General features: G+C 37.2%; 7 protein-coding genes, 2 long non-coding RNA genes, 2 other non-coding genes and 1 pseudogene across 12 annotated transcripts; 5 read left to right on the top strand and 7 right to left on the bottom strand.

Moving 5' to 3' along the window:
• Positions 1-10691: 10691 nt before the first annotated feature.
• On the bottom strand, positions 10692-12480 carry LOC147934806 (uncharacterized). The gene is made up of 2 exons (XM_087472805.1): positions 11341-12480; positions 10692-10733 (listed from the first exon to the last, which is right to left on the bottom strand). Exons 1-2 carry the CDS (start codon positions 12478-12480, stop codon positions 10692-10694), a joined length of 1182 nt encoding a protein of 393 aa, XP_087328931.1.
• A 9399-nt stretch (positions 12481-21879) lies between these two features.
• Positions 21880-23010, bottom strand: LOC147934805 (uncharacterized). The gene is made up of 2 exons (XM_087472804.1): positions 22392-23010; positions 21880-22232 (listed from the first exon to the last, which is right to left on the bottom strand). The coding sequence occupies exons 1-2, from the start codon at positions 23008-23010 to the stop codon at positions 21880-21882; spliced, it is 972 nt and encodes a 323-aa protein (XP_087328930.1).
• Positions 23011-24279: 1269 nt separating this feature from the next.
• On the bottom strand, positions 24280-25437 carry LOC147934804 (uncharacterized). The gene is made up of 3 exons (XM_087472803.1): positions 24886-25437; positions 24652-24792; positions 24280-24567 (listed from the first exon to the last, which is right to left on the bottom strand). The coding sequence occupies exons 1-3, from the start codon at positions 25435-25437 to the stop codon at positions 24280-24282; spliced, it is 981 nt and encodes a 326-aa protein (XP_087328929.1).
• Positions 25438-28827: 3390 nt separating this feature from the next.
• On the top strand, positions 28828-30404 carry LOC147934803 (uncharacterized). Its single transcript, XR_015573212.1, has 3 exons — positions 28828-29331; positions 29763-29945; positions 30033-30404. It is a non-coding gene; the product is annotated as an uncharacterized LOC147934803 (long non-coding RNA).
• Positions 30405-41565: 11161 nt separating this feature from the next.
• On the top strand, positions 41566-43514 carry LOC109127583 (uncharacterized). 2 transcript variants are annotated; one of them, XR_002034142.2, is made up of 3 exons: positions 41566-41928; positions 42356-42771; positions 43210-43514. It is a non-coding gene; the product is annotated as an uncharacterized LOC109127583 (long non-coding RNA). The 2 variants fall into 2 exon arrangements; XR_015570439.1 differs by having other exon boundaries at positions 41604-41928; positions 43199-43514.
• Positions 43515-44207: 693 nt separating this feature from the next.
• Positions 44208-45166, bottom strand: LOC147934802 (uncharacterized). Its single transcript, XM_087472802.1, has 3 exons — positions 45055-45166; positions 44651-44865; positions 44208-44565 (listed from the first exon to the last, which is right to left on the bottom strand). Exons 1-3 carry the CDS (start codon positions 45164-45166, stop codon positions 44233-44235), a joined length of 660 nt encoding a protein of 219 aa, XP_087328928.1. The 3' UTR covers positions 44208-44232.
• Positions 45167-53720: 8554 nt separating this feature from the next.
• On the bottom strand, positions 53721-54446 carry LOC147934801 (uncharacterized). The gene is made up of 2 exons (XM_087472801.1): positions 54158-54446; positions 53721-54112 (listed from the first exon to the last, which is right to left on the bottom strand). The coding sequence occupies exons 1-2, from the start codon at positions 54444-54446 to the stop codon at positions 53721-53723; spliced, it is 681 nt and encodes a 226-aa protein (XP_087328927.1).
• A 10009-nt stretch (positions 54447-64455) lies between these two features.
• LOC147934800 (small nucleolar RNA R71) lies at positions 64456-64562 on the top strand. The gene has a single exon (XR_015573331.1). It is a non-coding gene; the product is annotated as a small nucleolar RNA R71 (small nucleolar RNA).
• A 3991-nt stretch (positions 64563-68553) lies between these two features.
• On the top strand, positions 68554-68660 carry LOC147934799 (small nucleolar RNA R71). Its single transcript, XR_015573451.1, has one exon. It is a non-coding gene; the product is annotated as a small nucleolar RNA R71 (small nucleolar RNA).
• A 9275-nt stretch (positions 68661-77935) lies between these two features.
• On the top strand, positions 77936-78401 carry LOC104728576 (uncharacterized protein At4g04775-like). The gene is made up of 2 exons (XM_010447535.1): positions 77936-78106; positions 78174-78401. Exons 1-2 carry the CDS (start codon positions 77936-77938, stop codon positions 78399-78401), a joined length of 399 nt encoding a protein of 132 aa, XP_010445837.1.
• A 1175-nt stretch (positions 78402-79576) lies between these two features.
• LOC147934798 (uncharacterized protein At3g43530-like) lies at positions 79577-84114 on the bottom strand (annotated as a pseudogene).
• Positions 84115-91676: 7562 nt separating this feature from the next.
• LOC104706719 (cytochrome b6) lies at positions 91677-92728 on the bottom strand. The gene is given in 3 exon segments (XM_087470943.1): positions 91677-91951; positions 91954-92542; positions 92544-92728. Coding segments are annotated over 3 exon segments (672 nt in total). The 5' UTR covers positions 92580-92728; the 3' UTR covers positions 91677-91904.
• Between the last annotated feature and the right edge of the window lie 15488 nt (positions 92729-108216).

Below are 108216 nucleotides of genomic sequence, written 5' to 3'. Positions count from 1 at the left end.
TACAACCAACAACATTCTTACCTGGTGGTAAGGACTCAACCTCCCAAGTCTTAGCCAGTTCGAGAGCAGAAAGCTTTGTATTAGCCGCAATAGTCTACTTGACTGATTTCATGGCTTGAAGGAAGGTTTTGGGTTCGGTTTCAGTATTGTAGGCACAAATATATGAACAAAAAAGAGGATTTAGTTTATCATAGGATTTGACAGAAGATATAGGATATGGAGTTGTATGTATCTTAGATGGAATGAGATTGATAGGCTCGGTAATGGTAGAGATAGTTTCGGTGATATCTGGGGTTGTAGGTGTAATAAGAGGATACAATGAAGGAAGGTTTGGAGGATTAAGGGGATTGGTAGGTGTGGTGATGATAGGATCAGTAGCAATAGGATGTTGGGTGATAGATGTAGGTGGTAAGGTGGAAATAGAAGGAACCAAGGCACAGTGATACTCAGCTAGATAACGAGGAGCTTTAGTAGCCCGCTTAGGTCTAGCATTAGGTACAACATTAAGATCTGAGTCTCGTGTCTCTGAAACAGGTTCCATAACGGTGGCACTAGAGTCCCTATGTATATGTGGAGATGATGATGTAGATGCATGATGTGTAGGTGGAAGATATCATCAATAGGCAAAGTTTCAACAAAATGTAGAGGAGCAGGCAGAGGCAAAATCGTGTTAGGAAACATATCCACAGAGTGAGATAACATGTCACTAGTCTTAAAAGGAAAAGTACTTTCATGAAACACAACATTCCTAGAAATTGAAACTGAGTGTGATTCTAAATCTAGTACTTTATATCCTTTATAACCAACTGGGTAACCTAAAAACACACAAGGTTTAGCTCGTGGAGAGAATTTATGCCTATCCTGAACATATGTTGAAACATAACAAAGGCAACCAAAGTTCTTTAACAAAATATAATCTGGAATAAGTAAAAGTTCTATAGGCGACTTATTATCTAATAATGGTGAGGGAAGTCTATTTATCAAGAAGACTGCAGTAAGAACACAATCACTCCAATATTGTAAAGGATATTAGATTGAAAAAGCAAGGAACGAGCAACATTGAGTAAACGTTGGTGTTTACGCTCAACAACAGAATTTTGTTGAGGAGTATAAGCACACGAAAAATAGTGTAACATGCCATGTTCTTTTGTTAAATCAGTAAAAGCCAGTTCAAATGCATTATTCGATCTAATAGCTTTGATAGTAGTTTGAAATTGAGTTGAAATAAGGTTCAGAAAAGTAGGAAAAATAGTTGCAACATCCTTTTTATTTCTCATCATATAAACCCAAGTGACTCTAGTACAATCATTTACTAATGTGAGAAAATATTTGAAACCTTCTACAGACTCAACACTAAAAGGACCCCAAACATCAAGATGTACAAGATCAAAAGGATTACAAGACATATTATTATGAGAAACATAAGCGAGACGTTTTTGTTTTGCTAGAGGACAAATAGAACACCTAGAAACATCAGGAGAAACTGTTTTTAAAGAAGGAATGATACTAACTAGACTTCGTAAAACAGCTGAAGATGGATGCCCTAAACGTTGATGCTATAGACTACCATCAGCTAAAACCGAATCAGATATGGAACATATCACAGGCTGGGATGGTGAGAGGGTAGCATTCTCTATCTCTAGAATGTACAAATTGTTGCAAACTTTACCCCTCCCAATCATCAAGCCCTGAGTAAGTTGCTGAATATAACAACAAGTAGGAAAGAAATGAGCAGAACAGAACAAAGTGGAGACAAGGCAACTAACACTAATGAGATTAAATTTGAAATCTGGAACATGCAACACATTATGCAAGATCAATGTTTGTGTAATGCAGATTGTGCCAGTATGCGTAATCGGGACTCTAGTACCATTAGGGAGAGTAACAGTAACATGAGATACAAGTCTTAATTCCCTAAATAATGCTAGATCCAAGCAAACATGACTAGAAGCTACACTGTCAATTATCCAAGCATCACGAGGCAACATATTCTGTAATGAGGAAAGGCTATGATTTTTGAACATAAGGGTTTGATTATGATAATGAAGACTAGTAGAAGGAAAAGGGTAAATACCAGAATTAGGAGTTTCAGCCATCAAGCCATGTTCAGAAATCGTTGTAGTCATGGGTGTGCTAACAATAGCCGCGACAGAAGCTTCCGGCTCTTGAACTTGATACTGAGAATTAAATTGTTGAATCAACTGTTGTAATTGTTGTGGAGGTATCTCCTGAATACTCTGAATAGGAGCTGTATTCTGTGCAGGCATATACTGGGAGGACATTTGCTGTGGAGGCATGAATTGATAAGAACCATAATCAGAAGCATTTGGGGTCATCTCAGAATGTACATTGGCAATAGCATTTGCTCTTTGCATTGCATCATTAGGTGTAAAAGATCCTCTCGGCTGAAAGTGGAACATCCTAGGTTGCGGTTGAGACATAGACATCCTCGGCTGAAACTGATTATTAGCCTGAGGTCTAGGATTATAACCCGTTGTAGTCGTCTTATAGCCTGGAGGAAAACCGTGCAATTTGTAACATTTCTGGACTGTATGACCAAGCTTCCCACAATGAGTACAAACCGGCTTCTGATTGGAACGAAAAGTATTATAACTAGACATGCCACTTATATGGGCCACATAGGTGGGAAACAATTTTTGTGGGAATTTGCTTGTTGGGCCAACCATAGGCTCTGATACCATAACAAACCCGATACAGCGGAAAGATAAATTGAGCTTAACAACACGAAGATGAAGAAGAAGAAGATCCGAAGATCCAAAGAATGAGATACTTCATTCAATCATAAAAGTTTGTTACACAATTGTTAATTCGCTAGTCTACAGTCCAATCAGATTATATATCTCTGATCTTACAAGTAAACCAACTTAACCGAGAATTAAAAGTCTAACCAACATCAGACCGGTTTATATCATAATAGCGTGTGAAATCCCAGTCTCTGAAGATCTTCTATTATACTTTTAGACTTTTAGTTTCAGAAAGATAGCCTCAGTTGGAATTTGATTAAGAACAACCAACTCTGTTTACGGACTATAGAAGAGAGATTAAGAACAATGAAGTTTACGAGACACTGTAATTCTGGCAGGATTTCGCCGGAGATCTAGCTTCTACGGACTATAGAAGAGAGATTAAGAACAATGAAGTTTACGAGACACTGTAATTCTGGCAGGATCTCGCTGGAGATCTAGTTTCTAGTTTGATGACAGATTTAGGGTTGGAGATTTGTGTAGTTAGAAAGGTTCACAGAGATTGAGCCACAAAGAGAGTTTTTAAACTCTATCATTGTTGCAAGTGACTCCATGAAGGGAAGAGGTGAAACCGGAGCAAAGATCTGAGAAGAAGGATTCGCCGGATCTTCTAATCTCTGAAGGAGATTTAACGATGAAGATTTTGATTTATTTTTATTTTTATTTTATTTTCTTTTCTTTTTCTTTTCTTTGTGGTTTACTCTTTTATTACTTGTTCGATTGGGTAAAAAGTTAAATTTATGTCAAATGCTAACAAAAATTGGTATTTACAGATTATTAAAATGAAATTATCGGTTTACTGCTGGTTTTTGTTGGAAATAGAACTAGAAGCAGCCACTTTTAACATTTTACTTCTTAATTGCTTAATTGTGCTTTTACAACAACACAACATATATATACTACATCTTATCTTTTTAACCTAGCTACTTACTTCAATTGTTTCATTTCAACATCACAAAAACAAACTCATTAAACATTTGTGGGCCTTCATTATGCTTATGGCCCAAATGTCTTTTCTTCTTCTTTCTTCTTCCTCCTACGACACAAAACACTTCTTCTTCGATTCTCTTTTCTCCATCTTCTGATTTATTCTCTTCTGCTTGATTAAGTAGAGGATCAAACTCCAACAGTTTTCATCTGGGTCGACTGGAGATGTAGGATTTTAGATTAAAAAATAAAGTACGTGTTGTTTTATAAAGATTAAGCTTTGTTAAGATGTTTTTTGAAGAGGCAAAAAGTTCATGTATGAATGTTGAGAAAGCAATTAGTACATGGTGGAATAATGCGGCAACCCTGATCATATACTTATATAACAAAGTTTGTAACAAGAAAAAAAAAGGAAACCATTTGCGTAGAACCGTATATTAGTGGTACTGTTTTTTTTAAACATGTACAATGGTACTGCTTTAAATATCTCAAAATCGGTATAAACTATTTTTAGGGGTTATTGGTTTGAGAGTTAAATAGAATTTTAATGACTTTAGAAGTTATGTAAAATATGTTGTTATTCAATCAAGACTTTTTAAATCTTTTTTACAATTTGGTGTTATTAGTTGTGGATTTGTAAAAAGTTGTCTAAAATCTTCATAAATCTAGTGTTATTGGATTAAGAGTTTTATAAAGTCATTAAAAGTTTTGTGTTATTCAAATAAAACAAAAGAATCTTGGATTGATAATGAATTCAAATATTGTGTTATTGGTTTAGGATTTTATATTATTTTCTTCATAAAAAAAGTCATGTTAAATACTTTATAGAGAGATTGTCACAATCATAGTCCATGACTTTTTGGGAGGCGGAGAAGAACAGACACCCTTTGACAGCGTCGCAAATTCCCAATCATTTTCCATCATATCTCCACCAATTTCAACCAAATTCATATACTCAGCAAAAAAAAAAAATAGAGAGAGTCATGGAGTACTTTTGAAACAAAAAACAAAACAAAAACTTTTGAAAGAGAGAGGAGCATGTGCATCCTCGTGAAACAGAGAGGTCAATGTAGTATATTATATATTAATTTCTCTCTCTTTCTTTCAACTTTCATTGCTTTGTGTGTGTGTGCATGTTTGTTTATGTCACGAGGATCATGACATCCTTTTTTGTATATAATAATGAGACACACAACGAATACAAATTTTGAATATACCCTTTAGTCATGAATATCCAAAATTTTGAAATGGTGAACCAAATTTTTTTTGGAAAAGGAATACAAAATGCATAATATGTATCGATCCTTATCGTCATTATTTTCCTCTAAATTCCGCTCTCTACCCGATTTTCTATTTCTCTGAGTTAAGAAAAATGGTAATTCATATTTCTACAAAAAGAATGTTTGATGTATTTTCAAATTGTAAGAAAATAGCGGAATATTTATAACATCTTTAAAACGTGAAAAACTGAAAATGTTAACAATAATTCTATTCAAGCCATTTATTGTTTTCACTTAATAAACTGTGACCGCATCTTACACAAAAATAATAAGACTAAAGCAAACAGAGTGGGTCTGTGTGACATCGGATCGTTTCTTTGTTCAATTGGTATCTCCCTCGTCTCTACTTTCTTCCTATTTGTGTAGCCTAGTTGCTTTGATCAGATTGTACACGTATGTGAGATCTGGTAACATCAAGTGCTTAGGTTTAGTAGTTTCTATTGTTTGGGTTGTACGGTACAACTTGTACCTTCCCTTGTTTGGGCTAACTTTCTTTTCCTTCACTACGTTTCTTTGTTAGTTTGAAGTTGAGCTTTAGTTATGTCTGGAATATTTCATCTAGTATTAAGCTTTTTTTAGCTTAACACTATAAGAAAACACCTCGTGAAAGACCAAAAAAATAATATTCTGCCACATCAGCAAGCGGCGATTTTTTTGGCGATTAGTTTTTTTTTCTTTTTCTACCGTTCGTATCGTATCTCTAGGCGGTCAGCCGCCGGGTTTTCTCAATGGTGGTGGATTCGGGGGTGGTTCCAGATCAAGTTACTAGTCCGTTGAAGGAGCTGTCGAGTTCTAAATCTTATGCGAACATTGTTGGCTCTCGGCCATGTTTATCTAAGTTTGCTCTTCAAGTTTCGGTGGTTGATGGTAAATCAACTGTAGCAGTTCCAGATTCTCTTCTGGATAATTTGGTCCCTCTATGGGAAGATTTTTTTGATTGGACGTTTTCCCTCAGATGCTCCCCATGTTGCCAAGATTCATGTCACTGTGAACAAGATTTGGAATTTGGGTGATAAGAATATTAAGATCGATGTCTTTGCTGTCAATGCCACGGCTGTCAAATTTCGGATTTGTAATGCATCCGCTCGTTTGCGTGCATTGCGTAGGGGAATGTGGAATATTTGTGCTTTGCCAATGGTTGTATCCAAATGGTCTCCAATTCTGGAAGAAGCTCAGCCAGCGATTCGAACCATGCCACTGTGGGTGATCATTAAGAATGTCCCTCATTCTATGTTTTCCTGGAGTGGTCTCAGTTTCCTTGCTAGTCCCGTCGGAGAGCCTCAACGGTTACACCCAGAAACAGAGCTTGTTACCAACTTTGAAGAAGCAAAAGTCTTTGTTGAGGTCGATCTCTCTAAGGAATTGCCCAAACAATATTTTTTTTACAGTCAGGGGACAAGAAGTTTGTGTGGAATATGATTACCCTTGGCTACCTCAGAGATGTGGCCATTGTTCTAAATGGGGGCATGCTAGTGATGGCTGTCTGGTACGATTGGCGAGAGTTCCTTCTCTTAGTCCAGGCTTGCTTTCCGCTGTCACGGTGGAAGCAGGTGTGTCTTCTGGTCTAGTGGTTACTGCTCCTGCCTTGATAGCTCCAACTGTTACTTCGGAGAAGTCTGGTGCCTCAGGATCCGCACTTCAGTTGGCTCATGAGCTTATGGTTGCTGGGGAAGGACGAGGTGCTGCTATGGCTATGCCTACCAAGGTTACGGGTCCTTCAGATGTTGTGGAGAAAGAGGGTTTGAATGCAGAGGATTGGACTGAAGTCACACATGCTGGAGGTAAAGGAACTAAGTCTCCTACCAGACCCTTGGTGCATGATCAGCACCGTATAGTTTCTCCCACTCGTTATGATGTTCTTCGGGACAATGAGGAGGAAGGGGAGTTTGTGCCGAAGACAGATCGTGTTGAGGTTGAAAAGGTTGATGCCCCGTTGGTTTCCGATTTGGAAAAAGAGGTAGTGGTCGAGACTACAAAGATGCCAAATCCTCCCAGGGACTCTGTTACCCTTTGAGTACAGCAGCCCAGGAATTCGAAAAGTTCATACAAGTTTATCTCTGACTCTTCTCAAAAAGCTAAGGGCTCAGCCAATAGCAATATTGGTAAGAAGCCTTCCAAGCAAAAGCCATAATGTCAGGTTTTTTCTGGAACATCCGAGGTTTGAATAAGTCAAAGAAGCAAGCGATCATACGGGAATGGGTACGTAAAAACAATTTCCAGTTTGGTTGTATACTAGAAACAAAAATAAAGCATAGAGTGGGTGTGGTGATGGCTAACACATTTGGGGATTGGAGTATGGAATCTAACTATGAATTTAGTAGATTGGGAAGAATTTGGGTTATTTGGAATAAACACACAACGGTGCTTGTGGTGTTTAAAAGTGGGCAGTTAATTACCTGCTCGGTGAAGCTTGTTGGGGCTGATGATGAGTTTTGGTGTTCTTTTGTTTATGCTCAAAATACTCCTAAGGAGAGGAAAAAGCTTTGGCAGGATCTTATGCAGCAACATGATCTTGCATCATTCAGAGGTAAACCGTGGCTGTTGTTTGGTGATTTCAATGAGACTATTGATTTAGCGGAGCACTCGCATGCTGATGTTGCACCAATGTTAACTCCGGGTATGAAAGATTTTCAAGGTGTGGTTAGGTATTGTTCTTTGGCGGACATGAGAGTTCATGGCCCGATTTTTACATGGTCTAATAAACAAGAGGGTGGTCTTATTTGCAAGAAGTTGGATCGAGTTCTCCAGAATGCAGACTTGCAAACTGCCTTCCCGCAGTCCTATTATGTGATGGAAGCGGGTCTCAGACAATCTTAGGGGTAAAATTTGTCTTGCTTCGAAGATTCAGAAACCAAAAGGACCGTTTAAGTTTCAAATCTGATTGCTGCTCAGCCTGAGTTTCTGCCGCTGGTGGAAGACTACTGGCGAGCAACACCAGTTCTGTTTCAGTCCACCTCGTCATTGTTCTGACTTAGTAAAAAGTTGAAGCAGCTCAAACCGCTATTGCGTGAGTTAAGTCATAGTAAGCTATCAGATATATCTTGACGATCCTCTGAGGACTATGCGGATCTCTGTGCAAAACAACTAAGCTCATTATATAATCCCTCCCCACAAGACGTTGCTGCTGAAGCTTTAGCTTTCAAACGGTGGGAGCGACTTGCAGGCTTGGAGGAAATTTTTTTGAAGCAGCGTTCAAAATTACATTTGGTGAAAGTGGGAGACAAGAATAACAAAGTTTTTCACAATGCTTTTAAGGAGAGGCGTACGCAGAACTCGATTCATGAAATACTTGATCCCAACAGGACTAGTCTTACAAATATGGCGGATATTCAGGCTGAGGGTGTTCGGTTTTTCTCGAATTTGCTATCTCATAAACCTCCGGACTTTACAGGAATCTCTGTAGCAGAGCTTCAAGAGCTTCTCCCCTTTCGATGCATTGTGCAGGAGCAGGACCAGCTGCTTATGGATGTCTTGGAAGCAGAGGTGAAAAAGGTACATTTTTTAATGCCATTGAAAAAGTCACCAGGTCCGGATGGATACACAGTAGAGTTCTTTAAAGGCGCGTGGGCAATAGTTGGTGCTGATCTTCTTAAGGCCATTCAATCTTTTTTCACATTCGGTTTCTTGCCTAAGGGGGTTAATGCTACGATCTTAGCTCTTATTCCAAAAACGACGGATGCTCGAGCAATGAAGGACTATAGACCAATTTCCTGCTGCAATGTTATGTTGGCTAACCGTCTAAAATCTATTCTGCCAGGTTTTATTGCCCCGAATCAGTCTGCTTTTATTAAAGGTAGGCTTCTGATGGAGAATCTGCTTCTAGCCACAGAACTTGTTAAGGATTATCATAGGCACGGGGTGTCAGCTAGATGTGCGATAAAGATAGATATCTCCAAGGCTTTTGACTCGGTCCAATGGCCATTTTTGTTCTCTGTTTTGGCGGCCCTGAATCTTCCGGATAGGTTCATTCGCTAGATAAACCTTTGTGTTACCTCAGCTTCTTTCTCGGTGCAAGTGAACGGTGAATTGGCTGGTTTCTTTAAGAGTAAGAGGGATATGCGCCAAGGATGCTCCCTTTCTCCCTAATTGTTTGTGATATGTATGAATGTCCTTTCCTCGCTCTTGGATAAAGCAGCAGCAACTCAGAAGTTTGGTTATCATCCAAGATGCCATGCTATGAAGTTGACTCACCTCTGTTTTGCGGATGACATCATGGTTTTCTCTGATGGGGAGTCTTCTTCTCTTGATGGGATCCTAAAGGTCTTCAAAGACTTTACAACATATTCGGGCTTAAGTATCAGTGTTGAGAAGTCTACCCTTTTTCTAGCGGGTACCTCTGCTCTTTCTCGGGATGCGGGATGCTATTTTAGCTCAATTCCCTTTTGCCACAGGTTCTTTGCCAGTTCAATATTTAGGATTACCCCTCCTCACGAAGCGAATGACCTTGAATGATTGTCTTCCCCTTCTTGAAAATATTTGTGGTAATCTTAGCTCCTGAAAACATCGTCATTTATCCTTTGCTGGAAGACTGCAGCTTCTTAGTTCGGTAATTGCTAGTCTTACAAATTTCTGGATTTCGGCTTTTCGTCTACCGAGAGCTTGTGTTTGCGAAATAGAACGCATCTGTGCAGCCTTTCTCTCGTCGGGGCCAAATCTTAATCCAAAGAAGAACAAATTGGCCTGGTATGATGTCTGTAAGCCAAAGCAGGAGGGTGGTTTGGGACTCAAATCGCTTGTGAAGGTGAACAAAGTAAGCTGTTTCAAGCTAATTTGGCGATTACTATCCGGTGTGAATTCTTTGTGGGTGAATTGGGTTAAAACAGAGTTACTCCAGTCAACATCCTTCTGTTCTGTCAAAGATATTACTTCGTTAGGGTCTTGGATATGGAAGAAGTTGCTCAAGTACCGCACGCATGCTAAGGCTTTCCATATGATGGAGATCCGAAGTGGACTGCAAACTTTTTTTTGGTATGATACCTGGTGTCCTCTGGGCTGCTTGCATGATCTACTCGGTGACAGGGGTTTCATTGCTCTTGACATTCCCTCTACCACCAGTGTTGCCTCTGTTTTGGAGTCACATAGACCTTGCTGTCATCAAAGTGCTCTTTTAAATAAGGTGGAGTTAAAAATTGGAAGAATTAGGGACCGAGGGCACTGTTCTCAAACCGATGTTGCAGTGTGGAGGTGACCAAACCATAGCTATAAACCCACTTTTAATACTTCAGAGACATGGTTGCAGCTCCGACAGACTGGTACGAAGGTTGGTTGGTACAAATGTGTCTGGTTCTCGCACTCTATCCCGAAGTACTCGTTTGTTATTTGGCTTGCTGCTTGGAATCGGCTTGCAACAGGGGACAGTATGTTGGCCTGGAACTCAGGTGTGGATCCATCTTGTGTGTTTTGTCTGGCTTGGAGCCGTTGGACCACTTATTTTTTATGTGTCCTTACTCCTCGCGGATTTGGCCTTATTTAACTGGTCGGCTCCTCCGTAGTAATCACTCTCCTCGACTGTCTCACCTACTATCTTTGCTCTCCAGCTCCACGATAAAAGGCACTACCTATTTCCTTCTGCGACTGGTCCTGCAAGCAACATTACATACCATTTGGCTCGAGCGCAATCACCAAAGACATGGTGACTTGCCAAGCTCAGCTGCCCAGCTCGTCAGCATTCTTGATCGATTGGTTCGAAATACTCTCCTCTCAATGATGCCTGATGAGACTAAGTTTGCTGATGGGCTTCAACTTTGGCTAGCGTCGAGACCTAATTTCAACAGCCATATACATTAGCCCAATTTTTTCATTATTTATTTATGATTCATTGGAATAAGGACGCATTCATTGTAAGAAGGCACTTTTTTGTTAGCTTAATATATTTTTACATTCATTCAAAAAAAAAAATAAAAGAAAACACCTCGTTATCCTACAACAAATATTATATAAACAAATTGTAGGAAACATGTATCTCTTTTAGTTTTTCCTACCAAAAAAATTGTAGGATATATCTAGTAGAAAATCGTATATGGTAGAATTTTGGTAGGAAAAATACCAAAATGAATCATAGGAACCTAATAAGATTTCGTCGTTTTTCTTGTAGTATAATTAGTAGGTTGTTGTGGTGTTGAAAGGTGTAAGTGGATCTCGATTATTTTACGGTTCCATCTGGGAAACCCTTGACAAAGCATTTATAGAGAAAAATACATTTTAGACCGAGATGGTCAAGTTTCATTATTTTGTTATGGATATTTATGTTAAAATCTTTTATTATTCTTTGATATGCGGGAAGTCTTTTCTTTTTATTTTGTCAACCAAACATTAAATTAGAAAATAACTCCAAGATTGGTTGCCCAAACCGGAGGATAAGAGTTTACAAATAATGATTCTGAAACTAAAGATCTCGAAGAATGAGCAAGACAGTCTGCCCTCACATTTGACGTAAGCTGAATCCTGGTAAGAGTGAAGGTGGGGAGAGATGATCTGAAGTGGCTGAAATCGTCTAGCAAATTGGAAAATGCGGGCCATTCTTCTAGAGACTGCACCATCCCCACTAACTCTGCACAATCCATCTCATAAGCTCGACAATTAACACCAGCATTGAGGAGAGACTCCATAGCCCAAATCAACGCTTGTAACTCCGAATGAAGGGGGGAAGGGCTTCGTCTAACACACCGTGCTCCCAAAAGTAACGTCATGTCCTCACCATTGCAATACCACCAACCCAACCCCATAAAACGATCCGAACCCTTCCAAGATCCATCGACCAGACAGCGAAAAGAGGGTTTTGGGAGTTCCGATATATCCGGAGGAACCTGGACTCCCGCGGAAAAGGACTTGGCCTCCTCCCACAACAATTTATCATTAGTAACCTGATTAATAACATCGATTGGCTCTGCCTGTGATCCCTCAAAAAAAATTTTATTCCTATCTTTCCAAATTGACCATAAAATCCAAGGTAGACGGAAACCAATATCTGAAACTCCCAATTGAGAGGATGCCCACCAGAAAATAAAATCCAAATTCGAATACACTGACTCATAAGGGAATCCATCAGGAATTAGTAAAACCTGAGACATCTTCCAGATCCTACGCGAATGAGGACATTCAAAAAGAGCTTGATTTATAGTTTCAACCACAAAATAACATCTCTTACAAAGGGTATCACACCGCACACCCCGATGAGCAAGTCGTTCCAGCACTGGAAGAGAACCGGAAGCTATCTGCCAGAAGAAATGTTGAATCTTCAGGGGAACTTCCAGTTTCCAGACTTGTGCCCTAAGGGCGGTACACATCGGTCCACACTCGACTTCCCTAATCAAATCTCGTGCAAGCCGATAGCCCAATTTAATCGAATATTTCCCTGTTTTTGTGAAATGCCAAATTAATCTATCCGGTCTAAAGGATTTACTGACCGTCATACTAAGAATAATCGAAATTTTCTCCGGATCTATGAACTCCTCGAGAATAGGCAAATGATATTCCTTGGTAACTGGGTTAATTAAATGGTTAATCATTAAATTAGGGTATAACACTTTTTCACGACCAGTAGCTGACCTCGGTGGATTATCCTTATAACTTTTCAAGAGTTAAAACAGTCTTGTCTCAAGATGTTTTTGGTTTAAGTAATGTATTCATAAAATTCTTTTCTTTTTCTTTAGTTGTAGATTATGATAAAATCATTGTGTTTCTGATATTTTATTGGCCTTTTCCCAAGCAACAAAAATATAAAGTTATAATAAATCCAAAATTAATTTTTATCATTTAGTGTATATATCAAGTCAAGTCTTTAGATTTTGTCCACTTTCAAACATAATTTTTTCTATCTTATCGTCCAACTCGAATATTCGGCTGGCTTGCAAATATCTAAGGTACATATATATTAAATACAAATTTGTGTATTTTCAGTCTACTGCTCCACAAAATTTGATTAGCCAATTTCATAAGTGTAAAAGTTAAATTAAACGCGACAGAAGTAGTCTTTAATTTAAATTGGCATTTAAGAATTGAGTGTTTTTCTTTTATTTCTGCTTTGGGTTTAACATTTTCCTCTATTGTTATTGTTTTTGTCTGTTATTTTTGTAGATTTTTACAGATTTATAGTTTTCTGCTATTTGTATTATTTGTAAATTCTATCAGTAATTTGAAAATGGTATAAAATGATAACAAAAAATAAAAAAACTATATGCCATCACAGTAAATAAGTTTGGTTAGATAACTGTAATAATGCTATTAAGTACTTTATATAGATTTTCCGAAGTGATAAACATTTTCACTAGGAAAGTGGGCGTTGGATTTCAATTTCCAAAACAATCAATATGCATTTACAAAAATATGATTTCTGAATAATTCTTACACATTTCTTACCGTCAATCATCTAATAATGCATGTATTAGTAGTATATACTCTATCTGTTCCGTTCCAATATATAAGACCTTTTAAACTTTTGTATTTGTTATATTTTATAAGATTTTCTCAAATTTCTATACTTTTAATTTTAATTTTAATAATGTTTGACTATTTAAATTTTGCAGTATTTTTCCTATTGGTTAAATTTTATTAAAAAATAAATATTTCTTATTTTTTAATTTGTATATTTTAGCCAAAAACTCTTATATTTTGAATATAAGATGCTATCTATTCCATTATGCGGCAATACCGCCGCGAAGAGTAGAGTGAGTCCGTGCGTTCTAATTTTCTGACTGAAAAGTCTTAAGTCAAGTCTTTCGATTTTGTCCACTTTCAAAAATAATTTTTTTTCTATCTTATCATCTTACTGGAATATTCGGCCGACATGCAAATATCAAATACAAATTTGTTTACTTTCAATTTACTGCCCCACAAAATTTGATTAAACATTTCACAAAAGTGAAAGTTAAATTAAACGCGACAGAAAGAGTCTTTAAACTATATGCCATCAGTAATATAAGTTTGGTTTGATAATTGCAAAAATGCTATTAAGTACTCTTATTTTATTGATTTGCCAAAGTGAGAAACATTTTCACTAGGAAACACGAGTGGGTGTCGGAGCAGCTACTTCACTATGGAATGATTTCTGAATACCATAAACCACACAATCCCCTATATAATAAAACGGAAGTACACAATATTTTTTTGTAGTCTATATAATAGATATATTTATGATTTTTTGGTTATAAACTTGTGACATAGCCTAGGTGTATCATAATATGAATAGCATTTTGGTAAGTAAGGATAGTATGAATTTAGTTAATTATAGTAACATATAAATCAATTATAGGTAACTTTTAAAAGATAAGGAAATCTTTCAACCTAATTAAAACAAAAATATGTGATTCTTCTTTCACATTTATTTTATTTTATATTTAAATTATTTTAATTTTTTATCTAATATATTTAGTTAATAAAATTTATGATTTTATTTTTTTATCTAATATATTTAGTTAATAAAACAGACGTATATTGCTCAACTGATGAATTAAAAAAAAAATACAAAATGTCCTGCATCAACTAAAAAACTAGGCAAAGATTCAAAGTCATATTAATAAAAAAGAGACCAAAATGATTTTGAATACGAATGAGCAGAAACCTTGATTTATCACAAGTTTAAATTAAAAATTTTATGTATTTTATTATGATTCTTTATTTTAATGAATTTCAACTTTTAATAACTTTAAAAATTCAAATGTATAACTTTTTAAAAATTTTAAAGATTATTAATATTTCAATTATTTAAACATTTATCTTTTTTATAAAATGTTTAAGATACGAATAATATTTAAACTTTATAAGAAGTTCAAAGATTATAAGTATTTCAATTTCTAAAATAATAAAATTTATTCAAACATTTTAAATTTTAATAATATATACGAATTAAAATATCACATGACGGGTTATATGGCAGGACATGTTTGAGTTGATATTAATAGAAAATTAAAATATCGTTAATTCGGTGCTACGCGGGTAAAATATCATCTCATTATTTTATGAACTTTTTAAAAACTTTAAAGATTATTAATATTTCAATTATTAAAACATTTATTTTTATAACTGTTTAAGATATTAATAATATTTAAACTTTATAAAAAGTTCAAATATTATAAGTAGTTCAATCATATACATAAAAGTAAGGTTTTGGTCTCTCCTTATTGGTTGATTTTTATTTAATGCTTTCTAATTTTTTTATTAACTTTCTAATTGTTTAATTGTTTTAAACAATATTTAAGACCAATTAATACAATACATTTAACTCACACATTAAAATAAAATTATAACTGAAAATAAAATCTCCTCCTCTCCCACCAATATCAAATGTTGTTATATCTCATATATGTTGTAAGAGTTTGATTATATATTTTAATTTAGAAAGTATTATCTATATTTAACATGGTTTACAATTTTTATTTTATTTATATAAAAAAATAAAATATTTCTTTTATATTTCTTGCCTTTCTAATCTATTCATATTTTTATATATGATTAGTTCTTACAAATTCATGTATATTTATTTTATTCTTAAAATTTGAAATGTTCTCATGAAGGAAATTTTTGTAATATAATTATCAAGTCATTTTTTTTACCTCTTACCTCCAACAAAATTGTAATAAATATATTTTAGAATACTCATCATTATATTTAGTCTGTGATTCAACATATAATTATATAAAAGTCATTATTTTTAAATTTAATTCAAATATGCACTTTAAGGATTTTGCTATATAAAAAAGCAATTTGATATTTATGTTCTTTCTAGCTTTTACTACAAGGATGAAAAATTAAAACTAAGCCTAGCAATATAACTTAAATGTCCTTATTAGTCCATTTGACATTTAATTTTAAAAATTTAATACTTATTTTTAATTAAACAACACATTTTATTATATACATTAATGCATACTTTAAATTCATTTTTTACTACTAAATTATAACTGAAATTACATAAATTGTGAATTGACTTTTTCTCCTCCATTCATTTTCATTTAAACACACTATTAATTATAATTGTAACTTTTCTAATTTAATTATTTTAGAAATATAACTTCCACCACTTTTTATCCTATAAAGAACACCATTCTCACATCCTCCTCCACCATATCCCAAATCCTAAATATTTTCTTTATTTGTTATAATGTTCTTGCAAACCCAAATAAGAGTTTGATTATATTTTTTGTTTACTATATATTTTACATTGTTTTGAATTTTAATGTTTCTTTGTTTTATGTACTTCTCCTTTTCTTCTTTGTTTTCTTATATTTTTTTGATTTAGAATACATATGTATTCTAACATGTATAATAAATTTTTGATGACCATAATAATATTTTGGTTATAACCATCTCATAATAAGAGAATCAAGCTAAAGAAAACATCTTAAGTCTTTACTTTAGATGTTTGATTAGTTCTTACAAATTCATGTATATTTATTTTATTCTTAAAATTTGAAATGTTCTCATGAAGGAACTTTTTGTAATATAATTATCAAATCAATTTTTTTTTTACCTCTCTCTTACCTCCAACAAAATTGTAATAAATATATTTTAGAACACTCATCATTATATTTCGTCTCTGATTCAACATATAATTATATAAAAGTCATAATTTTTTAATTTAATTCAAATATGCACTTTAAGGATTTTGCTATATAAAAAAACAATTTGATATTTATTTTCTTTCTACCTTTTACTACAAGGATGAAAAATTGAAACTAAGCCTAGCAATATAACTTAAATTAAGGGGAATATAAAACAAATTGTAATATAATTATCAAATCAATTTTTCTTAACTTTCACTTACATCCAACAAAATTGTAATACATTTATTTTAGAATAATAATCATTATATTCAGTTTGTGATTCAACATATAATGATATAAAAATCACTATTTTTTATTTAATTAAAATATGTACTTTAAAGATTTTTCTATATAAAAAAAATTGATTTATTATTTTCTATCTAGCTTTTAATTATAAGAATTAAAAATTATAACTAAACCTAGCAATATATCTTAATTTAAGATTCTTAAATTAAGGAGAATATATAAAAGATTTTTTTATCGTATTTTAAATCTTTGAATGCACTACATATGATTTTATAGGAAATATGTATTTTTTACTTTCAAAATAGTTTAGCTTTTAATTATTAAATACTTTAGGTTATGTGTTAGCTTATATGAAAAAAATAAATTATATATTTAAATCACATAGTAAAATTTCGTTTTTATTATTAATAATATTTTATTACCTCAAATGCTTAAAAATACTAATGAAAATTATTATCAAAGTTGAACAATAAAAAATAAGTTATATATTTTGATATTGTATGATTTGAATAAATAAAAGTGTCAAAAATGTTAATGACATTTAAATTAATTTATTAAGTTTTTTTATATGATTATCAAATAAATTTAAATTAATTAATATATTATATTATACAACAATCCGCGCATTTGCGCGGGATATTATCTAGTTTCTAAAAAAAGAAACTTTATTAAAATATTGTAAATTTTAAAAATATATTTAGATTTTTATGAATTTTTTTCTGCGGTGTACAACGAATTAAAATATCACACGACGGTTATATGGCTAGCATGTTTGACTAGATATTAATAGAAACTTAAAATGTCATTAATTCAGTGCTACATGGATAAAATATCATCTCATTATTTTGTTAACAATATGAATATTAGATTAATAGACGTATCTAATTAAATCGATTAATTAATACTGTAACAAAATAATTAATATGCGGTATAGTGTAGGTTAAGTCATATAATTAACAATCAAAATACAATATATAATTTTAAAAACTAAACAAATCAAATAAATTAACAAACAGAATTAATATTTTTATCAAATAACTTAAACTGCAGTGTACCGCGGGTCAAAATCTAGATCTACTAGAATAGATCTTACAAAATAGATGTTATTTTCATAAGTTATATTCAACATATGATTTCATGTGATAGTGTTTGAGCAAAAAAAAAAAATTAAACTAATAAATCAATCAAATATATAACACTTTAAATAAAAATTATAAAATCAATAAAATAAATATTAATCCGTGCTCTAGCACGGATCCAATTCTAGTTAGTCTTTAAAACTATTGTGAAAAATAAATTAAACACGGCAAAATTAGTCTTTAAAACTATATGCTATGACCGTTGTTTAAGAAAACGAGGTAGGCGGTTGTCTCGGTGTTGCCAAGGTCTAGGTCCTACACTGCTTCAATTTTATTTAAATCGGTTTTATTAATTGGTGGGATAGATTTGGTAAATTAATACCATCTCTAATATATATTTTTATCTTTTCTTCTAAAATAGAGTAATTTGGAAATAAAACATTGAGTTAATATAAAATATAGAAGTAAAAAAAATATATAGTGCAATCTGGAGTAAATGTTGTTCTATAATAGACTTTTGATTCTAAAATAGAGAGAGGAGTTTGAGATGTCTTGAGCATCTCCAATCTATTTATATTTTTTTCTTTATAAATAGAAAAAAATATAGCAATCTATTTTAAAGGCAAATTTATTCCAATCCATCTCTATTTTCACCTCTAAAATAGAGATAACTATATTTATAGAGGAAAACAATAGAGTTTTTATATATATATAGAGAAAAAATAGCACTCTCTATTTTAGAGATGAGAATAGAAGTGAAACGACCGCACGCGGATTCCCAATCCTCACACAGAATCCACGATAAACGTTCTCGTCGGAACCCCATAATTTTGACGAGACAACCAGCGTAGAAATCGCTCCTTACAAAAACTCTCACAAATACACCAAACCCCACCCCATCTATTTACTGAGTCGCACAACCAACCATCCCTAGCGACCGAGTAACAAGAGAGGTGGGCTGGAATATTTGATTCCGTCCAGCCACGGACAACACTTCCCCACGAATACTCCAATTCACTATCAACTCCTCTAGGGTTGAACAACACCTCCACCTGGTGTCGAACGTCACCCATCGCACCATTTATGAACCAACACACATGGTGTCGATCGACACTCTCCTAGTGTCGGTCGACACCGACGCCCATGGCATCACCACCTTGGTGTCACTCGACATCCCAACCATACCACAAAACCGTCTATGTCATACCACAATACAAACACTTGATTAAATCACAAACCAACTGTTAATTTCAAAAAATCACCGTTGGATATGAAGCCTATACCACCACGAAGCTCCCCACCAAATTTCAGCCAAATCGGACTCCGTTTCATCCTCCAAACGTTGCTCCAAAGTAGCCATCTCGAACCAGTCCGCGCAGCCCATCTGCAAGTGTTGGTGTCGACCGACACCACAATGGTGTCGAACGACACCAACCCAGAAATCACGCTCAAAGCCTGAATAACAGCCATAAGAAAACCTCCTTGACTCTCCTAATCCACAACCAAGTAATCACATCCTTCTCCTTACACATGAAGAGGATGGATCTCCTTTCTCCTCCCTTCCAAGTGTGAGCACCACAACTCTCTCTCCTGCTCTCCTCTAGAACCACCAAAACAGATCCCTCTACTCCTCTTAACCCTCCTCAAGACTCCCTTTGCTCTTAGGATCAAACTTGTAATCTCCGTCTCTCTTTCTCCTTCTCTCCTAGAAGCGACCAAAGACCACCTCCCTCAGAAAATAGGCTGTTCGTGCCTTTTAAAACGAGACTTATGGTTTCCAAACTAAACCAAGCTAAACCGATCGATTTTGAAACAAACCAAACAACCACCAATTTAGTGGTGTCGATCGACACCCACCAAAATTCGGTTCGGGATGTTATAAGAGGTGGGTTGGAGTAAAACTCACCTCTATTATAGAATTTCTTTATTTTTTTTTCTTTTTTTTTTCTTGTCAACCAAAGATCAGCTCAAACGAGCCAATTGGGTGGGAAATTGTTTACAAACAAAACATGGTGCGGAGAAGTACGCGCTTGACATGCCAAAGAATCCACACTTACATTAGTAGTTCTATAAATTAAAGTTTAAGAGAAAGATGGAAATTCTTCCTTATCAAGCTTGATGTCGTCAAGGTACGCCGAGAAAGCTGGACAGTCTGAAGGAGAATACACCATCTTCACCAAGTCTGAACAGTCTGTATAGAAAGCCACATCTCTGAAATCATGGCCGATCATGCAGCGCATCGCCCAAATGAAAACTTTAACTTCAGCATGTAAGGGAGATAGACTTTGTCGGAAATTCATGGCTCCCACAATCGACGACGCAATCTGGAACGAGGTACAAACCATTCGGCGCTTGCAAATGGGTCACCTACTTTCCAAGATCCATCTATAAAGCAGCGATAATCCGAAAAAACCATAGAGAGGGTAGCAGCAGTGAAACGATCCGACCCGTTTTTTTTTGTAATAATAATAATAATAATAATAATAATAATAATCTAAACCGGTTGTCCTATACCCACTAGGTACCTAACAACAAACACACCACCGTAGATAACATAAAACAATACCATTAAACCAATGAATATATAATAATCAAATAACTAGTATTAACTCATAACAATTAAAAAAATAAACCAATCCAACATAACTCAATGAAACAACAATCCTAGACAATATTTCAAGGACTCAACTCTAGAAACCTAACAGAAGCCATACATTGCCTTGATTCCACGATCACACTTTGCCTTTACCTGCACCACAAACATAAATTGAGATTCATGAGTATTTTATAAACACTCAGTGAGGCAATGCTCCCATCTACTGGGCTATACACACAAGCAACTGAGGTTCCAATGTCAAACAATCAACCAACAAACACACAAACCAGGGAAACAAGTATCATTCGTTCACTGGAAGGGAGGTGTCGACCGACACCAGCCCAGTGTCGACCGACACAGGCTATTGGTTTCGACCGACACTACCTCACAGTTTCGATTGATAATGCTCTTTGGTGTCAATCGACACTGACTCCGCAGACGCGATCTGCTCGAAGCCGAGAGTCGAATCTCGCTTCTCCACTACATGAAAACATAATTTTTCTGATTACAATTGGCGAGTCTCTATTTTTAGCGAGTATTTGGCGACAATTTTACGACCACAAAAATTTAGTCGTATAATAGTCGCTACTTTGCGACTACTTACAGTAGTCGGTAATTTAGTCGTAATTTAACGACTACTTTATGAATATATTGCATAACGGAACATGTAGTTGTTAAATAGTCGCTAATTTAGCGACTAAAATGTGACTCATGGTAAAGGTTGCCAATAAGTCGTATATCCATCGCTATATAAGAAAATCAAAATTTTCAAAAGTTAACTCCAAACCCTTAACCAAACTCTAAAACCTAAATCATAAACTTAAAGTTTAAATCTTGAACATTCAGTTCTTAAGCTCCTACCGATAACCATTAGAAGAACAAAAAGAAAAGGAATAAAAAGAACAATGCGGAATGGAATAAACATTTTTTGAGGAATGAAAAGAAAATCTGCAGAGAATGAACTAAATAGTAAATGGTACCAAATAATAAAAATATATTTTTAAATATATTAAATATTAAATAAATCAAATTCAATAATAATACAAATACTACTTCTAATGTATATACAATGAATTTTACATTTTTATTTTAAAAACAAATTTATAAATTAAATTTTAATTATTATTTTTTTTTTGTCAACCAAACATTAAATTAAAAGATAACCCCCGAGTTGGTTGCCCAAACCGGAGGGAAAGAGTTTACAAAAGAAAACACATAAAGTAAAGATCTTGAAGATCGGGCAAGGCAATCTGCCCGTACATTATCTGTGCGCGGAATCCTCGATAGCTTGAAGGAAGGAAAGGATGAACGTAGCAAGCTGAAGTCGTCCAATACATTGGAGAAAGCGGGCCATTCTTCAGGAGATTGCACCATCGCCACTAATTCTGCGCAATCCGTCTCGAAGTTCTGACAATCTATCCTTGACGCCACTATGGACTCCATCGCCTAAATCAACGCCTGAAGCTCCGAGTATACGGGTGAAGGACTACGTCGCTGACTTCGTGCGCCTAAAAGTATCGTTGTATCCTCACCATTACTTAGCCACCAACCTAAACCTTCCACTGGATCCGAAGCTTTCCAAGAACCATCGACCTGGCATCGGGGACCGGGATCCCGCTCCTCCAAAGATGAGGGATGTAGAGAAATCGAATTAAAGGATTTCACCTCCTCCCATAACAGCTTATCAGATATCGCCTGATTAATAACTTCAACCGACTCAGCCTCAATACCCTGATAAACTTTCTTATTCCTATCTTTCCAGATTGACCAGACAAGCCACGGTAAACTAAAACTTAAGCCTGAGGCAAGCGACAGGGACGACACCCTCTAGAAAATGAAATCTAAATTCGTGAAAACAGAATTATAGGGAAAACCTTCCCGACATAAATCCTGTGAAAATAATTCCCAAATCCGACGTGATCGGGGACACTAAAAAAGGACATGATTAATAGACTCACCCGCTAGACCACATCTTAGACAGAGGGGATCGCACCGAACTCCCCTATAAGCCAGGCGTTCCAACACCGGAAGGGACCCGGAGGCTATTTGCCAAAAAAAATGCTGAATTTTCAAGGGAACCTCGAGATTCCAAGCCTGTGCCCTAAGATCCGTGCACGTCGGTCCATATTCGACTTCTTTAATTAAAGCACGTGCTTGACGGTAGCCAGATTTGACCGTATACCTCCCTGATCTAGAATAATGCCAAATCAATTGATCTGGTTTAAACGATTTACTGATCTTTATCGATAAAATGAGTGGGATATCCGCCGGATCCATGTACTCCTCGAGGATTGGCATATGCCATTCCTTCGTATTTGGGTTAATCAAATGATTAACCATTAGGTTGGGATGTAACCATCTACCACGACCGTTTGCTGATCTAGGCTGAATATCCGGAATCCACGGGTCTCGCCATACTGAAACCTCACAACCGGAGCCTATTGCCCATCTTGATCCATGTTCCACCAAACCTTTAGTTGAGAAAATACTCCTCCAAGCAAATGAAGGGGAGTAAGGCTTCTTAGCCTGTAGAGGGTGTTTCTTCCAAAAATATCTACCTTTCATAACCCTAGCCATCAAAGATGTTGGATAATGAATCAATCGCCAATATTGTTTAGCCAACATTGCGTCATTAAATTTTTCCAGAGCACGAAAACATAAACCGCCATCACATTTATCCTTACACAATTTATCCCACGCGACCTATTGTAAGCCTCTTGCCTTATCGTTGGACTTCCACCAAAATTTTGAGATAGCACTTGTTAAATTAGACGTTAATTCCGCTGGCAATTTGTAACAAGACATAACATGGTTTGGGAGAGCCAAAGCCACCGATTTAATCATAACTTCCTTGCCACCTTTTGAGAGATACTTCGCAGACCAACCATTCACCCGATCATCTAAACGCTTATTAACGTAACTAAAAACCTTGGTTCTTGAACCCTGTAGATTTTCAGGAATACCCGAATACGAACCCATACCGCCTTCTTTGGTGATACCCATTACAGAAAGTAACTGAGATCTTACTTCAGGGGAAACGTTTTTCCCAAACATAATGGAAGACTTTTCCAAGTTAACCTCCTGACCCGACGCTTTCCCGTAATCACCAATAATGTCCATAACCATAGTGCATTCAGCTGCGACCGCCTTACAGAAAAACAGACTATCATCTGCAAACAGTAGATGTGAGATAGTGGGGCAGTCCTGAGCTAACTTGATACCCGTAATCCTCTGCTCTCTTTCTGCTTTCTTAATATTAGCAATTAAGACCTCCATGCATAAAATAAACAAATAAGGAGATAAAGGATCTCCCTGACGAAGCCCTCTCTGTGGCTTAATAAACCCCTTGGGTTGACCATTTATAAGAACCTGATACGAGACAGAGGAAACACACCACATAATCCAGGATATCCATTTCCTATCAAATCCCATCGCTAACATGACCGCCTCCAAGAAATCCCACTCGACCCGGTCATATGCCTTACTCATATCCGTTTTAAAGGCTAAAAACTCCGATTTACATCGTGGATTTGTATTTAAGCCATGAAACATTTCCTGGGCCACCAGAATATTATCTGTAATAAGACGACCAGAAACAAAAGCCGATTGGGTTTCTAAAACAAGAGATGGGAGGAACCGCTTAAGCCGGAAACACAATACTTTAGAGATGATCTTATAGCACACATTACAGAGGCTAATCGGCCTAAATTCTGTCATCCGTTCAGGCCTATCCGTCTTAGGGATGAGACAAATATTTGTCGCATTTAACCGAGGATCGAAACGATCAGTCCGGAAAAATTCCTTTACCAGAATCACCAAATCTCCTTTGAGAGATGACCAAAACCTCTAAAAAAACAGAGCCGTCATCCCATCAGGTCCTGGTGTCTTCTCAGGATGCATAGCAAATAGAGCTTTGCGAATCTCTGATTCTGTAATCTCCTTGGTGAGAGACCTATTCATGCTATCTGTAATGGAATGAGGAACTTCCTGAAGCATCTGTGATACACCCCTAATATCAGACCGTTTAAAAAGGTCCACGAAATAATTTGAAGCAATTTCCTCTATACCCAAGTCCGACTCCGTCCAGATATCATCAGGCCCGTAGAGACCAGTAATCCTATTTCTCACCCTCCTCTGTTTCGTAGAGGCATGAAAGAACTTTGTATTTTTGTCGCCCACCCGTAACCAAAACTTCCTACTTTTCTATTGCCAATAAACTTCCTCATCCCAATAAGCCTCCTTCAGTTTCCGTTCAATACTGCAGATTTCCTCCTGCGAAATCGAATCATCCATTTTAGCCTCCTGTAAAGCCGCCTTCAGAGAGGAGATAACCGAAGGCCCAGTAACAACACTATTCTTCTGCCATCAAGAGATCGAATTTTGACAGTTTCTCAATTTATCCACGAAAACTAGAATTCAAAAATTCTTAGTGCGATTCCACCCTGTCTCAACCGCTCCAGCCAGACCATCTTTTCCAAGCCAACGATTATCAAAACAGAACTGTCGATGTCTCCTCAAATCCGTTTTAAAACAGGAAGCCAATATAGGACTATGATCAGAGCCAATCATCTCTAAATAATCAACCTTTGAATGTGGAAATAATCCGTGCCAGTCCTCATTACCTAGTGCCCGATCCAACCTACATCGAACAATCTGATTATTCCGTCTATTACCTCTCCATGAAAGTTGCTCGCCATAGCATGGAAATTCTAACATTCCACAATTGCGGATCATCGAGGAAAAAGGAACAAAGGAAGAGGCTGGTCTCAAAGCCCCGCCTAATTTCTCATGATTCCCAACAAGTTCATTAAAATCACCGATCATACACCATGGATCAATTCGGTATTCACCAATATCAATTAACTTATCCCACACTTTTTGTCTTTGTTGAGGAACCGGATCCCCATAAACAAAAGATAAAAAAACCAACTGCTGTCCAAAAGAAGCTTGAGCATCAATTAAACGATTACTCTCATACAAAATAGAAAGTTGTATCTCATTCATATAAAAAACAGCCAAACCACCACGGGAACCGCAGGGATCAACCGAATATAATTTTTCATAACCAAATTTATTCTGAAACTTTTGTAAATAAGAAAAACATTTTTTTGTTTCTGATAAAAATAAAATATCTGGACGATGTGTCCTCCATAAATCCCCCAAATAGTTCTCTGTCAGATCCACCCCTATGCCCTGACAGTTCCAACTCATGATTTTCACGTTTGGGCCGGTGGTTTCGGAAGAGCCACCATCCCCTTCTTAACTGCTCTTCCTCCAGTTCCCGCTAATTTGCCATCCACGCCCAAGTTCCTTTGATTCCCCGTCCCTTTCTGTTTACTACCTTCACCTGCAGGTTTAGAGAAAGCTTTAGCAAGCAAACGTTTGCCAGGAGAAGCTAAAATCACACCAGGTTTTCGAACTAGTTTCTTAGCCTGAGCATTAGTCCTCCTTGAAGCCACAGACTCCTTACGATCTAAAGAAACCTCTTTTAAGGCAGAACGAATAACATTCACATCCAAAGCAGTCGATAATAATGGTGGAGGCATACCTTTCAGCGCATCCTCAGTGGAAACAACACTGTCCGACCCCATACCTACCACCAACGCCTTCTTTTGTCCAGACTCAGCCTCACCCTCCTCCTGACTATTACCATGCGTGGCTTCACCCTCCTCTAATAGATCATCATTGGCTTCGTCAAAGTCCGAACCAACCAAATCCTTACCAGCCCCGTGAGCAGGAGAACTCTCCATCTCTATATCCGGATCAGCGATTACAGAACCTTCACCATATCCCTCTCGCACCTGCTTCTCATAGGGACCACTTTTAACCTTATATAACGGCTTCGGCCACACTCCCCCTGACGCCTTGCGCTTAATAGGAATAGAACTGGCATGCTCCAAAAAACCCCCCGGGGCTCTCTGAGCCTCACGCTTATCACCTGAAACCCGCGCTACCGCACAATAAGAACGTTTCTGATCCCGAACTGAGCCAAGATGACGTTCCTGATGAACAACTCTGGAACTACCCACACCAGTAGCCGAATCATGATTTTGGAAGTCCAAGGCTCTCTTGGCAAACTTCCTGGGCTTCTCCCAACCACCATCGTTGTAAGGGGCCCCTTGTTTCACAAATCCTTGCTGTTGCTGCTGAACACCACGTTTATCCACTTGACTCTCAAAGGCCTGAATTCCAACTAACTTGTTAAGTTCTGGACAGTCTCGCTCATCATGGGTAAGGCGAGAGCAATTTTCACATTAACCTATGAGTTTCTCATAATCGAGAGACACCACCACTTCATCTCCAGTAGCAAACGGCACAAGCAACTTGAAAAGGAGAGGGTTGTAACCATTAACAGTAACACAAACACTGCCCGTTTCTTCATCAATATCTCGAATAATACCAATCTTCTTACCAATAGCCTCAAAAGTAGCAATCTCCCAAAGATGCATTGGAATTCCAGTAACTCTCACCCAGAAGTTGATGGCGGAAGGAGAGGTGGACGAAACGATTGGCTCCCACTTAACCAAAGAGAGCATCCAACCATCAAAGTGATAAGGCCCGTTTTGTAAAACCCCTTGTAAATCAGACTCTTCAACAAAGTTAAACTGAAAGGTACCTTGACCCAAATCAGCTCCAACCACTTTATCTTCAAGCTTCCAAATCTTAGGTAAGGTGGTCACCAAAAGACTCTATCCGCTGAACCGATGGATTCATCAATCTCCCTATGAGGGTGAGAGAGAACTGCTGAATCCTCTGAGCCATCACCGAGTTAGATATTTGCACCACTTCTGTACGCACCAAAGAAGCCTTCCCCTTAATAAGCGCTGATTGAGCCATTAAGCAAGACACAAGCCTCAGAAACCAGAGTCTTCGTAACACAGCACACCGTAAGTCACCAAAGACAGAACAGAGAAAGATGCAGAAAAATGGAATACGGATGAAACAGATGAGTCGCAGACACCAAATAAATACCCAGAACTCAATACTGTTACCTCGACCCAAATGATGAGATATTCCAATCAATAGGATTCCAAAACTACACCCGAGGATCTTTGGTAAATCAAATCCACATCCCGAAAGCATTAGAGAATAGAAATCAAACTTTCCATAGCACTGTAACCAAATAATCCTTACCAGAAAACATCCGATCGATATCTTCAACATAAATACCAAAGATTCCCAATCAGTATCCAAACCCGAAGTCTCAATCACAATCCCACCCTTACCCCAACAGCGAATCGATATCTCCAAAATAAAAGCCAAAAAATCCCAAGCAGGATCCAAAATCAAAACCACAATCTCAATCCATTCAGTAGTCCAAAAGCAGATCGACAAAACCAGCCAGACCAAATCTGAAGGATCCGATTGCATCGAGTCACCTCTCGAAAAACAAGGAACCAAAACCAGCATAAACTCCCCTTTAACAATCAGAATCAGATTTCCAATCTGACCCGAATAACCCTCACTCACCGGAGAACGAAAGAGACCCTCTCTCCATCTCCCAAACTCATCGGAACCCATCGGTTAAAAACCAGATCTAATCGCGATCGCCATCGCCATCGCCATTGAATTTTTTCAAAATTCTTTTTAAATTTTAAATTTTGTAAATTAATTTTTACAATACAATTTTAAAGGTAATTTAAAATATTTTTATACCATCTCCAATGTGTTACTCTATTTTTTCCTCTAAAATAGAGCAACTCTAAAATAGAGCATTGTTTTCCTCCAATGTATTACTCTATTTTAGAGTTGAAAATAGAGTTAGTATAAAAAATAGAGGTGAAAATAGAGTTGCTCTATATATAGAGCAATCCTATCATTTTCTGTATTTTAAAGTAAAATATAGAGTAGAGTTGGAGCAATTGTTGCTCTATATTAGAGTTTTGACTCTAAAATAGAGTTTACAATATATACATGATTCTCTTAAATTTATTTTACTATTCATATATGCTTTTCAAATAGCCTTAAGATTAGTTTAACATGAAATTCATATCAAAATTATTTTTTCTGTCAATACAATATGAAAATATGAAAATTGAAAATTATTAATAAACTTATTTTTTTTATTTCTTTTAAAATATAAAAACGAATTTTAATATTTGTTCTTTTTTTCTGTTCCATTTGTTCCTCATCAATTTTGGGGAGGAACATTTTTGTTTTATTGTTCCTTATTTTTTTTAGAATATAAAGGAATGTAAAGGAAAAATTATTACTATCAAATGGTAAAAAAATTGTGAAGTAAAGAGGAATATCACATTTCTCCTCGTTCTTTTCCTAAAATGTGGTCACCAATTGAAACCTTAATCTTAGAAATTATTTCATAAACCATAAAACTAAAACATAACTATTCTTATATATACATAAAACCAAGCTTTAATACTTAAAAAAATCTTATTTTCCAAAACTTTCCCAAATCTTAAATCTTAACCCTAAACCTTATACCCAAACCCTTAACCAACAAGGTTTCTTCCTGCTCTTCTTTCTCTTTCGTCTCCTTCACCGAGGGATTAACTTTCTCCCCTTCTCTTCTTTCTCCTTTGTCTCTTTGGCCGATTAACTTTCTCTTCTTTCTCCTTTCTCTCCTCTGCCCATTGTGCTTCATTCTATTTGATCTTCATCTTGTTGTTGTTTTCATCCTCTCAATTTTTTAGAATTGGTACCAAAGATTTTTTGCGGATCTCAGATCTCGTCATTACTCACGCTCTGGAGTGGCCTTCATTCATTGTCGAATGATCCCCTGAACGTGAGAACCTACCCGTAAAGACTACTTCCAAGAACAAACCCAATTACCTGATGCTAGCCCAAGTTCAGCCTCCCCTTAATGACACCGAGAGCAAAGCTCGTAAATACGATGTTGACCGCTCTGAATTTTGCGGCTTCGGTTGCGCCACCGGAAAGGTGCTCTCTGTTATTTTTTCCTTACCTTCCATATTTTCAGATATATTTTAGGGTTCAAATGAGTTAAAGTTGATTACTTGCTTTCGCATGTGCAAATTCTTCTTCTTATTCCTCTCCATTTTTCTATTCATCAGATATATAATTAGGTTTATAGCTCTGTTGATTGATTTGTGTTCTGTGATGATTATGTTAAGGTGAGTAGAATCATAGATTTGAGCTATATTAATTTGGGTCCTGCAAAAATCTGAATCTTGTTGTAGAACCTGCGAGGTCATGTTCTTTTGTCTGTTCGTTGCAAGGATGCTCATGGTCACCATGCTCAAGGGCTCTCATGTTTAAACCAATGGAGCACCCTTCGTTGTATTCAACCTGTCAAGGAGCTACATAAATCAGTTTTCGCTTCTAACAGTTAGGATTCCCTTGTGTTACAGATTGACATGGACACTATTGAAGTCAGTAACCTGAATAGGCAATTTATATTCCGTCCTTCTCATGTTGGGCACTCCAAGGCTAAGGTATATTTGCTTGAGCTTAGTCCAAGGGAATCCAGTTCATAAGAGAATTCATGTGACCATATATGTGAGCAACCAGAGCTCATTCTCCCTCGCTTCAAGGTATGTAAGCAGCCTGAGCTCATTCTCCCTCGTTTGTGCTTGTTAAATCCAGTTAGGTATATGTAAGAAAACTTCTTTCTTCTCTAGTTCAGCTGATTTCTCTCTGATGGTGTCATTAAGCAACCTGAGCTCATTCTCCCTCGCCTTAAGTTCCTTAAGAGATGCTTCCATCTGCTCAGCTTCCTTTCTCCTTGTCTCGGTCTCTACAGTTTGCTTCAGGTCAAAATCTTTAACATTCATCTCAAAAGCAAAAGACTTCTCATATGGAAAAGCAAAGCAACCTCCTTTTCCCTCGCTTCAAACATTAACCCTTGATGTTTCCGCATTTCCCCCAAGATACCTCCAATATTTACTTTCTTTTTTTAGTAGTGTGATGTATTCTTATTTTTAATTATGTTTTAGTTTTATTTTGTAATACAGTTTTTTTAATATCATGGTTTCATAATAATAAATATAGTATTTATTATTTTTATTATCAATTCATTCCAAAAACAAACCGTTATTCAATAACTGATATATATGTATATAAATAGTTAAGAAAAATATATATTATTATTATTAAAATAGTATATATATAATGCTGTATAAATAAAATATTTTTAAAATACATAATCGTAAATTAGTCGTTAATTATTCACTAAATTACATTACGACTAAATTTACGAATATGCAAAATAGTCTTAATGTAGTCGCTATTTGGCGACTAATTTTACGACTATTTATTTTAGCGGCTCTCGATTTACGACTACTGGTTTAGTCGCTATTTAGTCGTAACACACTGTTTAGCGACTAAATAGTGACTAATAGTGCAGTCGTTATTTGCCTGTTTTCTTGTAGTGCTCTTCACCTACAATCAGTCCAAAACTCGACCAAAAGCCATATAAACCGTAGGAACCCTGTAGCAACCATAATAAGCAACAAAACACCACAAACAACACATAACAAGCAAGACAAAGGAAATCTCAGGCTTAGATCAGCCATGGTCATGCACTCACCTCTTCTGTAGGAAGTTCTAACCCCAAAAACGACCACTCCGCAGGAACAGATCTCTCAAAACAAGCCCAGAAATCTCACAATCTCTCTAAACCTCTCAAGAACACTTGTCTCCTTTTTTTTCTCTCTCAAACGGCGAAAAAACAACTCTCTTCCACGACTTAGGTCGACTTTTGATTTAAATAACCCGGTTATAGGGTGTCCTAAAAACTAACCGACCAAAAATTGACAATCTGAATCGATCTGGTCGACCGATAAATTGTTGGTGTCGACCGACACTACCATAGTGTCGATTGACACCCATCCCCAAAAACCTCAAATTGGTTCGCGGATGTTACAAGCAGCCACCCTAACCGGTGGTCCTGAAACCGCCGGAGGAGGGGGGGATAGATCTCCAAATCGACCTCTGCCTAAGCCTGCTGCCACGTTGATGCCTCACCCTATGATACCATAACAATATCCTCTTGCCACTCCACAATGTTTTCAAAAATGCGTGCATTCCTTGCTTTCCAAATATACCACATAAGCCAAGGAAAAGCCGCAACATGAGCCCCAGTATTCTGCTGCCCTAAAAAATGATCAACATTTGCATACACCGAATCCATCAAAAGGAAATTGCCCCCATCGACACGTGTGCTAAAGCCCAAACCTGTCGGACTGGAGGACAAACAAAAATTGCATGATTTATTGTTTCCTCATCAGCACCACACCGTACACATCCTAAGACGCAAGCAATACCACGTCGTACCAAATTTACCAAAACCGAAATACACCCAGATAAAATCTGCCACATAAAATGTTGTATTTTGGGAGGACAACGAAGCCGCCAAACACTAGCCAGGAGAGAGGTAATCTTCGAGCCACAACCAGATGTCGAAAAAGTCCGTGTTACGTCTAGACATGTCGTGTGGTAGCCTGACTTAACTGTCTACATCCCAGTTTTTGTAAAATGCCGATTGAATAGATCAGCCTTTTGGTAACCTCCTAATGGTATAGTCCTTATCAATGCAACATCTAGCAGATCAAAATGCTCATTGAACATATCTAAAGGCCAAGTGTTTGTCTGTCAATCAATTAACTGATTCATTTAAAAAGAAGGATCCTTGAACATATCTTTATTTAAAACTGGTCTCGGGAATTGAGCTGTTACCTAAGGATCTGACCATATAAAGCTGACCCTTACTTAATAGAATTTCTTTATTATAAAGAAAAAAGTAGAATAAACCATTACTGATGATCTAAGCAACCATTAAACGGACTCGATGGCTATTACGTAGGCTAGGTGGCCATTAAGCGGGGTAGACGGATTGAAATGTGTCCTAATATTTCTAAGGTTTAAATAGAGTTAAAAATTGTGAGAAAACACCAATACTTATTATTATTTTTTCATTTTATTTTACTTTAAGATGTTAAATTTAAATAGATTTTAAATTTTGACAAATTTAAACTTTAAAAAATTATTTTTAAACATCTCATATAGTATTATATAAATGTATATTTGTTTTATTCTTGTAGCGTTCGCGAACCGGAATCCCGGTTTGGGATGTGCATCGATCGATGCTGGAGGAGCGTCGGTCGATGCTAACTCTTTTTCCTGCGTTTTGACTGAAGTTAAACGCTGCGTTTTGGGCAGAAGGGAAAGGAAAACCCTTAAGTCGTTCTTTTTGTCTCATTAGACGGCTTTGGCCGTTTTTGAGAGAAAAGAAGGGAGAAAAAGTGTTCTTGAGTGTTCTTGGTGATTCCGGGTGTTTGGAGGTGTTTCCTGTAGAGATCTGTAGCTGGGATCGTTGTAGGAGCTTCCTAGGAGCGTGTTCTTAATTGTTTAAGGTTCAGAAACTTCTTGGCAAAGGTAAGTGCAGGACCATGGCTTATCTAAGCTGGAGAGTTCTCTAAATTTCTTGTTGTGTGTTGTTAGACTTGTTCGATTGATAATTGGGACGTTAGGAAGCTTTCTTGTGGCTTGGGATCGAGTTTTGTGGTTGTAGGAACGAAGATCCGGCGAGAAGCTTTGGGGAAAACACGATGCTCGGCATTGCATCGGTCGATGCATATCTTGCGTCGGTCGATGCAAGAGCGAGGACGACGCGTAAAACTCTAGGGTTTTCGTGTTATGTCGAGCATGCGTCGGTCGATGCAGTTTGGGTGTCGGTCGATGCTTGTGTAACTTGCATCGGTCGATGCAGCCCTTGTGTCGGTCGATGCATCCCGATGGGGTGTCGGTCGATGCATGTTGGTGTCGGTCGATGCAGAGTCCTGGTTTGTTATTTGTTGTTTGTTGATTGTTGTTTGATGGTTAGAGATGACTCTATTGCTTGTGTGTATAGCTCAGTAGATGGGAGGATTGCCTTACTGAGTGTTTATTAAATACTCATGCATTGCAATATGTGTTTGTGGTGCAGATAAACGCCAAGTGTGATCGTGGAATCAAGGCAATGAAGAGGAGGATGTTCTAGGGACTCGGTTGGATGTTGTCTGGCATTGTTAGGCTGCTAGAGTTGGGTCTTTAGAACTTGCGAGGTTGCTGGTTCCTTGTTTTCTGTTGTTTGATATTGGAGTATTGTCATATTTGATTATTATTTAATTATTGGATATTATTGGTTATTGGTTTTTGTTATTCCGCTGTTGGTTGTGTTTGTGGTTAGGTGGCTAGTGGGTATGGGACCACTAGTTGTAGTTTATTTATTATTATTATTATTTATTATTTATTTTTTAAAAAATGGGTCAGGTCGTTTCAGTTTGGTATCAGAGCCCTTACGGTTCTAGGTTTGGGTTCACTAGGTTTCTGTTGTTGATGTTGGGATTGCATGTCCTGATTGATTATGTGAGTTAGTCAATTGTGTGTGGCATGAAGTCCTAGAACATCCTCTTCGAGCCTTCAATGAGATTCCACGGTGAGTTATTATTATGTTTCTTTGTGTGGTTGTTTTTTGTTCTATGCTTGTTAGCCTCTGTTCTTGGAAGATCAGTGGTTAAAGGTGGTTGAGTTGCTGGTCGTGGACATAGGCGTGGTCGTGGTCATGGTCGGGTGGTTCCCGAGGCCAACGAGTGTGTGGTCCAGAGTTCCACAAGGAGGTACATCATAGGGTCGCAAGCGTATCAGGAGGGACCAGAGGGGGTTAGCCGGTGAGCGTGCCGGGGATTCTGGGAATCCAGGTGTGGGGTTACAACAGGTGGAGCCCAGGGTCGAGATGATCGCTTGGCGGATCTGTTGGCGTACTGTTGGAGCGGTTACCGAGAGGGGTACCAATGCAGGCTCCAGTTGTGCCACATGTGGCGGAGTGTAGCTGAGGGCTGCGGATGTTGAAGACTTTCCATCTTATGTTAGGAGGATGGAGCAGTGGTAGATGACCAGTGCGAGATTCTTTGCGAGAGGTACCGAGCCTAGAGAGGCGGATAGATGGACATATGCAGTTGGAGTAGATATTTCTCTGTGGGTAATCCAGTTGGAAATTAGAAGTTGAGTGGGTAGGTGTAACATTGTAATGTTATACTCGTACCACGGGAAGTACCTTCGGTCGAAAGTTGTTTATAGTCTTTAAGGATTGTTGCTCCTGGGGGGATGGTGGTTTTTCCCAGAATACCGATAGCTCGAGGAGCTGTGGGCTCCGAGAGTGGCAGAGGGGATGATGTTCCCCTGAGGGGATGATTAGTTCCCCTGATACCGAGATCTTGAGGATTATGGTCCAAGAGTGAGACGGTATAACTCGAAGACGGTGGTCTGAGAGTGAGATCGGTATGGCTCGAAGGTTGCGACCTAAGGGTGGAAGAGTTGGGAGCAAGCAATGCCTAGGACGTGAGTATAAACATAATGACTGAATGTAGACCTCGAGAGAGTGCTGGTGGTTTAATCTCGGGTTTGGAGGTGTTGCCCAGTGGGTCAGGGTTTTATGACCGGAGCGGTCATGAATATGTGGTTGTTGCGTCAGGATTGTGCGGTCGGTGGTGCTGGAGTCCCGGGAAAGGGAGTTGCAGCAGGTATGAGCCAGGAAAGGCATGTTTTGCCAGATACATAAGTTCACGAGAAGCCTTCATGGCAGGATAAACTAATCGTTGCGACGATGCCGGATGAAGTTCATTGGAGATGGACAAGGTTGCTAGATTCAGGGTTTTGGTAAGCTTGCTAGGGAAAATAAGTCAAGTGGGTTGAGTTGGCGGCCTGCAAAGCATTTGATACGGCGAATCAGAATATGTGAACGTATGGTACTTGTTTGTTTTATTACGCTCGTATTGATGATTTGCTGTGGAGAATTGCTAAGCGGAAAGCTAATTTTGTAATAAGCTATCTTGTGGAAGTTTTCCTAAGAGACAAGTTACTAGAGGTTCTTGGATGGACAAGAGGTGTTGATATCCGGATGGTGGTGAGTTGATGTCAGCATACTTGATTATTAGTCTAGTAGAGCTGAGGAAGAAAATAGGGGATTCTTACGTCTTATCACTTCACTGTGGGAAGCGTCGGTGTTGTTCGTCAAGTAGAAGGACGAGGTATGGGTTTATGAGTTCGCGGCGATGCCGTTTGGGTTGACAAATGCGCTAGCAGCGTTTATGAGGTTGATGAACAGTGTGTTACAGGAGTTTCTGGACGTGTCTGTCATCATCTTCATCGACGACATCCTGGTTTATTCTAAGAGTCCCAAAGAGCATGCAGTGCATTTGAGGGCAGTTCTGAAGAAGCTGTGGGAGAAGAAGTCGTTTGCTAAGTTGAGCAAGTGCAGTTTTTGGCAGCGTGAGATGGGTTTTATGGGTCATATTATGGGGTTTCTGTAGATCGGAGAAGATTCAGGCTATCAGGGATTAGCCTAGACCGCAAAGTGCCATAGAGATCAGGAGTTTCCTCGATCTGGCAGGTTACTACAGGAGGTTTGTGCAGGGATTTGCGAGCAGAGCACGTCCGTTGACTAAGTTGACAGGGAAGAATGTTCCTTTTGTTTGGTCAGAGGAGTGTGAGGAAGGCTTTGCAAGCCTGAAGGAGATGTTGACTACTGCGCCAGTTTTGGCTTTGCCTGAGCAGGGAGAACTCTATGTGGTTTATACGGATGCATCTAGAGTTGGTTTGGGGTATGTTCTGATGCAGCATGGGAAGGTGATTGCCTACGCTTCGCGGCAGTTGCGGAAGCATGAAGGCAACTATCCTACTCATGATTTGGAGATGGGTGCTGTAGTTTTTGCCCTGAAGATCAGGAGATCTTATCTTTATGGTGCAAAGGTGCAGGTGTTTACAGATCATAAGAGCTTGAAGTATATATTCACTCAGCCTGAGCTGAATTTGAGGCAGAGGCGGTGGGTGGAGCTTGTGACAGATTATGATTTGGAGATAGCCTATCATCCTGGTAAGGCTAACTTGGTTGCAGATGCTCTGAGTCGGAAGAGGGTAGCTTCAGCTCAGGAGCAGGAGATGGAGTCTTTGGTAGGAGAGATCGGTGCGTTGAGTTTGTGTGTTGTGTCTCAGGAAACGTTGGGTTTGGAGGCGGTTGATAGAACAGATCTTCTAAGCAAAGTACGGTTGGCTCAAGAGGGAGATTTGGGGCTGGTGAATTGCTCAAAGGATGTTGATTCAGAGTATCAGGTCTCAGATAATGGTACTATCTTGGTGCACGGTCGGGTTTGTGTGCCCAAGGATGAGGAGTTGAGGCAGGAGATCCTGAGAGAGGCTCATGGGAGGAAGTTTTTTACTCATCCAGGAGCGACTAAGATGTACCGTGATCTCAAGAGGTACTATCATTGGGTCGGGATGAAGAAGGATGTAGCTAGTTGGGTCGCGAGGTGCGATGTGTGCCAGCTAGTGAAGGCGGAGCATCAGGTTCCAGGAGGATTACTGAAGAGCCTTCCCATTCCGGAGTGGAAGTGGGATATAATTACTATGGACTTCGTGGTAGGTTTGCCAGTGTCCAGGACGTTTGATGCTATTTGGGTCATAGTGGACCGGTTGACTAAGTCAGCACATTTTCTGGCCATTAAGAAGACTGATGGAGCAGCGGTCGTGGCTAAGAAGTATGTGAAGGAGATAGTCTTGCATGGGGTGCCAGCGAGCATTGTGTTTGATAGGGATTCTAAGTTCACTTCGGTGTTCTGGAGAGCGTTTCAGGCAGAGATGGACACTAAGGTGCATATGAGTACAGCGGATCATCCCCAGACAGATGGACAATCAGAGAGGACGATTCAGACGCTAGAGGATTTGCTGTGGATGTGTGTGTTGGATTGGGGAGGCCATTGGGCAGATCATTTGAGCTTAGTAGAGTTTGCTTACAACAACAGTTATCAGGCAAGTATTAAGATTGCTCCTTATGAGGCTTTGTATGGGAGGTCGTGTCTTACACTGTTATGCTGGACTCAGGTGGGGGAGAGGAGCATTTACGGGGCAGATTTTGTTCAGGAGACCTCAGAGAAGATTCGGGTTCTCAAGCTGAACATGAAGGAGGCTCAGGATCGGCAGAGGAGCTATGCCGATAGGAGGAGGAGAGATCTTGAGTTTCAGGTAGGAGACAGAGTGTACCTCAAGATGGCCATGTTGCAGGGTCCGAACAGGTCATTGTCTGAGACTAAGTTGAGTCCGAGGTATATGGGTCCGTTCAGAGTGATTGAGCGTGTTGGACCAGTGGCTTATAGACTGGAGTTATCTGAGGTTATGCGTGCATTCCATAAGGTTTTCCATATATCTATGTTGAGGAAGTGTCTCCGTGAGGATGATCAGTTGTTAGCTAAGATTCCTGAGGATCTTCAGCCTAACATGACTTTGGAGGCGAGACTAGTGAGGCTTCTCGAGAGGAGAATTAAGGAACTTCGGAAGAATAAGATTCCTTTGATGAGAGTCCTTTGGGACTGTGATGGTGTTGAGGAGCAGACTTGGGAGCCTGAGGCGAGGATGAAGGCAAGGTTTAAGAAGTGGTATGAGAAGCAAGCCGCGACTTGAGCTTGTCTAGCCTGGTCCCATCTATAATTCGTGGCTGGAGCGGGAATGGAGTATTCCAGCCCATCTTTCTTGTTTACTTGGTCGCTTGGGGTGGTTGGTTGTGCGACTAAGTAACAAGATGAGGTGGTGCTCGGGGTACAAAGTTTCCGGGAGGCGGGGTTTTTGGAGGAAAGTTTCCTGAAATAGAAGTTTTCTAAAGTGGAAAGTTTCCAAAAGTGGAAAGTGGTAAAAGTGGAAGGTTTTATGGGAGTTAAAATTTGTCAATTTTAGTGGAAGAAGCCGTCGAGGGGCTTGTGTGGCCTTAGTGGCAGACTTTTTAGTCATTGTGTGGCCTTAGTGGCGGTCTTTCGAGACATTGTGTGGCCTTTGTGGCAGGCTGTTTAGCCAGATGTGTGGCCTTTGAGGCGGGCTGTTTAGCCAGATGTGTGGCCTTTGTGGCGGGCTGTTTAGCCAAATGTGTGGCCTTTGTGGCGGGCTGTTTAGTCAGATGTGTGGCCTTTGTGGCGGGCTGTTTAGCCAGAGTGCCTGTTTAGGCGGTCCTTCGGGACAGATGGTCTTTGTGACGGTCCTGTTTAGGATATTTGTTTAGCCTTGGTGGCGGTCCTGTTTAGGACATTTGTTTGGCCTTGGTGGCGGTCCTATTTAGGACAATTGTTTGGCCTTGGTGGCGGTCTTGTTTAGGACATTTGTTTGGCCCTTGTGGCAGTGAGATGATCCATGTGTGGTCATGAGGTATTCCAGTGAGGGGATATGTGGTTGGTAGGGCATTGAGATGTCTTGCGCGAGCCACAGGAAGGAAACCTGGATAGGGATAGGTCTGAGACGTGTTCAGAATTGTTTGCTCGCGACTCTTGGGGGACTTAGGTTCTCCTAGTACTGCCATATTCTGAGACTTTGTGGCTTGGGAGTATGGTTGGTATATCGACTTCGGATGACGATCTGGGGGCGCGCTGTATGGTGGCAACCCGAGAGACGAGTTTGGATTTTTCCTTATATATTATGGCATGCGGGCTTAGGTCCGATGAGGAGCCAACATTATGGCATGCAGACTTAGGTCTGATGAGGAGCCAATAAAAACTCAAGGTTTAGGTCTATGAGTAAAGGAAAGTCCAAAAGTCGAGAGCAAATGACGCCTGGAGCGTGAGTCTATCGCCTAGAGGTGACCTTCTGTAGTTCGGTCGGAGGAGTGCAGGCCGTGCAGACGGTTGCACGGGAGTCCTTGGCTGATGGTTGTTCGAGATTTGAGGACGAATCTAGTTTGGTGGGGGAGAATTGTAGCGTCCGCGAACCGGAATCCCGGTTTGGGATGTGCATCGATCGATGCTGGAGGAGCGTCGGTCGATGCTGACTCTTTTTCCTGCGTTTTGACTTAAGTTAAACGCTGCGTTTTGGGTAGAAGGGAAAGGAAAACCCTTAAGTCGTTCCTTTTGTCTCATTAGACGACTTTGGCCGTTTTTGAGAGAAAAGAAGGGAGAAAAAGTGTTCTTGAGTGTTCTTGGTGATTCCTGGTGTTTGGAGGCGTTTCCTGTAGAGATCTGTAGCTGGGATCGTTGTAGGAGCTTCCTAGGAACGTGTGCTTGATTGTTTAAGGTTCATAAACTTTTTGGCAAAGGTAAGTGCAGGACCATGGCTTATCTAAGCTGGAGAATTTTCTAATTTGCTTGTTGTGTGTTGTTAGACTTGTTAGATTGATAATTGGGACGTTAGGAAGCTTTCTTGTGGCTTGGCATCGAGTTTTGTGGTTGTAGGAACGAAGATCCGGCGAGAAGCTTTGGGGAAAACACGATGCATATCTTGCGTCGGTCGATGCAAGAGCGAGGACGGCGTGTAAAACTCTAGGGTTTTCGTGTTATGTCGAGCATGCGTTGGTCGATGCAATTTGGGTGTCGGTCGATGCTTGTGTAACTTGCATCGGTCGATGCAGCCCTTGTGTCTGTCGATGCATCCCCATGGGGTGTCGGTCGATGCATGTTGGTGTCAGTCGATGCAGAGTCCTGGTTTGTTATTTGTTGTTTGTTGATTGTTGTTTGATGGTTAGAGATGACTCTATTGCTTGTGTGTATAGCCCAATAGATGGGAGGATTGTCTTACTGAGTGTTTATTAAATACTCATGCATTGCAATATGTGTTTGTGGTGCAGGTAAAGGCAAAGTGTGATCGTGGAATCATGGCAATAAAGAGGAGGATGTTCTAGGGACTCGGTTGGATGTTGTCTGGCATTGTTAGGTTGCTAGAGTTGGGTCTTTAGAACTTGTTAGGTTGCTGGTTCCTTGTTTTCTGTTGTTTGATATTGGAGTATTGTTATATTTGATTATTATTTAATTATTGGATATTATTGGTTATTGGTTTTTGTTATTCCGCTGTTGGTTGTGTTTGTGGTTAGGTGGCTAGTGGATATGAGACCACTAGTTGTAGTTTATTTATTATTATTATTATTTATTATTTATTTTAAAAAAAATGGGTCAGGTCGTTTCAATTCTAAAACCGCTAATGTTGGTGCGGGAATTGACACCCCCGACATACCGATCTAAACCCGATTAAAGAAACCGGTTATTTAACCGGGAGCTCGACCCTGAGGAGGATTTCATCTTCAAAGGCCTGATAGCGCCGAGAAGCCCAGTTCCGAGGTGACGAACCGACATCCCAGCTCGCCCAACGGCTGACCTAATAAGAAACAAGAAACTTTCCTAATCAGCTCGGCCGTGATATGGAAAGTGGATATATTCAATAGATCTAAGAAAACCTATAAATAGAGGGCAACCCCTTTGTTGTAAGATCGTCCAGCAATTAATACAAAAACCCCAATTCTTCTTTGTTTTTAAACAAAACCTAACTTATTCTCCAAGAGATTTCAATTCCTCTTTGCTTGTCTACTTTGATCCAATTTCTTAGAGAGATAGTGTTATTGAATTTATTTCCCCCTTCAAACAAATTCATTGTGTGAAACTCAGTTTCTACAGCTAAAATGACATAAGCGTTTTACTCGTTAAGTGAAATTTATCGGCCGCGTAACGCGTTTAGCTTTCTTGAACACAGGTAATTTGTAATAATGCGTCATTATTTTGATGATATATGACGCAATCACATATGATGTAATCACGTATGACGTAATAACATAAATACAATTAATTGACTTTTCCACCACCAAGAGTTGTCATATTGTGTATTTATATCTATCCTACTTTTTATGAAATTTAATTCTATAATATATTTATCAAATATATGTGTTTTGTTGGAAAATTTAATTGATTGCCAACTATTTATAGGTATATATTCTAACATATAGTTACTGATCAATAGTAAATCAATGTATTACTATATTATTAAAATTTTAAAATTACTTGGTGATATACACAAACAAACATAACTTATATGAGGACATTTTCAAAATACTTTTTTTTTATATGTTATTTTTCAAATATACCTCTTTATGTAATTTATTTTAAAAATATCCCTTTAATATACAAAATTACTGAATTCTAAACCTTAAATCCCCAGTACTAAATCAAACCCCCTTAATCTATACCCTAAATGTGAAATAAAGAACCGAAACCTAAACAAATAAGAAAATAATTTAACGTATTATAATTATATAAAAAAAAAGAAAAAATGAAAATGCTCATAAAGAAAAAGTATTTTTGAAAAGAGGTAACTCAAAATGGACGTTTCTAACAAATTCTCATTATAACTAACACAAAAATTCAGTTCTTTTTATATATTATGGATTATTTTAGATATATGTCTTGAGTTAGCCATCATTTTTTTTTTTTTTTTTTTTTGTAATCTAATAAAGATTTTTGGGCAAAATGCAAATTTCCGGGTGTTGGAGGGTAGGCCCAGCCTCATCGTACACAATTTAGTATAAAGATATTCATTTTCTTAGTTGGCAAAAAAAAAAAAGATATTAATTTTCTTATGTATATAAATAGTCAATAGGTCTTGTAATGAAAATTTTAGAGTGTATGAAACTAAGCTTAATGGCTACAAAGACATCAAATTTCGTTTCTCTTCCTCTGTCTTTGTTTATTGTGCTCTTATTTCTCTCATCTCAAGTGGAAGTCGCAGAGGCCAAAAGTCTCCGACGTAAGTGTTTACACGCATTATAAGTATACATAAGTTAGGCTGTGTTAGGCCAAAAGTCTCCGAGGTCTAGGTTACATAAATTTACATAAGTTAGGGCGTTGCCAAGGTCTAGGTGTTATCCACATCGTGCGCCCTCATTATGAAATAACTATGAAATTACAAAACAAAATGAATACTAATTATTGCAATTTTCATATTTATTCATATAGGTAAATCCAATTTTGTGATTATTTTAGTTTCTATATGTCGTTTAATATAAATTAATATATCATTGTTGTCTATAGAATACTGTTTATTTAACAAGTGAAAATTATATTTGTGTACACTTTTCACATAATAATAAGTGAATAAGATTTTATTATCGAATTTATTTTTTATCACGAATTTCAAATATTTGATATTCCTAATGTTTAATTTTTATAAATAGATAAGCTGTTGGCAGCACGACCATCAAAAAGTTTTCGAGGTCTTACAAGGCTTCCACCGAGGCGGCAAATGCGGCTACCACCCCGGCTACCACCTCGGCTACCACCTCGGCCACCACCCGGCAAGTTGGCTGAACCACGTCCTCCTCGGATCTCGACTTCACCACAACAGCACTTGATGCCAAATGGACCACCACCGCCCCAAATGCCAAGTGCACCACGACCGTCCCAGATGCCACATATGCTATTACCACGTCCGCCCCGGATATCAAATGCACCACCACCACCGTCCTTGATGCCAAATGTCCCACCACTGCCCCGGATGCCGAGTGTAGCACCGCCGGACCAAATGCCACATATGCTATTACCACTATTGCCGCATGTGCCTCCTCCATTGCCGCATACCTAACCGCTGCCGGTATGAAAACAATAGTAATTTTATTTTATTTTTTTCAAATTGGACAATCGGTTTTAAGTTTTTAACTATGTATATACAGTGATAACTAGTTATAAAATAATAGGATGTAAAATATATTTTTATAACGAACACTTATTTTTTTTAATAAATTATACATTCAAAATTATAAACTTAAAGGATATTTTAGAAACCTGATTTTTTAATGATATTTTCATTGTATATTTTTCATAGAAAAAAAAACAGAAATGTGGTACTTTTGGAATTCTATTTTTATTAATAAATTTTACTAAGTTAGATATTTTTGAAATTTTAATTTCTGACAAGAATAATAATATAATTATTTTTATAAATTAAATTTTATAAAAATATCCTTTATTAAAAAAACTTATATATGGATTTTTTAAATAAATATATGATGCTTGTATAGCTATAATGCAGTCTACATAACGATGAAGGAAGATGACGCTGGTGGTAGTCATATAACGAAGAAGGGAAGCTGATGGGTATGAGATGAGATGGCTTCAGTTTTTCAAGTATGAAATAAATAATAGTACAGTACTTTTTTATAAGAAAATGTGTGTTTGCGTGTGCTGATGATATGAATCTTGCATTATTCATCACCATATATCTTAGTCGATGTAATATGTAATAATTGCTAAGCTACATCATAATCCCAATAACTTTTAAATGGTTGTTCCATGGATGTTGTGATTATGTAATATATGAGATATTGTGTTGCTCGATAGTTAATTATTAACTAAAGTCCGAACTCAAAAAGACTTCCTAACAAAATTTCCAACCTCTGAAAAGTTTGAGCAATGAGTCAAGGAAAGATCCAAAAAGGCATATTTCCCAGGACAATATTTGGGGTGAACTTCTTTATTTATTTTTTTGTAAAATAAAAAAAAAATTATTTACATTATTGTAAATTTGAAACTCAAACTGCTCTATTCACTACAAGAAAACATGGATTTACCGACTGCAAAAACAGTCACTATACAGTCGCTAACTACTTAGTCACGACTGATTGGCGACTGACATACGTAGTCGCTAAACAGTGTGTCGCTAAAAAAATCAGTCGCTAAAAAGTCGCTATGGAGCTACTAATTGGCGATTGATAATTGGGGTCGCTCTTCCCTTGCCAAACAGTCGCTAAAGTTGCGATTGAATTGCAACGCTTTAGCGACTGATATGGTTACTCATTTGCGACTGTTTGGGTACTGTTTTGTTTACGTTTTGGTGACTGTTTTGCGACTGTTTAATTATCATGTTTTTAATAAAATTATGGTAAAAATGCATTATTTGATTTTGTAATACAAAAACTGATTAAGAACAAATGTACTAAAACATAACAAACATGAAATTAAACAAAGACATAAGTACCATGTTTTTACAAAAGTTGCAAAAGTTCCAAAAAACATCCAAATATTCAAGAGTGTTGCAAATATTACATGAGGGAACCTAACTTTGAAAATCAGCAGGGTTTGGGTCATTGGTTTGAGACTCAAGGAAGGCGACATAGTTTGGGTTAGTCTTGAGGAAGCTCACCAAGCGTGAGATCTCTGCTTGTTGCTCAGATGCAACCCGCAAAGCCTCAGCTGCAACCCGTGAAGCCTCTGCGTCACACTCTGCTTGTAGAGCTGCTTGTTCCTCTATCTTGCGGTTAGCATCTTCAAGCTGTTGTTGCAGGATTGTGAAAGTAGAAGAGCTTCCAGGGTACTTCCGCTTCCCGTTGATGTAACTTCCTAGGCTTCCAACTCCAAAGTATGTTCCTCTATCATTTATGTAAGTAGACTCCATACACAAAACAGAGAGAAAAAGTTATTATAATTACTTAACAATGAAAAACTTAATAGCTTATTAGAAAGAAGCAAATTACATGAAGAAAGAGCTCATCATCCTCCTCGTGAGATAGCTCTGATCGACGTGAAGTACCATCTGAAGACTCATCATTATCCTGAGAAGCCAACTTAGCTTCCCTTCTTTTCTTATATGCCTCATGAACTGCTTGCGCTTTCTTATCCACAAAAGTACCATCTTTTTTGGTATGAGTACTGAGAAAAACTTCAGGAATAGTTGGCGGTCTTCCCAATTCTACTTCCAAGAATGTTAGACAATGAAAAGGTTAGGAACCATTTGATGTCAAGTAATTAAACAATGAAAAGGTTATGATGTAACTCACCATCTCTTGTTCGATTTGTAAGTAAGACTTCGGCCCTGATACATGCTTGTGAGGGCCAAGACCATTACGGTCAGACATTCGAGCTGCTGAAGTGGTTGCACTCTTTGCCATGGCTTCTTCTGTGTTCCAATAGTCACACGTTTCTTTCCAAAGAGTTCTCTCAATCCACCTCGGTTTCACTTCCTCTCGCTGAGCTGCTGCCTTGGAAACCATGTCTTTCATACGGTTTTGACAAATGCTATAGAAATTTGCTTGAACCACACCGATTAGAGAGGGATCCCAGGTGTGTCTTTTCTACAAAAGAAGACTAGTGTTAGTGGTAAAAAAAAACCAAGAAAAAAAGCTATAAATACAGAAATCAAATTGAAAGGAGTAGAAGTTTACCGTGAATTCCAAGAAGTAACCTTCTCTTCTTGCATTCGGAATACAACCCCAACTGTAATATGGACCATCAAACTTGTTTGTAAACACTTTTGTAATCTTTCGGGTAAGTGATGACTTGTCTTTACCAAACCTTCAAACATAAACAAATCAATAGTCAAATTCCAATCAAACACAAACAAATCGATCAATCCAAGTAAAATTCTAATCACAAACAAACACAAACAATCCAAAATTCTAAAAATTCTAATCACAAACAAACACAATCAATCCAAAATTCTAAAAATTCTAATCACAAACAAACACAATCAATCCAAAATTCTAATAATTCTAATCACAAACAATCACAAACAATCCAAAATACAAAATTATAATCTAAATTCTAATCACAAACAAACAAACACAATCAAATTCTAATCCAAACAAACAAACACAATCAAATTCTAATCCAAAATACAAAATTCTAATCCAAATTCTTACCAAGTGGTTCCACGCTCTAATGAGGGAGAGAGGACAATGGTATACTTCTCACGGCCTGGTTGGACAAGCATGTCATGTAAAGAAGCGAGTAAATCAGCTGGGAGATTTGATTCCCTTGCACCGTCATCCTCCGAATCAGCTTCTTCCCCATGTGAGTTTTGCGCTTGAGAACTGTGAAGCGATGCAGAAGCTGCTCGAGGTTGACCAGGTTGAGAAGAGGGTGGTCGATGAGACTGTCGAGGTAGAGGAGACTCTCGTGGTAGATTCGAGACTTGAGGAGACTGTCGATGATGATTCGTGACTGACGGTTGAGGAGACTCTCGAAGTTGACTCGAGAATTCTGGTGGATTCGTCGCGTAGGCGAGAGGTTGAGGAAAAGGACGCCTGGTTGGATCTTCGCCGGAAGGGGATGTTCTGGGAAAGCTCCTCGAGTGCTGGAACAGATTTGTCGGAGGTGGATAGTCTCGGTAAGAAGGTGTAGGTCTCGCTGGAGGCTGGAGGTTTGGGACAGGAGTTCCCTGAGAATCAGTCTCTGGAACTCGATGGTTCGCCGGGGTGAAGGTATACTGGGGAGGAAGATTGGTGGGTCTGTGATTCGCCGTTTGTGAGGTTCCAGAGGTTCGATTAGAGGGATTTCTTCTTCCTCCGCCTCTTTTCTTTACTCCAGCCATCAAGGGTTTACGGTTTCGTCGAGTGAGAGGAATTTAGATCTAGGGTTTTGAGGTTTCGCCGTTTCGTCTCGAAGAAGAAGAAGAAGAAGAAATGAGAAAAGAAATGTTAGATTAGGGTTTGTTCGGGGAAGAAAACGAAAAATAATGGGTTTTCGTGTTTTGTTACGGCCCAAATTTTGTTAAGGCCCAAATTTATTAAAGCAGTCGCTAAATAGTAGCTCTTTATTCGCAATCAGCGACTGTCAAACAGGTCTCCAAATTAGTCGCAAATTGGCTACTACACTACGACAATATGCATCAGTCTCCAATTAGCGTCTACTAGGCGACTGATTTATTTTAGTAGCCATTCAATAGCTAAACAATCGCAATTCAGTCGCTAAATTTAGCGACTGTGTTTTTAGTCGCAAATTGCAGTAACCAATTCCATGTTTTCTTGTAGTGATTATAAACCAAACTGACAAATAATTTTGAAATCACCCGACCCATTTTTTTGTTTTTAAAATAATATTAAACTAGTAATCTCATATTCACTAACCACCTAACCACATTCAAACCAAAACAGCGAAAATAACCAAACATTAAACCAATAAATTAAATAACCAATAAGGAATAAATCAATAACATCTATCCAACAATACCAATAACATAAACCAAGTCTCTAGCAACCTAGCAGCAATATAGAGCAAAATCAACCAAGCCTCTACAACATCCTCTTCTTTATTGTATGGATTCCACAATAGTAGGTGACACCCCGATTTCAGAGGCTTTCAGAGACTAGCAGCAACATTGCTAAGTTACATCATAATCCCAATAACTTTTAAATGGTTGTTCCATGAATGTTGTGATTATGTAATATATGAGATATTGTGTTGCTCGATAGTTAATTATTAACTAAAGTCCGAACTCAAAAAGACTTCCAAACAAAAATTCCAACCTCTGAAAAGTTTGAGCAATGAGTTAAGGAAAGATCCAAAAAGGCATATTTCCCAGGACAATATTTGGGGTGAACTTCTTTATTTATTTTCTTGTAAAATAAAAAAAAAATTATATACATTATTGTAAATTTAAAACTCAAACTGCTCTATTATAAACCAAACTGACAGATAATTTTGAAATCACCCGACCCATTTTTTGTTTTTAAAATAATATTAAACTAGTAATCCCATATTCACTAACTACCTAACCACATTCAAACCAAAACAGCAAAAATAACCAAACATTAAACCAATAAATTAAATAACCAATAAAGAATAAATCAATAACATCTATCCAACAATACCAATAACATAAACCAAGCCTCTAGCAACCTAGCAGCAACATAGAGCAAAACAACCAAGTCTCTATAACATCCTCCTCTTTATTGTATGGATTCCACAATAGTAGGTGACACCCCGGTTTCAGAGACTTGCGGAGAAGTTTAAAAGAATTGATTTGGCCACATATGTCACCAAAGTGCACTTATCTTTTCGGTCAAGGTCCTGAGAGAAATCTAGAGTTAAGCTTGAGCTGGAGTAGTCTTAGGATGGGTGACCTTCTGGGAAGTGATTGTCGGAACTATGAGGACAAAACACAAGGAAAGATCATGTGGTGATTTGTATGGACGGTAACAAGACTTTGAAATCTCCTAGACATAGCAAACCGGTCGTCGGATATGGATGGGCTCACGGACCTAGTGAGAGGACGTGAGGCCCATTAAGGAAGGTGGGCCCATGGACTGGGATTGAACATGTGACCCACTAAGAGGTGGCGGTCGAGGTGTTACAAGTGGTCTCAGAGCCGAACCCAGACAAGTGTAGAGTTGAGTGGGCTCACACTGTCGGGGGTGACGGTCTTGATGCGCAACGAGGACGTTGTGATCTGTTAGTGGGGGTGAATTGTGACACCCCGGTTTCAGAGACTTGCAGAGAGGTTTAAAAGAATTGATTTGGCCATATATATCACCAAAGTGCATTAATCTTTTCGGTCAAGGGTCCTGAGAGAACTCCAGAGTTAAGCATGCTTGAGCTGGAGTAGTCTTAGGATGGGTGACCTTCCGGGAAGTGATTGTCGAAACTGTGCGAGTGATGACAAAACACAAACAAAGTTCATGTGCTGATTTGTAGGGACGGTAATCTCATGGACGTAGCAAACCGGCCGTCAGATATAGATGGGCTCACGGGCCTAGTGAAAGGACGTGAGGCCCATTAAGAAAGGTGGGCCCAGGGACTGGGATTGAACATGTGCCCCTGTACCATCTGTGCACCCCGATTTGAATTTTGTGATGTATTGATTAAACCAAAAAAGGGAATTTTAATTAATTTTCGGTCTAATTAAATTCTTGTTTATTTTAGTTAAACCAGAAGCGCTAGATTTTTTAAAGTGTCGCCTCCTTTCTTTTGGTGGGGTGTTGACGTTGGTTTCTCAAAGAGTAAGAGAGAGAGATCTTGGTCGTTTTGGTGAGAAAGAGATCAACAAAGCTTTGTGTTAGAGAGAAGAAAAAGGAGCAGAATCGTTAAGGTTTGGGAGGAAACAGTTTCGACATATCACATCGTTGTCAAAGGTAACAAAATTTGGTGGACTTATTCTCACGCCTTTCATGTCATTCTAAATTTTACAGAACTGGATTTGGATTTAATCTTTGTGAGTATGAGCAGTTTTGTCAGACACGTTCTCTCAGTCGCGAATTGAGACCAGCGGGTGTTTCGGGCTCGGTTGCACGTTCATCTGAGATCTGATCGTTCCGAAATTTTGAGGAAAGCTTCTGGACGTCTAGACCATGCTTTTAGAAGGAGGGATTAGAAAGTTAATGGTTCGTTTTGATTTCGTGGTTTCACCTTTGAGTTTGTTCTTTTCTGTTTTTCCTGGCAGTTTGGTTTCAATGCTTGTTTGTTGTTGTGATTGGTTGTAGGGCCGTTTTTGGTTGTGCAGTTGGAGGGCCTCTCTTTTGGTTGTAGTTATTTTTGTGAATCACTTGTTAAGGTGAGTGCATGACCATGAGCTTATCTAAGCAATTAGGTTATATGATTTGTTTTGTGTGATAATGTGTAGGTGTGGTGAAAGGGTTATTGGTTGTTCTGTTTACTCTTGATTCCCTTGTGTGTATAGCTCGTAGATGGGAGGATCGCCTCACTGAGTATTTTTGGTAATACTCACACATCTCATTGTGTTTTAGTGCAGGTAGAGGCAAAGTGTGACCGTGGGATCATGGCAATGAAGAGGAAGATGTTCTAGGGACTTAGTTGTTATGATTTGGTTTCTGCTTGGTTGCTAGATTTGGAATGTTGGTGTTAGAACCATGGTTTAAGTTGCTAGCTTTTGGTCTATGATTCTGATTAATTATTGGTTTATTATTATTGGTATTTTCTGAGTTTCTACATATTTAAATAAATATTTTTGGATTATTTATTATTATTTATTATTTATTATTATTATTGTTATTTTTTATTTAAAAAAACGGGTCGAGTCGTTTCAGGCCCACTAAGAAGTGGCGGTCAGGGTGTTACAGTAGGAGAGAGAAAACCACTTCTTTAGTTTTTTTTGTCAAAAAGTATTATTAAGATTAATCAATGTTGGAATTAGCCAAGAAGGCATATTCACAGAGCTAGAATAAAACTCATGTTGAGTACAACCAAATCTTGCTAAAACATGGGCTGATTGATTACAGAAGTGTCGTACGCAACCAAAGCTTGTGTCCTTGAACTTTGTTGCCCAAAATGCTATATCCATGCAAATGTTCCGAATAGCTACATTAGTCGATCGACCATTAATGTTGTTAACTAGAATTGCACAATCTCCCTCGAAAATGACCAATTAGTAAAACCTCTTATTCAGACTTGTTGTATCGCTCCAACTAATGCCTTTGTTTCCGCCTCAAGTGGTGATCTTGTTGATCCCAATTTGCTTGCTCCCCATGCTAAACTTTTACTTGTAAGATCTCGGATGATCCATCCCCCTGTTACCAATTGATCGTCCTCATTATAGCTAGAATCAAAATTACACTTCACAAATGGAAATTGTGGAGGACTCCATCGAGTTGTGTCTAATGTAGAACCATGTAGAAAAGGATTTTCTCCTTGTCTATTCGTCGCCTTTACCCATTCATGGACCTCAGCTCTTGTTTGCAAACATATTGTCATCGTACTTACATTGAAATTTTCAAAAATATAGTTGTTTCATGATTTCCATATTTTCCACATTAACCAGAATGGAGTCAAGACTTGATCTGTTGTTAGAGTACAATTAAGTTGGAGATCCAGAATGTCAGTGAGGATGTTATCTATATTAGATTGAGAGGGTTGTGGAAGTGACACATTTGGTAAATTAGCCATCTATCATACTTATTGTGCATATGAGCATTCAAAAAGGATATGGTTAATTGTTTCATCATGTAGTTTACATCGTGAACATACTGGATCTAGGTTCATTCCCCGTGTATTCAACCTAGTCTTTGTCTCAATTGTTTGGGAGAGGAATCTCCATACAAAATGTTTTATCTTTGGAAGTATAGGAAGTTTCCTTATTCTGTTTTTGATGATGACTGAACCACGTGGAATGAGAGGTAAATCTTTTATATACTCCAATTCATGTGTAGCAAACCAATATCTTGATTTTACTGTGTATTCACCTGACGAGTTATAGTTCCAAAACAACTTGTCTTCTCCCACCTGTGATGACATATACATTTTTTTGAGCCTGGTACTTTCTTCAATTGAAACATGAGCTTCAAGGAGTTCATTGTTCCAAAACCGGTGGTTACCAGAAACAGAGATATAATTCTGGATTGGGCATTCTGCTACTTCTTCTATAATTTGGATCGGTTTTCGAGGATCAGTCGCTATAAAGTTATCCCTCCTCATTCAAATCGTAGCTCCATCTCCTAACTTCCAATAAGAACCTTTGTTGATTAAATCGATCCCCACAAGTATAGATGACCAGCCATAAGATTGATATTGTTGAGATTTTGCCTCCAAAATGGAGGTGCCTTTAAAGTATCTTGCCTTTAACAACCTGGCCATTAATGAATTAGGATTTCTTATTATCCTCCATGCTTGTTTTGCTAAAAGAGCATCATTGAATTTTGCTAAATCTCGAAATCCTAGACCTCCCTCTTTTTTCGAGTACTGCAATCTTTTCCAAGCAATCCACGAAATGCTTTTATGTTGAGAAGTATTATCCCACCAAAACCGCATTAGCAGTGTTTCACTTTCATCGACAACTCCTTGAGGAAGTTTAAAACAAAACATGGAAAAGACTGGCATTGAAACTGCTACTGTTTTTAATAGTATTTCTTTTCCTGTAGGAGAAGTAGCTTAGCTGTCCATCCAGAAGTTCTTTTTTTTTTTGACCCTATCAATGATATACTCGAACATCTCTTTTTTCTTTCTGCCAAATTGTTCTGGCAAACCCAAATATTTTCCATTACCACCATGGTTTGGTAAGTAGACCTTTTAGTCTGTTTTGGGTGGATCCATAAACCATTGAACCAAAGGTAATCACTCATTTAGCTGTGTTTATTTTCTGGCCTCAGTAATACTCATATAAATCAAAAGCTTCTTTTAATGCTTTGAAATTTCTTACATTTGCCTGACAAAAAAAAACGAATCATCTGCAAATTGTAGGTGTCTGATTGAAGGAACACCATTCCCTACACGAATGCCACGAATGTCACTAGATGAAGCTCTTGTTTTGATTAGATGACTCAATATGTCAGGACACAATATGAAGAGATATGGAGATAGAGGATCGCCTTGCCGTATTCCCCTCTCTGGTAGGATTGACCCAAAAGGAGAACCATTACATAGGACTGAGTAATGTACAGACCGAACTGTAGCCATTATCCAACTTATCCACTTTTCACAGAAACCAAATAGCTTAAGAGCTGTCTCCAGGAAATTCCATTCCACCATGTCATAAGCTTTACTGACATCAGTTTTTACAGCCATACAAGATTTGGAAATCCTCATTCTGACTTTTAGAGCATGCATTAGTTCATGAGTCACCATTATATTGTCTATTATCAATCATCCAGGGATAAAAGCTGCTTGGGAGTTAGATACGGACAATGTTATTAACAAATCACTGATTGTATAATTCACAGCTAATCTGTATCTGCCAAAAGTATTTGTTTTCTTAAGATCTGCAACATTTCTTCACACCAAAAGATATCACTTATCTGCGAAGAACTCAAGAGAGAAAAACATAAACCACATAACCACAAGAGAGAAAAACAGAGAAGATTGAAAAGAGATTCTTACTCGCTTAGAACCAAACCATGACTAAAGAAGACTATGACCACCAAAACGAATTTGGAACCAAGAGTCACTGAATTGGTAATATGTGATTAGCAGACCTAACAATCTACAATGAGATCCTAGAAAAAAACTAACTTCACCTAAATATCTTAACTTAAAAAAAAAAAAAAACACTTTTTTACCTTGGATCAAAACCAGCAATTGAGGATTTATAACTCTTCAACAAATGGGAACACTTGGTATATAGTCCGAAACCAAGATCTTGATACGCAGAGGGTGACTACTTGGCTTCCTATAAATCGCCGTCGCTAGCCGCTGATTCTAAGTGTTCGCTGGATAAAAATCCAAAGTAAACTAAAAGAGAAAGAAGATTTTAGATACCATTCATTAGAGAAATCTTTGGTCTCAAACCAACCACCACCAAGCTCGCTCCGAGTCGTAATCAATCTCAGATCCGGAATCTGAATCGGAGGAAAGCAGAATCGATGTTGGTGGTTTGCCTGGAACATTGATTGTGATACCCGAAGAGGAAGGAGCTTCGACGGGAAGTTTGGGTTCTCTTGCTCAGCAGATCTCAACTTCATCGAAAGATGCCAAATTCATATTCTTCAAAAGAGATAGAGGGAGACAAACAGAGAGAGATATAAGATTTTGGGAAGTAAGGAGAAGCCTTAGGATTTGTGTGAGAAGAGTTTGTCGGCTTTAACATTTATTTTTGGGAATTTTAAGATATAGGGTTAATGAAAAGAGGGACAACGGATGAGAGGAAGAACTTTTTTTCTTTTTAAGACTTAGACGAAAAGGGATTGTTTTTTTTCTCTCATCGAGAAACAAAAAATTTGGCTAAGTGTATTGCCTCCAAAACGAATTTTCAACTATAGTAACAATTTTTTTTCCCGGGTTAACGAAATTTTTTCCTAGCACGAATTTAATGCTATCATAGAATTCAACATTCAATTTTGACACTTTTAGTAGCAGTTATTGAATTCGTGCTACCGTGATCTGCTACCAATACCTAAATTTCTTGTAGTGCACTAGACATTTTGAGATGATCTTATATAAAACATTGCATAAGGCTATTGGTCTGAAGTCCGAAAGTGTAGCCGGATTATCAATCTTTGGAATCATACATATGTTTGTATGATTAATGCTTGGTCTCATCGATGTTGTTTCGAAGAAAGGTTTAACTTCACTCACTACATTTGTTCTTACTACATCCCAACATTCTTTGTTAAATCTTGCAGTTAAGCCATCTGGAGTTGGAGCTGTGTCATCACCTATTAGACATATGGCATTGTAAATCTCATTGTCTTTGAAATCTCGGGTTAGATCATCATTGATGGTGGAAGAAACAGTCGGTCTGAAGTTGGTAAAATCAATTGGCAACACAGGAATCCCTAAAGTTGTGTAGACATTTCAGAAATATTGTTCTGCAGCCTTACCAATGTTTGTGTCTCTACGATATATTGTGCCTAGTTTATCTTTGATGCTTGTGATATAGTTCTTTGCATATCTTGTCTTTGAATATGCTTGGAAGTAGCTCGTATTTTGATTTCCATGTACCATCCATTGTGATCTACTCTTTTGTTGCCAATAAACTTCTTCATCACGGTATGTTGGTTCCAGTACATTATGCAATTGTGGGATCCTTTGTCGTTCTGTTCTGTTGAAACTAGACATACTTTTATTGATTTGATATTGCAAATCCTCAATACGCTGTGCAGAATTCATGTTATTGCTGTGTTTAAATCGAGATAATGCCTATCGACAAGTGCGAATCTGGTCTGTTATCAGGTAGTTGTTACCATTCTGCCGTGATGCTGAACACCCTTGTAGAATAGAGTCTTTGAATCCCGGATGAAGAATGAGTCTCTTATCAAACCGAAACAGTTTTTTAACAATGTATTCAGTAATACTAATGTTGATCAATACTGGTTAGTGATCAGAACTAGTATAATCTAAGAACTGTGTATTTGAATTTGGAAACATAGCAAACCATCCCTCCTTGATAAATACTTGATCCAGACAACATCTCATAGTGTATCTATGGCGTTCTCCACACCAAGAGAAACGATGTCCTCTTGATCGCATGTCCTTAATGTCGTAGACAGAAACCATATGACAAAAGTTTCGAAAACTCCACTCATCTCTCACCGATCCTCCAATCTTCTCTGAGTTTGATAATATTTCGTTAAAGTCTCCGATAAGCATCCATGGACCGGTTCTATTTGTTGCTATATGTTCAAGTCTTTCCCAAAGAAACGTCTTAGACTTTGATTTGGGTGACCATAAACACAAGACAAATAGAAACACACATCATAATACTTATGTTTTACATCAATCATTTGATCATCCTTACAAATCTCGGATATCGAAACAACATTCGTCCATAATAAACCTAAACCTCCACTTCTACCTTGAGGAGGTTGAGTGGTAATGTTAGGAAATCCTAGGAAAGAGGCGAAATCCTTAACAACAGCACACATATTTAAGAGTTTCAGTTAAAAAAAAAGCACATCACACTTAGTTATTTTACATAAACGAGCTATTCCCGAACGAGTCAGCGATGTTCCCACATCCTGACAATTCAAGAAGGCGTCTCTCATGATGGCATTGGGGGTACCGGGCTCCCACGCCTCTGTAGTTTGGTGTGTAAGATCCTTGATATTCAGTGCCTTTAACTTTCTTTCGGATATGGATCAGGACCGCCTTATCCTCTACAGCCTCAACTTGGCGATAGTATGTTTCAAATCTGACCCTCTTCGTCTGTATCCATTGAGTATTAGCATTATCTGTTGCTTCCTCCAAAAAATCCTTCTTAGCATATGCATTGTTGGTGATCAGTTTAGCATGCAAATAGCGAAGTCTTTCAGCAGTAAGTTCCGTGTCTTCGAAGACACTTGGCATTGATTTCAGCGATGGTTCTCCATTCGCCTAATTGTGAAAAGCAGAAACCATTTGTAGTCCTGGGATAGGAACATATGGATCAACTGTCTAAAGTGTGTTCTCTAAACCAACACTCTTCTCAACATCATTGTTGATGTCCGGTTGGTCATCATCATCACTTTCATCATCACTATCCATTGCCGGATCAGCATTGTGTGCATTCAAAACACACTCTTTCACATTTAGTACAAAAGTTCTTCAATCTTTCAAAGCGGAACTGGATGATTGTATTGACATTCTCAACAAACTGAAAGTTCCGCTTGAAATATAGGGGAGAATCTATATTTCAATCCATTCTAACCCTAACAAACTCAACCATTCTAGCATTCTCATCAAAGTCAACCTCCCAAACAAAACCAATTTGATTACCCATGTACCTGGCCATCGCGTTTGAGAGATAAAGCAACGATATTCCCCTAACTTGCACTAGAAAGGAATAATCTTCATTTCCTCCATAGTGATGTTTGGGTACTAGCGTCGAACAGTAACCATCAAGTCATTGAATGACTGTGGTCCCCGTGTTAGTACAAGATTCATCTCCGCTTCAGATTGGAAAATGAACTGTGCTTTGTCGTTACCCAATATACGCCCATAGCATGATCTTGGTAGTCCCCATACGCGCGACATGTTGTTAATCAAAGCCCGAAGGTTTTGCTTCCTTGGATAGACTGTGGAAACAACTAGAGAAAAACGATTGATTTCAGCGGCTCTTGCACATAATTCTGGTGGTAGTGCCATTGGGACATCTTCAATTCCCAAATCCAAGTCTTGCATAGAAGTCCTCTGATTATCACTCATAATTGTGATCGAAGTTTCGTTATAGTATAACAGAAACGAGAGGGAGAAAAAAACAGAAATTTGAAGGGATTTTGAAGGGATTTTGGTGGTAGATATCTTCCGTAAAAACAGGAAAACAGAAACTGCCATAAGATTTACTAGACAGAAAGAAACCGTCGATTTTATGCAAAATTGACCAAAATCGATTGGAAAAACGCTCCAAAGAGAAGAAACACTAGCGACGACAATGGTAACCGCCATCGCCAAAAAAATTGCCCTTTTTCAGAGAGAAAAGACAGCATTAAATTTGAGACGTCTATCTTTATTAACATTTTTTATACCACTTCTTTAGTTATTTTTAATTTATTGCGTTATATATAGAAATGTCTCCTTGGATTTTTTTTTGTTGTATGAGAAATTAGACTGAAATATTATATATACTACACACATAATTTACTTAGACACCAACTGAACCAACGTTACTTATCTAGACAGTGAATCCAATATTTCATACCAATTATACAAAACGGGATAAAACTCTCAAATTGCTAAAGGGTGTTATTAACTTATTATGCCATCAACGGATGGTGACTAAGACTACACGTCAGCAGTAAAACGACTGCGTATCTGATTTGAAGTGCTGACTAATATGCCAAGTAACAGCTTTGCAGTTGTATTACTTGGGGGTCAAATCTACAGATACTCAAGATCACACAATAAATTATAGAATTTTATGATTACACAAAACAAATTAATTTATAATTATTAAATTGTAGTGTAAAAATAAATAAGAGTTTTGTAAATTTAGAAGGATTAAACGCTAGGTTTAGAGAAATTCTCAGGAAATCATAGAATATTAATTCAATCAATTGAAAACAATTTAGTCAATTAAAATCGTTCTTGAACTCTAAACTCAATTGTAAAATAAATCAGTTATTACTACAAATATTATCTAAGTTTAAAACCAGAAAATCCAAGTTAAAAACCAGCTTTGAAAACAAGTTTAGTTTGATCACAAAATTACAAAATCATATCTCGTTGTAAAAAATAATTTTGCTCATGATACTAGGATTTTTGTGTGTTTACTCTAGCAGGTTCAATTAACCTTATGTAGTTGTAGTACTTAAGGTGTCAATCCAAATGGGATGATGCTATCACTCAAGATGCAATCAAGCAATCACAAGTCAAGCCAATTCAAAAAGAGTGTTTGTCTAACAATCCTAGAATGATCAAAAAGCAAAACGGAAATGAATTACAGAACTAGAAACGAACATGCATGACAAGAAACGAAAATGAATAAGTAAAAGTAAAAACGATTCTAAGCATGAACTAGATAGCAAGATCAGAAACGGTCTAAGGAATGCAATAACAATAAAAAAAAAGATAGAAGTCATAAGGATGGGAGTAATTGATGTCGGTGGAGTCTCCTAGTCTACAGAGTGTTTAACATACCACAAGCAAACTATCCCTAAACAATGAACATCATAACTTAGCTAATTCAATCTCTTGGTAGCAGCTACTCAAACTCGAAAACTTCCACACCTAGCTCTCGCTAGAGAAACATGGTCAAGCAGGCATGACGAACCAGTTCATTCATGTCAACAAACACCCTAGACAACTAATCTCTTAGGATAGAAATGTAGGTCTCTGGCACTAGTTGGTCAGACATTTCATCAAACACCTTTTGGGTGTGGAAGTGTCTAAGACCTGTAAGTTCAAAGATATCTTGATTACAAAATCAAAGAACGTTTTAGGTGGCTAGGTAAACCTTAAGGAATAACGAGATGTATGAGTAAAGACTTAACAAAATTTATTTATAGTAAAACATGGAAAGCCCTAAAACATTAAACGATAGGATAGAGCGTCGGTTTGGGAATCGGGTTGGCTGAGTCGGAGCGTCTTTCTTCCTGATGTGTGCGGTCGAGTCGGTGCGCGTGGAACGGGTCGAGTGGAGTGGTGTTGGCTCGAGCTGGGTCGAGTGGAGTGGTGTTGGCTCGAGCTGGGTCGAGTGGAGTGGTGTCGGCTCGAGCTGGGTGTATACGCATCCACTAAAACGATGATAACTATTGAACCACACCTCCGATTGGCTTGAAATAAACGGCATTAGAAAGATGACTCAATTCCATACAACTTTGATGAAGATGTCGAAAGCTGAATCCAAAAGTAAAATCTTCAATCGACTCGATCAAAGAGGTGGAAGAAGTCGGATGTCTGGCTTGGTCGGTCGAGTGGGATGCTGGTGCTTCTTCCTGGGAGCGCGTCCAAGTCGCATGTCGGTCAAGTCGCATTGCTTCTCTCACGTGAGCATCGGTTGAGTCGCGTGTCGTCAGTCTTGGGAGTGCGTCGGTCGAGTCGCATGTCGTCAGTCTTGGGAGTGCGTCAGTCGAGTCGCGTGTCGTCAGTCCTGGGAGTGCGTCGGTCGAGTTGCATGTCGTTAGTCCTGGGAGTGCGTCGGTCGAGTCGCGTGTCTCAGCCTCCATTTGGTTCCAACAGTCTGAACATCTCCTAAACACCTGAAATACTCCAAAATGCACAATGTATGCAAAGATGATGCAAGAACTACCTAAACATGCAAAGTTTATAGAAGAGACTAGAAAATGATGCAAAACAATGAGTTATCCTAGCTAAATGCATGACGAATACATGGTTAAGAGAGACAAAATATAGACATATCAACTCCCCCAAACTTATTCTTTGCTTGCCCTCAAGCAAACAATCAAGAATAAAGTATGGAAGAGAGGTGTGAAGATGGGGTCTCAGAACCTAAAACATGCTGAATAGAGTAGTTAGAATCAAGGTCCTTGTTTTTAGTTCTATGATGCATGGTGAAGGGAATTTATTTAAAAAACTTTATTGAAACGATTCTGATCTTTAATCTACACATGCAATCCTATCAATCATTCCTTTTAACATTCATTAACAGAGAACCGTGAATCTAGCTATGCAATGTCATTGAACTCATTTGGCTAGGGTGAAAGGTTAAAGACGAAGATGGTCTCCTTCTCAAGTGGTTTTATCATTACAGAACAAGGTTCTCTCATAAAAAGGAGTTGAGCTTAAAAGAAGGCTAAAGACTGAAACCAACTGATACATACAAGAGCATTACCTTGTCTACCCAAAGTTTCCTTAGCTCTAACTTTCAAACCTCGGAGTGGGTCCTATCTCTACCCTTTCTTCAATATCTCTTCTCAAAACCCATTCTCTTATTCTTTGCACTTAGTCTTAGGAGGAGGTCACTTATTATCATTCTAGCGGATTGAGAAATTTTTTTTATCACTATGATTCTCTTTCTTTTCTTTTCTGAACTCTAGACATCTTAAGCGTTTTACTTTCTCTTCTTTGTCTAATCTTTTCATTTCATGCACAGAACCAATAACTCTTTTTTTTTTTTTACTTTGCTCAACCCAAATCCTATACTAGACTTGTAAACCTTGAAAACACATTCCCCTCCTAAAGACTCTTTACTCTTTACCCTTTTGCATTCTCTTTTACTCTTCACTTTCCTGCACAAATCCAATCCCAATACCCAAAATCGAGTTCTCACCTAGTCCTACTAGTCCGGATAACGCGAACTTGAACTACACAGGATCCTACTCTTGTCGGTTAAAACCTAACACTTTCTAACATGCTCAACTCGGAAAAGGCCTGACACTCAAGAATACAATTGGCTTGAAAGAACGGTTGGTTAAGGGTGCGGGAAACTATTCCAAAGATGGGAATCAACTACTTGGATTGACAAGGGTGGTAAATAGGTGAAAGAAAATCCAAGTATGTATATGGTATCCATGAGTTCGACTTCAATGCATAACAAGATAATTGCAAGTCAGGATTATGTTCAGGTATATAGGGAATAACGTCAATTCAAAACATGTTTCAATCTTACATTTCAAGTTCAATAAACATGCATCAAAGAACTAATAACAAGGGCCTTGTTCTTATCCTATTGAATTCAGCATGCTAACAAGGTTACAATCATCATCAACCCCTATGCGAAATGCAACTACCCTATATAAATAACACTAGACTCAATCCTAATATGCACGTGCAAACTACATGAACACTCTGTTTTTGTAAAATTTTTCGAGATTTTGTTCAAATTGTTTTGGTATTTCTATGCAAATAGATGAATGCAGAATCAAACAAGATATGATGCAAAAAAATGAAAAAAGAATCACAAAAAAACAACATCAGATACATCATCTCAAACCCTCCCCCAAACTTAAATTACACAATCTCTTGTGTAAGAAAAATTTGCAGAAAGATTTGAGAATCACAACACAAACAATGCATGAATGAAATGGTATATACAAAGGAAAGGTAGGAGTACCTTAGTAGTAGAAGGAGTCGGTGCTCGCCCAAGGAGGAGTGTGAAACTGACTTTGTCCCTCACCTTGTTATAGATTCGCAGGAGTGACCTCAGCTGCTTCGATGACTTGCTACTTAACCGCTTGTGTGTTCTGATAAACGTTCTGTTGCTCGTCGCACTGCATGTCATCGACTTAGGTTAGATTGTCCGGTCGAGTCACAGCACCGTGATGATATGCGAGTGGATCTACGTGCAGGTCGAGTGGAGAGCAGGTCGATGTGGGTCAAGTGGATGCATGTCGACTCGAGCAAGGTGAGAGATCCGGTGGTCGAGTCATTCAGCTCGTGTGGTGTAACAACGAGGGTCGAGTCGAAGGGTGACAGATGCGTGTTTGTTCTCTGGGACTGCGACTAAAGCTTCAGAAGGATCAAGTCAGAACTTGTAGTAGGTGACGAACAACAGCGACGACGAGACGTGTGTTGAGCTTGTCGGTTGAGTGGGAGATGGTCGACTCGAGTGAGACTGGTCGAGTGAGTAGAGTTGACTCCAGCGGGATACTTCGGAACAAAGGATCAAGTAGCATCGGTCAAGTCGTGTTGCGAGCTGGGATCGCCGGATGGGTCGAGTCGCACGGTGCCGACTCGAGTGATGGTGAACGGTGGCGACGACAGGATGAGAACGACAGGACAAGGTGAGTGAGACTTGTTTTGAGCTCGTCGGTCGAGTAGGAGATGGTAGACTCGAGTGACAAGTGAAGATTATGCTCGAGTGCGCAGGTCACAGGTGAGATGAGTTGACGGTCGAGTTGAGTTCCGCGGGTGTTGAGCTTCCTAGTCGAGTGGGCTGGATGTAATCTTTTGACTGCTACTTTCACTTTTCCTTTTTTATTGCTCATACTCCCTTCTGTAAATTCTGAACACCAGAAAACTAAAAACAAATATCAAAAACACAAGGATCCTAAATAAAAAAATATTTACAGTGATACCTTTGGGACTTCCTCCCAAGTGAGTTTGTTTAAAGTCTCTAAGCTTGACTTTGCATACTCCTTATGCTTTGGGAGGGTCATAGAGAGGCTTTGCAGACCCGTCTAGAATGTCTTGTCTAACCATATACTCTTAAACATTCTGCCCAGGTTCAATAAGAAAAGATCTTCTCTTCTTCATTATCCCCAACCTCTGCCTTGCTTTTCTTGGAGAAGAAATTTTAACTTTTCCCTGGAGCTGCATGATGTTCCCTCTCATCTCCTTCAACATGGCTGTTAACTCTGTCACTGCATCCCTTAGAATTTTGGTTGTTTGGAGTTCAGAGAACCTGTCAAGCGCGGGAAGACTTGTCTCCTGTGGTTGCTGAAGTTTAGAAAGCAGGTCTTGACGCTTAGGGAGGACAACAATTACACTCGACCGTGTTCCAACTCGAGTGCTCCTTCGAGCTTTCTCTTTGGTTACCAAAACCTCTGTTTCTGCCTCATCCACACCCTCAAAGATGCCAGACCTAGCTTTCCGATCTTTCTCTTCAATCACAAAGGTCTGCCCATCAATAGTTGGCTTCTTCTTAGCATCCTTGATATCAAACTTCATCTTGATGTTTTTACCCATATTGAGATCAATTATCGCCTTCTTGACATCAATGATTGCTCCAGCTGTAGCTAAGAAAGGTCTTCCCAGGATTAGTGAATCTTTCGGATCTTCGTCCATTTCTAGCACTATAAAGTCTGTTGGAACCTCAACATTCCCAATTTGGATAGGAAGATCTTCTAAAAGGCCTTGCGGTTGTCTATGCGTTTTGTCAGCTAAGATCAAGGAAAGGCTAGTTCACTTATACTCATTGTAGCCTAGCTTCTGTGCTATTGAGAGTGGCATTTGGTTAACTGAGGCACCAAGGTCACATAGGCAGTTACAGAAAGCCAATGGACCTATAGTACAAGGTAGGGTGAAAGACCCAGGCTCTTCAAGCTTTTTAGGGACAATCATCTCCAGTTCATTGCATTGGTGACTCAACATGATTGTCTCCTCATCTTCTCTAACCTTTTCATGAGCTGCCTTAGGTGCTTCCTCCTTTTCCTTGATTCTTTGGATAATGGATTCCCTGAGGGGCTTAGGGGATGAAGGTATATGATCTGAGACTGCAGGTAGTGACATATGGAGTTCAAGTTCTTCCAATTGTTGATCAAACTCAGCTTTGTACTTCTCTACTAACTCCCTTATGTATGTTCTAGGAATTGGCAAAGAGGATAAAAAGGATGGTGCACTGGATAGAGTTGTTCTTCTCCCAGTTACAACTCGGTCTTCAGCAGGTCCAGATGTTATACGAGTGTCTACACTAGAAGTTACACGATCAAGGTGATTGTGTGTCTCATCTGGTGACACATCAAGCTGTTTGCTATCTTGTACAGAGTCTTCTTTTTAGGTTAAATCCTTCCTTCGAATGATGGCATTGCACTCATGGCTTAGTACCACCATGCCTTGAACTTCCTTTGATCTCTCCATCACCAAGTCTTTGAGGAATTTCTGGTAATGAAGAACTAGTGCAAAGGCATCCAGCAATGGCATCCTCAACTCAATCTCCTTGACTTGTTTTTTGAACAGAGCTTTATACTTCTCAATAAGCTGCTTCTTAAATCTCACTGGAAATGGTAGAGGTGGCTTGTATGGTGGAGGAATGAATCTCATAGGTTTATCCTTGGGAGCAGCAGGTTCTTTAGTAGCTTGAGGATCAGATTGCTTGGCTGACTCAATTGGATCCTTGAGCACCTCGACGGGATCCTTTATCTGAACTTCATCTTGAAGAAAATCCTCCCCATATAAACTCTCATTGTCCTCAGTGAGCCGTACATCTACAGCTTGGGTGGTGATGGTATGGATAGTAGCATAGTCCTTGGGGTTTTGAACTGCTTTTCCAGGTAGTTGGCCATGTGTTGGGGTAGAAGTAGAAGCAGTATTGCCTTCCATATTCTTCATCTTGGAGTTAAAATATTTAAACTTGACATTCATATCATTGTATGAACACTCCATTCGCTGACTGAGTTCAGCAAGCTTCTTGGCAGTTTCCAGAGAACCACTAGGTTGACCTTGAAGAATTAGTTGCATCATGTACTTCATTTCTTGATCAGGAGCGTGAGTAGGCTGAACTTGTTGAGGTGAAAATCCTAGCGGTGGTCCTGAAGGAGCTTGGTAACCTTGCTGGAACTGTTGTTTAGGCACGAATCCTTAATGGTAAGCCACAAAAGGTTTTTGTTGACCTTGCTGCTGCTGCTAAGGAGGGTACACTTGATCCTGGGGATTTGCAGCGTTGGCGCTCCTTTAAGACAAATTGGGGTTCATCTTATAGGGATTGTAACCTTTGTTGTATCCACCTTGATTCTGGACGTAGCTGATCTCTTCAGATTGATCACCCTCCCCATCTTGAACTTGGAAATTGTCTTCCTCAGATACGAAGTGGATGGTCGTCTACTGACATAGCAAGTGGCGATCAAGCTTTTCGTTGACAGTCTTGAGATCCTTATTGTACTTCTCCTCCGAACCAGACTCTCCCCTGACTGTGCGGTCATAAACCTCGCTATAGTTGCCATCAGACTGGGCGAGATTTTCAACTAGTTGCCATCCTTCATCTACGTCTTTGTTCAGGAAGTAACCGTTGGAAGCAGTGTCAAGCAGCACGCGGATATTTGGAAGTACACCACGGTATAGAGTGCTCATCAGTGACTCGTTGCTGAATCTATGGTGTGGGCATTGGCTCTGGTAACCCTTGAAATGCTCCCAGGCTTCACAGAATGATTCTAAGCTCTTCTGAGTAAAACTAGAGATGTCATTCCTCAGACGTGCTGTTCTGGCGTTGGAGAAGAACTTTGCCAAGAATGCTTTCTTGCAGTCGTCCCAATTGGTGATGGATCCTTTGGGAATGTTTTTCTCCTATTGATGAGCTTTATCTCTCAGGGAGAATGGGAAGAGACGCAACTTGTAACCATCCTCATTCACTCCATTGATCTTGGTGAGACTGCACAGACGGTCGAACTCATCCAAGTGGTTGAGTGGATCCTCCATAGGCAACCCATGAAACTTGTTTCCTTGGATCATGGAGATGACTCCACTTTTGATTTTGAAGTTATTGTTCTGCACGGTAGGAGGAACGATTCCATCACGCTGAGTATGAGTGTTCGGTGCATCTCCAGCACCAATGTGTCGCGGTCTCGGATTTGGTCCGTTAGGAGCTTCCATAGTGACGAGTGTGTGATGATCGACGAGAAGACGAGCTGGTCGTGGTCTATGCAGCCGATTGATGTCGTCAATAGCAAGAAGAAGATTCTGATGTCCTCTTGATCTGGTGTGCATGCAAGGTTGCAATCAAAAGGTTCCTGAGATGCAAAACAAACAAGCATACAACCAAAACAAGTCAGTATTCAGAATGATAAGTGTAACATAACTTAATCTTGCAAAACAAACGAATCCCAAATGGCAACAATGCCAAATTGATACTAGGATTTTTGTGTGTTTACCCTAGCAGGTTCAATTAACCTTATGTAGTTGTAGTACTTAAGGTGTCAATCCAAATGGGATGATGCTATCACTCAAGATGCAATCAAGCAATCACAAGTCAAGCCAATTCAAAAAGAGTGTTTGTCTAACAATCCTAGAATGATCAAAAAGCAAAACGGAAATGAATTACAGAACTAGAAACAAACATGCATGACAAGAAACAAACATGAATAAGTAAAATTAAAAACGATTCTAAGCATGAACTAGATAGCAAGATCAAAAACGTTCTCCGGAATGCAATATCAATCAAAAAGATAGAAGTCCTAAGGATGGGAGTAATTGATGACGGCGGAGTCTCCTAGTCTACAGAGTGTTTAACATGCCACAAGCAAACTATCCCTAAACAATGAACATCATAACTTAGCTAATCCAATCTCTTGGGAGAAGCTACTCAAACTCGAACACTTTCAAACCTAGCTCTCACTAGAGAAACATGGTCAAGCATGCATGACGAACCAGTTCATTCATGTCAACAAACACCCTAGACAACTAATCTCTTAGGCTAGGAATGTAGGTCTCGGGAACTAGTTGGACAGACATTTCATCAAAAACTTTTTGGGTGTGGAAGTGTCTAAGTCCTAGTTCCAATTGATCAGAGAGAAACTAGTATTTCTAACTCTAGTCCAGAAGGGAATCATACGAATGTAAATTTAAACACCCTACATAATAAGATCCTCCACCAAATCTATCCCATCCTCAAGAACTCTAACACTACTCAGATCCAGAAATCATCATCAAGGTTACAAACTCGGAAAACATTGAATCAAGCATCATGAGATAGATAAAAATGAGGTGAACAACTTTGTAAAAGAAATCAAATGCAAAAACTCTATAAGTTCAAAGATATCTGGATTACAATATCAAAGAACGTTTTAGGTGGCTTGGTAAACCTTAAGGAATAACGAGATGTCTAAGTAAAGACTTAACAAAATGTATTTATAGTAAAACATGGAAAGCCCTAAAACATTAAACGACATGATAGAGCGTCGGTTCGGGAATCGGGTTGGCTGAGTCGGAGCGTCTTTCTTCCTGACGTGTGCGGTCGAGTCGGTGCGCGTGGAACGGGTCGAGTGGAGTGGCGTCGACTTGGGCTGGGTCGAGTGGAGTGGTGTTGGCTCGATCTGGGTCGAGTGGAGTGGTGTTGGCTCGAGCTGGGTCGAGTGGAGTGGTGTCAGCTCTAGCTGGGTGTATATGCATCGACTAAAAAGATGATAACTATTGAACCACATCTCCGATTGGCTTGAAATAAACGTCATTAGAAAGATGACTCAATTCCCTACAACTTTGATGAAAACGTCGAAAGCTAAATCCCAAAATAAAATCTTCCCTCGACTCGATCAAAGAGGTGGAAGAAGTCGGATGTCTGGCGTGGTCGGTCGAGTGGGATGCTGGTGCTTCTTCCTGGGAGCACGTCCAAGTCGCATGTCAGTCGAGTTGCATTGCTTCTCTCCCGGAGCGTCGATCGAGTCGCGTGTCGTCAGTATTGGGAGTGCGTAGTTCGAGTCGCGTGTCGTCAGTCTTGGGAGTGCGTCGGTCGAGTCGCGTGTCGTCAGTCATGGGAGTGTGCGGTCGAGTTGCGTGTCGTTAGTCCTGGGAGTGCGTCGGTCGAGTCGCGTGTCTCAGCCTCCATTTGGTTCCAACAGTCTGGACATATCCTAAACACCTGAAATACTCCAAAATTCACAATGTATGCAAAGATGATGCAAGAACTACCTAAATATGCAAAGTTTATAGAAGAGATTGAAAATGATGCAAAACAATGAGTTATCCTAGCTAAATGCATGACGAATACATGCTAAGGGGAGAAAAAATATAGACATATCAGCTCACAGGATTTTTCTTAGATGATTACCACAAAATTTGGGTTATGGAAGTCATTTTTATGGAGTGTCTTTAATGTCCTGAAGAGAGAATGCTTGGGAGTATCAAATCGTCCGTTGCACAGGTTAGCCCTCCAACAAATTTCTTACTCAAATCCCATAATCCTTTGGAATCTCTGGTCTCACCATTGTTATCTCATTACATAAGTTCTTACCATGGGAATATCGATCAGTGGCATATGGACTTTCTTCTTGCCAAGACATTCTTCATACATCTCCTTTGATTTTCCTTTTCTCACTTCCAAGGGGTTGATTCTCATTTCTCCATAATTTTCTAGGGTACATTTTTTTTTTCTTATCAACCCCTTGCTCTTTCTTTCTTTTTTTCTTTCTTTCCTATGCAGGTTTCCATGAGATTTGAAGTATGCAAGGGTAACGTTAGTTCAACCAGACAAATTTAGTGAAATGTATTCCAACTCCAAGGTAAGAGATTAAGTCCAATTAAAATCCTGATAAAAGTAGAGATAATGTTAGTTCAACCAGATATCCATCAAGTAAGAACCTTTCAGGATTATTGATACAGCTCATATTCTTTCCAAACTTCAGTGCCGAGGTCAAACTCAATCAAGATTCATTAAAGTGTTAGCGAAACAACATAAACCATTAGTTAAAGATCTATAATTCCCAAAAGTAAAATTTGACTCAATAAAAACAAAAATACGGTTCTGACTGACACAACTGACTTTCCAAAACCAAAAACATAGTAAGTAACTGTCTCCCCCAGACTTAGATTGCCTCCAGTGTTATCAAGCCTAAGATTATCGACGAAAAAATAAACAACAATGAATAAGTACTGAAATTGTGAACCAAAATCGGATTTTACTCATTTGTGATGGTGGTGTCGATCGACACCAAAGTAATGTCGATCGACACCCTTTGCGTCTGCAGAGATTTCGTCCAGAAACCCATAGTTAGCTGTTGTTAGTTTGTGTTTCTGATAATCTAGCATAGGAGTGTAGCCCGAAGTGTTCCCTTGGTAGTTGTTGTGTTGGCTGTTCCCAAGATAAGGCATGTTGCCTTACGGATTCCAAAATTTCTGTCCTTGATGACCAACTCCATACACAAAATTAACATCCACTTCTTAATCATCTAGCTTTGGCTCAAATGTCTCAACTTCAGCAGCAAATTGGACTGACTTCTTCCCCACAAGAAGATTGTGCACTGTATCCAACTTAGCAGTCACTTTAGCAAGCTGATTAGCATCATAGTACCCATGTAACCTCTTCCTCTCAGAATCTGCATGCTTAGTGCTATTGCTGAAAGCAATATTTTCAATCAAATTCCCAGCCTCAGCGGGAAATCTTGTCTTAAAGTTCTCATGGTTAGCAGCATCCAAAGCTAGTTGATACTCCCAGTCAAGTCCTCTGAAGAAAATACTCAGCAATTGCACCCGTGAGAAGACATGATGCGAACAATCTCTCTGATAAGCCTTGAATCTGACCCAAGCTGCCTTGAAAGCTTCATCTAGTCTTTGTTTAAATGCAGAGAGTTTGACTCTGAACTCAGCAGACATCGCATCATCATAGAAACAATTGAGCAATGCCACCTTGATTTCTTGCCAGGTTGTCAAAGATCCCGGCTTTAACTGCTTCAGCCATTGAGATGCTTCTCCTGCAAGAGAGTATGGGAAAAGCTTGTAGTAGATGTAGTGTTCAGTAACTCCATTGGCTTTGATGCTAGTGACAAGATCCTCAGAGTGTTCAATGTGGTCCAGAGGCTTCTCATATGGCAGGTTCGAGAATGGTCTCTGCCCAACTAAAGTGAAGTACGCAGGTTTCAGCTCATAACCATTCCTCCGTTCCTCGGGAGTGGAGGAGGAACAATTGCAGACCGGCTTTCATAAACCATGTAAGCTCTTTTGAAGTCTGCGATAGTCCTGATCAACTCCCGGTTGTGGTCCTATCGTCGAGCTGGTTGCGGGTTGTTAACATGGTTTCCAGCTCCATTTTCACCCACAGAAAGTGGGTGTCGACCGACACTCTGTTGGTGTTGACCGACACCGTCCGCGTTATCAACCACAGCGAAGTTTCCTCAGCGATCACGTTGCCTTCTGCATCAATCTTTTGGCCGTCCTCATTGTGCAAGTGGGCCTGTTGATCCCTCAAAACTCCAGCCTCATCAACTCTCAGAATGATCGTATTGACCATCTTCGAAGACTTTTCTGCTTTTCGGCTATCACGCTTTAAATTTCCTAACTCTTGGTTCGTAAGATTCAGTTTCTGATCATTCTTTTTGCTCCTTGTGTTATGCTGAGAAGGAATGCACCTGATACACAGAAGAGAAAAAAAGCGCGTTAGTGACAAATAAAAAGAAAAATATAGACGAAATTTAAAACTCAAATCTAATGATAGATCAAAAGAGTCCCTGACAATGGCGCCAAAATTTGATAAGCTCAAATTGTAATACCCTAGAGGTACTAACAACTTTGTAGTTGTAGTACTTGGAGGTTGAATCACGGAAACTCAAGATCACATAATAAATTGTAGGATTTTGTGATTACGCTAAACATATTAATTTCTAATTAAATTGCAATGCGAAAATAAATAAGAGTTTTGTAAATTCAGAAAGATTAAACGCTAGGCATAGAAAAATTCTCAGGAAATCATAGAATATTAATTCAGTCAATTAAAACCGTTCTTGAACTCTAAAATCAGTTGTAAAATAAACCAGTTCTCACTGAAAATATTATCTAAGTTTAAAACCAGAAAATTCAAATTTCTTTGTAAAATACCAGCTTTGAAAACAAGTTTGGTTTGTTCACAAATTTTTAAAATCAAATCTCTTTGTAAAAAATAATTTTGCGCACCAAAGGTTTTTGACAGGAAAATCAATTTTATTTATGATAATATGGTTTTTTACACCAGGGCAACAATTCTCTTATGCAGTTGCAGTACAAAGTGTTATCAATACAAATGGTTGTTATGCTAGCATATAAGATGCAATCAGAACCAAGCAAGTCAAGCGAAGCAATAATGGGGGGTTTTAACTAACAACATAAGATGAACAGAAATAAAGAACTACACGACCAAGGTACATGATGCAAGCAATCGTGTACCATATCGAGTTAGTAATCGGGTGATAAGCAAATAAGAACAAAATCAAGAACAACTCGAAGTACCACACGATGCAAGCAATCGAGTACATGATCGGGTTTGTGGTCGGGTTGATAAGAAAGTGTAAACAATCAAGATACGAAAACTCTAAGGATGGGGTAATTGGTTCATAAGTATCCTTAATCAACACTAAAAGAAAACATGGTTTTTACGACTACAAATGGCGACTACAAATGTAGTCGCCATTTTTGGTGACTATGTAACGACTATTAGCCTACAATTTTACGACTACAAATATTTGGTCGTATATTAGTCGTTTTTTTGCGACTACATATAGTGGTCAGTACTTTAGTCGTAATTTAGTGACTATTTAATGACTATATCGCATATCAGAACAAATAATCGCTAAATAGTCGCCAATTTAGCGACTAATATTTGATTCATGGTAAAAGTCACCAGTTTAGCGACTAATATGCAACTCATGGTAAAAATTGCTAAAAAGTCGCATATCAGTCACTATTTAAGAAAATCAAAATTTTCAAAGTTTAACCTCAAACTCTTAACTAACCTCTAAAACTTATATCTTAAACTCTAAATCCTGAACTTTCAATTCTTAATTTTAGAAATTAATTCATAAACCATAAAACCAAAACTTAACCATTATGATATATATATACATAAAACCAAGCTTTAATACTTATAAGAAAGTCTAATTAATATAATACAATAAAAAAATAAGATCTAATTAACACTGATAAAAAATTATAGTTTTCCGAATCTTATATTTTTATCAAAACTTAACCCAAATTTTAAACTTATACCCCAAACCCTATACTCTAAACCCTAAACCATTATATATGTATAAAAGCAATGTGTAAAACTATTTCTTCTTTACATATAATTCAATCTAATTCCAAAAACTATTTTCTTATAATTTATTTAATATAGTCATTTCAAAACATAAAACTAATCATTTTTTAAACTTAAATCAAATATAATATTCTTCTAAATCTAAAACCCCAATTCCCAAATCCTAAAATTTAAATCTTGTTTCCTGAAGTATGAATTTAAAAACTGCAAAATATTGGAAATTATAAAGTTTGGATGCAATTAATTATTCTTTAAATAATGAAGCGTTTTCATTGGATGATATGTAAACACAAGGATTAACCCTATCAACCCTTGATTGATTTAATCCAACAGACAAAATATCTTCTTTCTTTTTCTCCCCTTCTCTCTCTTGTTTTCCCTCTCCTTGGCCGATGAGACTTTCTCTTCTTCTCGTCTCCTTTCTTTTTTTTCTTTCTGTGTGGCGATTCTCTTTTGTCTCATCCGTCTGTTACTTCAATCAATTCCATTTTCATTTGTGTTGTTTTTTTTCATCCTCTCAAGTTGTTAGATTTGGTACCATAGCACTCTCTCGCGGATCTCAGATCTTAGATCTCAGCCCCAGCGTTTCATCGATACAAGGTAGATTTGCTTCCATCTTCTTCTTATTCTTCTCAATTTCGGATCTATAAGTAATTCTCATGATTTTTCTCTACGGCAGTGGTGGTTCACTCTCCTATAAAGCTAGTTGTCTCTCCATGAATATGGTGCTGCTTACCCTTCGCGGTAAGTTGAATCGTTCTTTCTTAGAGATTTTAGATTCAATTGAACCCAGTTTCTATGTGTATCTACAATCAAATTGGATTAGGCTTAGCCATTGATGATTATGTTGTCTCCTTGTATTTTTTTCCAGTGATGTTATCAAGGGAACAAAACTATCTAGAACGAGTTGGGTGTGGTCTAGGATTATATGAAAGAGGTTTAATGTTAGGATGAAGAGTTCAATCTTGATCGACCTACTGATGGATTTGTGTGTATTTCTCAAGCTATTGAGGATATTCGACAGGGCAAGGCTTGTGATATTTGTGTGTATTTGCTGTCTTTGAAGGAGAGTATCTTATTTTTTTGGGTTTGCAGATGGTAATTGTTGTAGATGATGATGACAGAAAAACGATTGAGATTTGATAATGGTGGCATCGTTGGTAACACGTGAAGCTATGGGCTTTTGTGGTTAAGCATGAAAATGGACTCGTGTGTGTGAGCATGAAAAGTGAAGCTGAGATTTCAAAAGCACAAATCAAGCTGAGATTCAAGACTGCTGCAGAGAAGGATGTGGTATGTTAATGTCATTTCAATCGGCACAAAAAGGTGGAATACAAGGCAATCGAGACTTGAGTGTGTGCTTCCAACCGTTAATTATGTAGATGTTTATCTATTTTTTTAGTATGATTAATTCTTAGTTTAATTATGTTTATAATTTTATTTTGTAATACAGTTTTTTTAAAATCACGGTTTCATAATAATAAATATTTTATTTTATTTTAGTATCAATTTACTCCAACCAAATATTATTCATAATTTAAATATATTTAAAATAATTAATAAAATATAAACATTGTTATTGTAATAAAATATATAATTTGTATAAATGATGTATAAATACATAAATACTATATAAATACAGTTATAGTTGTTAAATAGTCGTCAATTAGTCACTAAATTTGGTGACTACGTTACAACTAATGTTCATAGTCGTAAAATTAGTCACCAATTAATCGTAATTATTTACGACTATGTTACGACTACTTTTACGACTGTTCAGATTAGTCGTAACGTAGTCGCTATTTAGCGACTATGTTTACAACTATTAATTTTAGCGACGAACGATTTATGACTACAGTCTTTAGTCGTTATTTGGTCGTTATATCCCATTCAGCGACTATTAGGCGACTAATAGTGCAGTCGCTGTTTGGCTGTTTTCTTGTAGTGCAACTTAGAATGTTTTACAAGCCTCAAGAAAGTTATTCCCTAGGCAATGAATATCAAATCCTTGCTAATCCACTCTCGTGAAATAGACAATCAGACTTAATCACTCTCTTACCCAACTCTCGTTGAAGAAACATAAGAAACCAGACATTAAAATAAGAAACCAGACATTAAAATCCAATTCATTATTGTCAATGAACTCCTTACACATCTAATCTCTTAGGCTAAGCGAGTAAATCTCTTGCATTAGTTAATTCATGCATTTCATCGAGCACCTCTCAATGTGGAAATTTCTAAAATCTAAGCCCAACCTCTCGGTTGGAACCTAGCATTAAGATCATTAATCCAGAAGGGAAATTTCATAAAACAATCAATCTAAAACATCCTAATCGATTATGAAACACCTACTAGCCTATCCTATCCTTAGAAACCTTAGTTCACTACTCAAATCTCCTGGCAATCGACATAAAGTAAGAAATGAATAAGAATTGCATAACAAAAATATTGGAAACGAAAGTAATCGATATATATATTGAAAAGAAGCGAATGTAATACATAATCAAAAGTAGAATAAATGCAAAACCGAAATTAAGAAATCGTAACAAAGCTTTTTGAAATGTAAAATCGGCTCTCAGGTTGTGTATGGTGGCTCTTGCTCACTCTCCAGATGTGATTCGAAGATGGGTTAAGAGGGGTTAAAATCTAGAAAGCTCTCTACTCTCCAACAAAAATTCTAAGTACTCTCCATTAGTCTGCTCTGCTCTCATGCTCTTAATGACGTAACAGTAATCCAACTTTACTCCTTACCAAAACCGATACTAAACCAAATCACAGTCCATCCCCCTCATCCATCGTCTTCATCGGGCATCTCGACCATTCACCCCATTGAAAGCGAAGCTTTAAACCCAAGAACGACGTCTTTGCTCTTCTCTAACATCGATTCGACATTAACAGGTGATTTCTCCTTCTTTACTAGTTTTCTTACATCCGCTTCTCTTACAACCCCATCCATCTATGTTTTAGTCGGTTTTAATGTGTTGTATTGGAAACTGGGATTTCAGTTGGTAGTCGTATTTGTAGGTCGATTCATTAATTTAAATGGACTGAGGGTTGATTAATGATTTGTTGTGGATTTTAGGTATTGGGGACACAAATGGTATAACTAGTATAACTGTAAGAATTGGTATAATTGGTACAACTGGGATTCTTAAATGTACAACTGTTATTTCATTTAGTGTTTTAATTTTTCAGGAAGAAACAATGAGCAACCTTTCTATCAACATATATTTTCATGATGGACATTACACAAAGACCGGAGAAAAATATCAATGGATTCCAAGAGAAGATGGCATGTATGGTATACCGTTTAGGACATCATCAGCAGAGGATATAACCTATTCGATGTTAGTGGATAAGATTGGCCGAAAGATTGGGATTGCTGAATCTATGAAGGAGCTGAAATTAAGTTACATTCCATTGGTCGTGGTTACTAAAACACCAACATATATTTGTGATGATGAAGATTTATATGTTTATCTAACCTCGATGGATCAACAACAACGTAGAAGTGTGTTGCATGTAGAAGTCATCAAAGATCTGGAAACAGTTACACTAGAGAAGCAAATTTCATGATTAGAGAAAAGAAGTTCAGTTGGTGCGAATTATGGTGAACTGATTTCAAGTGGTAGAGGCAAGGAACAGGCAGAACCGCGAGGCCCTTTAGAGTCACAAGAACCTTTGGAGTCGCAAGAGCCTTTGAAGCCACAAGAACCTTTGCAGCCGCAAGAGCAGTTGCAGTCGGAAGAGCCATTGATGCTGCAAGAACCTTTGCAACCGTAAGAGCCTTTGGAACCGCAAGAGCCTTTGCAACTTGCAGAGCCTTTAGAACCGCAAGGGACTTTGGTGGTGCAAGAAAATGTTGTTATCCGAGATGTGGAGAGGGGTGTTGGTAACAACAAGGACAATGATTTTGAAAACGACATTGATAATGGTATTTCTGAAGTTGGTAGTGTAAAGTTTTTAGAGCCGTGGGAAGATGGTATTGGACTGGAATTATGTCAAGAATTTGAAAGCAAGCAAGCAGTGCAAGATTTAGTTGATAAAGCTTCACATCTTGGATGTTTTGTTGTAGTGATTGTTAACTCGGACAAGAAACGGTATGTGGTAAGATGTCTTCAATCATTAGAAGGGTGTAAATGGTATTTACGAGTTACAAAGATTAAGAATTCAACTCGGTTTTCAGTTAGAGTATACAGAAAGATGCATTCATGCACTCGGACTACTTCGAGTACAGGCTTGAAAAGGAAAGGCACACCACGATTAGTTGCATCCGTTTTGCATGAAGATTATCTTGGTAAATTTGTTACTCCAGCTCCTAAGGAACTCATTTGTCTTGTCCAAGGAAAAGTTGGTGGTGATGTAACATACTCTACTCCATTTAGAGGGAAAGACTAGCTATTAGTGATGTTCATGGTTGTCTAGAAAAGAGTTTCAAGATGGTATATTCATATTTGTACATGTTAAGGAAGGTGAATCATGGTACAAAAACTAGTGTGGTATTAGATGACCAAAAAAGGTTCAAGTACCTATCTGTTGCTTTGGGAGCTTGCATTGAAGGGTTTCAAGCCATGAGAAAAGTGATTATTGTGGATGCTACTTTCTTAAAGACCAAATATGGTGGTGCTCTAGTTTTTGCCACAGCTCAAGATCCGGCTCATTACCATTATCCGATAGCCTTTGCTGTAATCGATGGTGAAAAAGAGGATAGTTGGACGTGGTTTTTCAACACCTTGAAAACCATCATACCCGATAGTGAAGAGTTGGTATTTATTTCAGATAGAAATGTAAACCTGCTCAAGGCAGTGAGTGTGGTGTACCCGAGCTGTGAACATGGCCATTGTATCTACCATTTGTCGCAGAATGTGAAAAAAAAAGTTGCAACCTGGCAGAGAGATGAAGTTGCTGCAAAGTTCAGAGAAATTGCTGTTATTTATACAGTAGCTGAGTTTGAAGTACAATATCAAAATTTCAGGATGAGGTACCCTAAGGCAGCCGCATACCTTGATGAGTTTGTCGAAGTGAAAAAATGGGCAAAGTGTTATTTTCCTAGATTAAAGTACAACATTGACACCAGCAATGCCGTGGAGTCTATGAATGATGTTTTTAAGGATGCAAGGAAGTATGTGTTGCTACCTATGATTGATGCAATTGTTAAAAAATTTGCAGAATGGTTTAACAAACATAGGAAAGAAGCTGCTACTAGTTCCTTTTGTAGAGAACTTAATACATAAAAGATGTGAGGTTGCGTGCAAGCTACCAGTGACTGAGCTAAACACCTTCCAGCTAGAGTACAATGTTATTGGTCGCGATGGGAAGACTTATGTGGTAGACTTGAGAAATAAGGGTTGCAGTTGCCGCTATTTTGACTTAGATAAGTACCCTTGTGTCCATGCAATACCCGCTGCCATGAATTTATTGAAACAAGATGGTAGAACAGCGGAGGTACGTGATTTATATGATTTGTGCACCAAATATTACTTAGTAGAGTTGTGGTTTTTGGGATATGTCAGGATGATTTATCCAGTGCCGCATAAGTCTGAGTGGACTGTTCCAAGTGACGAACAAGAGTTGTATGCATTACCTCCAAATTACAAAAAAAGAAAAGGAAGAACTCAAGAAAGAAGAAAACGTGCATCTGGAGAACGTCGCAGAAAGCATAAGCGGGTACCCGGAAGAAACTTAGGTCGTTGGTTTGAGAGTCTGAGGGATGTAGCCAAGAACAAGGCGATATGAGTAGCTAAGAACAAGTCAATATGAGTAGCCAAGATGAGGGAGGTAGCGAAGATGAAAGCGATTGTGTCTGTAGCCAAGATGAGGGAGGTAGCGAAGATGAAGGCGATGGTGTCGATAGCCAAGATGAACATTAGTTTAATGATTTTTGTAAAACTTGGTACAACTGATTTCATATTTGTACAACTATGTTTGACTTTGCTCCCATTCAGTTTGTACAACTTAGACCAACTAATGGTATAACTACGATCATATTCATATAAATCTTCATATTTACGTGCTTTTTGTGTGAACTAGGTTAAATAAGAGGAGTTATTGGGTAGGATAGCTCCCAATCAAATCACATTGTACAAAATATATGTACAACTTAGAACAACTAGTACAACTACGACCATATTCGTATTCACTAGATAATGTTAAAACTGGGTGATAAATCTTCATACTCACTAAACTTATTGAAATATGTGAGATTAATCTTCTAAGACCTTATACTTTTTAGATGACTTTCTTCTTGCTATCTCCAATACATTACAAATCACATAAAACTAATGTTTTAATGTAATTTTTATTTTGAAAACATTGAAAATGTAATCTAGATATATTTCACTTTTGGGTCCAACTAGAAATTACTAGGTTAATTCAAAGTATAACTGATTATACACAAAATTAACAAAATGTAAAACTGTGTATAAGCAAGTACAACTTGAAAACTAGGAACAACTGAGTGTATTTTTGCGGCGCCAGCTAGCAAACAACATCTCCTTTGCGGCTCCACCTGGCAGACAACATTGACGGGTCCTTGTTTGTTTGACCATAATTTATTTTTTTTGATTTTTTTGAAAATTTTGAGACCAACCCCAAAAATTTCAGATTTCCCCCAAAAATTTTAGATTTCCCCCCAATCCTTACCCGGACCCCACCCAATTAAAACTTCAAAACCCACAAATCTCTCACATTAATTCGATCTTCTTCCATTTATCCATTAGAAGACAGAAGAAGAGAGAGAGAGAGAGTGAGAGAGAGAGAGAGAGAGAGAGAGAAAGAGAGAGAGAGAGAGAGTGGGGAGATCAAGAGGCTGAAGATTTCAGATTTGGCGGGTTTGAGAAGTAATTCGCAAGAGAAGATGAGTAATGTCTCTGCATCTTCGACTGGAACCTCTACTCGCACAAGAGTCAGAGTTACAGGAATTCCAAAGTTGTGTTGGTGTGGTGAGAACATCGTTGAAAAAACATCTAGGACGAATGGGAATCCTTTTCGACGCTACTTTCAGTGTGCCTATGCTGCAACAAAGAAGGTAATAGTTTCGGGTTTTTTATGGACTTCTTGGTAATATTTATAATGTTTACAATTTTCAACTGTAGCTTGAGAATGACGACCATGTGTTTAAGTGGGTAGATGAGGCGATGATAAACGAGATTGAACAATTGGATTTTCAAGTGGGTGTTCTTGAAGAAGAAGTTAGATTGTTGAAGATGGAAAGGAACGGGAGCCTCGAGAGGAAGGAAATTAACAAAACGATGGGTATGGTACTAGTTTTATCTGGTTGTATTATCACGGTCGTGATTGGGAAATGGTGGGGTTGCTATTAACAGTGTCCAACTACGGACAATCAAAGACAACTATATGTATTTTCCTTGTCATTGTCCAACTACGGACAACTATTTGTATTTTCCTAGTCAACTAAGGAGAACTATGTCTTTTATTTTTAGAATGATGTTTACTATGGGTGTTTACTCGGACAATGATGTTTAAAATGGGTAATGATGTTTCCTAAGTATTTTCTTCAAATAATAATGTTTTCTAATCACTGTCCAACTACATAAAACTAGGTTTCCTTAACCAGTTGTACCAAATTTTTTCGAACTAACATAGTTATACAAAATAAAACACCAGTTGAACCAAGTTTTTCAAACTAACATAGTTATACCAAAAAAACTGAAGTTGTACCAACTTTTTCAAACTGACATAGTTTTACAAAAAAAAACACACCAGTTGTACCGAGTTTTTCAAACTAACATAGTTATACAAAAGAAAAACCCAAGTCCTCTCACATTTTCTTGGTAATCCCTCTCGTCATAACGGGACTCCTCCTTCTCTTGCTGTAGCCATCTCTCCATCGTCTTGACCCACCAACTCTTTTGTTCCTTTTTCCATCTTTCTCTTTCTCTTGTAAGTGTTCTTGATTTTGTTATTTGCCTCACCCTCTTCACCCACCTCTTTTCCATTATCACCCACCACCTCTTTACTCGCCTCACAATCCAATGGCTATACCACCACTTCATCGTCAAAAACCCCTTTATCCTCAGCAACCTCTTCATCCTCACCCACATCCCCACAATCCACTACATTCTTAGTAGCCTCAGCAACCTCTTCATCCTCACCCACATCCCCACAATCCGCTACATTCTTAGTAGCCTCAGTAACCTCTTCATCCTCACCCACATCCCCACAATCCCCTACATTCTTAGTAGCCTCAACAACCTCTTTTCCTTCTTTCAACTATTTCACATTCTCTTCCACAATTTTCAATCTTGTATCCAGAGAATCAAACTTCGCATTCATCTTCTCGAATCCACTATTCAACACTTTCATCAATCGGTTCTCTACCTCATCCAATCCATTATTCACCTTCTTCAGAGCCACCTTGGTTTGAGCAACCTTCTTCCGACCTTGCTTCGTTTGACCAATATTTTCCTGAGCCAAATTACCTGCATCTGGATTAGCCTCAACTGCTCGGCTAGCAACATCTTCTTTATGCATATTTTCAAAAACATATTGTCTTCTTTTCCTTAACTAGACGCTTTGCCCAACCATCTGCAATTGCATCATCCACATCGTTCCATCCACAATCGTGATCCATGATTTTCTTCAAAAGAACTTTCTCATCGGGAGATGGAACCATGATACTAAGAATCTCCTGTAAAAGTAAATAATCATTTTTAAATACAACCATAATGCATCAATACTTAATACGTAATGTAATTTATATTTACAAATAGCTTACCGTAGTTGTACTAAGAGTATCATACAAATCTGACATTGGAAAACCTTTAAGATGACTTGGTTTGAACTTCGACTTACACATCCGAGGACACTCAGGATTTGCTTCTAGAACAATTTCTTGAAAATTGTTCTTCAGAGCTGGAATAGCTTCATACCCTAGAAGTTATTCACAACAGAAATCAATCAAATATTAGTTATAAATTGATCTATAATAAATATAAAAGCTAGAGATGAATACTTTACCTCTAAAGGAGTAACAAAACTAGAAAACACCTTTTATGGACCCAAAACTCCTCCACATGAGTGCATAATATGAAAAAGGTCTTTCATATTAGCATCAAATACAAATCTCCCCCACGGGAATGATTTACACAATTCTAGGTCACCTACGGCTCGGTAAAAGAAACTCTCCACAGATGGTGCATCCTCTCCCGTTTTTTCCTTTCCTACTATGACACTACATAAAAAATAGAGGACTGCCATTCTTAGACGATCATCAGAAGATTTCTTCATTGACAGTAGCTTTGGCTCTAGCTCGTGAAACTGTATCGTTGCCCCTGGACCAAATTGCTCCCCAACAAACACATTACTACCCAAACTTTCATAGTGGGCTGGATATTCATGACAATACAATCCAGACATGAGTGCCATTTCGGTGAGAGAGTACCGGATTGGAACCCCGTTCACAATAAACCAACACTCCTTTTTCTTATCTAAGCATGCTGTGCGAAGAAAAAGCATCCACAGAGCCTGCATCTTATGGTTTGCATACCTAGGCATATGGAAGAAATGTTTGAACTGAGGATGCACCGTAAACCATTTCAGCTCATCATCTGAAAGATGGCTCTGCAATATTTTCACTGCTCTATGAATGTAGCACTTAGCTGATATCTTTAACGGTTTCATATATTCACTAGGTTTGAAAAACATGTCAAGTGGTTGTAAAGATTATGTTTCCTCATCAGAATCCTGCATTCAGAAACAAGTTATACCGAGTTATACTAAGTTGTACCTTTTAGTTTCAGAAATTTCTAATGTACAAAATTATCCTAGTTATAACAAATCCTAGTGGGTTGTACCTTTTACTTACTAAAATGTCTAAAAGGGTCCAAAATCATCCTAGTTATACCAAATCCTACTCAATGTACCTTTTACTTTTAGAAATGTACAACATCAAAATCATCCTAGTTATACCGAATCCTTTACTAAGTAATTCACATGTGGGTTCAGTTATATACCGTTGATTCTACTCCAGTGATGGAAGCTCCTTCAGTATCAACATCTCGATGCGATTCTTCTCCATCTTCATTAGCGATATCTGGTTCTGTAGAATTCAAATTTTCACTTAGGACTGCGTTTTGTTTTTTAGCCATTCCTCCTTTCCACAAACCTACAAACAAACATGAACAAAAATGATTACATTAATTTTCGATTCTACAAAACTTAAAATCGACATGAAATCTACACACAATCGGCAATCTCGACCACAACAAAAGAAAGGTAAGAGGAGAAGAATAAGATCCAAATACCCAAAGAAATCGCCGATTAAGGATTTTGATTCTATTGTAAAGAAGGTTTTTGAAATCGCCGGTTTCTCTTGGGGTTTTCTCTTTGACAAAAATGATGTAAAAAAAAGAAAAACCTTTAGTTTTCCAGTTTTTATCGACTTAACCCGATTTGAGTACTTTCAGATCTTTTTAACCCGTTTAGACTGGTTGGGTCGGTAATAAACGGGATTTGTAAAGGACGCGAAAGTCTTTCCGTAATTTTTTGATTTAAAATATTAATAACAAAATTCAGTTTAATAAGAAGAGCATTTCAGAATTTTTGATGGAGAGTAGAGAGCTCCCGAGATTAAAACCCGGTTAAGAGAGGGTTTATATATGGAAACCACTTAACCTAGCCGCACCAGCTATCATCTGAGGCATCTACATGAGGCTGGGGTTGAGCTCCTCTTCGGGTTGTGCATGGGATGGTTCCTCTGGTGTTCGGCTTCACTAGTTCGGGTGGAAGCCTCGGGTTGTTCTTCTGCACGATCACATTTTTGGGTTAAGGCTCGGGTTACTCCTCTTACCTCCTTTCCTCGTTCTTTCCTTCTTGGCAATAGCTGGAACTTGTCCATCCTCATTTTTGCTCTTTATAAGCTCCAAAGCACCTGTTTTCATCCAAAATGAAACAATGCAACACCCTAAACAACCTAAATGCAAATATCGAAGGTTTAAGTACCTAAAAATGTTAATGACAGATTTTAAACAATGCAAAACATGACTAAAATGATGCCTAAGAAAGTATAAAATAGAGAGACATCAACACCCTCAAACTTATCTCTTGCTAGTCCTCTAGCAAGAAAGTAAGAGGATGAGGTTTGAAAATGGGGACTCAGAGCCAAAACTTACTAATCGATTAGTTAAATACAATGTCCAAGTTATTAACTCTAAGATGCATGGTGAAGGAGTCTACTTAAGAACTTTCGCCACATAAATCAAAACATTCATTAGCAGAAAAACATGAATATAGCTATGCATTGTCATCAAACTCATTCGGCTAGGGTGAAAGTTTTAGAGACAAAGGTGGTCTCTTTTCCAGAGGGTTTATCTTTTAAAAAGTGGTTTCTCTCAACAAAAATGGATTGAGCTCTAGAATAATGCTAAACGTAAGCTCCAACAGATGAATACTAGAATAAGATCCATCTACCCAAAGGTACATATATGGATTTTGATCCTTCCTAATCCCCACCCATCAAATGTCCTTTAGCTTTTCTAAACTCATTCCTTCTCTTAAGCTGGTCTTAGGGGTGGTTTCTTTCTTTGAACTCTTCTAGCGGTTTGGTACTCTTATCAAACTATGACTCTCTTTTTTTTTCTTTAGAACCAACTCTTTTTTCTTTGTACTTTGCATTTTCCCAAATCCTTTACTAGAATTTTTACAGCTTTTGATCACACTCTTTTTCCTAAAAGCGTTGTACCCTTTTCTTTGCCATTTTTTTATTTTCTTTTCAAACAAAAAACTCCCAAATCCCAGAAACAAGTGCCCACCTATTCCTATCTAGTCCGGATAACGCGAACTAGAACTACATAGGATTATATTATTGTCGGCTCAAACCTAACACTTTCTACCAAGCTCAATCCGAAAAACGCCTAACACTCAAAGAATAGGAATGGCTTGAATGAAGGGTAAGGTTCAAGGTGGGTGAATTGTTCCAATAATGGGAATCAGCTACTTGGATTAACAAGGGTGGTAAAAAGGAAAAAGATAATCCAAGTATGTATGTTGTGTTCATGAGTTTAATTTGAATGCATTACATGATAATTATTAGTCAAGATTAGGTTCTAATAAGATAGGGAATGACATCAAATCACAGCATGCTTCGACTAAGTTTCAAATGCAGAAATAAGTATTCAAGATGTGGTTCAGCTCTACTTTTCAAACTCGATCAACAAGCATCATACAACTAATAACGAGGACATTGAATTTATCCTAGTGAATCAACGAGTTTACAAGGCTAAAGTCATCACAATCCCCAATGTATATGCAAAAATTCCTATATGAAACAATCTAGACTCAATCCTATAATGCAACTTTTTTTTATAATTTTTTTTTCAAATTTTTCAAATTTTTGGGCTTTTCCATGAAAATAGATGCAGACTCAGATAAATAAAACTAGTACGCAAAAATTTGAAATAAGAAAATAAAATACAACGTTAAATAAATTCTCAGACCCTCCCCCTAAACTTAAATTACACAGTCTCTTGTGTAAATAAAAGTCTGAAAAAGAATCCAAGAATCAAAAAAAGAAACAAATTATAATGCAATGGTATATACAATAGTTTGGATGAAAGTGGTACCTCATTGGTTGTTGAAGAAGGAATCCACAACAGCTTCCATGCTCTTCGGGGTGTATCCAGGCTTGTTACCAGCGTCACTGGGTACTAGGGTTAGCTCATCAGTAAGCTCGATGTTGCGCAGGGATGTGTTGCTCGGACCAGCATCCGAGGTGTAGACCATGTAGATCATCGGATACCAAAATGGATAAGGCTGGGGGTAAGGACCCGAGTGCTCACCCGAGTAGGTGCTCAGATGAGGCATCAGATAAGGCATCGAGTACCCCTGATAGACAGAGACATGAAAGAAAGAGTATCAAAACGCTCCAATTCTAATTTTTATTTACTAAGATAACATTAAGACTTTCTCCCAAGTGAACTTGATTAAAATCACTAAGCTTGAATGAATGCCAGATCGGACTGAAGTGATATCAGCGAGGGGGATAGAGGATCCTTTTTCAATCTCTTCATCCGACATGTACCTCTTTATAGTGAACTCTGATCCATCCTTTCCTACCAGGGTTATTGCCCCATAAGGCAGAACTTCTTTAACTTTGAAGGGTCCTGACAATCTTGATTTGAGCTTCCCAGGAAAAAGTCGAAGCTTTGAGTTGAACAAAAGCACTTGTGGTCAGCCTTGAGGTCTTTTCAGTATCTTTTTATCATGAAAAGCCTTGGTTTTGTCCTTGTATATCCTGGAATTTTCATAGGCTTCCAGCCTTATTTCATCGAGTTCATGGAGGTCCATTGCTCTCTATTCTTGGGCTGTCTTTATATCAAGGTTCAGAAGTTAGTGGCCCAGATGGATTTGTATTCAACTTCCACTTGTAAGTGGCAGGTCTTTCCATAGAGGATCTGGAATGGGCTTCTCCCAATAGGGGTTTTGTAAGCAGTTACGTAAGCCCACAGTGCATCATCTAGCTTAAATGCACAGTCTTTCTTTGTAATTACCACTATCCTAGCCAGGATTGCTTTGATTTGGTTGTTGCTTGCCTCAACATGTCCGCTTGTTTGGGGGTAATAAGTTGTGGATACCTTGTGTTTGACTCCATACTTACTTACCAAACTATCAAAGACCTTGTTATCGAAGTGAGTTCCCCCGTGACTGATTACTGCAGCAATGAAAACAGAAATCTAACATGTTATGATACATATAGTAGTGGAGGCCTATGGGACAAAAAATAAATCCACTTGGTTTCAGACTTGGTACAACCCAAAGTCATCATTCTCTTTGGTTTGCACAACCAAAAAAGTATTCTGAAGGTTTAGAAGAAGATAAAAAAATACGAGACTGTATTAAAAATTATGTCCAAAAAAATATAAGAATATCCGCTGGTATGGAGGGAATTGCACATATCGAAATTCAAAAAAGAATCGATCTTATCCAGATCATAATCTATATGGGATTTCCTAAATTATTAATTGAAGATAAACCCCGAAGAGTCGAAGAATTACAGATGAATGTTCAAAAAGAACTAAATTGTGTCAATAGAAAACTCAACATTGCTATTACCAGAATTTCCAATCCGTATGGGGATCCTAATATTCTTGCAGAATTTATAGCTGGACAATTAAAAAATCGTGTTTCTTTTCGAAAAGCAATGAAAAAAGCTATTGAATTAACTGAACAGGCGAATACAAAAGGAATTCAAGTACAAATTGCAGGGCGTATTGACGGAAAAGAAATTGCACGTGTTGAATGGATCAGAGAAGGCAGAGTTCCTTTACAAACAATTGAAGCTAAAATTGATTACTGTTCCTATACAGTTCGAACTATTTATGGGGTCTTAGGAATAAAAATTTGGATATTCGTAGACGAAGAATAAAAAAACTTTCTTTATCTTTACATTTTATCCAACGATAAAAAACGAAAACTATGTAGTATAACACTATACAGTAATAAAAAAGTGCAGTCTTCTTTTTTATGTTTAAGAATAAAATCAGCAATTCTATAAGACTGAATAAAAATTTCCATCAAAACTCCTTTGATATAATTGCTATGCTTAGTGTGTGACTCATTGGTTTAGGATTAGATTAAGATAAAAAAAAAGAAAAAAGAACTTACCTATAACAGTAACTAATAACTATAGCATTAATAAATAACCTAAGCAACTCATTGCTTCACATTATCTGGATAAAAAAATCAGTCAAGATATGATAAATTGATCATATCATTGTAGCAACTGAATAAAAAAAAAGAATAAAGAAATATGATTATAAGTTCTGAAAGGTAATCGAAAAGTATGCGGATAAGTGGAAGGATGAAAGAAAGAGAGAAAAAAATGAATATTAATGATATATGATTCCAATTTGGAAAGTCTATGAGGTCACTGTAAGAAAAGCAATGTAATAAAGCATCAATACAGATTCATTCATAATAATTAGATAAATCTGTTCTGAAAACAAAAAAAAATAAGAGCCTTGAGCCAATAAAAACTGAGAAAATTGACTCAAAAACAAATTAAAAAATGAAATTCCCAATTTCATATTCATATAAGAGCTCCATTGTAGAATTCGGGCCTAATGATTAATCAAGAAGCGATGGGAACGACGGAACCCATGAATATAGAGGATTCTATTGAAAAACAAATCTTAGTAATTCATTGGACAGGATGGCGGAATAAACCAGAAACTTTATTATCTATTCTGATTTTTTATTCTGATATTTCCTAGGATAAACATCAAACTTAATATAGATATTGAAAGAGTAAATATTCGCCGGCGAATATTTTTTTTTCAAGTAAAAAAAAATTTTAAAAAGATAAAAGAAAATAAGGATTTGTTAGAATATTCTAACTCTAACAAAAACGACATTCAAGATGATGATATTACGTTATTTTTAAATAAATAGAATTCATCTTGGATTCCATTTCGAAAAAGACATACACAAATTTAGAAGAAATCAGATGAAATTTAATACCATGATTAATAGAATTAATCATTAACTACATCTATATCGTAATACAAACTTTTTTAGTCCTTTTATTCGCGAGGAGCTGGATGAGAAGAAACTCTCACGTTCAGTTCTGTAGTAGAGATGGAATTTCTAATTTAGAAAAAACCCATCAACTATAACCCAAAAAGAACCAGATTTCGTAAACAACATCGAGGAAGACTAAAAGGAATATCTTCTCGTGGGAATCGTATTTGTTTTGGCAGATATGCTCTTCAAACACTTGAACCCGCTTGGATCACATCTAGACAAATAGAAGCAGGGCGACGAGCAATGACACGAAATGTACGACGCGGTGGAAAAATTTGGGTACGTATATTTCCAGATAAACCAGTTACAGTAAGACCTGCGGAAACGCGTATGGGTTCTGGGAAAGGATCCCCCGAGTATTGGGTAGCTGTGATTAAACCAGGTAAAATCCTTTATGAAATGGGTGGTGTACCCGAAAATATAGCCAGAAAAGCTATTTCAATAGCGGCATCAAAAATGCCTATAAAACCCCAATTCATTATTTCTGAATAGGAGTATAGAACGAAAAAGCTAAATAACATTTAAGGATAAAAAGATTATAAGTTTTCTTTTTTTTTGACAAACAATATTTTTTTACTTCGTCCTTTGCATTAAAAGAAGAGATACAAAAAAAATGATGATTCAACCACAAACCTATTTGAATGTAGCAGACAACAGCGGGGCTCGAGAATTGATGTGTATTCGAATAATAGGAGCTAGTAATCGCCGATATGCTCATATTGGTGACGTTATTGTTGCTGTAATCAAAGAAGCAATACCAAATACTCCTCTAGAAAGATCAGAAGTGATTAGAGCTGTAATTGTACATACTTGTAAAGAACTCAAACGTAACAATGGGACGATAATACGATATGATGACAATGCCGCAGTTGTCATTGATCAAGAAGGAAATCCAAAAGGAACTCGAGTTTTTGGGGCGATCCCACGGGAATTGAGACAATTAAACGTTACTAAAATAGTTTCATTAGCTCCTGAGGTATTATAAGATCTAAATATCAATAGTTTAGTATAGGATTAAAAAACTGGTGCTGAAATAAAATTAATTAATAGATTGTGTATCACGCATATACCCTTAATAATAAAATATTAAGAATTTAATTCATATATTAATATATAATTCGTCTATATCTATATATAAATAAAAGAAAAAGAACATGTTGATTATATCAAAATTATAGAACAAGAAGGAATTTTAACTTATCATGGGTAAAGACACTATTGCTGATATAATAACCTCTATACGAAATGCTGACATGAATAGAAAAGGTACGGTTCGGATAGGATCGACTAACATCACCGAAAGCATAGTTAAAATCCTTTAACGAGAGGGTTTTATCGAAAACGTGAAGACACAGACGAAATAAGAAAGAATCCTATAAAACGATTTTAAATTTAAAGAGAATAAGTCAACCGGGTCTACGAATCTATTCTAACTCTCAACGAATTCCACAAATTTTAGGCAGAATAGGGATTGTAATCCTTTCGACTTCTCAAGGTATAATGACAGACCGAGAAGCTCGACTAAAAAGAATCGGCGGAGAAATTTTGTGTTATATATGGTAATCCTTCTAATATAAAAATTAGATATCTGGAATTTACGATTTGTGAAAAAAGGGGGGGGGTCGCGTAATAAAAACCCTGTTCAAAAAAGTTTCGGATGTTTTACTTCGAATGAAATTAAAGAAAAAATGAATTGATGAAAGTTTTCTTTCTGAATAACTTCAAAACGGCATGTTTCGATTTTGTTTAGATACTAAAGATTTTTTTTCATGCTTCTGAAAGGATTCGAGATATTTTAGGTATACCTATAGGATAAAAAAGTAAAATTTTGAGTAAGTTCTTAGATATAAATAAATTAATCAGGGGACAGCCATTTTCTAGACTCCATAACAAGGATTCAAATGAGTAAGTGGTTTTTTTTTAATTTCAACCATTCCTTTCACGAAGATACAATTCAAGATTCAAAAATATCAAGAAACCTTTTTTTCGTCCACCAATAAATATATTCACAGAATTAAGGAATAACAACTATGAAAATAAGGGCTTCCGTTCGTAAAATTTGTGAAAAGTGTCGACTAATCCGCAGGAGGGGACGAATTATAGTAATTTGTTCCAACCCGAGGCATAAACAAAGACAAGGATAATCTTACTAAACGAACTCACGTAAAGGAAACGGCACGTCCAAAGAGCTGGAAAAAAAAAGGTCTGTTTTGACATGAAATGGATATATCCATATATTTCTTGTGAAATGAAAAAATATGGCAAAACCTATATTAAGAATTGGTTCACGTAAAAATACACGTAGTGGTTCACGTAAAAATGTACGTAGAATACCAAAGGGAGTTATTCATGTTCAAGCAAGTTTCAACAATACCATTGTGACCGTTACAGATGTACGGGGTCGGGTGATTTCTTGGTCCTCCGCAGGTACTTGTGGATTCCGGGGTACAAGAAAAGGAACTCCTTTTGCTGCCCAAACCGCAGCAGGAAATGCTATTCGAGCAGTAGTGGATCAAGGGATGCAACGAGCTGAAGTAAGGATAAAAGGCCCTGGACTCGGAAGAGATGCAGCATTACGAGCTATTCGTAGAAGCGGTATACTTTTAAGTTTCGTACGAGATGTAACCCCTATGCCACATAATGGTTGTAGACCCCCTAAAAAAAGACGTGTATAGAACTAACTAAAGGATGAAAGGGTTTCAAGAGAAAGAAACGATTCAATGATCTGATCAAATAAAATTACTATGGTTCGAGAGAAAGTCAAAGTATCTACTCGGACACTACAGTGGAAGTGTGTTGAATCAAGAAGAGACAGTAAACGTCTTTATTATGGACGCTTTATTCTGTCTCCACTTATGAAAGGTCAAGGCGACACAATAGGCATTGCGATGCGAAGAGCTTTACTTGGCGAAATAGAAGGAACATGTATTACACTTGCAAAATCTGAGAACATACCACATGACTATTCTAACATAGTAGGAATTCAAGAATCAGTACATGAAATTTTAATGAATTTGAACGAGATTGTATTAAGAAGTAATCTATATGGAACGCGCAACGCGCTGATTTGTGTCCAACGTCCTGCATATATAACTGCTCGAGACATAATTTTACCGCCCTCTGTGGAAATCATTGATAATACACAGCATATAGCTACCTTAACGGAACCAATAGATTTGTGTATTGAATTAAAAATCGAGAGGAATCGCGGATATAGTCTAAAAATGTCAAATAACTTTGAAGACAGAAGTTATCCTATCGATGCTGTATTCATGCCTGTTCAAAACGCGAATCATAGTATTCATTCTTATGGGAATGGGAATGAAAAACAAGAGATTCTTTTTCTAGAAATATGGACAAATGGAAGTTTAACTCCTAAAGAAGCACTTCATGAAGCCTCCCGGAATTTGATTAATTTATTTATTCCTTTTCTACATGTAGAAGAAGAAACGTTCTATTTAGAGAACAATCAACATCAAGTTACTTTACCCTTTTTTCCTTTTCATAATAGATTAGTTAACCTAAGAAAAAAAACAAAAGAACTAGCCTTTCAATATATTTTTATTGACCAATTAGAATTGCCTCCCAGAATCTATAATTGTCTCAAAAAGTCCAATATACATACATTATTGGACCTTTTGAATAACAGTCAAGAAGACCTTATCAAAATTGAACATTTTCACGTAGAAGATGTAAAAAAGATATTAGACATTCTAGAAAAAAAATAGAAAAAGCATTTCAAAAAAAAATTGACTAAAAAATCAATTTGAAATTGAAATGGATTTTAAACCTTCAACGTAATTTTTATTTTCCAGTCGAACCCTTTTTAATTAATTAATGAAATGAATTAGATATGTATCTAGGGAGAATTCATTTGGAAATGACTACTCCCTAGATACCCACGTCTTTTATTTTACAATTGAATAAATTTAATTAAAAAAGACCTAAAGTTAGAGATTTATCAATCGGTAATGTTGCTCCAATACCTAACCACAGCGCCGCCACGGTGCCAATCAAAAAGACGGTTGTCGCTACTGGACGACGAAATGGATTTTGAAACTTATTAACATTTTCCAAAAAGGGTACGGTTAATAATCCCGCTGGTACTGAAACCATTAAAAGAACACCCAATAATCTGTTAGGCACTGTACGAAGTATTTGAAATACAGGAAAGAAATACCATTCAGGTAATATTTCTAAAGGAGTTGCAAAAGGATTCCCCGTAATATATAAAAGGTCGATATATAAAAGGTCGTTGGGCCATGCGGGTTCCCCGTAATAATTGTGACCCATACCTTTAGCTAATTTAGCTCGTAATACAGGATCATTCAAATCTGGTTTTTTTGTTATTGGGATAGGTGAATTCTTATGGATCCATCCCCCGAGGGAACCGGACATGATAATTTTTTATCATCCGGCTCGAGCAATAATTAATCAAACTAAATGAATACATACAAAAAATATATATGTTATCCACAAGTATTTAATATGTAAAAAAAGAATTATCCGATTCCAAAGTTATTGCAACTAAAGATTCCAGAAATTCCATTCTTACAGGTAAATGCTCAACACCCACGTAAGCTTAAAACGTTGATCATGATTAAGTGCTTTCTGGGTCGTCTCATACCTTATCAATTCGTCCTTAATCTCAAAAATTATATCGAGATTTTTCAAATACAAAGGATTTACTTGTTACTAATGGAGTCTACCCTCTACTCTTCATTAGATCCTGTATTCCCTCCGATAGTATCATAAATCGTGTTGATGCAGAGAAAATGAATGCATTTACATACTATTAATTATTTTTTTTTAGTCCAAAATAACTAAAAACATAATCAGGATTATGTTCCATCCCTTAATCTACTGGATTTTACGGAGCCCACTCATCCACGACAGCGTCGGGTATGATCATAGAAAAGATTCTCTTCAAGTGAACCAGCCTATCCCCTATATGGGGCTTACACAGTGGTTGGAACAAAGACACATTTGGTTGGGAATTCCAATGTAGCAGATAAAGTCATATTTCTGCACGGCCCGATCAATAGTTCAAGTCACACACTCCCATAATCCATTATCTCTTCATAGAATTCCCTTCAACCTTTTATGTCAAAAAAATAATAAAATATTGTGGAGTTGAAGGGAAATATCCAAATACATGTCTTATTTTTTTAATAATCCATATTTATAGCAATAAAATACTATCGTTCCTTCACCAAGTAATAAGTAAGTACAAATATCTATAATCTATATTCTATATTATTTATAAGGGACCAGAAATACCTTGCTTACGTATCATTAGGAAATGCATTAACATAAAGACGGCCGTAAGAAGAGGTAATACAAAAGTGTGTAAACTATAAAAACGAGTCAAAGTGGATTGTCCAACACTAGCACTTCCGCGTAATAATTCTATAAGAGGTGATCCTATTACCGGAATAGCGTCAGGTACACCTGTTACAATTTTGACTGCCCAATAACCAATTTGATCCCAAGGTAAAGAATAACCTGTTACACCAAAAGATGCGGTCAATACACCCAGAACCACACCAGTAACCCAAGTTAATTCGCGAGGTTTTTTAAAACCACCGGTGGGGTATACACGAAATACGTGCAGGATCATCATTAGGACCATCATACTTGCCGACCATCTATGAACTGATCGGATTAACCAACCAAAGTTAGCTTCAGTCATTATATATTGAACAGAAGCAAAAGCTTCAGTAACGGTTGGACGGTAATAAAAAGTCATAGCAAATCCCGTAGCTACTTGTACTAAAAAACAAGTAAGGGTAATTCCACCTAGACAATAAAATATGTTGACATGTGGAGGAACATATTTACTAGTTATATCATCTGCAATCGCCTGAATCTCAAGACGTTCTTCGAACCAATCATAAACTTTATTGAGATAGGTAAACCAAGGTTACTCCCCCTCCAAGAACTGTATATGAGAATTTCATCTCGTACAGCTCAAACAAAAAAAGACCCAAATACTTATTGAAACAGATATGGAATATAAAGTTTTAAACTTGTCTCTCATTCAATATTATTTAAAGATATGAAAGAGTCAAAATGCGAAAGCTCGTCTTTGTGGTTAAATGCCAAAAAATCAAGTAAGCTCATTCGTCTTTATGTTGTGTTGATCGTTACAGGCCTCTTGAATCTTCTAGATTACCTATCTTTATTGTCTTTTTTTATTTGGTATTTGTATGGAACGGGGATAGGGATTTCTTCTTGTTTTCTTTATTATTGATAGGAATTCTCTTGTTAAGACCCTACTTAACTAATCAATTGAAACCTCAGATTCATACGAGAACCACGATAATTCAATGAAACCTTCAAAGTCCAAAGTTCACTGAGTGAGAACCATTGGATCATCACTTATTCAATCAAAAAAAAGCTATAATGACTAAAAACATAAAATACAAAGAAGCATTTGTCCTTTGATCCAAATAAGAGTTTAAAAGCAGAAAACTATTTTGATTTATTAAAGTTTATAAGATAGAACGGAAAGAAGTCCGGCTACGAGGTCTGAGTATTAAGTATGAATCATAGTTCGAATACTTTGTGATCTATTTGATCTATTTCGTGCTCCAGATACTCGAATGAATATCCGACGAAGTAAAACCATCTTGATAAAGATGACAGACCCCATTCTCTGTACTATCCGTAGGGTCAATTCTAACAAGTCACACACTCATATTCCGGAAATATACAATGCAGAAAATAATTTCGCGGTCGAACTACCAAAGGCTAATAGGCTAAAATTGTTAGACCTACATACTTTACTTTTTTGTATCGAGCTAAAAGCGAGAACTTCAAGATTCTTCTCAGTCTAATTAACTGAAATTCCATCCAGTAGAACAGAAGAATTATAAATCTCCAAAATAATAGATAGGAATACTGCAAATAGAGCCATTGCAACACCCATCAAAGGGGTCGTTCCCCATCCAGGAGCTACTTTACCATATTCGGAATTCAATGGTTTCAATAACTTCCCTACAGTAGTGCTTCTTGGACCAGATCTAGAACTATCCTCAACAGTTTGCGTAGCCATAAATCTTATTTTGTATTCATTACGATCTGTTGACTTTGTATACCATTCCGTTGTAAATAAATGATCTTAGCATAGATCCAGTGTGGTCTTTCAATTCTATAATAATGGAAACAGCAACCCTAGTCGCCATCTTTATATCTGGGTTACTTGTAAGTTTTACTGGGTATGCTCTATATACTGCCTTTGGGCAACCCTCTCAACAACTAAGAGATCCATTCGAGGAACACGGGGACTAGTTGACGTAATCAGCCTCCAAATATTTGGAGGCTGATTACGTCAATGAAGATAATGAAAAATTATTTCATTTTTAGTTGAAATTTTAGGTGGTTCCCGAAAAAAATAGCGAAAAAATTATTCCTAAAGTGGATACTAAGAGAAATGTATAAACCAATGCTTCCATAAATTTGATCGTGGTTTACAATTATAGCTTTCATACCTGTTTTGTTTACTTGGGAGTATCCCTCTAGAAAAAGAGTCAAAGAAACGGCAGCGATTTAAATAAAGATTCCTACAGTACCCTACCTATTAAATAAAATCGCAAACAGAAACTAGAAGAAAAAAAGCAATGTTGCATCAGACTGCTTGTCGTTTTGTAGTTGGATCTCCAAGTTTTTGGAATGCCCCAAATTCCACTTGAGCATCCAAATCTGGATCAATACCAGCAAAAACATCTCTGAAGAGGGATCTAGAACCATGCCAAATGTGTCCAAAGAAGAAAAGTAGAGCAAATGAAGCATGTCCAAACGTAAACCAACCTCTTGGGCTGCTACGAAAAACACCATCGGATTTCAAAGTCGCACGATCTAATTCAAAAATCTCACCCAATTGAGCCCGTCTAGCATATTTTTTCACAGTTGCGGGATCACTATAACTCACTCCGTTGAGCTCACCACCATAAAACTCAACAGTTACACCTACTTGTTCGACACTATATTTTGATTCTGCCCTTCTAAATGGGACGTCGGCTCTAACAATTCCGTCTCCGTCTACCAAAACAACCGGAAATGTTTCAAAAAAAGTAGGCATACGGCGTACAAAAGTTCATGCCCTTCTTTATTTCTAAAGACGGGGTGTCCTAACCATCCAACAGCTATTCCATCCCCATTGTCCATTGAACCCGCTCGGAATAACCCCCCTTTTGCTGGATTATTACCAATATAATCCTAAAAAGCTAATTTTTCAGGAATTTTAGCCCAAGCTTCTGATAAACTTTGATTTTCAGCCAGTCTAGCACTAACTCGTCGATATATTTCTTGTTGAAAGTATCCCTGATCCCATTAATAACGAGTAGGACCAAATAATTCGATGGGAGTAGTTGCAGAACCATACCACATAGTTCCAGCAACAATAAAAGCGGCAAAAAAGACAGCAGCAATACTACTGGAAAGGACGGTTTCAATATTGACCATACGTAATCCTTTATATAGACGTTGAGGCGGACAAACACTAAGATGGAATAGGCCCGCTAATATACCCAACGTCCCTGCTGCAATATGATGAGAGGCTATTCCTCCCGGAACAAAAGGGTCAAAACCCTCCACGCCCCATGCCGGGTTTACGGGTTGGACCTTTCCGGTTAGTCCATAAGGGTCGGATACCCATATTCCAGGACCATATAATCCTGTTACATGAAATGCGCCAAAACCGAAGCAAGCCACTCCTGAAAGAAATAAATGAATTCCAAAAATCTTGGGTAAATCCAAAGAAGGTTTTCCTGTACGTTCATCACAAAAAATTTCTAGATCCCAATATACCCAATGCCAAATAGCTGCCAAGAAGCACAAGCCAGAAAACACGATATGTGCTCCGGCTACCCCTTCGTAACTCCAAACACCCGGATTCGTTATAGTCCCTCATGTAATATTCCAACCGCCCCACGAATTGGTTATTCCTAAACGAGTCATGAAAGGTATAACGAACATACCTTGTCTCCACATTGGATCAAGAACGGGGTCGGAGGGATCAAAAACTGCTAATTCATATAGAGCCATCGAGCCGGCCCAACCAGCAACTAGAGCAGTATGCATTATATGAACAGAAAGTAAACGAACGGGATCATTCAATACAACAGTATGAACACGATACCAAGGCAAACCCATGGAAATACCCCTTTATCAACGAAAAATAGACACTATGTAACTTTATTGCATTGGAAAAAACTATGCTACGTACCCCCCCTTTTTAGGTAATTTTTTCGGAGAAAGGATTAATATTTGTTCTATTCTGTTAGTAATAATGGAACAATTCAATTCATAGAAAAAAGGGAAGCGGATCTATTCTATATCCGATAAGTACCAATACGCAATGGGGGTGAATCCTATTTTATATGAACCAAGATAGCTATTGTTATTGATCATTCAGAAGCCCGTTCGTAAAAAATTTCCTTTAGTTTTATTCATTCTCTCTTACTTTACTTTTATTTTATATTTTATTTAAGCTTATTCAACTTATGTATTAAATATAATTAATTGAAATATGATTACTAAAGTAGGAAAAAAGGATAATAGTATTAAAAACCGAAACCCCAATCTTACGTTTCCACATCAAAGTGAAATAGAGAACTTCATTCTCTTTTTTTTTCATTTCATGCCTATTGGCGTTCCAAAAGTACCTTTTCAAAGTCCTGGAGAAGGAGATACATCTTGGGTTGACATATAGTGCGACTTGTCAGATATATCGGGCTATATAGGATTTCCCCATTTTCTCCCTCGATCGAGATATCCTCTGTTTCGCTCGAAACGATTGAATTATCAAAAATTTGTAACGCGAAGCGCAAAAAATAAAGTGGAATTAAATGCAGGGAGTATTTAGATTGATATTAGATTATCAAATTTTTTTATGGTTTACGTGATCGGACTAATAAAATGAAGTATCCAGGCTCCGTTTAGCAAAAACCCAATTGATAATTAATATATAATATTTTTATAATTAACTACTTAATATGATATGCAAAATTCTGATAAAAATTCTATAAAAAATTTGAAACAGGGTTATCTAAAACTGTTGCTCAAATAAAATAATTCAAAATTTGTTGACTATTTGACAGAAGACATGTGAAAGAAATGAATTGAAAAAAAACGAAGGAGTAGTAAAAAAAGACGCGGAAATAAAAAAAGATTTGAAATAAAAAAAGTGGAATTTAATTCGCTTTTACTAATTTTATTAAGTCAACGCTAGAATTTTCTAATTTTTTTCAGATTTTTTTTATTACACCCCCGATTACTTTGTTCGACAAAAGGTTAATTTATATGCAATAATTGCATTGTAGCGGGTATAGTTTAGTGGAAAAAGTGTGATTCGTTCCTTTAATCCCTTTAATAGTTAAAGGGTCTCTCGGTTTGATTCATCTTCCGATCAAAAATTTTATTTCTTAAAAGGATTTAGTCCTTTCCCTTTCAATGAAAGATTCAAGGAAGATTATAGATTCTCGTAATTTGTATCCAAAGACTCTAATCAATTGTAAATTTGGATTATGAAATTCCGAAACATAATTTTTGAATTGGATGACTATTTACAATTTAATAAGTATAACAAGAGGATCCATGGATAAAGCTAGAAAAGTGTCTTTCTTATCGTAACTAAATCTTCAGTTCTATATCATTGTTTGGTATAGGAAAAATTGAAGCAAAATAGCTATTAAACGAGAACTTTGGTTTACTAAAGACATCGACATATTATATTGTTTTAGCTCGGTAGAAACCAAATACTTTTCCTAAGGATTCTGTTAAATAGAAATAAAGAACGAAGTAACTAGAAAGATTGTTCGAGTTCGCCTGATCTATCTTCTAGAAGGATCATCTAGAAAGCAAAATTTTCTGTGAAAGTACCCAGACGGAAAAAAAGCTAACATAGATGTTATGGGTCGAATTTTGATTTCGTTCCCGTCTTTTTTTATTTGGGAAGTTCTCCATCCATCATAAAGGAGCCGAATGAAACCAAAGTTTCATGTTCGGTTTTGAATTAGAGACGTTAAAAATATAAAAATGATCGATCGACGTCGACTAAAACCCTTAGCCTTCCAAGCTAACGATGCGGGTTCGATTCCCGCTACCCGCTCTAAATTCACAATTGCCCCTTTTTTTATTAGAGACAATTTTCTCTATTAGAATTGTCTAGTAGCAATTGTGTATTGAATTCAGTTCAATACACAATTGCTAAAAAGATTTCGCACATTCTTTTATTTTAACAATTGGAAAGTAAAAAAAAAAGCGAAAAGCGTCCATTGTCTAATGGATAGGACATAGGTCTTCTAAACCTTTGGTATAGGTTCAAATCCTATTGGACACAATATCAATATATCTATATTGATATTTATCTATTATTTCCATTTCTATATATTATATATAATATATTTTTATTCTATTTCGAAAAAAGCTAAGAAATAAATAGAATACAAAAGAAATTCTGAATGCTTTAAGATTTAATATTAAACAGATATATAGTTATATACTTCTTTCTATTATATATACTTGACTTGTAGACTTCTATTTATAGATTATAGAATTTCTTAAAAATTTAATTAAAATTAAACAGTCAAATTGACTAAAGAATAAAAAAAAAGAACATTTCATTTCTTTTTATATACTTTCTCCTGAAGTAGAAAACGTTCTAGTTGCTCTTGAATACCTTCTTTCAAAAAGCTTTCTGCTTCAGCGGTTAATGTCTTGGTAGAGGCTATGATTTCTTGAAACTGAGGTTTATTCGTTTTTAAGTAAGTGCGTAACTGAACGAGAAATTTTCTTACTTGTCCAATTTCTAATCCATCCAGATAACCATTTGTTCCGGTATAAATGGTCATTACCTGTTCTTCCACTGTGAGAGGGGCTGATTGGGATTGTTTCAGTAACTCACGCAATCGTTGACCTCTTGCCAATTGATTCTGAGTAGCTTTATCGAGATCAGAAGAAAATTGGGCAAAGGCTTCTAATTCAGCGAATTGAGCCAATTCCAATTTTAATTTTCCAGCTACCTGTTTCATAGCTTTAATTTGAGCGGCGAACCCTACTCTCGAGACAGAAATCCCTACATTAATAGCAGGTCTGATTCCAGCATTAAAAAGATCGGCGGATAAGAATATTTGTCCATCTGTAATGGAAATTACATTAGTAGGAATATAAGCTGAAACATCTCCTGACTGGGTCTCGACGATTGGTAAGGCAGTCATACTTCCTTCACCTAATTGAGAGCTTAATTTAGCGGCTCTTTCTAAAAGACGTGAATGTTAATAAAAAACATCTCCTGGATAAGCTTCACGACCCGGCGGTCTTCGTAATAGAAGAGACATTTGTCTATAAGCTTGTGCTTGTTTGGAAAGATCATCATAAATTATTAAAGTGTGTTGTTCACGGTACATAAAATATTCAGCCAAGGCTGCTCCTGTATAAGGCGCGAGGTATTGTAACGTAGCTGGGGAATCGGCCGTTTCAGCTACCACAATAGTGTATTCCATTGCCCCTCGTTCCTGTAAACTGGTCACTACCTAAGCCACGGAAGAAGCTTTTTGACCAATAGCTACATAAACACATATTACATTTTGACCTTGTTGATTGAGAATTGTATCTGTGGCTACTGCTGTTTTACCGGTCTGTCTGTCACCAATAATTAATTCTCGCTGGCCGCGTCCTATAGGGATCATGGAATCAATAGCAATAAGTCCTGTTTGAAGGGGCTCATATGCAGAACGTCTCAAAATAATACATGGGCCAGGAGATTCAATTAACCGAGATTCAGAAGCTGAAATCTTACCTCGACCATCAATAGGGTTAGCCAAGGCGTTTATAACACGCCCCAAATAAGCCTCACTCACGGGTATCTGAGCAAGTTTTCCCGTAGCTTTGACTGAACTTCCTTCTTGGATCATCAAACCGTCACCCATTAATACAACACCAACATTATTTGATTCTAAATTAAGAGCAATACCTATAGTACCCTCATCGAATTCTACTAATTCACCTGCCATTACTTCATCAAGACCATAAACACGAGCGATGCCATCGCCCACTTGAAGTACGGTACCGGTATTTACAATCGTTACTTCTCTATTATATTGCTCAATACGTTCACGGATAATATTACTAATTTTGTCGGCTCTAATGGTTACCATGAGTATTGTCCTGATTCTTTTTTGAAAAAAAAAAAAATAATGCCTATCATAATCCTAAGGAAAGGACTAATCAGTTATTTCTTTCATCGTACCAAACATCCCAATATTTGCATTAATAGTACGTAAATGTAACTCGTTACTCAAACAACTATTAAGGGTTCCTATAGCTCCTTGTAAAGCTTGTTGGAAAACCCGTTCGCGGACTTTATTAATTGTTCTTTGTTGCTCAAAAAGAATGGTTTCATTTTTGTAATTTTCTAATTGTTTCAAAGTCTTATAAGTTGAATTAATCAAACTTAATTTTTCTCGTTCGATTTCAGAGTATCCATTCACGCGAAACTGATCCGCTTCCGTTTCTACTTTACGCAAGCGAGCCCGGGCATTTTCTAATTGTTGAATAGCTCCTTCACGCAGTTCTTCTGAATTTCTAATAGTATTTAATATCCTCTGCTTTCGATTATCTAATAAATCATTTAATGAAAGTAGATTATCTTTCCATTCATTAAAAAAAAAAAAGTTCTATGATCCCTTCCCGAACCAAATATGAATCTTTCGATTCATTTGGCTCTCATGCTCATTTATTCCAATCATTTATCAATTATTTATGAGACTTCCATTCCCATCTTTTTCATGCAATGAGCCTACCCTCTCCCGAGTTTTTTTATTCAATTCATATTCAATATATATTTATATCGAAAAAGATCACCAATCCAAGATAAAAATATTCGGAGGATTCTTCTGACCAATGAATAATCAATAATTTTCTTGATATCCAAAGAATTCTTATTACTTTATACGTAGGTTATCAATTCTGCATTATAAAAAAAGACTCAAAATTTTTTATCGACATGAGTGTTTTATATCGAAAAAAATCTACCAATTCTTTTTGAAAATTTTATTCAGTTTTTTATTAGACTACATTTTTTAATTTTTTAATAGTAGAAAGAGTACTATGTTGCATCTGAACTTCAAACGGTTTAGCTTTAACCATGTTAATTAATTGTCCCAATTTTTGGTTGATAGAGAATCAAAGTAAAGCGGACTTACCAAAGAATAACGAAATGCTATGGTTCTAAAATATGATTTTTTTTATTCAGAAGTAATTCGCGGGATTATGCACTTTTTCCTAGTTATAGTGCCACTGGGTGAATCCAGCCTATTCTTGAAATGAACAACTCACACACACTCCCTTTCCAAAAAAGATCAATACACCGAAAACTACACTTAGATTTATTGGATTTGTTGCTAAAATATCGGTATTAAATCCGAAACTCCCGGCGGATGGCCAGTGACCCAAGTAAACGAAAGAATCGGTTAAATTTTTCATGTAATCTCCTCTTCTAGCTAAACTATAAAAAAAAAAGAACTTTGTCCCTTTTTTTATTCTTTTTATTTTCAATAAAAAGAAATTTTAATTTAATAATTTAATTTACCTCTTTGGATATTTGTAAACAGAATCAAAAACCTATTCTATTTTCAAACGTATTTTCCAAAATTTTTAATTTTCAATAATAATAATGAGACTTATTAGAATTAAGCTAGAATTTGAGACCAAGTTTTATGTCAAGTTCAAAAAACCTAAACTTCCTTTTTTCGCAACACTCCTTAAAAAAAGTTTCTATTAAACTAAAAGAATAAGGGGAAGGAAGAAAGCGAATCGATGTGCTAATTCCCCATCCTCAAATTAGTCCTTCCCAAGGATTGTTGTCTCAATGAATAATTGTAGGAGTTAAATCTTGATAGAATTAAAAAACTACAAAAAAAAATCCCGAATTTTATGATTTCTGGGATTAAACAAAAGGATTCGCAAATAAAAGCGCTAATGCTACAACCAGGCCATAAATTGTTAAAGCTTCCATAAAAGCCAAACTAAGCAATAAAGTACCTCGGATTTTTCCTTCTGCCTCAGGTTGTCTCGCGATACCTTCGACAGCTTGACCCGCAGCTGTACCTTGACCAACTCCAGGTCCAATAGAAGCAAGCCCAACAGCCAACCCAGCAGCAATAACCGAAGCAGCAGAAACCAGTGGATTCATGATAAGTTCCTCACACCAAAATAAAGAAATAGTTAATGATACAATCATCAAATGACTTAGGACGTAATTCTAATTAAGTAATCGCTAAGATTCATCAAGCCAAAATAACCAAAAACTATAATTGAAATAATATAATAAAATGAGTGAATCATAAGAATTACTTTAATAGTAGTTCCTATTCACGGGATTTTTAAAAATCCATAATAAAGATATACGACTTTTTTATGCCATTTATTTCTTGTGAACCATTCTTTGAATTCTTCATTCTTTTTTTATCGTTTTTTCAGCCAATTCACAGATAAAAAGGAAGAATTTATAATCGAATCCCTATCTAAATAGAAATTCACAAAAGCATGTAGAGCAGATTCAAATTATATAGATCTTTAACTCATATATACCTAGGCAATATCAAATATCACATATACAGGTGTTTCTTACATAACGTAAACCAACTATTCTATAATTAATTGGGCTAACCTAAAAAAGAATATTTGAAAAAAAAAATCGTTAATGATGACCTTCCATAGATTCACCTATATAAGCCGCAGCTAAAGTGGCAAAAATGAGAGCTTGAATCCCGCTTGTAAATAATCCAAGGAACATGACAGGTATAGGAACCACTAAAGGTACTAAAGAAACAAGAACAACAACGACTAATTCATCGGCTAATATATTTCCGAAAAGTCGAAAACTAAGTGATAGGGGTTTTGTAAAATCTTCTAAGATGTTAATGGGTAAAAGAATTGGGGTTGGTTGAATGTATTTACTGAAATACCCTAATCCTTTTTTGCTAAGCCCCGCATAAAAATAGGCTACTGATGTGAGTAAAGCTAAAGCAACCGTCGTATTTATATCATTCGTTGGTGCTGCTAACTCCCCTTGAGGTAACTGGATAATTTTCCACGGTAAAAGGGCTCCTGACCAGTTAGAAACAAAAATAAATAAAAACAGGGTTCCAATAAAGGGAACCCATGGACCATATTCTTCTCCAATCTGGGTTTTACTCACGTCTCGAATGAATTCAAGGACAAATTCAAAGAAATTTTGGCCGTCAGTTGGAATGGTTTGTGGATTGCGAATCGCTAGAACTGCAGAACCTAATAAGATAGCAATTACAACCCAAGAAGTAATAAGGACTTGGGCATGGATCTGGAAACCCCCTATTTGCCAATAGAAATGTTGGCCTACTTCTACACCAGATATATCATATAACCCTTCTTTTATTAGTGTGTTGATGGAACATGATAAAACATTCATATTGCCCTCTGACAGAAATAAGAACTTTAAATTATTTTGATTCAAGATCCCCCCCCCCTTTTTTTACTTATTTACGTTAATTTTATATTTTAGTTTTGGATCCCAACTAAACAAATCACACAATATCCCTAGTTTTTCTCTCTTTTTCTTTTGTACAATTAAGGAGTAGTAACCGATTTTTTAAATCGAAATACAGGGAGCCCCTCCCTAAAAAAAAATTTGATTTATTTATCTTATTATTAATCAAGAATTTTGTATATAGCTAGAACGACCCTCACAAATTGCGAATACTAATTTGTTAAGAATGAATCGAATTGAAGCTATAGCGTCATCATTTGCTAGAATCGAAATATCCGCGAGATCGGGATTACAATTTGTATCGATTAAAGAAATGGTTGGAATTCCCAAAGTGATACATTCTCTAAGAGCTGTATATTCTTCTTGCTGATCGAGGATGATTACAATATCAGGCAATCCCGTCATATATTTAATCCCGCCTAGATATGTTTCCAAGCGAGATAATTGTCTCGTCAACACAGCTGCATCCCTTTTCGGAAGACGGTTGAATCCCTCTGTCTTTTGTTCAGTTCTCAAGTCCCTAAACTTATGAAGTCTTTTTTCTGTAGTGGACCAATTTGTTAACATGCCGCCGAGCCACTTTTTATTAACATAATGACACCAGGCCCGTATTGCAGCCCGCGACACTAAATCAGCTGCTTTATTTTTTGTCCCAACAATTAAGAATTGTTTTCCCCTACTTGCTGCATCAAAAACTAAATCACAAGCTTCTGATAAAAAACGAGCAGTTCTAGTCAGATTTATAATATGAATACCTTTACGCTTTGCAGAAATATAAGGTGCCATTCTAGGATTCCATTTCCTCGTACCATGTCCAAAATGAACTCCTGCTCTCATCATCTCTTCCAAATCGATGTTCCAATATCTTTTTGTCATTTCTTTTCACACTTAAAAAGGGGGGCACCCCAAACGAAAATAAATTTTTGTTCCGATGGAACCTTCTCTTGTACCGGGGATGGCCATTTATGCATGAACCAAGCCATTATTTTGTATTCATTATTATCTTTATTAGTGTTAACAAATTACCAAAGCAAATGACTACAGCAAACAACAAAAAATAAAATTCAAAATAGTCCGCTATTAGAAATCATTAAATCCTAGAAAAGTCAGATTTTGAAATAGAAGAGTGACAAAATTCCCTATGGTAGAATAAAATATCTCTCATATCTCCCTCGAATAAAGCTAAATTCTTTGTTTTTTTTTCCAAAAGAATGGTGGTGTGTTGCCGTGAACAATGCACCAATCCTTTGTTGAATCCGGTCCCGGCAGGGATCACCCCCCCCCCCCTAGAACAACATTTTCTTTCAGGCCTTTTAACCAATCGATACGACCCCGAAGAGCTGCTTTTGCTAAAACCCGAGCAGTTTCTTGAAAACTTGCTTCGGATATAAAACTTTGAGTATTCAAAGATGCTCGAGTTATTCCTAATAAAACGGCTCGATAACAGATTGCTTCTTCTAAAGCACGCCCCGTTCGTTCTGCTCGTAACAATCCAATAAGTTCTCCAGGTAAAAAAACATTAGACATTCCCTCTTCGGAAACCAAAACTTTTGATGTTATTTGACGTACAATAATTTTGATATGCCTATTATGAATCTGCACCCCCTGGGATCGATAAACCTTTTGAATCTTATTAACCAAAGAAATACGACTTTGCACCATAGTTAGCTCAGCACCAATCAAGAATCCCCAAGGAATTCCAAGAATTCTTGTTATACACTTGTTCCAACCCTTAATCCGCTTTTCTAAGTTCAGCGATATTGAATCAATCGAGCGGACTTCTAATACTTGTTCTACTTTTGGAAGACCTTGTGTTATATCACCGGATCTCGATTTTTCATATATAAATGTAACTAATGTATCCCCTTCGGAAAGAATTTCTCTGTAATGCCCATGAACTTTTGCTCCCGGAGTAGCCAAATAGGGCTTAGCGGATCTTATTACTACAGAATCCCTATGAACAATTAAAACTTGACCCGATTTTAGGTGCGGTTCTTTTTTGGCTATACATACATTTTCACAAAAAAATTGTCCAAGACTAATTATTGTGGACGTTTCCTCATAATAATTATGATGATAATTTTGATGAAGAAAATACCAATTCAATTTGAATGGATTCAAAACAACGTTACTGTTTGGGTCGAGATTAAAAATTATTCCGTTTTCATCGATTAAATACGAGTTAATTACTTGAAAAATATGTTTTAAGTTATCAAGTTGCAAATATTTAATTAAAGAAATCTGATTATACGTGAGTAAAGGCAAAAATGAATAAAAATTTGAAATTTGGGTGGCTGTTCCTAAGGGGCCTGACGAATTTTTAATTGTAATTAGCGTATTTGTTTTTATTGATTGGTTTATCACATTGTGATATTTTACATGATTAAATGGACCCATTCTAAAACAATTAGATGATGATAAAATTAACAAAGATTGGGATTCCTTATTTCGATTTAAGAACATATGAATAGTTCCGTGATTTTGTCTAAGTGATTGTTGATGAATGCCAGCCTTGGGAGAAATCGGATAAAACGGATTCATCTGATCTGCAGAGATCAATCCCGAATCTGGCGAATTATTCCTTTTTCTTATATATGAAATATAGGATTTCACTAAGCCAATTCTTATGAAATCTCGAATCAAACCCTTTGTACTTACTTCAACAAAGAAAGCACAGACCTCCTCGAGGGAAGAATTTTTTTTTTCTTGGTCCCAATTCAAGACTAAACAAGTTCGAACTAATTGAATACTTGTGTCAGAAATTCCTCGAGTTGGTTTGCCATTTCCATAAAGGATATAGTTGAAAACTCGAAGTTGAATATTATCCTTTTCTCGAAAGAGATCTTGTGGGAAGAGTGTTGCCAAATTTATACTGTCCGCTATCTCATAGGTGGCTACGGGCCGCACCAAAACAAAAAACTTTTTCTTGGTTGGTGTGATCCGTTGGACATAAATCCAATTTTTAAATTTTTTGGATTCCTTCGAGTTTTTTTTTCCTCTTCCTGGCGGTATCAAGTTGCCACTGTGTCGGGATATTTTATCTGTCTTGTCCGGAAAATGGATATCCCCCAAAAATATTTTGAGTTCAATTTTTTTTTTTCTCTCCACTCGGATCAACCCGCCGACTTGGCTTCTTATATTTAAAGTGAGTCGTGTATCGACTCCAATGATACTATAGTTCTGTACCATTATGGCAGAGGATTCGGGTAAAATGTGCACTTCCTCAGGAATGAAAAAAAAGCGATCTACTTTCATTTCGTATTTTGTCTTAAATTTTTGGACTCCTCGATACTCAATCATATCCTCTTTTTGGATGATTGAATCCGCCTTTAGAGCCCCATATTTAAGAATTCCGGAACTCTTTCTTCGGTATCTAGGATCATCAAAAAAAGCAAAAATACTATTTCTACGGAAAATACCATTTATGGGTATTTCAACCGAGATACCTGAATGCGGTATGAGTTCTTTCTCTTGCTCTTGAATCGATTGGAATGGAATAAGAAATCGATTTCTTCGCCTTTTTGCTAATAAATCCGAGTTCTCATGAAAAATAGCAGAATATATGAAATTAGAATGACTAGTACCTAAGTTTCCATTCAATTCTGAATAATTGGAAATCCCTAAGTTTTTTTGATCCGTAAAATCCGAACTAAAAAATTTTTGAAAGGGAGAAAAGAGAGGTACTATCTATTCCTAGCTCTTAATCTGTATTGCCGATGAATCTGAATGACCAAAATTGGGTAATTAACACGGTAAGCAACTATTGAACATATGAAATACCACCGAAAACCTTTTTTTATAAAAAAATCTGCATTCCCTTAATTTCAAATAAGTCGTATTTTGCTTAGACCAATAAATAGAATTGAGGTTATAGTTAAAGCTGCTAGTAGAAAACCGAAATAACTAGTTATAGTAAGCATGAAGGGACTCAATAAAATATGTTTTTTTATACATATGTTTCTAAAGTACTTCCCTAAGTTTCAATTGAAATTTTTTTTTTAGAAATAGAGAAAGATAACTAGTTCCAAGAATTAAAAAATTCAATTGAAAATTGGTGAATTATCAATCATTATAGGTGGTAGGAACAAAAATAGAGAAGGATAAAAAGAACTCAATTCATCGTCTTTGGCATCTGCACTATCTCAGGAGTCAGAATTAACGTAACTAATTAATTGAAAAACTGTTTAAGAAATTAATAATAAAAAAAACTCTATTATCTAACGTCAGTCAAAACATATAACTTTTTTTGAATTAATATGTAAAAATTTGAAAATAAGTTGTTTTATTCTTTTTTTTTTAATTGACCTTAGAACCTAGAATATGCCCCTTTCTACTTTATTAAAATTGAATTTACTTAAATTTGAACTCATTAGATTAAATAGTAGAGCAGTTTTCTTCATTTAATCTATCGAATGAGACTAAAAAGAAAAGAGGTATCCTACACGGAGAACGAGATTAGTCCAAAAAATATTTATTTATTTTAACTAGATTTTAAAAGATAACTAGATTTTTAAAACTTGTAATTAGCAATTTCTATTATCGTTTTCTTTCAAGGTTTTAGGTTGTTTTCTTTCGAGATTATATAGAAAATAGAGTGAAAAACCCATCACCTTTGTAGTTAGTTAAAGAAAGAAAAAAACCTTTGAATTGTGAATTGAATACAACAAAACAATGCACCCATTACAAATATTTAGTATTTTTGTTATTATTTTTATTTTTGTTATTATTTTTATTATTATTTGTTGTTCTTTTTAATTGATCCAATCCAAAACTATTCTTCTTTTTCTTGTTACTGCAAATTCATTCCTTAAAATGAAACAAAAAGTAAAAGGGGGGGATCACATTATCATTAAAAAAAATCTATTCTACAATTATGCATATGCAATGAAAATGAAATTTATTAATTTTTAATTCAATTAACTTGGGACAATATGAAAATTTCCTTCATGAATTATTAGAATTAAAAACTAACCTCTTGGGTTTTCATTTTATCTAATCTTTAGTTTATTTTCTAGTCCAAAACAAATAAAGGATCAAAGCCCCTTATAGATTACAGTAATTTGAAA

Source organism: Camelina sativa, chromosome 11 (genome assembly GCF_030686135.1).
Source record: "Camelina sativa cultivar CO46 ecotype springtype chromosome 11, ASM3068613v1".
NCBI classification, from domain to species: domain Eukaryota; kingdom Viridiplantae; phylum Streptophyta; class Magnoliopsida; order Brassicales; family Brassicaceae; genus Camelina; species Camelina sativa.
The sequence above is the reverse complement of the archived record's forward strand: the minus strand, read 5'-3'. Positions and strand labels throughout refer to the sequence as shown.

Excerpts from the sequence above, each read along its gene's own strand:
- LOC147934806 (XM_087472805.1), bottom strand. The coding sequence starts at position 12,480 with ATGATTAACCATTTAATTAACCCAGTTACCAAGGAATATCATTTGCCT. Across the intron at positions 10,734-11,340 it reads TAGTTTCAGAATCATTATTT|GTCTCGACGCTAGCCAAAGT; the intron begins GTAAACTCTTAT and ends TGTTGAAATTAG.
- LOC147934805 (XM_087472804.1), bottom strand. The coding sequence starts at position 23,010 with ATGGCTAGGGTTATGAAAGGTAGATATTTTTGGAAGAAACACCCTCTA. Across the intron at positions 22,233-22,391 it reads TCTAAGATGTGGTCTAGCGG|GCTTAAGTTTTAGTTTACCG; the intron begins GTGAGTCTATTA and ends CGCTTGCCTCAG.
- LOC147934804 (XM_087472803.1), bottom strand. The coding sequence starts at position 25,437 with ATGAATGAGATACAACTTTCTATTTTGTATGAGAGTAATCGTTTAATT. Across the intron at positions 24,793-24,885 it reads AAGATGGTCTGGCTGGAGCG|AAGAATAGTGTTGTTACTGG; the intron begins GTTGAGACAGGG and ends TCTTGATGGCAG. Across the intron at positions 24,568-24,651 it reads AGGCTTATTGGGATGAGGAA|AGGAGGGTGAGAAATAGGAT; the intron begins GTTTATTGGCAA and ends TCTACGAAACAG.
- LOC147934802 (XM_087472802.1), bottom strand. The coding sequence starts at position 45,166 with ATGGTTTCCAAGGCAGCAGCTCAGCGAGAGGAAGTGAAACCGAGGTGG. Across the intron at positions 44,866-45,054 it reads AGAAGAAGCCATGGCAAAGA|AATTGGGAAGACCGCCAACT; the intron begins GTGCAACCACTT and ends TCTTGGAAGTAG. Across the intron at positions 44,566-44,650 it reads ATGATGAGCTCTTTCTTCAT|TCTACTTACATAAATGATAG; the intron begins GTAATTTGCTTC and ends TTGTGTATGGAG.
- LOC147934801 (XM_087472801.1), bottom strand. The coding sequence starts at position 54,446 with ATGAATTCTGCACAGCGTATTGAGGATTTGCAATATCAAATCAATAAA. Across the intron at positions 54,113-54,157 it reads TCGTAGAGACACAAACATTG|GGATTCCTGTGTTGCCAATT; the intron begins GTAAGGCTGCAG and ends ACACAACTTTAG.
- LOC104728576 (XM_010447535.1), top strand. The coding sequence starts at position 77,936 with ATGAGTAATGTCTCTGCATCTTCGACTGGAACCTCTACTCGCACAAGA. Across the intron at positions 78,107-78,173 it reads CCTATGCTGCAACAAAGAAG|CTTGAGAATGACGACCATGT; the intron begins GTAATAGTTTCG and ends TTTCAACTGTAG.